The sequence below is a fragment of the Corvus cornix genome, chromosome 1A (genome assembly GCF_000738735.6).
Source record: "Corvus cornix cornix isolate S_Up_H32 chromosome 1A, ASM73873v5, whole genome shotgun sequence".
Lineage (NCBI taxonomy): Eukaryota > Metazoa > Chordata > Aves > Passeriformes > Corvidae > Corvus > Corvus cornix.
The window spans coordinates 31523433-31667611 of record NC_047057.1 but is presented as its reverse complement, the minus strand read 5'-3'; the positions used below and the strand labels follow the sequence as shown (position 1 = coordinate 31667611).

Sequence of the window (144179 nt, the reverse complement as noted above, 5' to 3'; positions counted from 1 at the left end):
CTTGCCTTTATAGTCTTGATAAGAAAGGGCTTGTTCCCTTCAATTTATCTATCAGTAAAATCTCTATCATAGTGTGACCTTATAAAATGTGTATCTATAGGGAACCAGTGCTTTGAGTACTGTCAAAATGCTCTGTTGTCTCACAGATTTAGTACAGCTGTTTAATAAGGTGCTGAAGATAATGTACCGTGATTTTCTCACCTGGGAAATGAATTTATACACAGCTATGGGGATGCATGGTCTGGGTATCCCACAGCATAGCACTCTGTGCTGGGGAGAACAATCTACAGAAACTTTTTCAACTTTCCATCTCAGAAATTAAACTCAAACCAATGTTTCTCATTCAATCTGGCACCTGGAATCTATTATCAGGTTGTGTACCTAAACAAAAATGTAAACTGTGTACCTAAACAAAAATGTAAACCATCTTCTTTTCCAAGGGATAATCTAGCTCTAATCAGAGCAGGTTGCTTGAAAGTGAACTGTTAGAGACTTGCCATAGCAAACTTAGCAATCCAACAGATCTGGCAACATGAATGAGTGGAGACAGCTGGAAAAGAAGTCAGCTGGAGAATAAAATCCTATTTCTCAATATCTTAATATAAATATCTTTATATGAAATTAACTTAACATCAAAAGTTGTTTGCTAACTGTAGGCTGAACTGAAATAAAATGTTTGAAGTGAGAATCCTTACTACTTATACACTGAATTAAGTCTAGGCCCCTAATGTTCATTACCAGACTCTACATCAAAGATAGCGTTTCAGAAGAGAAATTTATCTCAAAGTCTACTTCACTTTTAAATCCTTAGCACTTAAATGTTATTTGCCTGCCAGAAAATGAAGCAGCAGGATGAATTAGCCCACGTTGCTGACTAGACCGTTACTAATAGAAATATTCCTTAACCTAAACATGTAATTTTTTATCATTGATAAACTATGCAAGAAAATACTTGTTGGCTGCAAAAGCAAAGCAGCGCATAAAGCCATTTCCTTGGGCCTAGAAATGATTTACAAAAATGCAACATTGAGAAATATCTCTGATAAGACCATTTTTTCCTGACATGGAAATTTCCCTTTAATTAAGGCTGTGTTTTAAATTCCCTCTTCCCCAAGTCCCACGCACAGAGTAAATTAGCTCTGGCAGATCTTGACTGCTTCTGGTACATGAACCAGCTTGTTAAGTGTGTTCATACACATAAATGTATGAACATACATTTCTGCCTACCCTTAAGTGAGTCAGAAAAAGCTATTTAGATTTTTTCCCTGCGGGATCAACTTCTGTAAATGTTGTCAGTGTTTTGGTTGCATGGTTTTTTCATCTCCAACAGCCAGGGCCCAAGGTAAAAAGAGTTCACAAAAGAGAAGTTGGAAAAACTCATCATGGAACAAAGGAAAGATTGAAAATAAAATAATAATTGTTACCCATCTTTTCACTGCATTCTTTCTACTATCTAAGGCCAAAATCAGAAAAAACCTCCATTTGTGAAGTTTCTTAAGCTTTGTCTCCATTTCTCTCTCCTTAGAGAGAGACTTTCAAGTCCTTACTAGTCACTCTTCTGCCTCTCTCAAAATCTGTGTTCTTTATATAAGGTGCCCTCTATCATCCTGCTTATAATATTTGCTCCTCTTTCTCTGTTCAAGGCATCATTATATTCCTTGTATACCTCAAGAAATTTCCTACCACCTGTTCCAGAAACAGGTTTTGGTATGGCTTTTCCTCCCATTTTTTTTCCACGAATTCTATTTACTTCAGTATTTGTTGGCAGTGATCTTGTAGTAGTTTCTGGCATTTCACAGAAAATTTCTGTTCCAAGAGCTAACTTTCAAAACATGTAAAAGTTTACAGGTACTTAGGCCCAGATTCATCTTGTACATGATTAGACACACAGCTGAGAGGCCTATGCTCTGAACAGAGCTGCCCTATAAACTCAGGCAGCTGACAGAAAAAGAGGCACCTTCTTTAGGATCTGTTTTACCACATGAAGGTGTCTGTTTCATTGCACTGGCAATAAGCCTGCCATGGTTAGTCTCTTTGTTTAGGTCCCTAAAGTGAGATAGAATGAGTCTAGGTCTGCTCTTGGCATGGTAATGTATGGTAAATAACTGCATTATTGCACTGAGCTAGTCAATTTATTCTGTTAAAATAGTCTCAATATTATTGAGACCATATATAATACTAATACAGTTCAGTATGAACCTCATTACAAGGAAAAAGAAAGAGAGATATTTTCCTAGTCAGGGATTAAACATAGATATATAGAATTTGAAATATTAGCAAGCTGGTAGTTTGGAGGAGGCATATTCCCAGTTGTTCAAAGTAATAAGTGACGTTAGAGTTTCCCACAGTGAAGTAAATGCTATCTGAATTACCCATATGTCATGCTTGATTTTTTCCCCATTAAAATAAGTGTGAAAATCTTGCTTACAGACATTGTAAATGTCACCTAGAAACAACAGTGCTGTGAGTGAGATAGAGGCAGAAAGGGCAGCTTAAGTACATGGAGAAGGTAGCCAGAGGATGAAGTCCTAGCAAACTATAAAAACATCTAAATAAATTAATTTAAAGGTTTTCTTTCAATTTATCAACTCTCTTCTCTGTTCACCTAAGATTTTATTATTGCTACTAAGTTAAACGCTCTAAAAATAGCACAATTCAACAGATACCAGCATTCTCTTCAGCTACAAATGCTTTTCATATAATTAGGCAGGTTTTCCAGGAGATGTCCGAGGGAATGATTTTGGGTTAAAGTGAGGCACAAGATCACAGAAGAGAGAGGGAAGAGTAAGAACATGTCTGTGTATAGCACTCTTTATTGGTTCTGGACTCTGTACTTTGTTTTCAACCCACTTTTATGCCTCAGTTGCTTTTTCTCTGACTTTGCTGTTTGCTAAGGATTTCCCTGAAGAAGGAGTGAGTATTTGTTTTTCATTTACATTATGTAAGGACTCTCAATATCAACTTTCATCTTGGAATGGCTTGCAGGAGGGGAAGACACCAACAGGTTTATAGGAATTTACAGCGTCAAGTTCTGCTATGCCCACAGAATATTTAAGGGCTTGAGAGGTCTTTAAAGTTTTGGAAAGAAAATCTTTCATTTATCAACTAAAACCATGATGATTTAATTCAGATCTTGTTAGGCTATTGCCATTTCAGAGAGGAAAAATGGATGTTTATAGAGAACCTGTCTTCTGCGTTTTAGCTACTCTCGGTGCTATATATCCTTTGAATGATATAGTATAAACTACGGTATTTCAGGTCTGATACTATGTTGGCCTTGAAATTTATTTCCACAGATTGATCAAAAGTGAATGTCAGAAAATCATCTGTCAGTCACAGCTAGAAATGTCTTTTAAAGGTTTTTTAAACCTCTTAGGTTGATGAGAACTTTACATTTCTCTCTCACAAGTTGACCTGTTACATGGATCTTTCTGATATCATGGTTGAATTGCTGCAGTACGCTTGATTGTGTGCTGCCAAAAAGGTTCATCTATCACCTGCAGCTAGAGCAGATTTCAGCAGGTGTGGAGTGGGAGATTCTGCTGCTCTTCAGGTTTGCTATATGAACTCAGTAAAATGAGATAAGTTTCTATTTTTTTTCGCTGTAGTGTCTGCCTCTAAAATCTTCTCTGCAAAAGCCTAAGGTTTTGAAAGTTTCCCCAGGTGTCAGATCCAGCAGGGGAAGTTCTGGTGGTGAATCCATATAAGTCATAGCTCTCCCTGGGAGCTTTGTGCCTCCCTTAGCTCAGTCTATCTGCAAACACTGCATGAAAACCTGGTGTAAATGTTCCTAAACTTTCTTTCAGGAAGAACTGAATAAAATCTGCCCCTCTACCAACCCTTTTGCAGGCTTTTGTTTGCAATAGGTCTTGTCATCTCAACTCTTACTATCACAGAGATTATTTCTTTTAAAGAGGCTTGAGAGATGATTTGTGAGGGCTACCATAGGGAAAAGAACCTGCTCAATTAATGTAGTTTAAAACAAATAAGGACAGAAGTGGTATATTGATTTATTAATGACACAGAATCAAGAAGGAATCTGCAAGATATAATTCAGGTCCAATATGAGCAATATAACAGATAAACAACAATACTAGACATGTAAAAATATTCATAAACACCTTTTCAAATACCTTCTATAATGAATCTTCAAAAGTCTAGTGCTCTCCACCATGTATTCACAGTTAACTGTACCCTCTGACCAGCCATGTGTGTCACTAGGCCCTTCCCCTTTCAGGGAGTGCTTTCCACAGCTGCAAACTTCTCCTTCCCTGAGAGATGTGGGTGCTCCAGCTCTGTGCCTTTCCTCATCACTCCCAGCTATCCATGCTCCAGCTTGAGAGCACCCTATTGATTTCATAGGCAAAAAATCATGGGTCTTTGCATGCTGCACCCTGCACTGCTACTCCACTGACTGCATGTAGGCTTCTTGTAGTGTTCAATGCAGAAGAACACAATACTGTTTCATTAGCTAATAATTTTAATTTTAAACCCTTGATATCTGAGGAAATTTCCTACGCTGAGGGACTCTACAACATGAGTCTCAAGGGTCTGAGCAACCTTACTGTGAACCACAGCGTTCAGAGTTCTCTGGAACAAATCTACTTTCTGTTATTATTGGGTAATTGTTTTCACAAAGAGTGTTGCAAATTTAAACCAAAAATTTCTGGAAAGACAGCCTTTAATAGTCTAAAAGCTGAGATTTTAAAAATCTGAAAATTAATTTAATATCCTGAATATGTGCTTTGTGTTCCTGCGCCACTGAATGTAAAAATGCAAACTGAAACAGCCTTCCATGTCAGGTGACCTTTATATATTGCCTTTATTTATTTCTGATTAATAGAACATAATTAGCATGGGAAATTCTAATCTAACTAAGATTTTCTACAAGTAAAACATGTTATAGTTTCTGGCAGTATAAGTGTACGTAGCTGTTTTCTCTTGAACTGGTTATTTGTATCAGTAGGAAACAATTATATCAATTTACTTCAATCATATCCAATATACAGAAATTCAAAGAGTATCTAATTAATTATGTTTAAAACATGAAAAAAAAATTCTGAGATTTGTGGGCCAAATCCATCCCTGTTTTGAGACAAATACACATAGCTGCCCATGAACCAAAAGCAATCATAATTTACATATTTTGCCATAGGTATAAATTTACAATGAAAGGATAGTGGAGCAAGTATTATAACTAACATAAGATATATAATGAACATTTGTATGGTAGTATTTTGTAATATGGGAGAGTATTTTTCTGCCTAGATTTCTTGTACATGCAGTCCTGCTTCATCTCAATGTGCAAACCAGATTCAGGTTATTCTCATGTTAAACTGGGATAAGTTTACCTGTTATTTACCACTTGGACTATTTTTTTAACAACTTATTTGATATATATTTTTTAAAATGTAAAAAAGTATTTTCCTTATCCCTAAATTTAAATAAATTATGAAATATATGAGCTCTCCACTGAGACATTGGAGAGTGAATTTTACACTATGGACTAGGTTTAGAAGTGTTATAAATTAATTTGTAAATAAGTCATGTATATAAACTGGTAAAACAAATATGCTAGGAGACATCTGTGTAGAATTTAAATAGAAAAAAGAATCAGCAAGTGTGTACAAAATATAATTTGGGGAATCAAGATACATTCACATATATATTAATATAGTTCTATTCCTCTCTCACCTCATCATAACTGTTAAATAATTGTATATCCTGACTTTCCTCTTCCTAGAGAACAAGCCAAGTGATTTAAAATAAACTTATCATTTGCTGGGAGAAAAATATTGGGGAGACTGTGTTGGAAACAGATCAGAGAGAGGCCTTGTGCTAAATTTAGATGAACTAAGGTTAAACCCTATTGATCAAACATTATGGCTCGAGAGAGTGATTATGAAAAGGTTTTATATAATTAGTATTATATAAGCTCAGTAGAAAGGACTGTTAGGAAGGAAGCTATCAGAAATAATACTGACAGCCTTTGGAAATGCTATGCAGATGTTTGATTTGCCTTTGCATGACTTTGTCCATCTCTGAAAAAGGGTTCTTTGATACTGAGAAGAATATTATGGTATCCTTTGTAATTCTAAACAGTTTTGGAAAAATTCTTGCAAATAATTCTTGTTCATAATGCACCATCTCGTATGATGTTACAAAAATAATCAATAATAACAAAACATACATGTAGGATCAGGTGTAGATATTAGAGGAAGATTTTGAAATAAAAATCAGAGAAAAATTGCCAATTAAAAGTGTAAACATTTCTGTATGGTATTTCTGTTAAGCTGTTCTATTTGAGGACTGTAAAACATGACTAACTACATCAGCAGGTGTGGTGTAGGTGTAGTACAATTATACATTGACATTTTTGCTGAAGCCTACAATGTACTATTTTGTACTGGCTACCATTCTAGATGTAGACCTGATTAAAAATAATTGAAGGATCAGTTATGTGTTGAAAAATACTTTTTCCTGCAACTTGAAATCTTAGCAAGGATAGTTTGATCCTGAAGATAGTTCCGACAGAAATATGATCTTCAATCTGAAAAGGCATATTATACTAGTTTTAAGATTTTTATTTCTGTCTTATTCTACTGTTTTTTGTTTTAATGACAAACATTTCTATACTGATCCCCAATTGTGTTTTTTTGTATGTTTCCTATTTGATATTAATTTTGACAATTGTATGTAAGTGATATTATCAATACTGCTAAATCAGTGGCTGGTTAAGCCGCTCTCTGTCATTTACCAGCAGTCCTGGCTAACCATGTTGACTCACAGTGGACTGAAAGTTAGCAAATGTAATACCCATACACAAGAAAGGTTGTAAGGAGAATCTGGGGAAACTCTTGGATTGACCCCAGTGCCAGGAAAGGTCATGGAGCAGATCATCCTGAGCGCCATCCTGGTATGTATGTATGGGACAACCAGGGAATTGGGCCCAGCCATTGTGGTTTATGAAGGGTTTATGAAAGGCAGATCCTGCTTGACCAACTTGATCTCCTTTCGTGATCATGTGATCCACTTAGTGGATGAGGGAAACATTACAGGTAACATGATAGAATGAGAAGAAATGGCCTCAAGTTGTACCAGAGGAGATTTAGTTGAATATTAGGAAAAATTTCTTCACTGAAAGAGTAGACAGGTAATGGAACAGAGTATGTGGGGAACTGTGGTAATCATCATCCCTGGAAAGTTTTTAAAAATGTGGATGTGGCATTTGGTTAGTGGTGAAGATGGCAGTGCTGGGTTAATGGCATGATGATCTTAGAGGACTTACCAACCTAAATTATTCTATTATTCTGTGAATTTATTTAGACAGGTTTAATGATTTTCCAGAAGCAAAGCATCTTAACCACTGTTGTCTTTGAATTCATAGAATCACAGAATGTTTTGGATTGAAAGAGTCCTTAAATATTATTTCATTCCAACCCCCTGCCATAAGCAGGGACAACATCAACTAGTCCAGGTTGCTCAAAGCCCCATCCAGCCTGGCCTTAAACCCTTCCAAGAATGGCCCAACCTCTCTGGGCAACCTGTGGCAGTGCCTCACCACCTTCATGGTAAAGAATTTCTTCCTTATGTCCAATCTAGTCCTCTTTCAGTTTCAAGCCATCCCACCTTGTACTATCAGCACATGCCCTTGCAACAAGTCCCTCTCCAGCTCTCTTGTAGGTTCCCTCTAGGTGCTGGAAGGCTCTGAGGTCTCCCCAAAGCCTCCTCTTCTGCAGGCTGGACAACCCCAATGCTCTCAGCCTATCTTATAGGAGAGGTGCTCCTGCCTTCGGATCATCTTCGCAGCCCTCCTCTGGACTCGCTCCAACGGGTCCATGTCTTCCTTATGTTTGGGCCCCAAAACAGTTCTCCAAGTGCAGTCTCACCTCTCTGAACCTGCTGTTTATGATTCTTTTGATGCAGCCCAGGACACGGTTGGCTTTTTGAGCTGCAAACACACTTTGTTGGGTCATGTTGTTCTTCTCATCCAACATCCCCAAGTCCTTCTCCTCAGGGTTCTTCTTGATCCATTCCCTCCCCAGCCTGTACTTGTGCTTGGGATTGTCCTGATCCCCTTGCAGGACCTTACACTTGGCCTTGAACTTAATGAGGTTCACCCTTTCCCACCTCTGAAGTCTGTAAAGGTCCCTGTTGATGGCATGTGTGTTGACTGTACCCACAGCTTGGAGTTCTTGGCAAACTTGCTGAGTTGTTTCTCATATTTTGTGTTAACACAAAGTCACATGACCAAGGCACATTTGAAAAATATAAAAGAGAAATTCTTCAAAATACCCCCAAATAAAAATGAGAGCATGTTCTGTCAAATATTAATATTAGGTTCTGCAGCTCTTGACCTTATGTGCTATATCATAGAAATAATCTTATAGAGAAGACTGAATAGATAACTTTAAGTAATTGATCACAGAATGTTAACAGTGGTAATTATGCAGCCCAGCGTATCAAGGATCTGGATATAATCAATTTCAAGTGTTCTTTAAAACATAGAGTATAGAATGATAAAAAATGAAATCTATTTATGAGAAAATTTCCATATTAATTCAATACTCTTTGTTCAGTTACTAAATAATCAACAGACAATCAAATAGGTCTGTAAGCCATGCTGCACTTAAATATTTTATTTTAGGAAACCTTACCTTGGATATTTTTTCCTACATTGAAAAAGCAAAAATTAACTCTTGACTAAGAAAGAATGTTATTCCTCAGCCATTGTTTTGAAAATGTTTGAGAATTATAGTTGACCCTGTAATAAGAAAGGATATTTTGAACAAGAAAATTTATTTTTCTTTTACATGAAATGAAAGAAAACAAATGAAGGCGATAGCTGCAGAACCAGTTTTGTCAATGGGTAGCAGAATAACATTTTCAGTGTAAAAAAATAGCTCTCTTAATAGGACTGAGAGCCTTTCTGACTTTTATGCTCATACTCTAGCCACTGTTATGTGATGCAGACTCAGTTTAACAGCTAACATGAATACTGGTGGCAACATCAGTAGAGAAGAAAACCACAGAAGCTGTCTAAATTGGTGATAACTGGAATATTAGTTGTGTAATACACTGTGCAGTTGTGGGGACTTACAGGTAACTAGAGCGAAGTTGGTCATATGTAACTTACTTAGTGGTCACTCCTTGAGTAACATACTTCGGTAGAAGTATGGGATACTATCATTCTGTGATTCTGTACACAGAAATAACCTTTATATTAATAATATTGGTGGTTACCTGAATGACAGAGGAAATGAGAATAGAGTACGTAATGTAAAGCTGTATCTCCTGTTAAAAACTAAGAAAATATGTCAGGATAAGGAATAGAGAGATAATACAGAGAGGAGGAAAGGTGGAACATGAGAGGCTCTGTCTCACAGAAGATGATGTGTTTTGCTTGAGGAGCTTTAATATCTGTTTGGTAGTTTTACATTTCAACCCATGAGTAGGTTATGGTACAACAGACAATTCAAACAGAACCAAGATCTCTTTGTGTAAGAACCTCATAAAATCTTAACCCAGAAAAAAGGCCTATTAGCAAGGTTTTCTAGAAGTTTTCAGCTACCAGCTACCATGGAGGAATCATATGACTTGCAATGAGTATTTTATGATGGTTTGTTCACAGACCAATAGGATCATCTGCAATGACAGCTGGACATGCCAGTGAAATTACGTGCTGCGTGATGATGTGCCAGAAGCAGTTTGATCTAGAACAAGATGCTACTGGAAGGTGGTTGTCAACATCTTAAGTATACCTGTTTGATTAAAACAAAATGGAAGGAAAAGCAAAAGTAGAGTTGTGGGTTGATATTCCTGTACTGTACTGTAAATACCCCCAAAAATTAACAAAGATAAAAATACAAGTAAAACTGTACTTGTCAGACACAGGGTCTATAACTGAGTTAAAGAGTGGGACTGGATTGATGGAAGGCATGGATTAGGGAAGACTATAAGCAGATTCACCATAACCAGATGGTCAAAGATGAGTCTTGTGAAGTGAGTGATCTGGTGCATTTTGGCCTGAGGAGTAACGCAGTGTAGGCCTCCATTAGATTATCAAACAAAGCCAAAACACGAGTGTGTGCATGTGCTTGTTCCACTAGCCTCCTTGCTACCTCATTCTTTAGCATTATTTTGCCTGTGACAGCTAACAGCATCCCAGAAAACACTCAGCCATGGTCTGGGTTACTGCAAATCAGGAATAATTTCCGGAGTTTTTGTTCCTGGCTCAGGTGTGACTATTCTCTTTTACAGAAGAAGAAAGTTTAGGTGTGTGAATGTAAGTCATAATGGGTCATGAGGCCTCTGGATAGATAGTAATCACCCAAATCCTACTCTTTGTCACAATCCTTAACTGAGCCGGTGGATTTTGATATTTTCACAGCCATGGAATGGATGAGAGAATGGTATCTACATCCAAGACATAATTTATTCTGACAGTATATATGTAAGGGTTATAAATAGTAGCCCACTGTTTGGTGTCTGTGCCTTCCTTTAACCTCTGTCAGTCAATGAATAGAGAGTCAACCACTGGGGAATTAATTTCCTTATTTGACATATATTTATTGTAGGTATACACAGCGCACTCAGAACCATCCTTCTAGAAGAAGTTTGAGCTTCTGAAATGTAATTGAAAGGCAAAGGAAAAAAAGTCTTTTTATACTTAGGGACGATCCTGAATCAAAATTCTAAATCCAAAACCCCTTAAACTGTACAGACGGATTACATGCATTCTTTTCAAAGTACATTTCTACAGAAAATATTGTCTTATCCTTGCAATGTCTCTTTAGAGAAACATTTACCCTAAACAAATAATGTTATGTTATCACACTATTTCAAAAAGCATCTTGTCTGGTAATTAATGATTCTACTTCATTCTAGTAATAATAATAAAAATAAAAATAATAATAATAATAATAATAATAATATTAGAACACTCGCTTGTTTAGTAGTCATTTCTCCTGCCTGTGGTCTCGGAGCTTATAGTAAGCATTTACTGTTTTAAAAACTGACAGTTCAAATCTAGCACAAACCCAAGTGGCACTAACAAGCAAATTGTTTCCATTTGTGAAACCTATTGTAGTAATTGCTACTGACTCCAGAGACATTCCCGAGGCAAGAGCAGTAATGATAATTTGGTAGCTCTCTTTTAAGTAGACTTCGTTTACAACAGCTAGCAGATATTTCTGCCTTCACGCCTGAGGAGGGGTTTATGGACTACAGTAATAGCTTCCCTTTTGCTTTAAATTTTTCAAAAGCGGTTGCTTTAGTAGTGAGCCAATAGCACTATGTTTTCCAAATGTTATTTCTTAATTATTAAAAACTATCTTCTTCAACCCTGGTCCTTTATGAGGCTCCCAAAAATACACGACAAAACTCTTGCCAAAATTTCCAGAGATTATTAATTAAACTTCATATTAGAAAATCATGGAATCATTTATGTTGGAGAAGTCCTTTAAGATCATCAAGTCCAACTTTTAGCCCAGCACTTTTAACAGATTACTTCTTGAAATTGGAAAAGGAAAACAGGGATGTCAACCTCCTGCAGTCCTTTATGTAAAGCAAATACGATTTCTATGCACTTTCTTTGAAAGTCTAGTCTCTAGACCCTTTACCAGCTTCAACGTCCTTCTCTGAACATGCTCCAGCTGCTCAATGTCCTTTATCTGTGAGTGTCCCAAAGAAGAGCACAGGATTCAAGGTGTGGCCTCACCAGTGCCAAATACAGAGGGACTAGTCACTGCCCTGGTCCTGCTGGACACACTACTGCTAATACAAGTCAGGGTTTCATTGGCCTGGGACAGCTCTATTTCCATTAGGAGAACCGTGTTGATCACGTCCCAGCTGTTGATGACAACAACCTGTTATTATATTCACTGCATAGACTGGAGCGTCAGAGCGTCTTATTTGAGGAGCAAGACCAAGTTATAAAGAGCAATGTAGAGCAAAAGTCTCTGAGTTGAATAGTTTAAAAGGCAGTACTAGGACCAGTAGACAGTAAACTGATGCTTTTACCCTCTTTTGTTTTCATTTAAGAGCTCATGCGTTAAGAGATTTGGACGTCTTTAGGATCCTAGTTTAGGTAGGTGATAAAAAAAATGTTGGATAGGGAAAGGATCTTATAAGATATCCTTTTCAAAAGATCAATGCTAAGATCCTTTGCCAATTCAAAGTTGACAAAAAAACTTTAATATTGCAATTACACAGGAGTTGGAGTCAACGACCCTTCCAACTCAGGATATTGTAGGATTCCATGATGATGATATGCTCCCATACTTTTTGGAAATCTGACCCTAGGTCACCTTTCCCATCTCCAGGAGTCTTCATTGAGAAGATGGAATGTTTGTTGCAGTCAGTTGCCCATCCCTGCTGCAGTCTCCACTTACTACTAAAAACAGATACAAGTATATGTCAAACCTTTTGTGTGAAGGCTAAGCTTTGAGCTCTATTTTCGTGTACTCATGTGCTAAAGTAGAAAATTAGAAATAGTTCTGTAAATAGCATAAAAAAAGATTTACAACTGAAGAAAAGTGAGAGAAGTAATATGAAACTTAGTCTAGAATGTTATCTGTTTATTTTTTCAAAACCATTGTGTTAGGAATTTTGACACTGACTTATAAGAACAAAACCAGTTGACAATCTACATTGCAATACTTATTGATAAAAACAGTGTAGAGAGGAATGTTAAACATCCCTCCCAGACAATTAAAAAAAAGTGTAGGTGGGTCACAAATGACTGGAATGAGGTTCACAAAGAGTAAATTAATTAATAGACCAATGCAATTGCTAAATGTCATTTGCTCCTTTTTTTCTTTTTTTGTGATACACATAAAGCAGAAACCACTTCCCAGCCCATGGTGTTTACTTGTATTCTACTCTTATATAAATAAACCACATGGATTCTCAGTTCAGTAGTTATTCTGAAATAATATTTTGGGCATCCTAGTGTTTTCTGCTGGAAAAACTGATTATTTCTTGAAATTGGAGAGAGTATAGCAGGGATGCCTACCTCCTGCAGTCTATTATGTAAAGCAAGTACTAGAAAAATAATCCTTTCAAGGAAACTACATAGAAATTGGTATTTCATATCTTTATACCCCAGTATTTCTTGCATTGTTTTGTCTTTGTCCCATTCTTTTTAATTAAGTACATCAAAGGCACAGAAACTGGAATTGCAACTGAAGAAATTATTAATTCCAAAAAAATTATCAATCCATTTCTCAAAAAAGTTTGTTCCTCATGTTCATTTGGACTTAGAGGTAATTGAAGACAACATTTGAGTTTTTTAATCATATAATGCCTATGAACATATATCTCAGAGCAATTTAGAAGGACTTAGACATGAATTATTAAACATTCTAATTCTGGAGACAACCTTCATTAAAACTGTCTAAATCTTCAAATTTTAACTACATAAAAGGGATGTAATGCGGAATATTTGAAACAGGTCACAGAGAAATTTATACTACTCACAGCGACTCCAGTCACTTCTTGGTAACTGGTGTAATATGTATGGGAGAATATGACTCAATTTTCTACTTCCTTTCCTTAGTACTTCAGAGAATTTCCCAATTGCTCTTTCTGTTGAGTGGAAATCCTGAAATAAACTGTTTGTGTTGCAGACAAAATTATTCTCAGTAAAACCAGCGAACTTCAAAGTTAACACAGTGGGATCAGCAACACACCCTTTTCAGAAAAGTTAGACATAATAATATAAAAGTTGCTGATATATTATATATTTAAAAACTGAAAGAAAAATTCTGGCTGACTTGAAACTGAATTCTGGAAATAAAATAGTTCTACTTTGTGTATTATCTATAGGAATAAATCACTGTTGTATGACTGCCTGATGTGGAGGTACTGAATATATGTATGCTGAATATATTTGCTGTCTTATATATTTACTATATATTTATCGTATATTTATTATATGTGACATATATTTATTTTCTTGTGATCTCTTCTCCTTGATAGTAAACTATTAAAAAGCCATTTGCTTTATATTTAGTAATCGAAGCATGACAGAGTTTTACATTGATGTTTGTAGGTTTGTCATGTTAATATTCATGGCTGTGAATATTAGCTGTGTCTCTTTCAATTCTTGACATAGAGAATTAGGGTTCCTTCAGGACTGCTTTGCAGATGGAGGTTTGTTTAAACTCTGTAAGGACTCATTTTGATGGCAGCAATTCACCTTACACATCATTCCTCTGTGCAGTCCCTTCCTCATTACTGTCAGTGAATTCTGGTCTCTTCCTAAGTTTTATTTTCCTTAATCTGGAAAATTACTTGCAGATGCCTTCTTCTTCACCATTGGTTTATTATATCTTCTTCTGTACAGGTGTTAGAGCATGAACTTCTAAAACATCTAGCCCATGTGTATTATGATGTTGCATTTTCACTTTGTTCTGTCTCAGGATGCACCCTTATGCTATTCAATATAACTTGAAAATGTTACATATGTCAGAATCATCCACACTCCCTGAGCACTATTCTGGATTGTCTTTTATTCATCTCCAGTGTATTTCATTTGACGTTTTTGTTCAGGAAGGCTACCATATGTTATCTGTGATATTTTTTCCCAATGTGTGTTGTATGAGAAGTTATTTAGCACAGGCCTTTGCAAAAGAAAAAAAAAGTGCAAAACTGTCAGCTTAGAATCTTCTGTTGTTCCTGTTGTTCATTTGGACTTGCATACTGTGGGTGGCACTTGGGGGCTGTTTTGTTGCTGCCTATAAAAAGATGTGCCTTTTATAAATGACAGCATTGCTACATGACAATACATTGAAAGATTCAGATGAAGACTGAGTACTTGTATTTTTATCGTGAAATACCTACATGATACCAGCAGCAGTCAAGCTACCTTGCTGGGCTGACCTTATTCAGTTTACCTCAGAGCGGAATTGCAATTCCCTGTTCCTCCCTAGGTTTCTGTGTTGGTAAAAGAAATGTGTGTAAACAAATTTGCAATGAAAAATTCTAACACTTACTTTTTATGTAGTGAAGACTCATCCTTGGTGTTGAGCTGTAAGAGACTGTAATAATGACAGCATAATTCAACTTTCAGAGCCAGAAGCCTCTGACAGTCAAAAACTGAGGGAATACCCACAGCCTGGTTTGTCAGATACCCTGAAAGGAGCAATGACATATCTGAAGCATGGTCTGTTTTTCCTCTCCCTACCTTTTTCCCCAGACATAGTGGTTTATTGGTGAAAGTATTCAGGGAATGCTAGCAAAGGCTGAGTAGGAATTCTTTCAAGAAGGTTATATTTTTTTCTCTCCTGTATCTTGGGTGGGCCAGAAAGCCTCTGGAGATTACCAGTGGCCTTTTGTTTCTGACGTGGCTTTGCAGCTCGATCTTATGAAGTCATTGCAGACAGTGAAACATTGCCAAGTTTTATAACTTAAGGCAAAATTTTTCCAAGTTAGTTTGTCTTTACTTGCACTTGCAACACAGGGTCCTGAAGTTTTGTGACATTCATCTGCTCTAGACTGAGAGCTCAGAGTATTAGATTATATGATTAAAGACGAATGCCCATAAACAAAAGGATTCTTGGAGACCAGGGGAACTGCGGCAGGTAGAGGGACCTCAAGAAGCTAAGAATTGCTAAAGAAGTATCCTGACCTGGCACTCCCAGCACTTTTTATGGGGAGTGATGAGCCCCTGGACCTCATGGGGAACTCACCAAGACAAGTTAGCCCAAGGAACCCCCCCTTTTGAATACCTGGCAGAACACCGGGTACAGGAACTGCGATGAATGCAGGGGGAAAAGAATTTTGGGATTCTGTTACATTTATTATCACGTGCTTTAAATTTGGGAATTTTGGGATGATGTGACACTTTTATAATGGGATGGACAAAAAGGAAAGGAAAAGGTGGGGCTTGACTGTATTGGGGAGGAACAAGTGTGGTAAAGAAAGGAGAATGGGGAAAGGCCTGTTGAAAATAAACAGTGGTTGCCAGTACATTTGTCTGGCTAAGCCCTGTGCTTTATCATTGCAAACTGTTTTATATTCTTACTAAATCAATTTTTTAAAATTTAAAAAAAAATTTAAATATATGTGGATGTTACAGAAATTCAACCTGGACAGGTTGGTGATAGATTAAGATATCTGATAAAGATATCTGATAACCTGCAAATGAAGTAGGACCATGAATCTCAGAGGCTTGAGAGCCTGAGGAAGTCAGGAAGGTCTTGGAGACTGCTGCTGGATAGATTGAGTGTCCAGGACCAGCTTCTGGCAAGAACCCTAATGTGTGTAGATTCCACTAACAGATTTTGATCTCATCAGCTCTAGAGAAGGGCTGGGGCTGAGCCTTTCACACTGTTCATGTTTGTGTGTGTGTTCTTTGTGTTTGACTGGATGCCATAAAATATGCTTTGTTGTGTCTCAGTCTGTGCATCCAGCTGTGTGTTTATAGTGTGTTTGTGCACACAGTCACGTGTGCATGTTGGGTTTGGCCTTGACACTGCCTGGACCTAAGGATAGGGCGCTGCCACTGCCGCACACCTTCATGGCTAGGTCAGGAGCACTTTCTGGGTCCTGCCAATGTCTGGGTTGGGCAGTCTCTAATACAGAGATACTTAAAAATTAGTGTGTGTCCAACAAGTATGATCTGCTTGTAATCCACAGCCCTGGGAAAGTAAAAACCCTCATGGTTCCCACTCAATGCAGTTCAAGCAAATGTATTCCACTCATATTTCAATTTTTAAGTCTATTTCTTTTTTTTAAATGGTCGCTTTCACTAGTTGAAATAAAGCATGATATACTCATGTTGGGCAGAATTCAGGTGATGAGGCCAAACAGGAATAAACCCATGAACTGCAACAAGGATAGAAAGAAACAGAAACTCAGGAAGCATGATTATTTTTTTAAATGATGTAAATGACTTTTCATAAGACCACAACAGATATAAATCTGTTAAATGTCTAAAAGTTTTTTGTTGTCTTTTATAAAATGTAAATAAAGTTTGGACCATTCCTACTTAGCTTGTTCTTTTTCTGTCTGCGTCGAGCTCATAGAATCTGGAGTTCATGTTACCAGTATGTTTTTAAGCTTCACACAATTACCGTCAACCCTGTAAAGCATTGCACAGCAGGAGAGTATTTATGACTTGTCACAATGAAAGCCACTGTCTTCTGCAGCCCTACAGGAGTCCAAGTATAATGCAGTGGTTATGAAGAATATGAAGGTGCAATGTAGGAATAACATATTTAAACATATCATTACTGGGTCTTTGAACATAACTTTTTGTAATCCATATTTTCCACTCAGAAGTTAAGCTGCATGTGTCCTCGGTGGGTTGCTGAAGTAGAAATCCTATTTATCTACTACCTATTTTTTTCTTAGCAAAATTATCATCTTACATCCCATTATTTGGAGGGATTATTAACCTTAACTACTGAGATCCAAGGGCACATCACAAGGTATTACTCACTTAGTCCTCATGTTACCCAACAATTTGTTTTAATTTTTTTCCAAGAACAAGCCATCACATAGTCTTGCATTAACCTCAAAATAATTCTTCATGCAATAGAAGTTGTTCAGGTTATATATATAATGAAATGGATATATATTCACAACATGTGAAAATAAGAAGCCATTAAAGTGATGAAGCATGTCAGAAAAGGATATTTTGCTCAATAAAATAGCCTTTCCATAATGTGGCAAACAAATGTTTGTATGATAAATGTAGAATTTTAGAGTCACTTAATGTCTTTCTAAAAACATTTTTGCGCCAACACTCCAATAGGAAACATGAAGGGGATTAAAAACAAAAATTATAAAACTAAAGATTAATATAGTAAATTGTGTTCTCAAATGCTTTTCCCTCACTTTGACATTATCTTTCTGAAATCTTTCTGTTTACAATCTTGCAGATTTTCAAAAGTGATTTCTTGGTTCTACTTTTTGAGTATTTTATATGAAACACCTGTCAAGAAGCTGTTATTTCCGTCTTCTTTTTTTTTTTTCTCTGGGAATCTGTTGAACATCTATCCTTTGAAAATCTGTTATTTTAAAATTGTAGACCCCAAATTATAATATACTTTTAAAGTGTCAGGATGTGTGCATTTCTTACATTAGCGTTGATATCATGGAAATTAATATTTCTTTATGTCCCTCTGTGGAATCCATCATGCCCATGATTACTATCATGGCTTTAGCATCAGAATTCATCACATACCAACAGTTTACCCGAGCTGTCGTTATTTTACAACTGATAGAGTAAATATCTTACCATGCAAAAGACTCTCTTTAATTTACAGGGAGATATAATATCTGTTAGTGATTTTGTCTTAACAGACCAACAACTTTGGATCTATGTCAGCTGTCACTTGATCAATTATGTACCTAGGGCAGCTGATCACAGAAATTTTCCACCTTTCTCCCTTAGTGTTTGTATTTGTTCTTCACAATTAGCCATAATCACTCAGTGGTTGCATACGATGAAGTCAGCAAAAACCTTATCAGGGTGTTAAATACTGGGAAAAAGAAATGGAATTTGGTTTATCCAGTACTCGAAATATGACAAAGACATTTTTGAAGTTAAAGTTTTATTACTTTGTTAACGTGGGAGAGATATTATTTCTCCTTTAAAATGCAATTACATTATTTGTTTTAATGACATTGACCCTTTCCTCTTATCACCACCTAATTAATTATCTTTTCTTATATTTTTCTTAAATATATCTCACTTAATTCAACAATGTAGAATTTGGTTGTTGTTTGCTTTGTTTTTTTTTTTTTCCCAGCATAGGTATTATGCTTAAAACTGTGTTACATACTCAGTGATAAAACTCATCATTTGTCCTGTTGCTACAACACTGATTATGGAGCATTTTGCGACACCCTGGTCTACCATAAGCCGCATTATTCTGTGAGCCTTTGGGGCAGTGTGTGTTTACTGCTGGTTGGGGAGGTTGCCAAGGGTGAGAAGGAAAACTATGGATGAAGACAATGCAAACTCTGGGCTGATGTGGTGCAGCACTGCAGTAAGCTGCATCCCATCCTGTGCAGAGAGAGGCACCCATGGGCTCAGGCAGCCATCCTCTGTTTGTAGAGCTCACCTCTTCTAGGATGTCATGGGTCCTCATCACATGTGTGGTCTCAGCTCATCTTGGTGTCTGCTCACCAAGAGCATGTGTTTAGGATGTTCCTTTAGCTTTAGATGAAGTGCTGGATGCCTGGATGCCTGACCAATGTGTGCCTCACCAGAAATGCACCTTGGTATAGTGGGAACCTGGACAAATTTGAGGTAAAAGTAAGTAGGAAAAGGGTGAATTATGAGAAAAATATTTTCCTGGTTGACAAAACCTGCTTTCAAATATTTGAATCAACATCTTGGTTTCTATAGCTCTGTAAGTCTGCAAGATAAAGGATACCCATGCTGACTGAAATGAATATTTAACCAGCCCCTCTTTTACTTGCCACACATGACCTGCCTGACTTTCACTTAAAAGTGAAATGTGTTACTCCCCTAAATAAGAGGAATCAGCATCCTAGACACATATTCCGTGTACATATCCATATGCCACTTTGGACTTACCCAGCTAGTAATTTCAGGAGGAACTCCTAGGGATTTATCCAAGGCAATCATACATCCAGGTGCTTTCTTTTCATTCCTAGATGTTCCTGAAAAATCTATCTGAAAGTCTCCTACAAACTGTTCCTACTGTCCTGCCTTTCTCTGTGATTATGACATACCTGACAACATTCTGAAAGGATGCCAATGCAGCACAGAATGTCTCAATATGAAGATGTAGATGACTGCAGGTAATTTGACCTTAACAAACAGGACAAAACTCATCTATAGTCCTCTTTGCTATCAGAATGCTTTGCAAAGACAGGGCAACATTTTTTCCCTTGAATTTACATTTTTTCCCTTTAGTAACTTCCTTTCCTTTCAAACTTTTCCTTTTATATTTTTAAATCAAATGGTATTGAAATCCTCCAAACCCCTTATGTGCTCATATAAGTCTTTTTATATCACCATGGAAAAGGTATGTATTTCTGCAATATATTTGCTTTTGAAAATTATCATGCTCCTATAATAAATATTTTGAAAGCATTTTTTTTTTTTTTTAAACTATTCTTTCTTTCTGGATGAATTGTTTTGTGAACAGATAACATGGGTATGAAAGTTAAAGCTCTCAAATCAAATTTTTGTAGCACAGATTTGTACATGCTCTTTAAAATTTTATTTCCTGCAATGGATACCAAAGCTTCCAATATTAATATAATTTTAATATTACATAGAAAATGACAGAAGGTTAAGACGTTCTTATATCTTAATATAATTCCTACAAAGTAAGAAATGGTTATAGATTATCAAGGCTTGATTTAGCTAGTGGCACATCAATGAAAAATAGCAAATCTGAATGCAACAGCATGAAGAATGCTGAATTACTGTTTCATTATTCACTCCAATCTCATAACTTCAGTGACATACAAGGCATGAAATACATTGTCAAAGATATATAGTTCAGAATACAGTGCCATTAAATATTTTATCCAATTGGCAGCAGTGCTGCAAAAAGACTGAACATTAAACTGAACCCTGTTCTTAAAAAAATGACATTGCACTGTGCTTTCCAGTTCTTTCTACAGATAAAAGTTTTCCATCAGCAATTTCCTTCTAAGTAAAGTTAAGCAAGTCTCTCTCTCTCTCTCTTTTTTTTTCTTCCTTGTGAATATGCTGCAGAAAGTCTCCACCTCTAGGCAGAGTCTAGTCTCTACTGTAGGACATAAAGGAGAACTCCTTTCTCTGACTACTGGCATGTATATTTAACTTCTAGTTAGCAATTGTTTCCTTATAGGGTGAATTTAGAATGTTTTCTTAGTGTGATAAACAGTAAGGAAATTCAGAGTTACAAAATGTGATATCTATTCATGCAAGGGAGAGATTACAGACACACTAGTAGTTCAGGATTTCCTTATTTCCTCAGCTCATGGTGAATTAAAACTACTCTATTCTACACCAGTTTCTTATTATGTGCCTTCTCTGTTTTTTTAATCTTATTTTGCCAATGACAGTTGGGACATTTAAAGAAGTTCTTTGTCATCTTTGACTAATAGCCCAATATTTTCTTTGCATTGTCTCTTCTACTGTGTTCTATGTCACCTAAAATTGTGTGAATTATGGCCATCAGCATATTTTAGAAGATTATCCAGAGGCTCTTTAAAGTCTGCATTGCATCGAGTGCGGGCAGAGAACAAGAGAATAGTCTATTTTCACACAAGTAAATAATCAGATTCCTATAAATCTGTGGTCAAGATTTTCATAGGTTGTGAGCAAAAGGGATTTTTAAGAAGGGACTTAAAGGATAGTACTGAGATGACTTATGTAAGTTTAGGGAGAACTTTTCCCAAGTGGGAAGGATAGTGTGAGAAAAAGGATTTTGTCTGAAAATCTGTCCTCAGTGCTATGTAGTGTGTCCAGCCTTGACTCCTCTGGCCAGTCAAGCTTGCATTAATATGAGTGTGAATTTATATAACATGGTATAACCCAATAATATGAACTCATGTAATCTTTTAATGCCTATGGAAAAGGGTTTCTAACTTGCTTAACTGCTCCTATAACCTGAAGTGTAGCCAGTTAGTGCTTGGGCAGAGAAAAATACAGAAACTTTGTTCAGTTAGGTAGCTGGTCACATATAAAGTATATGTATGTGTGATATACTGGATGCAAAAAAGTTGCCAGCATCTGTGTTCTGGGGAGTCTTGCCTGACTGGCTGAGGGTGCCACCACAAGGAAGCTGCAGAGAGGACTTTTTAACACCCCTCAAATGCTGACTGTCGTCCTGTCCAGGAGCTTTCTGTTTGAGCTCTACCCTGTTCCAAGGATCCAAATACACTGCTTCAGTTGTTCATGTAATAAAATGCAGCATGGGTCTTCTTGTGTACTAGCTAGACGCTATCTTTTCATCACTCCTGAAATGCAGGTTCTCATGTCTATTTAAAAGGACATGTACTGATAGGACAAGGGGGATTGGTTTTAAGATGAAAGGAAGTAGATTGGATGTTACAAATAAATTCTTTTCTGTGAGAGTGGTGAGGCACTGGTGCAGGTTGCCCAGAGAGGCTGTGTCTGCCCCTACCCTGGAACTGTTCAAAGCCAGGTTGGATGGGGCTTTGAGCAACCTGGTCTAGTGGAAAGTGTCCCTGCCTGTGGCAGGGGGTTAGAACTAGGTGATTTTAAGGTCCCTTCGAACCCTTACCCTTCTGTGATTTTACAGAAGGCCACAGTTTCTTTCACTATTCTCATTTCTTGAGGTTTTGCTTCCCAAGAGCTTGTCTTGATGCATATTTCAATGAGTTTGAATCAGTACACATCATAGGTTATGAGAAGGTTGATAATGGTGTGTGTTGGGGGGGCAGGGGGGAGCTGGGTTGCATGCAATAGATCAAATTTTTGTAAAACTAAGGGTGACTTTTTTAGCAGCGTGCTTTGATGGCAGATATACTTTTTGTTAGGCAATGATTGTCTAGCTGGTGTATTGTTCTATCTCTATTGCTCTGTTAATAAACCACATGTTGCTGTTTCTGGGCTCTGTAGCTCTTGATTAGTACTCAGCAAGTGAAAGACCTTTTTGAGGGCTTAGGGGTGAACTTTAGTTCAAAATTTTTGTGAGCCATTTTTGCTTGCACAATGTTTTTGCCAGGTCAAAAGTGTGCAAGGGACATTATGAGAAGCTGACATTTATATTGTTTATGAAGGGATGAAAGCTAGTTTTAAACAAATATCACTCCAGCCTCTGTGTGGGAATCTATTGCCTATGCAGACACATTAGGTGAATGGGGCAAGAATTTCATTTCACCACATCAGAAGCAGTGAATTCCTACCTTGTCATTGCAATTTTTCATGTGTTTTCAAGTTTCTGTTTCCAATATGCAAGTAAACTCATCTCTTCAACCTATTGCCACAAGCTGCCAGAGAAAGGAAAAAATCTCAGCTGAGATTCACACCAAATGAAAGCATAAAAGGTAAGAGTTAATAGCCACAGCCATTGAAATGGGTCCTTTACAGAGGAGCTTTGCATGTTTTGGAACAAGCTGAGACAATGTCATGAAATTGCTTTTATCTTCTTTATGGTCTCTCTTGTCTATAGTCACTGAGGAGTTTTCCCGTGGGAGAATGCAACTTCAGTAGCACTTTTGAACACATCCAATACCTCCTAAGTCTTCCTAGCTAGTGAAATTTTAAAAAATTCCTACATTTTCTGATCAGACTTTAGTCTGGGCTAAATTACTTATTGTAGCAGTGCCCACAGGACTCCCAAATATCCATTTATTTGGTATGATTAAAAGTTTGAAAATGATTATACTTATTTATAAGCATATGTTGATCATTTTAACAAATTAATTGACTTTATGTTTGTGCCTATTCTGTATTTAGTTTCTGCAGCACCTCCTGAAATTTTGTTTGGCCACCTTGGAGACGTACAAAAGTAAAACTTAAAGCTTCTTATACACAGATACTCAAATGGACTTTCTTAAAGTAACTTTTTCTGAGTATGTCTATGCTCGCATTACTGCACACAGTATTGCTTTTAACTAATTAGTTGGTTTATAAGTAGATACCTGTTAAATTGTTCTTTGATAACAAGCATAGCTCAGAAAGAGACCTGCAAAGCAGGGGATGTGTTTCTTAAACAGCTCACATGTTGCTCCTACCTTAGGATAAAGTAATGTACATGTTGGCTTGAATATGGCAAGCTACGGAATGCATTTGCTGACATAATTATGTTGTGGAAAGACTAAAGGGCTCATCTAGCAGGAGAACAGTGAAGCCTTGTTTTCCTCCTTGACCATTCTAGAAAAGACAGGGCTTTCTGATGCTACACTTTTATCCAGGAAATTATTTTAGCATTAATGGAACAGAAAGTATGGACAATTCAACCAGAGAATTGTTACAGTACACAAACAAGTTATAATGAATTAGTAGGACTATCAAATTAAAAAAAAAAAAGGAAAACCAAGCAAACCTCAGTCTGTTTCCAGGAATGGGGTTCTGCAAGTTTTAAACAGAGCAGGGTTAGGCAGATGCTAAGAATTTTTTTGAAAATGTTATCTGGAAATTTTGTTCCATCCTATATATGCAAATATTTAGCAGAACATCTATCCACTGGCAGTATGAACAGTTGGTAACAGCCACAAAAACAGTGTCATTCACAATGCAGTTTGCCTTCCATTTACAGTATTTTATCAGGATAAAATTCCCTCTTAGCCCCCCTCACCCCCCCAAAACACAAAGAACTAAGTAAATAATTCTTCAACATGTTTTGCTGATATTTGTAAAATTAAAAAACCCACCATGAACAAATAAAAACCAGATAATAATTATTTTTGTAGTAGATCTTTATTACTAATACATTTACAGCAGTGATTAAACAGAATAACATGTTCAGGGGACTTGTGTATATGGGTGTTAGCAGAGAGAAAGTAGTTACCCTTTTACCCTTACACTGTTCAACTCAATAAAATGAAATTAGAGTTGTAGGAGGATAACAGGATTATTGTAGAGTCATCATTTCCTGCAGCATTTATCCTTTAAATTTGACCTTTGCAGGAGTTCATTATGCCAAAATTGATAGATCATGCTCAGAGGAAAAAGTCATCCGAAACACCCGAGAGCTATTGAGCTAACTAAATAAACAACTCGGGACAGTGAACGTATAAATGTAAAATAGGTTTCTGTGTGTTTGTACATATATATTTATATATATATATATGCATATAGATGCTACAAGACCTGTCCCATGTACTTCCTTTTGATTACCATTTGTGAATATAAACAGAAATTTAGTTATGATGGAAACTAGCACAGTGCTTAAAAAAGATAGCAGGAAATGACAGAAATATGATGACCCAATGGAAAGCCATATGACCAAATCTTCATAACACTGAAAAAACACAGGTTTTTTCCTCCTTCCCCCCTTCCCCCCCCCCTTCCTAGATAATTGATGAGATGAATGCCTCAGGAGCCAAGGAAGACTGATGTGAACCTTCAGGGGAATGGAAATACTGTAGAAAAACAATGCTCTCGGTTCAATCAGTCCTAAGGGAGCTGCTTTCAGGCCTTCAAGGAGTGCCAAGCCTGATCTCAACTTTAGGATTTGCTTCTGAAGAATTACAGAATATCCATGAAGCAAGTGCCTTCCAGCAGTTGTAATATACCAATTGTTAAAAACCAATTGTCTGCATTAGTCACTGCATCAAAGACGGGATTAAAGCCCAAATCAACTTTGCTATGCCCGTCCCACAACATCTCAGCTCTCTGAAGAAATAATGACGATGTCTATCCTCTGGATTCCATCTTCTGTAAACAAGCATATCACTACCCAATTTATTGTATCTGAGCTAGTCTGTTCACTTTAATGATTAAATGTTTTAATCTCGTAGTTCTTTTGTGGTATCTAACAGTCTATTTGAGATACCAACTTTTAGAGAGTTCCGTGACCTCCTTAACAGATTTATTCTCTATAGAGATCCTTAATAATTATTTTTTAATGTAGTTTCTTGTTATTCCCTATCTTTAATTTCTAAGGTTGAAATAACAATGTCAAGCTTTAGCATAATCCATCAATTTATATTAAAGGGTTGGGAGAAAGCTGTCAGCTGAACAAAGACCTTCAAACCTTAAAAGAGTTTACAAGTTCTGTGATCAAAATGCATATTATTGTCTCTCTTCTATCCCCCATTCAAGTTAAGGACAAAATCCATGTCGGTCCTATAAAATGACAGTGCTGCAAACACCCTTAATGCATTGAAGTGTCATGGATGCCTTGGAACACAGGCAGCAAAAATAGTTTTGGTTTTGTTCCCTAGTGTCACAAGGAAAGAGTATACAACCAATAAACTGCAGTGACAGCGTGCTGATCAGAGCTACCTTTGCAGAGAGAAGAGAGACAGAACACATTGAGTGCTCTCCTCTTGCTGTTTAGGGTAGTGAGCAGTTAATCCTATGACTGGTCTCAAATTTTATGTTAATATTTGCTGGTGACCTATAAAACTGATTAATGCTCATTCATTCTGAAAACTATTATCCCTTCACTTTTTAGCAGATGAGTAACTTTTTTAAACCCACAATATACTGATTCCTTATGTATTAACTACAATGTAGCTCATACCTCTTTAAAGACAAGTTTTGAAAGGTTTAGTGGATATCTGATTTTGATTTTTAGAATGTAGTATTAATCTGTTTTACAGTTATTTATTTTCTAATCAGTACACGTATATAATACTACAAAAGAAGGATCCCATGTTAATTCTTGGAGACCAGGTATTTCAGATTCTTATTTGCCTGGATCAGGGTACCTCTCATGAAAATGAGCTTGTGAAACTGATATCTCTAATGGTTTCTTCCTTGTGTTAAAATTAAACATCTTGCAAACTTCACATATTAAAATTAGCTGGGTTGAAACTGATTCTGATAAGCGTCTTTGCAGACTTGGTTATAAAAGGTAGATTAAATCTCTTGCAGCAAACTTTAAAGATCTTTATGCTGGGACTTCTAATAAGATTCTTTTAATTTCAGGGGTTTTTTTCCTTGTTCTGTGATAAAATATATAGTTAAAATTGATTTCAATTAAAATAAAAGATGATTTTTAATCTAAGATGGCTGAAGATTATAGAATGATGGAGGGTAATGAATATTAATTATTATTGAAGATAATAGGACCGTATCCTGGGGCTATGTCGTACTTCTGTATTTCATACCTTCTCAGATGACACTGAGTATTTCTGATGAGGATGCTATTCTAAGGAGAAGACTAATTGTGGAAGAAATTCTTGATTAATTCTTAGGGAATTTCCTTATGCAGTTCAAGATTTTTCCTGCTTCTTTTGTTGCCAGAAAATCTGTATATATCAATTTCAGGTGATCACAGAGTAATTTAACAAAATAAGACAAAAATTTGAGTGTTTCAGACACACATTTAGTTTCCCATAAATTCATCATAAAGCAAAAAATATAATGACTTGAGGTATTGTTTCTTCATTAAACCAGAAAAAAATTGTGCTGATTCCTTATGTATTGTAGCATTTTGAAATACTACCAGCCAAAAGGAATACTCATAGAGCTCTATTGTGTACCTCTTCCTAGATTCTTTATTTTCTTACAGAGAACAATATTGCACTCACTGAACTTCTATGAGTTAACCTATGGATCAGTGACAATACAGATCACTAAAGAACTGTCAGAAGTATCCAAACCAACAACACATTTATATAAAGCTATCTGATATTTCAAAAGTCTTTTATTTTCCTACATTTGCAAAAGTTCATACTGACTTTCTTCTCTTGTTTTTAGCAGGCAAAACCCTTTCTCATACGCAGTGTCTTAGAACGGCAGAGGTGGCTGATCCACACAGATTGGACAATATTAGCAAGAATGCAATCAAGAGTGAGGAATTAATTACATCCAGTTTACTACTCCAGAATATCAAAAGCTGGCTTCTGACAGTAGAGATCATTCCTGGATTTAATCAAGTTTAGTGCAGTGAAAGGGGTCTAAAGAATATAAGTTTTAAGGATAAATATAGGGCATTATCATATTTATAACGAAGATAATCCCCAACGTATTGACTGGGAAGATTTTGGCTCCTTTGGGGAAGATTCATCTGCTGAAGCAAAACTGTAGAATAAGAAACTCAGGACTTCACTTTACCTCTCGATGTCTTTTCTTCCAGATTACAACGATAGAGAATTTCTCTTTTGCTTTGGAGTTTTTAATGTACATGTAACTGAACAGTTGTTGCTCTTTTCATAAATGAAGCTTTAAAGAGCCCATCAGATACAAGGATTTCAATTGTCACATTTTTGTCAATGCTGTCATCTTTCCCTATTTTATATATCTGTATAACTACAGCAGCTATGTTTTTTACATAGACAATTCAAACACAACAGAGAAAATATTAATATCTACCTTATTTATTGACTGGTAGCTGTTAATCTATCTACAGTGCCTGTAATTATTTATTATCTTCTTGTTATTATTTTGCCTTAAGGAATACAACAATCATCCCTTGGGAATGGGAAGAATAAATCAATAGAGAGAAAGTCAGTGATTGGTGTCATCTGATACAGACAAGCTCTAACAAAGGTGTTTTCTTATGGTTCAGTATGCTGGGCTGCTTTACATAGCTGTTAGAAAGAGGAAGGACAAGATGATGTCCAAGCCATGTCTAAATTAAAGCAAACTGCTGAACATTTTTCTATGACAATATCCTTTACCTGAAAAGAATTGTACTTCTAGCAAAACAGAGTTGTGCTTACTTTTTTTTTTAAAGTTTTTTTGCTTTTTGTTTTGTTTGTTTGGTTTTGGTTTTTTTATTTTAATTTATTTTCCAGCTGTGTAGAGGGCTGTGTTGCTATCTTGTCTGTGATTTAAAAACTTCTGTTTATTTTTATTCCATGTCTATGTTGAAATAACTTACTTCCCTGAAATTTCTGTTTATGGAATCACTCTGGCCTCTGTGAGCCTGTTTTCCTTGAGAATCATTATTTCAGCTCAGGGCAGAAATCCAGACTCTCTCTATAGTCCAGGGTTATATAATTAAGCCCCCTGGAGGCAATTAACTCTGTGCTTATGTTACAGACACTTTGTGTGGGACAGTTGCCTCTCCCACTCCCTCTCCCTGACTGTAAGGAGGGCTTGGATGGCTGGTTTAGGTTAGCCTCAAAAAGGCAGGTGAATGGGATCCTCTCCAGGTATCTCCACTGCTTCTAGAAAATGAGGCACCCTTCAGAAGGCTGGATCCATCACCAAAGTTAAAGAATGAGAAAATCTGCACCTAAGCTAAAGCCTGAGCTAATCTCATCATATCTGAGACAGATGACTATGATCCTGTAATGGTCTGGGCATACCAAACTTCCCTCTTTCCCTGTGTACTCTGGCACCAAGTGCTTAGAAACATCTATGTGGCAATTACTATCACAGGAATACTTCCAAAAGGTAAGTTTCTCTTCTACGACTTAAAGGAGTTAGTAGGTCAGTCTCCTCCCAGCTTTGCTTTGTTTTCCCCCCTGCATGTTTCTGGGTTATTTCTTAGGATCAACGAGTTTTTTTGTTTGAAGGAACTCAAGGACTGCAAATTTGCCCTTGCGGGGTTACAGCAAAAGGTCAGCATCTAGTCCTATTTAGCTCTTTACAATGTTGCTATTTTGAATTTGTTGCTACTTTGTTATTTCAACCAAGCTTTTCTTTTTCAAAAGTAGCAAAATGGGCCATTTGATGCCACCTACAATTTCAGAAGTAGTCTTAACAGTACTCCCTTAAGCAAGGGGTGCTTCTTCACAGCTTCTCTTTTCTACTACCAAAACTATTTTCAAAACAAAACCAGCTCAGATGATTGCCCTACATTCACAACAATTTTCACTTAATTTGTTTGCAGTCACAGAAATCAGTGTAGCCCTGGGAGGACTTATTCAGCACCATTTATTAGAATTCCTTGCTGTGGAATAAACTGCAGTCCTTCCTGTTTTGTAGCATGAAGAGTGTGAGCATTCTTGGACTGAGAATGCTGCTAGGAATACTAATAGGAGAATCCTGGTTCTGATGCTCATCTTACCTGAAATTTTTGAAAGCTGTCCCTAATGTCTGTAAGGTACAGATGTTTGCAGTTTCTATTTTATCTGTTCTTGAGGTTTTCCTGATGTGAAATTTATTTGTGCAGCAAGACAACCTCTCAGACCTTTCCAAGAGCTTGTTTCAATTAAAAGGATATACCTTTAGGTGATTGATGTGGTTCATGAAGCAAGCTCCCTGCAGAGAACTACATTTCTGCTTCTGAAATATCCTTGGACATGGTAGCTTTTTAAAATTTGTTTTAGTTCAATGACGGAAGAATATTTATTTAGTAAACCAGAAAAGGAAATCAAGAAAATACAGACAGTTTTTGCTGTTACTTTGATTACTTTATTATTTTTCTTTTTCATATTGAATGTTTTCTTTCTATTTGCCTCTGAATCAGCAAGGGAATTTTTCGTTTGAAGATTTGTGGAAAAAGCTCTAATTCATGGAAGAGCTGAAGCTTGAGTATTTAATCTTAGGACAAACAAGGTAGAAGATTGAAGGTCAGGAGCTTGGGCTAGCAAGCAAAACCATTTGTCTAAATCTCTCTCATCAGTAACAGACTAGAAAGGATGTTAAGCATCCTTCTCACTTTTTTCTTTATGAATAAATGTTTATACTGAAATATCACAAACTTTCCTCAGGCTAAAGATCTTGTTATTGAGGAAATGATGATCTTCATGTAGTTCATATTCCCATACTTATTTATTTGATTAGTTATTTTACCAGAGATCTGCATGGTCACTTCTTAAACCACTCAGTAATCCTAGCAGTTCCATGTGGGAATTCTCAGGGTTTTGTTGCTTTGAAATTAACTCTTTCAAAGCTTAAATATTTATAGTAAAAGAGAGACAATTTCTACAGTAGCTACTGTCAGTCAGGAAGATTTTTGTTACTAATGCCCTTGAACACATTGGAGAATAACCCTTAAGAGACTGCCTTCTTGGGGCTTGGCAGTGCCTGCAAAACCGTGCATAGCCACCAGGCTCTTTTATAGTTAATAGAGAGAAATATGATTTTTCAGAGAAATTCAGAGTTGGAGCTTAATTGTACAAGTTTTCAATCGCTCTCTGCATGTGTCTTCCCCTCCCCAGTGAATAAAGGACTCTGCAGAGACCAGTCTTGCCAGCTATAACCAGTTGTAGGGATACCCTCGTGAGGCTTATAAATTGCATAGATATTTTTATACATTTTAGGGAATGCCTTTTCCCTTCTATTTGAAATCTATCTATTATGATCATAAGGCATTTATTTCAGGACTGCTGTGAATCATTGTGTGTGTTTGTAAGCTGTATTTTTACTATTTGTATGACACTGAAAGAATATAAAGCTGATTTCAGTTGTACTTCAGAATTTCTCTATTCAGAAATGATTTAGACTTCTAGTAAAAATTTGTCTAAACAATTTAGCTTTAATCAATATTTTCATTCCTGAGCTAAAAGATAAGGCTACAAATTTGAAATTGATTTTTTTTTCTTTCTCAGTATTATGTGAGGCTGCATAGGGTACTAGAGTGCTGGAGAGACAATTGATCTGCATTTGGTTCTGTTGGTTTGTTTGGATTTGGTGGGGGATTTTTGTTGACTTTTTTGATGTTTGTTTGATTAGTTGTTGGGTTTTATTTTTCTTGTTTGTTTTTCTTTTTTTAGAAAATGCTGTTCTGTTATTTAAAGCTTCAGAAAATAATCAGTGCATGGAGAAATGTTTCTTTTTGCTCTTCTTTTTAAGCAAAAGGATTGAGATTATGGTAAAATTAAACAGAAGAACACTTCCAAAATGTCAGAAAAGATAGGAATAGGAATAAATAATGTTAAATATCTGTTTCAAAAAGCCCAAGCCTTGCTTTTGTGATATTATTTATATGTGTTTCTTAAGATGTAAAGTTTACCTTCAGTTAATATGGTTTCTTTCTAAGCATTGAGAACGTAAATAATCTTTTCATTCAGGTTTCAAAGCTTGCTCTTGCTTTTCAGTTCCAATTCTGTTAGCATTTTTTGGTTCCACAGAAAGTGCAGTTACATGCCCAGGCTTACTCCCACTGTGCATCAGTCCTCTTTCACTTCTTAATGGAGTCTGAGTTATTTTAACCTCAGTGAAGAGAAGAAAATAATATGCAACTGTCTTCCACATTTTTATTAAAATTATTTAATTACAGTTTCTTTCATCATTAAAATCTCATTTGCAAACACCATTGAAATATGTATTCCTATGTAAATGTGCATTGTTTAATTATTAGCATGTAGGTGATTCACGTATTTGTAGCATATTTAAACTGTGATTTATTATAGTTTTGTAGCACAGGTAAACAAATACTGTTAGCGTCAGTATTTTCACAGCATAGCAGGCATTTACTTATGTTTTTCAGGGTTAGCCTTTGCAATTCCTTGCCATCTCTTGCAATACAAACTCCAGTGAGCTGAGTAACAGTAGACCTGCTGGACAGCTGATTACTAGCTAAAAAAGGAAGAACAACAGCAATAAGACGAGCAATGAAAATGTTGCAAACAACTGTTGACTATTGCTTTTTTTCATTTCTATTGTATAGCATATAGCAGCTTTGAATATCAAAAATAGGATGACTAAAGTCTCAGACCAGCCAAAATTTCCTGTACTGAACCACTCAGTCTGTTACAAAAGCAAAGCTCACATTTATACTTTCCCTTATCCATCTTTTCAGTGCCAGGTAGCAGCTCTGATGGTTCATAGCAAGGGCATTCAGATAAAAATTGCTTCATTAAATGGAGGAACTTAACCATGACCTAGCTCAGGGAAGTGGATTCGGTGATATCTATGAGAGAAGAAGGGGAAAAAAGGAAAAAAATGAAAGGGACTTCCTTGTTTATGCACACCATGGTCCACACCAGGATCCTAGTCCAGAACCATCCAGAACTGTGTTTGTGTTTCACAACTGGATGCTCAGCCTAGTGCCAGGGGCAAAAAGGAAGAATCATCATTCTGGTGATGAACTATCCACTGCGTATCACTATCAGTAAGGACTGTTACAGCTGTGAAATGCAGCAACTAATTTCAAGGCTGAAAATAAAAGGGATGTCTCATTGAGACTTCACAAGTGAGACACATAAGGCAGAAAAAAAGCTTTGTTCCATCTTTCTCCAAAAAACTCTTTCTCAGTCCTCTTCTGTGCTCTGTGGTATCTCATTGCTCCCTGTCGTGGCACTGGAGAGCAGCCATACTCAGTGAATTGATTTTCATGTCAAAGGAAATCCTCTACAAGCCTTCACAAGAACTGCACACTAATTTCCCTGACAGGTAAATAACACAAAAAAAGATGTACTTTTGACACTTGATTTTATCTTCAATACTGCTGGCTTCCAACAATTAGCATGATTTCAGTTGCAATACAGAGAGACTGGAGAAGACTGCGAGCAGAGATGACTTTCCTTATCTTATGTGACATTAAATTTGGTTTCATATTCACTAAAGAGAAGGAATCTAGTTGTACATTTAAGATATTCCCTACATCCCCTTTCAGTTAGTTGCTTGGTACAGGTCATGCCTCTCTTATAAAATGTTAGAGAAAATTAAGCAGAGGGGAGAATTTTAGATTAGAGGGAAAAAGTTCTCCTCCCTTTCTAGATCTTATTTTTCTTATTTCTGTCAATTTGAGGTGGTCTTAAAGAGGTAAGGGCTGGAGACAACATATATTTCCAGAGATTACATCTTGGGTAAGAAAGTGCAATAGCATTAATACTACTAGCAAGCAAAGTGCAAGGCCTTGCAATCCTTTTTTTTTCCTTTGCATGGTGTATAATTTATAATGATGATTATGCTCACTCTACTGTTGGATAGTATTGTTCTTTATGATATTTGGATACCAACTTGGCTCCAGGCAGTGACTACAATTGAGTAAGTTTGTGTTGATACAGTTTAAGAGGAGGAGTAAAATTTGACTTAGTGCTTTCTTTCATGTATACAGAATAACACTGTTACTTCAGATAAAATGATCAGAATAAAGAATGAGTTGACGGACTTATGACTGAATAGCTGTCAAATGTGGTTTCATTGCCCTGAATTTTTCTCATCTGTACATTGTGCAATTTATTTATGTTTTCAGAACATGTACCATATTGTATTATGTAGTGCAATTTGCAATGTAAAATAAGAGTAAAATTTCTTGGGTTGTCTAGCTAATAATTTTGATATCCATGATCAAAAGTAATTTCCAAATTAATTGTGACTGAAAAATAAACAATCACAATTTTCTCTATAAAAGGCATGAAAATTCATTTTTTTTCAATTACACAGTTTAAATTAGTTGTGAAACCCAGTCAAAATAAAACCTGTTCTCTAAAATTTGTGTTCTTAAAGTGTTATTTCATATATTCTATATTATTCTTTTAAGCTAAAAACTTTTTCACCACCTCATTGGCAAATTTACAGTCTGAATTAGATGTGAAATATTAATGATCAATCTCTTTTTTCCAGTTTTTGAACTCTGTAGTATTTCACACTATCACAGGGTCATTTAGGTCAAAAAAAGCCTCCAAGACTTTTGAGTCCAACCTGTGACTGATCACCACCTTGTCAACTAGACCAGAGCAGTAAGTGACACGTCCAGTCATTCCTTATGACTAGTCACCTAGAGATGGTGACTCCACCACCTCCCTGGAAAGCCCATTACAGTGTCTGACAACTTTTCCAGTGAAGAAACTCTTTCTGGAAAAAACAAAAAAATGTTCCTTTGTTATTTGCAACAATGGAATTTTTTTTTTTTGTACATATTTGTGCAAGTATCTGCATGTACTTGGCAGGCAGGAACTGGGCAATTATTATGTGGAGAAAAAAATGATTAAAGGACGTATAATGGTTTTGAGCTTTGAGTTGAAATTTTGGTGTCACACTAGGCAAGTTAGCCTTTGAAAACCATCTTCATTTTCATATCTTCAGGTTTCCCACAAAGAGAGTAAAAGTATTTCAAAATAAATCCATTAAATTGGAGTGCTCACCTGCTCCCGTTATGGGAGGCCTCAGCTGTATGAGGAGTATTGTGTGTGTTCACTTGCAGCATCTCAGTGTCTGATGCATACAAATCAGTGAAACCTGAACTCACCAACAGTTTACTCTCACCTTTTGTACCCCTGTGGGAGATCCATTATGTGGTAGTCCTGGGATAGGACATTTTACAGCCATCACACTTTCAAAGCATTGGCAGTAGGGAGCTTAAAACACATTTTTCTAATTTACGATATATCTATATACCCATATATCTGTAAAGTTGCACTGTTGAAGTAGCTCTGCTATTTATCCCTTAACCATGTTCCATATTGAAAGTAAGACTGGTAAAAATGGGTCTGTCTGTATGTAAATATAATGAGAATGAAAAAGCTGTAGCTGATTTTCTTGTTGTGCAGAGGCTCAAAGTTATGCAGCAATAAATGAAGAATTCTGCTGGGCTCCTTCCTTAGGGCTATTTTAGCAGATTAAGCAAAGTCTACTAGAGTGCAGTCATCCGTGCTGCTGAGCTGTGAGAATGGTTGCTAGGCTTCTTTTGGCTCCTGGTGTCAGGCACTCTCCCAAATGATCCCACCATGATGGGCACTGTGTGGGACTTCAGACATTCCAGGAACTACTCACAATAGACAACAGTACACAGTTTGTACACTCAATTTTTTTTTTTTTTGAGTTTACCAACAATGACAATGACTCTTCCACAGCAAGGTTGTGACTGTTCCTGGGGAAGTTTAATTCCTTGGTTTAAACAGAGACCTTAGCTGCTGATCTATAAGATATGATTCAAGAGTTTTGATCTTATCTAGAAAGCAAAGGGAAAATGAAATGGATTTTATTCTGATTCATAAACTACTCAAGAAATTTCCAGTTAAGTATTCCAGTTCTGCTTTGCAGTATATTCCTGTAAATCTGTCTCCTATTAGTGGGGTTTGGTACATCAATAGGGTGATTCATAACAATATTTTTAAGGCTAAGGCTGAGCAAGTTATGTTCTTCCAGGTGTGAGACATGAACGAGCAATACTTGCCCTCTCTTTTCTCGGCTTTATTTTTCACCCTGTTCCCTAAAACTGCGAAGAAATCTTTTTCTAAATAAAACTGAAATTTTCACATGTAAACATGAAAATGGGAGTTTACCAAATACTGTGGAGTTTGGGATGGATCTTTGAGAGTGGGAAGTGTTATAATCATGAATAGCCGTATTTCATGGTGGAATCGTCTCCAGGATTTGAAAATCTGTTTCTAGTAGACATAGAAGAAAAAGGAAGATTTCTCCCTGGGATCTCAATGTTTTTGGTTACATTTTATTTCATTGTTTTTCAGCCTTTACCTAATGAATCTGTAGATGCTTAAGGAAAATTATCAGTGAAAAAAATAACTATAAAATATATAAATTTATTCTGGTCTAATATAAAAATGTGAATCTATTTGTCAATGTAGATGCTAAAGCTGCATGTCTCTAGAACTGCAGTTAGATGCTGTCTGTGATGCTAAAGTATCACACTTTCTGAGAAGCAGTAAGGAGTTAAAAAAGAAGAAATTATTGCTGCTAATGCCATGGATATAGTTTTAAATATTTTCAGGAACCAGATGAAAATGCTACTTACATTCATATGCATTGAACTTTACCAAGCTCATGCTGTAGTATTTTTCCACCTTATGTTTATATTTTTAATAATACACAGGCTGTATATGAAGTTTTTTTGTGACTTGATTACTTGTCTCAGTGGATGCCTGGGTAATTCATGTTAGTGTGAAATGTGAAGGTTTCTTGACTTTAGAAAAGAAGAGTAATTTGCTGCTATTCACCCACTGACACAGAAATAGGTAGCTGCTTACTTCTGATGTTTAACGATAATCTATTTGAAGAGATTTTTACCTTTTTTATCATCATACCTGCTTTTGATTTAATTTTGTTAAAGTCATTAATGTCCCACAGAGGATTCAAGGCTGAATGGGAGCAAAATTAAATAAGGGTTACTGTTTGACCATAGTTTAGATATATGCAGTAATATTTTTTTACATCTCATTACAGTTTTTGCATAACTGTGATTTTAGTAAAACTGTTGGAGATACAGAAAATATGTTGTCCAATTCCTTCTCTTTCCTTTTCAGATTTATAATAAAATATAAGTAAATTAATAGCAGTGCACCTAAAACTACTTCTCATATGATTTTAGGATTACATCCTGCAAATTATAATGTGAAATATGGACTGCTGGTACCCAGCTCCTTTGAGTTCCCATCTCGTTTGTATATTTTAACATTGATATTATAATACTAAGTTAAAAAAATTTTCAATATTTGCTAGGTTCAAAATTCCAACAGTTCTAGAATGTACTAAGATTATTTTTTGAAGACTTCAGCTGCAAAATCCTAATCTCTTGAATATCAATTTTGTATGGGTTTTTTTACCTTTATTTTCCAAGTAACACTTTAAGGATAACAGGATTTAAAAAAAATGAAATCAAGGTAGGTTTCCTACAGCTTTGTCTTCTTCCCCCATAAGCCCCCCTTTCCCTTGCTAGACTTGTATTTCAAATGAATTTGGTCTTTCTGTTTCATAGCTCAGTGGGCAGAAATAGCAAAAACCCAGGGAAAAAACACTGTGAGTGTGTATTTGTTTTGCAGACTTCAGTGGGACAAAATTTGATTTTGATATATGAGCACCTAATCTGATATTTTATTAACAGTAGAAATATTCTCATACATCACAGGAACAGGCACAGCTCCTGATGATTTCAATGGGACTTATGGGTGCTTAATACTACCCAAAACACCATCTCTCAGTAAGGATTAAGGCTGTCATCATCCTTAGTCATTATAGTTTAGCTTTCATGGTATGAGTTATTCTAGCCACATTTTCATATTTTCTAAGAATTCAGATGAAATTCCTTGGTGTTTTAAAAGGTCAGAATTTTGCAGAGTTTTCTTCTGAAGTGTTTTTTTTATTTGGCAGGTGTAAGTGAATCATAACAGTAAGGCAGAGACATTGATTTGACTTTGACTTCATTTTTCTTAGCTGTTCTAATAATTGTGTCTCCATAATGTACAGGGCTAAGGCACATTTGGCATTCCCTGTTTTGCTGCAGCTGTCCCACATACACCAGTGTCAGGTGAACTCAGCAGAACCTTTTCTTCATGTTGTTTTACACATATAAAACATATTCTGTCTCTACCAATGCAGATAAAATAGTCAAGAAAACACATTTCTTATTAGATCTTATGAGTCAAACAGTTGCAGACACTAATATACATTGGTATCCACTGTTTGCCACCTTCAGTGGAACCTGCAGTTCATACAACATCTAAGGCCAGCTCTTCAGCTCTCCTTATCTCCCCTATAAAAAGGATTCCAAACAGCCTCTTACCACTGGGGAATCAGCTTTTCCCTTTGGCTAAGTCACTACCAAAGTAACTCTCTCTCCTCATTAGAGCTTGCTGGCAGGTCATCACTTAAGCCCTTAGAGATCCCCAAGTGATATCTAGAATAATTTTTCTGAACTGTCTTATTATTTTTCTTCTACATTGGTAGTTCTCAATCCTTTTAGAACAAACATGGCTACCCCACAGTTTCTCTGAGAGCTTGACCTCTCTGCTTGCTAATATTCACATGATATTCACAGTAAAATATTTTGTGATAGAACTTGTGTGGCATAAACTGCACAAGATAAAGCAACGTTATGCTGTGTGTGCTTTACTACTGAAAACCTGAAAGGAGAAAGCAACTCCATTCTGTAGCATTCTTAGCATCTTTTTTGTCTGATGTTGTTTGTTTAAAAAATAGAAATATAACTGCATAATCCATGGATATGATTCTTGAACCACAAAAAGTCATATCATCACCATTTAAATTACTTTAATGAGCAAAATCATGCAGAAAACACCTACTGATAATTATTCCCAATTTAAGTCCTTGTTGCCACACACTAATTTTGACCTGTGGTGAATAACAAGTTTGAAGAAAAATGGCAAATATTCATGGTAGTGTGTATTGAGAGCAGTGATTGAGAGTAAATGATTTATGCACTTGTCATGGTGGTGTGAGTAACTGTGGACTGTATGTCAATATGAAATGAACTGCAGCATTTCTGTATGGACTTTAATAAGCATAAAAATAATAAGAAAATAGGACAGAAAAGTTAGTCCCTGTCAACCGAACTCTTTCAGTGAAGAGTAGGTGCTACTTGGGAGCTGAATAAGCAAAAGTTATGCTTGTTCTTGTTTGAGCATGCAAGAGAAGCCCCAGAAGAGACAGAATGTATGGCTCACCTTGCAAAATCTGTACAAAATATACTGAAGAGGGGCAAAGTATATGTAAAAGCAACCAGTGTAAGAATGAAAATGTAGTGATCTAAAAGTTGGTGAAAGCATAACTGAGGGATTAGTGTTGAGGAACTCTCCAGATAAGCTTGCCCTTGACATTGTGAATTGCTGGGATTTCATGCAAAACCTGTATGCTTACTTTCCGTATTTCTGCTTCTGGTTGTGACTTAAACACTGCTTTCATTTTGGAAACCCTCTTTCTAGTCCTTAGACATACATTTGCTTCCTAAGGACATTTGATGCTCAAGTATTAGACCTCATTTGTTTCCCGGAACCTACCCAAAATCTTGAGGAGATCAATTTATGGATAATAGATCCTTACTAGGGAGATGATTTCCAGGTTTCCAGTGATTCTCAATGGGGCTAATGGTTGCCTACCTCTGATAGCTCAGTGAAAGTTCTAATTGCTAGAATACACACCATCATTTTAAGGTGGACATGGTGGTATACAAAACCATGCCTCTAGGAGAGAAATAGTGTTTGGCTCTGTAGCCCTATAGACAAGTGAGCTTGGTGGGAAGCTATATATGATTTAGATTTCTTTTTTCCCCCCACAGTTTGTATGCATTTAGTATTAGAAAGTGTTTGCCATTAAAAAACTAATTTCCACTCTCCTAAATGTGAATGATGTTCCTCACATATATCTGGGCTACTCTACATCGTTGGATTTGACATGTTTATATTTCGTTTTAAAAGCATGAATTTGTTTTATTTCTGCTTCTCAACTGAAAACCTTGTTTTCTCCAGATCCTGATGTGTAGTTCACTAAATTGTCCAAAAAGACACTTTAGACCTGCAGAAGAATTGGGTTAATTTTAAAATGCAGGAATTTAATTTATTTTACATAAAAGAACTACCCAATCAGTACATTACTACACATTTTCTTCATCTTGAGAAGTGATATTATGTATAATATACATATTACACATAGTACGGCTCTTCTGTTCTATGGATTTTAAGTGAAACATAGCTACTGAGTCATAATGACTTCTAAGACAGCTTATGTAATTAGTAACTGTTGGAAGAGTAAAGGCTAAGGAATAAGAAATGTATCTCAGTTAAATGCTAAATATTGGAAAAGTGACTCTGTTGTTCTCAATAAATTTGTGAGCAAAAAAATTGACAATCCATATTTCTGAGCTATTGCTTCAGATGATCTGGAAGTTGTTGTTGCAGCAACTGTCTTATGCTAAATTACAAAAAAAATTTGCAATCTGTGATTGCTGAAATGCTAGTAAATAAACTCAAAGAGTATTTGATGGAGATTTTTTTGGGAGATTCAGGTGCATATTGTAGACACATATAGACATGAAATACTATGTATTTATCCTAGATATCTTAGGGAAAAAAATTAAAAATACTAAAAGAACCAGTTCCTGGAAGGAATGGCTTCTTGTGACCTTAAAAATATTCCAGAGAGACCACTTTAAGAAGCTGAGCCAATTAGAGTAAGTTTGCTTTGACAAACAATGAATGTTAGACATTTTAAGTAAGTTTCTTGCTGCAAGAGATTCTAGGAGACAGAATCACATACTCTTTAGCCTTCCAGATATCACATATGTTTAAAAAATAAAAATACAAAAAATTGCAGGAGAAGATCATCAGTCTCCTGGAATAGTAGAAAAAAGATGTATGGGAATGAACTTCACAAAACAAGTTTGTTTTAGCTTAAGTTTAAACAAACTGCATGGGTACAGATGATATGTACTGTTACAGGAATTTGAGCATTCTTCATTAGTTCTTTATAAAGTTAAAAATTCAGCACTGTAGAAAGCCATTTTGTCATTAGGAAATGGAGAAGTTTAGGAACAAACTTTTCTCGTGCTAGGGTAAAAGTATAGTTCAGTCTAAATATTGGACAAAACTGTCATTAGATTGCTCAGTCACAGAATACAGTCATTAAAGAAGTGGCAGTGAATGAGGATCACTCCTGTTCACACACTTGGTGAAGATATGCATATATCCAGTGCTCTGAGCTAGTGGCATAGGGACACTTTGTCAATATTGCTACAGTAAAGGTTGAAGTGAAATGACAGATTTCCCTCTTGGGGCTCCCATGAGAAGCTGATGTGTAATCATTATTGAGACTTAATTTCTTTCCTGCTCTTAGCTGGAGGGAATGTGAAGCTCAAAGCCAGAAAGGAATCTGCAGTCTGACTGAGAGCAGGAGTTTTGCATGTAACTTTCAGAATGTGACTTGAATCTGCAACCTGGTAAATGCTGCTCATTGTTTTTGCTACAGTCCCATGCATTCATCAGTGTATTGTCTCCCTCATGCATTGCTATGACAGATAAATATGATCAAATGTAGGGGTTAGCATCAGGGAAGATGATCCCAAGACTGACTCCTATCCTATAGAGACAGAGTTAATGAAGTTCTTAAATAGGAACAGTGTGATCCACCAAAAGATCTGATTGAGAAGAAAACTGAAAGTACAGCAAGTAAAAGAGGACTGATTTATGTAGAAAAAGAAGATGATAGTTGGACAGACAGGAAACTGCTAAAGAAAATTTGGAGAAGGTGATCTGTTAAGTGGAAAGGACTGTGACAAGAGGGAGACAAGAGTGAGGAAAGGTTGGCATGGTATGGCACACAAGATATACAAACTATCATCTCTTGATTTGCGAGATCTCAGGACACGACAAACTTTAGGTGGAGAAATTCCAAAGGAGGCAACAAAATCAGGATGACTTGGTAAGATGACATGATAGAAATGTGGAGAGTGGGATGAATATTAGAGATTGAGTTAAATGTAACATGGCAGTTTTCAGCTTCCAGGAATAGTTTAGGTACATGTAATAGTTACGTACCTTGTCTTTCCTCCACAAAACATGAATTATATACTTGTTTTCTATGAGGATACAGGTGGTCAAAGTATTCTTCCCAAACACACTCTTCTCAAGATGTAGAGCTCTCCTGAGTCTAGCACAGTCCCACAATTACCCTGGGATCTCAGACCTGTAATCACATTTTGAGTCTTTGATCTCCTGATAGAACAACTGCATTGTTCACTTTCAGTCATACAAGACAGTAGTTTACATGGATGGTTAAAATAGCCTGCATTGTAAGGAGCAAGGCAGGAGAGGAATAAGATAAATACTAAGTTGGAGACAATCCCTTTCTAGACTCTGATGTGTCTTTCAACCCAGGTCAGTTTGTCTGAGGTACAAAGAAACTGAATATTATTTATAAGCTACACTAGAGATCCTTTCTATATAACCTTGTTCTGAAGGCATGGTAAATTTTCATAACCCTGTTCAGACACTGAAAACATATTGCTCAGCAAATTTCCTTGAGCAGTCCTGGATCTTTGATCAAATCAATCAAGAAAAGACTACTGTAGGTTTTGGGTTTTTTTTAGTTGGGCAAGAGGTCTCAGAGGAAAAGGAATAAAAATGGAAAACATCCTGGCATAAAGAAAAAGCTTGTGCTTTTCACCTTTAATTTTCCTTGCAGCTGTTTATAATTTCAAAGGTGATTCCAGCTTTCAGTAATGCTTTACTGTATAGAAGCATTGGGTGCTATCCTAGTTTAACTGTCCTGATTCTTGCCCTGTGGTCTTTGTTTGGTGGAATTAAATACATCACAATATGTTCAGGAAAAAATGACAGCGAATTTAACATACCAGCAGAGTCAAATGTGTGATAAAAATATTAACGTTTCCTTTAGAAAATAATCTCAATTAATGAAAATACTTCTGCTTTCAAAGACCAAGAGGGGTTGACAAAACATCTGTGGAATGAGTTGAGGCTTTTGAACAAACACCACCAGGATATTTCTGTAACAAGGATTCCTCAGTGTGCTCCATATATACACTTTTTCAATATTTCAGGAAAATCTTTTGAATTCTCTGTTTAATCTCCCATCTGGTGTGTACTTCAGCACTTGCTTTTCTGAACATGAGTGGCTATCATTCTTGATACCTGTTCTTGCTTGATATTTGCTCTCAAAAACTACCCATGGGTAGTCAATATTTTCACTTAAAGCACTTTGTATATGATCAGCATAGAAAAAAAGGTAGTTTTCTATTTAACACTTCTGATACATCACACTGCTTAAAGAGGATATTTTCAGATGCAGTAAGCATGTCATGTGATGAAACAAAATACATTGTGAAAGGAGATACCATAGAAGCTTTTCTTGCAGAAATATAATGTAAATTTGATTTCAAATAGCCTGTCCTTTCCGCCTATTGACAGATAGCCCCTGACATTCAGGTAGTTCTCAGAACATACAATTAAACTGGGTTCATATTGCTCATCATTAGCTTTCCTCTGTGCTCATTGTGAGCTCATAAATGCTATCATTAGAAGAACCTTTCAAAAAAGGTTACATTTTTGAAAGCATTTAATTTGCTTTTCCGGGTGGATTATTACTGCTGCCGTGTTATTAACCAGCATAAAGAATCATGCATCAGGTGTGCTTAACATCAAGCTGTTTAACTAAGATTACTCTTGTTAGAGATACACTGTGCATAATATTCTGTACCCGGTAATGCAACCAAGAAGCAAAGGCACAGTAGTTGAAACAATGTATAAAAGCTTTTTATCTTTCTTAATTTTTCAATTTCCATACACAGATCTGCTTCCAATGAATGTAATTGCAGAATGATGAGGTTTTTTTTAAAAATTCACCTGAAATACTTTTTTTTTTTTAATCAACTATGGAACGAAAAATCATTTTCTTCTCTTTTTTCCCCCTCAGACTTTATTATTTCCAGTTAGTAGACTGAAATGATTGCTTCTATCTCTTGGGTCTAATAAAGCAATTTGGCTCTTTAATGGGCCTTGTTAGGGTTGAAGACCAATGTCTTTCTGGTATTACTTTTTGCATTACTGGTGCACTACCTGCTGAGTCACCAGCACAGAAACCAGAGGTTAATTTCACTTTCACTAAATGAAGCAGATAATCAGCCATCAGAGGATGGCTCCTGTACTGTAAATAAGTCTTGACCAGCTGAGGGACAGCACTGTGGATCACTCAGCCCTCTTCACACCATCTGTCCTCAAATTAAGACAAAGTAAGGATATTAATTTGTTACATTTCAAAAGCGGTACCGACAAACCCACATGGACATTTTTAAATGGCAATGAATAACTAAAACATTTTATTAGTATTTCATTGAGTCATGGATTATAGTTGTTATAGTTATGAAAACTTCTTTTCCAACAGTGAATTTATGGAAAGTGTCCTGACTAGATGTACAGCTAATGACTGTCAAAGCAGATTCATTCCAAAGCATTTTGCTACAGAGTATTTTTTGCTTAGGTTGAAAGTGGTATGGCACAAGGACCTGATGTCCCATCTGTTGGATATACCAGAGACATTATATGGAGAATAAACTCCCAGATAATGGGGATGCTGCTACATGGTTTCAGGGGCCAGAAACATTACTGAAAAATAAGAACTCACCAGAATAATGAATGGTGAAAAAAATTCTTGTAAATTGCTGAATTGAGGCCATATCTTATCTATTTCACTAAATCCATGTGACAGGAAGGCAGAGCAGTGGTTCAATTGAACTTACACTAAATCACACTGGCTTGCTGTGGAAGTAGGAATGGGTCTATCTGCAAGAGAATTAGTTTTATAGATATGTTTTATTTATTCATTACATGTTATGTCTATTCATGTGTGGCTCTTATTTTCAAATAAAAGAGACTTCAAAGGGTTCAAAGGTCAACTATGTATTAGTGACTAAAGCATAAAAATATTATAGAGTTATTCTAATAATCTCCAAATCAAGCACTGTGAAAATAGGAAATCCAGAACTGGAGTCAAATTGAAAAGAAATGATGGCAGAAATCAATTTTCATTTTTCCCTGGAACAGTGCCACACAATATCTACCAGGCTATGAAATAACTACAGGGCTATGATTAATGAGTAATATTGCTTCCATATCAAGATTAGGCTACACAGCTTTTTAAAGAAAGTATTCAAAATTTTCCTTCTTCATTAGAAGATAGAGATAAAATTGGGCATCTAAACAGAATTTAAAACAAACTTTTTTTTTTTTTTTGCATGATGGTATTTTAAAATGGCTTTGAGGTTGCAGATAATAGGACCATAATTATCCAATTTAATGTGTGCTTGGACATCTAGTATATCTGCTGTCACCTGAATTTAGATGTCATAATCTACAGCTGGTTCCTACCCTTCAACAGCTTTCTTAGAATGGAGCAATTCCCTTCAGTCATGTGTGCCTCTGCATTTACTCTATGGGGATCAAAGGTAACAGGCTTAAATTAAGGAGCTAATTTTTCATCTGCTAAACTTAGATGAGATAGGAGCCACCTACGGCTCAGAGAAGTACTTTCCAAGCATTTTTAATTAATGTTGATCAGATTCTCATTATAACCAGAGGACTGTCCCTTAATTGTGTCCTCAGAAAAAAACCCATGTAGAAAGTGAATGAAGTCACACTAGAGTTTTGAACTAGGTTTTTGATGAAGTTTTTTTCTATGAGAAACTTCTATACTATTAATTGCAATAATCTATTAGGTTTTATTCTTAAAACCTGCCAGTAGGTTTGTGAAGTGGCAAGATGTTAAAACCTGTAGGACTCTTGAACATTAATTGATGAAATGTAAATTTAATGAATCAATATTACTAAATTAATCCACAGTATCAATACACAGTAAATAATAAGATTAGCAATTATTAAAAATATATTTTTAAAAGGTGAATTTAGCCTATATTTTGTTACTGCCAGGTTTCTGTTCTTTGCACTGAAGCATTTGATCCTGCTGACTTCCTGGAGCCTGGCATCTGCTCTCATTTGGCAAACTGATGAGTCATACACCAGTAGGTTTTGTGTTTGATCCAGGCCCAGGTGAACTGAACGTCTGTAATCATTTATTTAATGTCATCCTTGCTGACAGCACCTTCTAGTAACACAGTCTTTCTCTTTATTCCTTTTATTTTCTGTGGCTGCTTTCTATTTAATCATCAAAGCTAAGATCCATCATAGGTGGCTCTAGAGACCATATTTTACTGAATTCAAGAGTTTAAGGTGAAGCAGAATTAAATGGTTGGGCAGAGAAGCTGGGAAACTTCCCTTTGACTATTAGGAGGTGGGAAAGAGAAGAGAGTTATAATAAAACACGTTAGGAAGAGTTGGCTAACTTGGGTTTAGTAATGTTTACCTAAACTGTGCTTATACAAAGTTATATTGCCTATAATACTGCTAAAATATCCTTTTGAATAAATATTGAAATTAAATTTTATACGCCCCTTTTAGCAATTCAAGATGTAGTTTTTTAGTGTAAAATGAATGTTCAGAATATATTCACTTCTTAGTTTCAAAGGTGAGAATCTCTAAGAATTGGCGTAAAGCCCTGTTTTTAGCACAATAAGCATATAAAAAAGAAAAAGCAATAATGAAATTATAGATCATAAATTCTAAAAACAACTGAGTTGAATTGTTTTTGAATATTCTTCTGATTATGTGTACTTTTAGAAGCTTAGCTGATCACATCAGAGGAAATACTCTCCTGGCTTAAAAAGCTTGGCTGAAGAGCGTGTTTAAATTAAAAGGTTTGTTTTGCTTACCTTCTCTCAAATAATTTTCTGCAACAAGCATTCTAGAAAAAATTCTATATAGTTTACTGATGGGAGGTTGAACCCTCTCTTCTTATATGTTGCTTCATGTAGTCTTCCCTCTCCAAAATGTCAACAGCTGGTGTTCTGATTCCCATTAAAAGAAGGGAAAGAAGCATAAAGGTTGAGAGGGCAGTATGGTTGGTTTCTGCTAGTAGTGGCCTATGGTGTTACCTGTGTTTCTTATCTGAAATACAGGAAGTGAGATAGGTTCCTTGGAAATTACTACAGACTAGTTTATTTTGAAGGAAAGGAAATGAATTTTATTCAATACCTAGAGAATTTCCCCTAGTAAGTTATGCCTTTATTAACCTCTCTGAAAAGATGAATTCTGTTATTTAATGTTTTAAGTTTTCATGTAGTGTTTTCTAAATTTAGACTAAGAGGTAACATACAGGTTCTAGGTTATTCTTCCTTAAAGCTTATCACTGCACTTATTTTAATAACAAACTGATATTCAAGAAATAATTCACCCTTCCACAGCTGTACTTATTTCTAGTAAGTGTTATTTGGGAGCTGCAAGCTGAAGTAATTTCTTAAAGTTTTGGATCTATGCAGCATAGTCTGTAGATTGGAGCTTCCTTAGAGTCTCTCAATACTGACTTGAGAGAAAGAGCTTTACCATGAATTTCATTCTTCTTTATTTTCACACTCTTAGTTGTAATTAATTTTACTTTTAAATATGTTGATACTACACAGAAATGAGCTCTCTTGAGTGCAGAAGAAAACCTATACTATCATTTAAACATGAAGGGCATTTTGAAAGTTCTCTAGTACTTTTCTCTCTCTTTCCTTTTTGTTTTATGCTTCGTTGGATTACCAAGATGAAACAGAAGAGGTCTAAAATAAATTAAAACTTAATTTTGCATGCAAGCAGTGAGCTCATTACCATGGGCAAACACCATGTATATTACCAAATACCAGTATTTTTGGTACGCTAATGTGAGAAGCATCTTAGGAACTATTACAAACTGTTGGCAAACTGGAGACACACTCAGTAACTCAATAGCTGCTGTGACACACAGACAAGAGACACGAAGTTTTGGAGGTTGAATCCTGAGCACCTCCTATCAAGTGACAGATTGGCAGTTCTTGATCAGCAGTTTACAGATCTCCATGCAGAGAAATGCAATGGAAAGCTGTGCCTCAGAGCATTTTTTCAATTGACACAATACATAGTTTTCTTACTAGGTGTACTTTGTGGAGAAATTTTAAAATGTGTCATTAACAACTGAGGAAAGCCATGTGATTACCAAAGTAACAGTCACCTGTGCAAAACACTTCATATTTATTGGCATGGAAAAGGATCATTTCCCTTTGAAAAAGAAAAAGAAAATTCTTACTTAGTCCTGTTCCCATCACACCAAAGTGGAACTATGCCTTGGGAAAAGCTTATACTGCTAGAGTTCAAGCAGTTTAAGGACTTTCTGTGGGTGCCTTTATATTTCATCTTTCAGGTGTTAAGAGGTTAAGTTCTTCAGCCTGATCTGCTGTGAAAATTACTTATTGCCAACAAAAACTGTCGATAATGGATAAAACTAAATAAATGTTAAAACCAGCTCAAACACAAATATAGAGAAGGACAAATAATGTTTTGCACTGCTTCAGAAACAATTCTAGCTCACAATCAAATCCTACCCTCTTCCTCACATGGACATTTCTCAATGATGTTTAGTGATGTACAAAGTTAAGAGAGAATCATATTCTGTTTATCATAGAAATTTGATGCTCCAGGAGGCTGTGCCAAATGGGTTGTTTGTCCATTTAGGATTTTTATAAGCATTTAGCTTTAAATATCTTTGCATAATGATCTTGGAAGAAAAGGACTTTTTTTCTGTGTTATCACCAGTTACTTACATATCTATTTAAAAGCAAAAGTATTTCCTCTCATGGAAAATATGTAAGAAGATATCCTATCATTTCTCATGGCCCGATTGTCAGGGAGCTTTTAAAATGAGTTCATGTGTGTGGAAATGCATGTACTCATTCTTCATCTGGTTTAGGGCTGAGGTTATAATTTTTCTGAGTATATTTTCTTGGGTTTTTTTTTCCTAAAATATCTTTTAGACCAGCACTACAGGTTGGTGTAAGTTTGGATCTTAAAGTATATATGGCCATACTTAATAAAACTCAATAATGGCCATACTTAATAAAACATTACTTATTATGTTTTGTACTTATTGTTTCTTGCTATATGCAACCCGAGGAGGCAGGAGGGACAGAATCCAGTTTAAGACTGTTAACTGTAGATGTCTGTGTTGTGTAAACTTCCTTTCTAGTCAACAGTCAATACAGGCAGTGGAACCTAGGGATTTATTCACCTGGCTAGCTAATAGACATCAACTTTTACATTGAGTTTAATCACATTCTTCCAGCTCTGCTCTCTCTACTGGCTAAATCTCTAGCAACTACTGCAGCAATTGAAAACACTTAGCTCACCTATGGACATGCAAATTTAAGTATCTTATTTGGTGACTCATCCCTTCCCCGTTGTTTGTTTTAGTGCTTTCTTATGCTGATGTCCATCTGCAGACCACTCTTTAAGATGGTGAGTGTTGCCCTCCATTCAGGACCTATACAGACTGAGTAATCCACCTAAATTCACCTATCTGAGATAGTATAATAGGAGTTTTTGGATGGAATTTCATGTTCAGAGAGTCAAATAATCATATTTGCCACCTATTCACATAATTCATGACCTTATGACTTACCAGTACTCATACACTGGCAGTTTCTGAAAGCAGTAGAGACAAGGAAGCACTCAAATAATTCAAAATGTGTCAGCCTTTGCTGTTCTTTGCATGGACTCTGACTTTGTAACACTTAGTTTGTAACCTTATCTCATCCACCGCTGTCTCTTCATGTCTCTCCTTTATGGCTTATTTATGTAAAATACCCCCTGTGGTGCCATCTTTGGGATCATTTGGATCACTAAGTCTGTTGCTCATGAGATTTGCATCAGATTTTCATTTTAAGTTCAGAAAGCACCTAAAGGTTTTTAATTTACCCCTTTTTAGGATATCTTTAGATTCTCATGCTTAATCAACATTTGAGTGCTGTTGAAAGGATGATGAGATATGTGCATAAAATTTTATTTGTGAGGTCCACAGATGATGGCATAAACTGACTTTAAATTTACTTGGAGTAAGGGAAGGAGGAAGGAATCCATATGAGTGAGAGAAAAGGGGAGGAAAGTAAAATTAAAAAAGGAAGAGAGTAGAGAGAAATTTTTTCCCTGGTGGCTAGCTGGTAAATTAAGTGGCGTGGTCCCCAGAAGAGCATAGTCCTCTCTCACATGTCTTTTTCAGTGCAATGGTGTAGCAGGCAGTGATAAACATGATGATTTTTCCAGACATGCTTTTTCCCTGGTACTGTATGGTTTTCCTCAGGACACAGAAAAGCTTGCTGTTTTTTTCCCTTATTTATTATGCTCTTAGCACTGATGGGAGCATGCTTAATTAGGTACAAGTGTTACATACAAATTGGTTTTCTGAGTTTTGGGCCTGCATGTTGTTGGGTAATGCTTGTCAGCGGTTTATGAAAATTATCTGCAATGTTACTCACTAATGCTGTATTCCTGCAGTATAAACTACAAGTTACAAAACCAGGGACAGGGGAGGGGATAGGGGAGATGTTCCTCATGCCAGTGGAAGTAGCTTCTCATGAGAATCTGCCATAATTACAACATTGGAGTTGGCAGGTGCAAGGCCATGAGAATAACATGAGAAAACCAACATGGGAACAAAAGTGGGAAAATACTGCCACATCAGCTGTAGTCAGACTAGAGAATTGCAAATGTAGGGGCCTTATCTTTAGGTGGGCTAAGACGCTTGAGGCACTGTGCAGTATAGAATATGTGCTTGAAGACAAACACATTTAGGTGCACTGAGAAATGGGAATGATTTTCCAAGCCGAGAACCTTGACAGCTATATTACACAAGAGGTTCAACTGTAGTCAGGTAAAGCCATGAGCTGTATGCAGGTTTGATTATTACATGTTTTTTCCTCCAGAGATTTGAACTTACCATGACTATTTGCAGTACTGTATGAGTGGTTGGATGGTTATCAAATCATTATGTGGTATCCTCAATATGCCGATGGCATAAATGTCATATATTTTTGTGGTAATACAGTAAATATGTGTACCAGGGAGTGCACTACTCAGTAAAGATTTATTAGCATCTCACACACCATGTGATAAAGTTTACTAAGACTATTGAGTTTAAGCACATTAATCAGGTGCACTGTGACTTCCTTTCAGAGGCTGATAAAATCAGTAGGGTTGGAGGGTGGAATTGCACTGCCCTGAATCAGGGCCAGTGATTTAGAGCAGTTGCTGAGACGTTTTCTAGTCTAATATAGAGAGACTGGCATTCTCAGGGTATGGTTCACTATATCTGAAGTGTTGGGTAAAGCACCTGTTGATGCTTACTGCTTTCCAGTGAATTAAACAAGGACAAGGGTGGATGTGTGAAGAGGGAGAAAAAGAGGGTGATCTGGAGCCAATGTATATTGACACCAAATATATTGACACCTTAGCTGGGTAACATGACAGTGCTTCAAGAGATTATTTTAAAAACATACAGATAACTAAAACCACTTTTCACACAGCACATTACTTGGGCAACAATTTAGTCAGGAAGACACTGAAAGTGTCATGGACACTGTACTTACTCCATCCATAGTTTAAAAGTTGGTATTTTTCATGGTCCTTTGAAATTAGCTTTACTAAGTATAGACCATCTACCTTGAGTTGTGGTTACCTCTGAATCATAAATATATGCATCATGATTGAGGTATTTTTAAAATATTGTAAAATAAAACATCTTCCAAATTACTAGATATCAAGATTTCTGCTACCCAAATTTTCACTTTAGTGTCCATTTTGTATGTCTGCCTGGGATGAAATAGGTAAAAAATTACTATGATAATTACATTTCAGGTTTTATTGAAGTTTCCTTTCCTTATTCCTTTCCTTCTCTCTACCATTATATAATTCATATTTCTTCTGAATAAGAAAGTTAGCTCTGCAGAAATATAGCAAGCTAAGCAGAGATCAGCTCTGAACAATACTGTTACCACCTGTTTTGTGGAAGTTCAGTGACACAACTGTGTTTATTCACTAAATTAAGAGTACCTGTTTTCCAACATGTGGCACATGTTTAGTCCTCACGGATCTCACCAGACCCAGTTTGCTGGGCTGGGGTATAGATGGGCTTCTAAAGGAAAGCCAAACAGTCACAATAGAATTTGAAACTAATATCATCCTTTTGACTCATTGCTGGGAAGGCTTTTTAGGTCTTCATGTGAATCTCAAGTAAATATGACCCAATGCACATTCTTCCTGTCAAACCTGACACAATTACAGGCAAAATAAATTGCGCAGAGAGAATGGAATTTTATTTTTTTTTTCAGTTAATAACAAGCTCCTCTAATAAATTATCTACAATACTTTATTAGCTTTTTATATTATAAAGACAAAAAAATTACCAGCCTTAATTAAGATTCTATCATTTCTGTTGCATTCTGTTGCATTTTTAATTTTTAAATTTTGCTGTAGAGTATCATATTTGCACATTAATAATTGACTTTCTTTTTACCATTACACCAGATAATTTCTCTATTGATTCCATCATTTAACCAAAAGAACAACGTGTTTTCATCTTTAATTGGCAAAATGTGTCAGGTGAAAATTTTCCAGTTTAGTTTACCTGTGTTAAATACAAACTCCCACAATAATGTGAATCCCATTGCTAACAAAGACAGATAGATAGACAGCCCCATTCCTAGAATAACGGAGAGGAACTATTCTTTTGTAGGGTACATCCTTTATTTATTAAAAGGCTAAAGAGACTGAGCAGATCCAATAGCCTCATTTTCTGGATACAGAGAGTCAGGCTGGTCTGATGAGTACATGTTGAGCCAGGTGTGACTCTTGATTTACCTCAAAACAGGTAGATGGTCCTTCTGGCAAAACAAAGGGTATCTTATTAGGAGGTGTAATGTGCCTTATGTAACAGGAATAGATACCATATGGATGGTTCTCTGTCTCCCATTGATTATTGGGGTATAAAAGAGCTTGGGCTTAGCTTTTGGACTTTGGATGGTGTCATGGTTTAACCCTAGACAGCAACTAAGTCCCACACAGCCACTTGCTCACTTTGCCCTAGTGGAATAGGGGTGAGAAAACTCATGGGTTGAGAGAGAGACAGTTTGATAGGTAAAGCAAAATCTGCACACATAAACAAAAGCAGAACAAGGAATTCATTCACCACTTCCCATGGGCAGGCAGGTGTTCAGCCATCCCCAGGAAAGTAGGGCTCCGTCCTTCATGACGGATTCTTGGAAGACAAATGCCACCACTCCCCCAGTTTCTCCCTCTTCCCTTCAGATTTATATACTGAGCATGATGCCATTTGGTCAGGAATATCTCTTGGGTAACCTGGGGTCAGCAGTCCTGGCTGTATTCCCTCCCAGCCTCTTGTGTACCCTCAGCCCACTCATGGTGGGGTAGGGTGAGAGACAGGAAAGGCCGTGACTCTGTGTCAGTAGCAAAAACATCCCTGTGTGTTACCAACACTGTTCTCAGCACAAACCCAGAACACAGCCCCATAAAAGCTACTACGGATAAATTTAGTTCTATCCCAGTCAAAACCAGTCCAGATGCTCAAGACTAGGTGAGACTGACTTACACTTTTAAACTTTGTTGAACCTAAGTCTGTGAAGTGCTTTGCCCTACTGGAATGAACAGTAGCAAAGTTAGGAATTCTCCCCAACTCTGTTCAGGTCTCTTACGGTTGCATGCAAATATTCTTTTTAAGTATATATTTTTTTTCCAATTTCAAAACAAAAATAAGATTTCTTGGTTTTTTACAGAATCACAGGATGAGCTGAGTTGGAAGGCATCCTAAAGCATTATTGAGTCCAAATCCTTGCCCTGCACAGAGCCATGCCCACAAGTCACACCATGTACCCAAGAGTATTGTCCAAATGCTTGAACTCCAACAGGCTTGGTGCTGTGACCACTTCCCTGGGGAGACTGTTCCAGTGCCCAACCACCTTCTGGGCAAAGAATCTTTTTCTAATATCCTACCTACACCTCCCCTGACACAACTTCAGGCCATTCCCTTGGGTCCTGTCACTGGTCCCCACAGAGCAGAGATCAGTGTCTGCTCCTCATCTTCCCCTCATGAGGAAGTTGCAGACTGCAACAAGGTCTCCCCTCAGTCTTGTTGACCCCAGGCTTAACAGTCCAAATGATCTCAGCTGCTCCTCACATGGCTTTGCCTCAAGGCCCTTCACCATCTTTGCTGCCCTCCTTTGGACACACTAAGAGTTTAATGTATTTTCTTGTACTGTGGCTCCCAAAACTGCACACAGTGCTCGAGGTGAGGCCACCCCAGTGCAGAGCAGAGCGGGACCATCCCCTCCTTTCCCTGGCTGGCGATGCTGTGCCTGCTGCACCCCAGCACAAGGGTGGCCCTCCTGGCTGCCAGGGTACTGGTGACTCACATTCAACTTTCCCTCGACCAGGACACCAGGTCCCTTTCCAGGGCTCTGCTTTCCAGCACCTCATTACCCAGCCTGTACCTACATTCAGGGCTGCCCTACCCCAGGTGCAAAACCCAGCACTTTCTCTTGCTGAACTTCACACAGCTGGTGATCACTCAGCCCTCTCACTTGTTGAGGTCTCTCTGCGGGGCCTCCCTGACTTCGAGGGAGTCAACAGCTCCTCCCAGTTTTGTATTGCCTGTGAACTTCCTCAGTATCCCTTCCAGTCCATTAAATAGACATTAAATTCAATATTTGCAAAATAAACCTTGATGGAATCTCCATGTTGGAGATTTGTGTATTGTTTGAAACCAAAGGAAAACAAAACACATCACAAAAATTCTAATATTCAGATTTGCGGTAAAGACAGATAGTTGGTAATAAAAGGTTAATGTACTTTAGCAAAAATGCTAGAGAAGGAGAAATAATTCCTTCATCAGGATCCTCAACACTTCTTTATATACACTTAGGTCTGTAAAAACACCTCCAGGAATTCCAGGTACCATTTCCTGTTCTAGGTCCAGTAGTTTTTTCTCTCACTGACTCCACCCTAAGTCATGGTAATGACAATACATTATTTTTACTTGATTAGATAAACAAGAATTTCTGCTCTTCAGTGATGTCCCAAAAATACATTTTTTTTGAAAAAGTTCCAGATTCTGTTGTGTGTTTTGCTTTTATTGTATCATATTTTTCAGTGATTGACTTTGTTGTCTGGAAATGCATCCTCATTTTGGCATATCCTAGGTGGAAGTCACGTTACTATTTCAAAACTAGGTCCAGAAGGATGAGTGTGTTGTTGTTGTACCTCCTAGACTATTGCAGGAAGTGTTTAGTTTAGTTTAAGACACTAACCTTGTTAGCAAGCAATTTTCTTAGACTTCTGGGTACATCAGTGAAAGAGAAGCCAGCAAAATGAATGCCTGAAAGTGTGATATTATGCTGTGAAGTGGCTCCACAGTTGTTGGGATTTTGTTTTTAAATTGTTATTGTTTTTATTTTTAGACTGTTCTCGATGGAAATCACAGGTGCTGCTTGACATAAGAAGTGCCTATAGAACAAGGTTGGACTGATTTTTATATTTTTTTTTGGTAGATGATGTCAAAGCACATTATTTTCCACCTTCAGGAAACTACCACAGTAGGACTCAGGTGATATCATCCACTGTGAATTATTGGAAGTCCTTCCCTGTGCTCAATTTAGGAGATGAAAGTATGCTCTTTCACCCAAATTCAGAGTTCCTTTTATTTATACAGCAGCTATCATATTTCATCTTGTGGAAGTTTATGTGTTGCAAAAGGCAGAAAAGTGTTGAGAACAGTAGACATGATGCTTGGAGATGTGTGTGTGTATGTGTACATTTCATGTGCTACACAAGATGGTTTATTCAAAGGAGTTCAGTCTGAAAGATTTTTTATTCTTTTTCTCCAACTAATATACATGGTCCAATAATATTTATTATTTCTCCTTATAAACATTTCCTTTCTTGTTAAAATGCACTTGTAGACAATATATATTATTAAATTATTGACCCACATATATAATGCAGTATAATAGTTATTGTACGTCATTTAATCTGACTTTAGTTTTCAAGACAAGATTCAGTCTCTCCAATTTTCTTGTTGAACAAAGCCTTACTCCATAAATCTTCCCAGCCCGATTTCCATATTTTGCTTTTTCCCTTGTTTACAACTTTTTATTAAAAAAACCCCCTTAAAATACATTCAAAACACTTATTAAAGGTAAGTGTAATAATCTATATTATCTTTGCATTTATTCTGCAAATTTTCCCAATAACTGTTCAGCTCTGCACAGACTAAAGTACCATTTAATGTGAATATGCATAGTAGGAATTGAAATCTTAATGGTTCATCAAAGTCCTAATGTTATTAGGATTTGTTACTATCAGTACCGAAGAAAGAAAAAGGAGAGAGTTGTTTCAGTTCATCCACCAGTCAAGAAAACTAAAGGTCTTTCTTTTGACATCTCTGATGCCATCATTTATGATGCAGAATGAAATGAATGTAATTTGTATTTATATAATCTGTCCTATTACCTTTCCAAAATGTATATACTTATGCAGCACAAATTATTCACACTGTTTCCTTAAAGAATAATGATACCCTATATTTCATATATATGGTGAGCATACATATTTATTTGGGTTTTCTTTTCTCTGGCTCCCTCTTTTCTTGTATTTTTTTATATCTTGACAATTTGACCTTGATGCCTGCTGTTTTCCTGAACACAATCACTTCCACAACATCCTGTCCTATATGCTTTCCAATCAACTTCACTATAAGAAATGAGATGTGGGATGGGAGTAGAGCTCTCCTCAAGTTCTGTAATATGCTGGTGCTTGTTGCACCACAAACATCAAATGATGTAAAGCAGTCAGATTATACACAGAGAAAGAATATTAGGAAAAATTGCTAAAGTTAATATTTACTGAAATGGGGATCTAATAAAAATAATAAAAACTCAGCAAAATCTTTAAAAACTTGTTTCTGAAATGTAGCAAGTGCTGTGAAGGGAACAGAAGATGAAATCTTAAATACTAATTGAATCCATACTTCAGTTGAGTACAATTTACGGTCACCCGCAGGGAAAATTTGCAACTTTTCTTGACATCCCACACTTTCTAGCAACATTCTGCTATCCCTTTTGAAATAGATTTTCACTTCCCAGAAGAGCTACTATATAAAAATATTATTTCTGAGTGTTCACTTTCACACTACGTGTAATACTCCTTCTTTACAAAAGGGTAATAGTGCTGTGTGACTTAAAGCATCAAGCAAGACAAGTATCTGTGGAATTTCAGTGAAGCTTATTTTCATTCCTTTCCTCTCAGAACTGACGTAACATTTCTTAGTTTTGTACTTCTAATTCTGGCAAATTTTATACCAGATCACAATTTTGGATAATTTTAAACAGCTGAAAGCAGAGCACATTTTAGCCAATATATTCTAAATTATGCTGGGATAGCTTAAGGCATTTCAATCTAAAGTCAGCGTGCATAACTTGTCTCTCTCTGTTGTGCTTTCTAGTTCCATAATTTGCTTTTCAATTAATTAAATTTTTTGGCTTCAGCCTTTCCATAAATGAATACTTTTATTTTCTGTCACTTTATCTGAACCTATTCATTTGTGGATTCAATATACTGTCATTTATGTTCGTCTTTTGTTTTCTCACTGCATTAATTTTCTACAAAGGCTACATTATTTTCCAGCCTTTCCAAAGCTGAGTTTTTGGAGATATTCAGGTAACCTAATCAGATGCTGCACCACTCCCGGTCTTTGCAGAGACAGTGAGAACAACAGGCATTCTGACTTCCTAAGAGTAAGACAACAGAAAGTCTCCTTTGTTAGGATATTTAATTGAGGTCTGTTCAGTAAAGCTGACAGCTAGAGATGGCTGTTCCATTGGACTAATGCACTAATTCTGCTAGGACACTAACTTAAAAACTACTTCCTGAGCAAAGATGAACAATGATTTTCCAGTCTATTTCTTTCTTTTTTTTTTTAAATGCCATGTCTACTTGCAGAGATGAGATGGTTGATGTAACTGAACTGCTGCAGGAGTTGAGCCTGCATATACTTATCAAGCCAATAACATAATTCATTCAGTTTTATAAGTAGGAAATTCCTTCAAATGCAGTCATATAAAGAATGAAAAGCAAAAATGATTTTGTTGTGTGAATAAGATAGCCTGGCACTGTGGGAAACAGAGGACTACAAACTTCCACAGGCACTAATGAGTTTAATTTACAGCCCTGGAAATAGCTTGGGTTGATGTAATGATAAAGGTATACAGACCTTAAGCAGAAAAATTATAAACCTGTGTTTCTATAGTTATAAATAAGAATATGTATTGGGTGATAGGGTGAAGGGTCTTTAAGTATACTAATGTGATTTTATAGTTTAAGTTAAGAATTTAGATGTTATAATAGAAGTATATGTGAGTATGTGAGCTAGCAAGTTATTGGTTGAGAAATAGATGCAATGCAGTAAAAAATACCAAAGGTGATAGGTTATAAAGTCAAAACAAAGTTTCATGTTAACTGCTTGTTGGACCAAAAAGGTATAAATTGCCATGTAACTTTGAAACTCGTGACTGTCTTCAGTTATGGCAACTTGTTACTAAATCTATAGCCTCTGAGACTGATGCCTTGTTTGATTTTTCAAGTAATAAATTGTGAATAGCCGTGATGGTCCCGTCTCTTTGGATCAGGCTCTGACATGGCATCACCACACATTTGGATGTATTTTTTTTTTCCAAGAGTTTTAGCTGGCATCCTGGACTGTACATCAGTGTACTTTATTAATGTTACCAAATTTAAGTGATTTTGTCTCATTCATTCCTTTCAGCTCAATTTTTTTGCTTTCCTTTATAAAACATGGTCTTCAGAATAAGCAAAGAATTCTGTAGCATTGTCTGCCAAACCATGAAAAACATCAAATACAGAGATAAAAATGAACCCAGATAGTTATTTCTGATACTGTAGTTTATACAACAACATAATATATGTCAAAAATCCAGTGTGATGTGATACATTTTCAAGTTATTGTGAAGTAGCTGTCACCAGCACGGAGACACTACAGCTCAGTTTACCAGGAACAAAACTTTGTTACTTGTAAACAAATATACAATCGTATTCCTGGTTTTCCAGTTTCTCAAATACATACATATATATATATATATATATATATATATAGATAACTCTTTTTATTCCTTAGTCTTAGAGGGATTAATGACTTTAACATGTTTTTAAACCCTAAAATAATACCTTCAATTGTTACCAGAGCCTTTTAACCATGCTCTGGGTGATACTATGACCTGTCTGCTTGCTGTGGTTCTCCTGGGAAAGAGCTTCCCTGTCAAGACAGAGGCAGTGACTAAGTTTGTTCTAACTTGTCTAAACTTTGTGAATGAATGCCGTTGCACACCCATTGTGTCAGGATAAATGTAGTCTGTCAAACAAAAGCAAAAAAGCAGCAAGTAGGGTCATTCTGAGCAAGTTTTGAAAAAATATGCCCATATAAAATGTGTAAGTAATCAGAAAATCTCAATTTCATAAATTTGAAAGCACCAGGCCTCAGATGGATTTTCTCCAGTAAGACACTGAATGTTTGACACCCATGATCTGTATACTCTGAAAATAATACAGGAAAATATCTTTGGTTATGCTGAGATGGTCTGAATTTGTATCAGGTAGCAATTCTGTGGGTCAGTTTTCAAGGCAGTTTACAGACTGAGGTGACCTGCTTCTGTCAGAGAACTAACATTTGAAGCTTTAGCCATCGTCCAGTTTATGCATAGTCTCTTCACAGTGCAATATAGCTGCTATTGATAATGTACTCCAGATATGTATATGAATTTATATAAGTTCAAAAACTTATTAAGCAAAACTTAATAGGTAGACATGACTGGAACACAGAAAATTTGATTTTTTTTACTAGGGGTTTTTAAAAGTGTGTTGATCAGTGCTTAAGCCAATGTGTAAACCAGCAAAGGATATTAGTGGCAGTAGCAATTCTTTTTCCAAGAAGTGTCATATATATCAACCTGAACACAGAAATATCGCTGTATCTCTCATAAAAATGTGTGTGGAATAATTCAGAACAGGCAGAATTTCAATCTGCTGAACCTGGTACAATATTGAATTAACTTTTCATCTGGGAATTACAGTTGGATATAGTGTTATTCATTACAGCTGGGCTGTCTCTAGTATTATTTCACATGCATTGCTTGGTGAGTATAAGTTGTTCTGTCTTTCCAGATGAGAAACACAATTCATTAGAGAATAAATAAGTGAAGAAAAATGTATGAATCAGGAGTTATTGCCCTGAACCTTGTTTTAAACAGGGTAGATTTCTAACAGTCAGATTAAATCTACATTATATTAAATAGGGAAGTCATTGTGAACTGGCTGCATCACGTGACTAAACTAAAACCTTATATGAATGCTTAATGTCTTTCTCCATGTGTATGGAGGTAACGAAAAATAATGTATGCATAGATGAAGGAAAGTTATGAAACTTTCTCAAGTGTTTATTTTTCTGTATAGCTTGTCTGTGTTCTGTTTTATAAAGCTGACCAGAGCATGAGACTCATTTGATGAGGAATGGCAAGGCTTTAGATCTTCTCTGTTCATTTTGTGAAAAAAAATAGAAATGTTCTTTAGGACTGGATCCCAAAGAGTAATCAGATTCTTGATCTTTCTCTGTTAGAAAATATCCTCTTGATATTTAAAAAGAATCTTTCATTGTGAAAGTGTCCCAAAACCAGGCTGAAGTTTATGGTCAAAAGCATAAATATGATCCCATCTTCAGCTCTCAGAATGAAGATTCAGGTTCAAAGAGACAGTCCAGATATTGCACAGTGACGACTCTCATTCCTGTGCAAATTACTGTTACCTCTTCTGTGGTGGCACATCCTCTTCTAAACAGAAATTTCAATTTTTTAGACTCTCTGGTAAAGTTGTCTTTAGACATCTTCTACAGCCTTTTCCTTCTGAAATCCAGAAATATTTCTTTTTAATTACTCATCTAAAAGTTCCTGACCAGCACGTACAGAAGACAGAAAAAGTAGTAACCTTTTCCTGAAAATAGTCAGGTTGCCAGAATTTCCCCCTTGCTTTTCCAACAACTCTTCCAAATTTCAGAGAGGATTCAATGTAGACCATAAAATAACCTCAACCTGAGAAAGAAATGGTTGCTATAGCTGACTTATGCTTCTGTCCTCACTCGCTGCTCTCCTGAACCTTTCCTCATGGTCTGATGTGTGGCTGCTCTGTTGGTCAGCCAGGGACACTGGCTGTATATTGGAGGGTGGTCAGCAAACAATTTTCAATGGCTGCCAAATCCACCTATTTACAGTGACCATGAACAGAACTAAGTAGTTTGATACTTCTTTGGGAATTGTTTCTCTGAGGAAACAAATAAATTATTTTACAATGTCTCCAGATACTTGCTACTTTCTTTGTCAATAACAGGGTGCGGCTGCACTGCACTTGGAGTAGTGGAATAAAAGATATAAGAAAGTAATTCAAAAATCTTACAGAGAGTTTAGAACTCTATGTAAGTATCTTGGCTGAAGTAGTTAATCTACCAAGTACAGATTTTGTAAAGATTGTTTTGTATTCTCTTTCATTATAAATTATTAGTGCTTTATAAGATAAAATGAGCTTGTGCATAAAATACAGGCCTTTAAGAAATGTGTTGCAATTTTTTGTGTTTTCATAAAGATTTTTTATATTGATAACATAAGTAAAATCCTTTGACAGTTTAGTGGTGCAGAGCTGCATCATGATGTGAATCTGTGACTGTACTCTGCCAATTCCTTTCAAATTCACCTCAGTGCACCAACCAGTCACCTATGTAATGCATTCAAGGGAGTTACAAACAGACCAGTGAATTCAAGGAATGTACTATGGTCAGTTTAGGATAATCTTACACGTTTATCCATCCTTTCTTTTCCTATTTTCTTCTACTGTCTTGAAATCTTAATCCTGATGTCCTAGGCTTAACCAGAGAAAATTTGGTGGTGTGCCCTGCACTCACAGGATGGGGAGGAAGCTTGTCTCCACATGGCAATAAAAAAACCTTGTGAAGTATTCTCCATTCCAGGGATGTTACCTCATTTATAAGACTTTTAGAGCATAAGACATATGTTTATATACACAGTATATATATATATATAAAATTCTCATGGGCTTCTGGTCGAGATAAACTGCTTCCCCAGGCTAAGCAGAGGTTTAGGGTCAAAAAAAAAGTACAGCCACACATTCCTGTGCCCTTGCAAAATAAGAAATTTCTGGTGACTAAACATTCCACACTTACTGATTTAGAGTAGCATAATGTGTGAATGTGTTCTGTCATGCTCCCTTTTTAAAATTATTATTATTTATTTTAATTATGTGCTGGTGTTTTTGTAATATGAGCAGTGGATGGAAAAAGCAATAAAACAAGAAAAAAACAATAAAAATTTCATAGATATTTTGAACTTGTATTCATTATAGATTTTTCTAATCTTGCTCTTGAGATGCAGTGATTAAATACAAAGTGCATGCATGTGTGTATGTATGTGCATGTACAAAAGAATGTATTCTGTAAGTATCTTCCATGTTAAAGTTTTAGGAGTAAGGTATTTATTGGTGTGCTCTAAGAGTCAGTAGCATGCTCCACATGAACCAATTAAATGTAGCATAAACTAGTAAACACCTTTTTTGGCAATGACACCCCCTGATAAGAGTTAATATTCCTATCTGCTGTACTTTTCTTTTGGCAGCAGCTTCCTGCTTACATTGCACTGTGCTACATAGGAGGGGTGAGGTTCATAAAAGCTGCGTACCAGCCACTCTCTCCCATTGCTAGGATTGCTACTGCCAAAGCAGCTGCAGAGCTGTCTAAATCCTGCACAGACTGAATAATGGAATGAGGTGGTAGGAAGTGTAGACAAAGAGGCAATAATGCATGAGACTGACATCCTGCTGGTTCCACAACAGGGGCTAGTACATGTGCTGATGTGCATTTCATCCTGAGTCTGCGACCCTCAAGTGTGTGCCTTTTTACCACAATTAAGAATGTCTTTCTTACACTGCCACTTTACCTCTGGCTTGGAGATGTTTCCACCCCTTGTAACTTTTTGTTTTTCTTCATTTTATTTCATTCTCCTCTCATGCAGACCATCAAGTCATGTAGTGTGATGAGCCTTGAAATGGTGGGCAATAAAGTGAGAGGACTGAATTTTTCTTGGACGCAAGAAGGGATGAGTACCTACTCCTTGACACAAATCCACAATTTAGCACTATTCTTCAAGCCTCTTTATTTTTATTTCTTATTTCAGTTTCTACAGACAATGGGTGAAAGTCATGAAAGAGAACAGCTCAACACTTTACAGGAAGATCTTTTGGCTCTCCAGTTGAAAATACAAAAAATTGTCATGATTTTTGTATGTGAACGGGTGTGTGTGTGCGGGTGGTACCCTGCAGACTTTGCTATCATCATAAAGCCCCATTTGTAGTTTTCAGGTTGACTGACTGCAGATATAAATGGCTTGAAATCCTCAGAAACAAAAAGAAAGATGGCAGTTTAAGTGATGGTGATATGTCTTTGGACACTAAAATTTAGAGACGCCTCATTACTGAATGGTTTATTATTGAATAGAGGAGTCTGGTAAGGATCTCTATATATTTTCTTACCACTAAGCTCATTGAGAGGCTTGAATGACAAGCCTCTCAATGAGGGCTTGGAGGTCCCACATTTTGTGGCAGAGAAAGAATAATTAGAAAAATGCAAGTAAAATGGTAAGCTGGGCAGATATTGCAGATCCCCTTCAACTCTCAAGAGAAATGACCCACCAGCTACTCGTTAAACTAGAGAAGAAAAATCAGGACTGATGTTTGAGGGTTTAATCAGTGTGCATTTTCAAGCCATTTATGTCACGTGATCCTAGATAAAAGAAGTTAGTAACAGATAAGCAAAGCCACTGCCCAGATATCTGCCAATTAGAAGCAGAAAAAGTTGAGCAGGCTGAAAACAATGCCCAGGGATTAAACGCTATGAATTTTAAAATGCTTGGCAGAACAGCAAAGTTGCAGTCTCTGATTAATGCTTTCATACCAGATGTAAAAATAGATGGTAGAACATGTGTTTAGGCCATTTCTTAAAGAAAGAATTTGGGAAAGCAAGCTAAACCATGTAACTAGATATGTATGATGTCAAATTAGCTCAGCTGGTTAGAACATGGTTGTGGGTTTGATCCCCATATGGGCCATTTACTCAAGACTTGGATTCGATGATCCCTGCGGGTCCCTTCCAACTCAGAGTATTCTGTGATGCTGTATTTTCCATAATGTTATTACACTGCACATACTATAGCTTGAAATAGTCCATAATTGTGTATTTATTTACTTTTCCTTTCTGCTTCTGCTGGCCTTATCATTAGGGAAAACTACTAGCAGTGGGGAAAAGTGCAAAAGGAAAATGTTTATACATAAGTATCTTCTGTATGTTCAATCTTTTCCCTAGGGATTAGAGTGTCTGAGCCTTAATTTTTCCCTGTCCAAAGGCTACCCTGAGATTGACCATGGAATTGATACTCAGAGTTCAGCCTTTAAGTAAAATTAATCTGAGGTAACACTGCAGTCTTAACTGGTATCTTTCCTTGGGGAATACACTGGGAACGTTGTTTAAAAATATATATATTTTTTTACAAGTCAATTAATAAACACCAAGGTAAAATTCATTATAATAAAGGAATTTGTGATTTCTTCAGTAAAGTCCCTCAGCAGCAAGGGTCCTTTGAAGGCAACTAGCAGTATCAAGTAACATCCTTATCCACTTGGTATTACTCTTTAAGATGCTTAAATGAGGCAAGACATTTGTATCCAAATCAGTGTCCAATGTTACAGGAGATTTGAAAGAATTTTGTTACAACTGTTTTCAGAATTCCTGCTCAACTTACACTTCTGGATACAGTCAATTTTGATTAAAGGCAATACTGTCACACTGCTATGGCCGGCTGCATGATGGGAGTTTGCATTACACTGATGGAGAAGTTCCTAGGTGCCCTGGATAGGCTGTGTGAAAAAATAAAGAGCTAAAGATGGAAAATGGATTATGAATTCAAGAATCAATCAGCATATAAAGGACAAGGCTGAAATTACTGGGTACCAGAAAGTGAAAAAGAGAGTTACAAAGAATTTCGGAAATACCAGTGGAGGATTAGCTGTTCTGTAAACCAATTTTAGCTATTTCACCTTCACACTGCAAAGTCTGCTTGCTATCCTAACCTCCAACTGAACTTTACAGCAGTCTACTGAAGATATTTATGAGAATCCTGGTACCTATACATTAATAAGATCTAGAGAGAAACTTCATTCTCTTTCATCCTTATCACTTTATACCTCTTGATATCTCTAGTTCTACATAAGCACTACTATACTTAAAATTGTCAAGTACTATACAAGGTTTTGCTAACGTATAGCATCTCAGTTTCGCAAACATACTTCCCATTCTCACTTGGACTCTTAAAAACCCTCTCTGCTATCTGAAAAAGACAGCCTTGATGCAAATTGGGATATCTTTAAACAGACCTACAGCAGATACAAATAACTCTGCCCACACTTAGAGCTGCCAGACCTGATCAGCTGTGACCAAGCACCATACAACTGTGTTAAGGTAATGATTATCTGAGCTAATGCATTCTCCTGGGATGTTGAGCACATTAGTATGAGCACAGCACCATCCTCACATGACTACACAGTTTGGAACTGGTGCTCACTATGGGTAGAATGAACCCAAGTGCCTATGTGGAGAGATCTTAATGCATGCTGAGGGGAAAAATGAGTCAGGGGAGTTTAAATGGAGCCACAATCAGCTGTAACATGCTGGTTTGCTTGTTGAGGTTGAATACTTTACATGCTTCAGTTGTTTAAGCCTGAATGTTATTTTTTTAAGAAGAGAAAACATTAGAAATACATGAGTTGCTTTGAAAAATCCTGTTCTGGAAGTTTTTAAATGATGGGTTTTTTATTTTGTTTTGCAATTACCTTTATTTACATTTTTAAAAATTATATGCTGTGTCATTGGAGAAACAGTAATAATCAGCAGGTTGTGTTGAAGAAAAGTTTCCTAAAATAACTTTCCTATTTTAAGAATAAAACCTCTAGGTATATAATCCAAATAAATGATGAGATCTCCACCACTTTTGAGTCTTAAGGAAATACCTGACAAATATCTACTATGAATTTTTTTGGATACAACTGAAACTGTATGAAAAAGAAGAAGCTAGGCTGGAAGCACAAGTGCAGGGCATACAGCACTTGTACCAGGATGACGGGATCTCACATAGGAGATGCCATGCACAGTGAGACTTTTGATGAGGTGTCCTCAAGAGGAAGTAGTTTCTGCATCCCACAAAATTTTGAATTTATTCTAATGAGGACAGTTCTCTGTAACAGAACTGAGGTTCTACTGATCACCCCATGGCAAGTTTTCCCTCTGAGCAACAGAATTTGCTGGCTAATGACAGAGTTAACTTGTTCATTTCTTGGGGAAAATAAAGTATTTCTTGTTGAAACAAAGTACAATCTGACACAGTATCTCAGGAAGACTGCTGATCCTTGAATCAATGAGAACACCTTAATCTAAGAGAACACCTTAGATTTCTTCCTGCATCATTCTGTGTTTCAGTTGTACTGTGCGGAAAGTAGCAGAACATTTAAATCATCACAAAACCAATAGGAAAAAATAGTATTTTTATTTCTTTTGATAACCATTCTGAGTTATTTTTAATTCAGCTATATATGAGCTGAAGGCAGGATATAAAATATCTAAGTTTATTACAATTGAATGTCTGTTCTCTTCATATCTCTAACAAAGATGCGTGTGAAGGTCTAAATTTACATTGTGATTAGTGGATAATTTTTACTAGCTTAGATTCCATTAGTCTTCTGTTCAGTGTGAATGGGTTATCTCAAATGGGAGTTAAAGTAAGTGCAAAAAAAGACTAGTGTTTGTATTACTTCTGAATTTCACTATAATGCTTTAATCCTGTATGTTCATGATTTTTCTTTTATCACCTGCATCTGTCTAACCACAGATAGTTTCTTGCACTAGAGAATCAACATTAATGGCCTTCTGGTAAGTTAGCCTTTTTTCAAAACCTGGTATAAAAGCTGGAACATATTTTCATATTTACTTATGTTTTTAATAGTTGCCTATGAATTAGAGCTGATGAATGTTCTCTTGGAATACATTTGATGTTTCTGCTTAGTCTACAGATTTGAAAATTAAATCCCTTTGATCTAAGTGTCTAAGTTAGTTTCGGGTGGATGTTTAGATGGGTGTTTCTGTAACCCTAACTTTTGATACATGTTTCTGATCTTTCCTACAAAATGTTATTTGATTGTCATCAATTTTCAATGAGATGTTTTCTTTAACATCAACACAATAAATGTTAAGAAGACTGTCCTCTAAACTCTGAATGAAACTGCCATTAAAAGCATGTATTCTGCTTGTTTTCTTCTGCTCATGACCCATTATTCCCTGTGTAGACTTCAGGCAAGGATAGCCTGGGAGTTGAAATGACAAACTGGTACCATAGATCTGAGGTGAATTGGTGAATAGGCCAGAAATTCAGACAGCATCATTTCAGGTGGTGGCCCTAGAGTTAAGGTGGTGTCTCCAGACAGAACAAGTTCACAGAATCACATAATGGGCAAGGTTGAAAGGGAACACAATGAGACATCTGGTCCAACCTCGCCGCTCAAGCAGGGTCATCCTACAGCACATGGCACAGGATTGTGTCCAGACCGTTCTTGAGTGTCTCCAGTGAGGCAGACTCCACAAACTCTCTGGTAAATCCTGCACAGTAACTAAATTCTTCATATTCAGGTGGAACTTTGTGTGCATCATTTTCTGTCCCTCCCTCTTGTCCTATTGCTGCACACCACTGGGACAAGCCTGGCTCCATCCTTTTTACACCCTTCCTTCAGATACTTCTAGAAATTGATGAGATCTCCTCTCAGCCATCTCTTCTCTAGTTGCTGGGTAGATGTCACAATATTCATGTAGCTGTAGTCCAATCTACTCTGAAGGCATCGGACCTACAATTCACGTATGCAAGGTGCGCAGCAGCTACTCTGAGAATAAGTTGGCCTGACATATCTGGAGAATGTTGGGCTCATTCAGTGTGTGCTACAGATGCATATGCCTGTGGCTTTGCTTTGGTTTTCCCAAAGGGTACACAGGGCTGAGGAGCTAAGTGGTTGTTCATACAGTCCAGGAGTAGTATGAGGATGCTCTGCAGCATCTGAACCAGGGCTGCATCTCTCCCAGCTTTGGTTTCAGCTTTCTTACAAGTATGCAGATGTATCCTACTTTAAGAAAACATTACTGGATGCCTTAAAAAAAAAAAAAAGGAAAGAAACAGAATATCTCATTTTGCATTGCTTGCATTTTTGTTCTATTACTGAAAACTAAATATTAAGTGGGAAGGGGACTGTAGGAAGAGATGGGAGAGTTAAGGCAATTGGTTGCTCATAAGTAGAATTCATTTCTGTCCTGCTGCTGTGAGAGTTACTATGGATAAGTTGCTTGAATCAAACTCTACAAAGTCAGGCACTAATTGTATGTTTAGGCATTAGCTGTGTCTTCAACTTAGCGTCCTCCACTTGGATCTACATAACTGCTGAGCATTCACAGCAGCAACTGAAATAACTGAGAGCTGGGCTTTGTAAATATTCTGCACAGAGTGAAAAGGAATAACAAATATCTCAAACTGGGCAGAATAAGTGAAAACTTTTGTCTTAAATTTTTCCCCCTTCCCTATAAAATGGAGATATTAATAATCACTTATCTTACATGAGTACTGTGAAGATAAATGAATTCACATTTGTGAGCTACTTCAGTGAGGACTGCTGTAAGAGGCTATATGGGAATTAAAAATTCTGTCTTCAGAACTGTGCTGGTTTTGCCCCAGGGTAGAGTGAATTTTCTTCACAGTGGTTAGCATAGGGTTAGGTTTTGAACTTGCGCTGAACACAGGGTTCATAATACTGAGATGTTTTTGTTATTGCTGAGAGGAGCTTACACAGAGTCTAGGTCTTTTCTGCTTTTCATACTGCCGTGCTGGGGACAAGACTGGGGCTTGGGAGGGGACACAGCTGGGACAGGTGACCCCAAGTGACCAAAGGTATGTTCCAGATCATATGACATCATGCTCAGCACACGAAATAGAGGAAAGGAGGAGGAAGGTGGAGACATTTAGAGTGATGCTGTTTTTCTTCCTGAGTAACCATCACATGTGATGGGGCCCCGCTCTCCTGGAAATGGCTGAGCACCTGCCTGTGCAAGGGAAGTAGTGATTGGAAATCTGGAAAGGCTGGAGTTAAACTAGAAATTGTATAATTGAGGAAATAACCAAAGGTTAAAGGCAATTTAAACCCGGTGTTTTATATGCTGTAATGGCTTGATTTAATAATAGTTCTCCTTTAAGTTTAATGTCTGTGAAACTAATAGCATTGTAGATACTAAAAATGACTGACAGCCAACATACATAAGAAATATGATTAGTATGATGTTATGTGGGAAGGAGGTATGGAGATGCATTTAAAAACTAAGCTATCTATCCAGCTAACTATCCAGCTAAGGATGACTTTGTAATGTAATATAGCTTTGATAAGGCAGGAGGAGAGAAGGATGGAAAAGAATGTAATTTAAAGACAAAACAGCATGTAAGCAAATGCTGGTAACAAGAAATAAGTCTCGTTTCAGTTTTTCACTTGTTTGGGCTCTTTCCTGTTGAAAAACTGTAAACTATGCACATAATTAGATGTTCATGCTGCCACAACAAATCACTTTTCTGAGCACACTGATGCACCCTGACACACTAAGCCCAAGACGGCAGGTCCGTGCTAAATAAGGATCTGCTGAATAGCTGAAATGAACTTCTGATTTCAAACATGCATTTCAAATAGAGACAGTGAGAATCCTCTAACAAGCATCCTCTCTGTGTTTCAAAGACTCCCACAGAGTCTCAATATTACTGATTTATCAGAACACTCCTGTGCATATACTGTGCATGAGTGGAACCATGTTCATCACAACGCTTTGCTGATGAACTACGATTCTTGTTCTCCTAATTTTCTTGTATTTTTTCCTGTAAAGAGTTTGTAGCATGCATGAAATTTTCTATAAATTCAAATGCTTCTTCATGCACCCAGTGAGATATTTCACCAGATGACATTCAAAATGAATAAAATAAATATAGCCTTGAAAAGACAAAAAAAGTTTAATAAATCTTTGAAAGCAAAGATTGCAGTTAGAAATTACTTTCAACTTAGTTACATGAAATGCTGTTCAATTCTAGATCTGGAAAAAGAGAAGTACTGAAAAGCACATTTGTATGTAAAAGAGATCTAGGAGAAACTCTTAATGATGCCTTAATGAATGTATTTCTGGTGCCTAGGGTGTCCAGCAGAACAAAGGGGCTGTGGGTCTTTGTGTTCATAGACATTTCCTTGATGAGCAAGTGGAAGACCTTTGGCAGAGTTACAGCTATATTTGATGGAAATTAACAGGTGTCATGGTTTAACCCCTGCTGGCAGCCAAGCACCATGCAGCCACTCGCTCACTTGCCCCTGATCCCCACCCCAGTGAGGAAGAGAATCAGAAGAGAAAGTAAAACTCATGGGTTGAGATAAGAATGGTTTAATATTTTTAATAAAATATAATATAATACTAATAATACTGATAATAATACTTGTAGTGAAAAAGAGAGCTAGAGGAACAAAACTCAAGGGAAACAAGCAATGCCCAACACCGTTGTTCATTACCTGATGAGCGACACCCAGTCCATTCCCAAGCAGAGATCAGCGATTCCTGGATAACTGCCCACTGAATATGACATTGTGTGGTATGGAATATCCCTTTAGCCATTTCAGGTCAGCTGTCCTGGCTATGCTCCCTCCAAGCTTCTTGTGCACCTGCTCACTGGAAGACCACAGCAGGTATGGCCACAGGACTATTAGGCGAAGGAAGAGGTGATAAAATGAAGTCACTTTAATCTGGACATTTATTTTTCTATGTTCTTTTTTGTGGTATGATTTCAGATTTGTACTACAAAACATAAATTACACCAGTTATTCTGAAAATCCTTATATTCCTGGTGTTTCAGGATTAGAATGGCCCGTATGGAGAATGAACCCACAACAACCTTGGAGTTATTAACACCATGCTCTAACCGATTTAATCTCAGGATCAAACAGTGTAGTACATTTATAAATAAGAGGGGAAAAGAAGCAATCTTTAGTGAATTTGGGAAAGAAGAAAATAACAAAAAAAATTGATATGTAGGTTCCAAAAAAGGAACAGAAATAGCTGTAGGTATCTTAAGAATGAGATTTCTCCTAATGCTGAATATTATTATTTCATCTATTACGTATCTGATGATTCAAATCCCATTATAATTTTATACATTTTTAATTAACACCTTGCCTAGACATCAGACTATATTTTGATCTAGGTTTTGAAATAATTTTCCAGAAAGTGCAGGTTTTCCTTATCAGCTCACACCTGTCTTGAAGACAGAACAGAGTGTTGCAAATAATTTAATAAAGAAGGAAACAAAGCAACTAGCTCCCTTTTATCCCATAATCTACAGTCAGATGGTGACCTGTCAGTGCTGGCAAGGAGAAATGAGGCTGACGGTTGATTGATTGGAGAATGCTTTGGCAATTGGACAGTGTTCTGAGGCAATGCGGCAAGTGGCTTTGGTCTTAATAACTTTCTATTACACACACTTCTTGTGGCACAAGCAAAACAAGCTTTGATTTATTTTTGATGGATCTTCTCCCCACCAGTTTTAAAACTCATTCCTTGAGAAACACCTGAAGCTATTTTATTGCTTCCATAAAAGCATTAAGTGGTTTCAGGTGCAGAATTCCCCCATATTTTACTGTTAGTAAGAGAAGTTGCTTGCTAAAAGGTGTTTTTCTGCTATTTTGACTTTTGAAAAACACTCAGATAATCTGTATTTTTTGGTGTGCATTGAGTAAAAAAATTAAAAATGCAAGAAGACTTGAGGTTATTTTGGCAAATAGCTGCAAAAATTTCCAGGAATCTTCCGGCTTATATTAAAGATTCATCACAATATACTAACATTCTGTCTTGAGTAAGATAGGTTCCAACAAGCCATCTGTTAAGCTTTCATTTTTAACCTGATAAAGGCCTAAATTCTCAGGTTTGAAAGCAACCAATCCATGTCAGTTTATTCGAAAAGAGAATTTCAACTTAGGTTTACTACTATGAACCGGTAGATTGCTTAACTGTTTGTGAAATCAACCTCATATCAAATGAGAGTTCTATTGTACAGACTTGTTGAAACCTCACTTATGGTTATGGAAAAAATCAGCAAGAAGTGAAAAAACAGTACAGAAAAGAGAAAGGATTGGATGCTGACTGACAGGGAAAGGATGTCAGAAATTTCATGTGAAAAGGAGGTAGACACATTTGGAGCAAGTAAAGGAGCATCTTCTGTACAGTGTTGCCATCCAAAGTGAAAAAGGATGAGTGGCATACATTCCTAAGTAGGGTAGGGAATGCACAGTTTAGGAGTGGAGGTTCTGGGGAAGCTCCTTTTCCAGAGACAAAGGGGGAGAGAAGCTGTTGGGAACAGGGGAATGGATAAATACATTAAGCAGGAGGAGATTATCAGCAAAGACTGTTGAACACAGGAGCTGACACTGGAGGAAGGATACATCAGGGTAGGATTGACAAAACTGCATAGGAATGAACCTGGGTGGAAACATTTTTACGGGGATAAGGCCAAAAGAATCGTCAGTGGTAAGACCACTGTTGTCTAGGGATGCAGTCCTGAAAATGCATTCTTGGATGCCATTCACTAGTTTGCAAACACACACCAGTTTTTCTACTCCCACGTGGGTGGTTCTTGGAATGAATTGGGATAGGAAATAAGACTCTATTTGTACCCATTGTACCCTTTTTCAGGTAACAGGCGTTTTCTCATCTTTTTCATTAGCTGATGGAAGATTAAATCCAGTTAATCTTATGTGAACTAAATAGGTCTCAGTAGATGCTTGTTTCCACTGACTGTAGAAGGTACCATTCAGCCAAGGAGGCTTCTAAATTTGCCTCAGCTATTACATTCCTAAAGCTAGAAGTGATAAATCCTGTCCTGATCAGACTGTGGTTTCCCTCTCTTTTGTGATAGAAACTGAGAGAAAGGATCACAAGAGGAAAAAGGAGACAGCCTGGGGAAAGGATTATTTTCAGTTGTAGTGATGACTGCTTATTTGTATCAGATTTTTATCATCTGGACAAATAGCTGTGTGTCCTGTCCACATAACCAGCAGAAAGCTCTTGTTACCTGCTCTCCGTATGGAGATGTCACAGTACAATTGAAACCGTGCTGTGAACAATCAGCTGCTATGAGCGTTAGGCGAGAGAACCCATCATAGTGGTCTATTTCTGACAGCTGCATCTTGAGTTTTTTAGATTGTGTATCCATCAATGGGCACTTAAGCTGGTTACACATGCAGCTGGCCTTGATTCCAGACACTGGCCATGCCTGGAGCCACCTGGATGCAGAGTTCATGCAAACAAACCCCAGCAGGCACAAAGCAAGTAGCTACCTTGTAAGAAGAGCAGACAAATACCTATGAGAAAGGCATATTTTTCCCTTCTGTCTTTCATGAGGATGTGTGCGAGAGGTGAAATACTCTTCTGTCAAAAAAGAATGAGAGAATTAATATTCAATTGCGTACTTGGAGATTTATTTTCATAAAGCACTACAATTAAACATGCATTGAAGAAGATTGTCAAACTTTACACTGGCTGCCCTAGTTGAAAGTCCGAACTTTTGACTACTTCTCTTTGTGTCATGTGTAAGATGTAGGAAATATTTATGGCTACAATATTCTGAACATAGAGCTACATTATAGTTTTCCACCATGGCAGCTATTTCTGGATTCCTCCATGGTCTTCTCCACTTTATATTGAAGAAATTTTATAGGGAAGGTATTGCACTTGGTTCCTAATTGTAATACCTTGACTAGGGATCTGATCAGGGACAGCTATTTAGTGAGAGTAACAGTGGATACAGCTATCAGTACTGCAGCTGTTCTCTTAACTGAGATCTTAAATCATATCTTTTATTGCTTATTTTTAAAAATATCTGTTTGGTTCACAATTTTCTTAGTGTTACATTGATTTAATTACTTTGATTTATGCATATTTTGATGTCTGATTAGAGCACTGTTAACATGCATTCGGTCCTCAAAAGTCCATTAAATGAGTCTTCAATCGATTAAATCAAATTTTATTGTACAAGCAACTGCCTTTGTAAATAAAAATAAATATGCAATCATTACACTTAATTACAACTGAGAAATGAAGATAATATGAACCTATTAGATGTCAGACAAAAGCATTGATATGCCTAGAAAATACTCTTCAAGTTTTATATTCATATAGGGATGGAATTGAGTTTGATAATAGGATTTTTCTTTATTCTGCGCAGCCAGTGACAACACAAATAGCAGCCTTAATTTAAGGTAACTGGTAGTGGTACAGCAGGTTGCTTGTTCAGATAATGTGGCAGAACTTTCCTTTCAGAATGCAACAGAAAAGGAAATGCATTCTAGAATTAATATTTGTGGGCTTTGATTAATTTCCTGTTCTGCCAAAGATTTCTTTTTGACCTTCAAGCTGTCACATATATCCCCACCCCTAATACCTATCCCTTTTTAAAGCAGTCAAATATTTACTATAATCTAGTCTTCAGTTTGTTCACCTGTTAAAAAGGGGGGGACCATTTGTTAGCAAGGTTAATAATGTAAAGATTGCAAGATAGTTTAGATATTATTATGAGGAGATATGTATAATTATCACTGACTGAAGTAAAGAATGGAAGGAAATATTGTTGGCTGAGGGATTCCATTTCTCTGCATGAGCTGGAAGGTGAGCTAGCAAGGGCATTTCATTGCTGCATTTCACTTGGTGCTTGGTCTGAATTAAAACAATGCAAATGTGTATCAAGTGTTTTTTTATCAGTCTCCCAAAAGCTATCTCAGCTACTGAGACTTAGGGAGTCACCCCAGAAACTAGGGATCCCGTACTCAATTCAGAGAGTGCCCAGGCAAGCATTTGAATGACTTCTTAAGACATCATTTTCATAACAGAGACATAAAACATTTCTCATGCAGTCTAATTCCAACTGACATTTGCATTCTAATCAATATGAACTTCATATTTAAAGTCTGACTATTCATTTGCTCTTGCTAACACCCACATGGCCTTTGAGCATTACTTTTTATCTAGCATTTTGAATCATCATGTCCTATTCCTGACCTGAGCATCTCTCAGTGTAGCTGTAGCTGCTGTGGCCATGTTCACAGCACTGCTCCTGGTGACCTTAGCAGCTTCTTTTATGTTCTTAGCAAGAAAGGATGACATATTATTTTTCCCTTGTGATAAGTATTAATCACTCTGTAGTAAATTGCTTACAGTGCGTGAAGTTGCCTGCTGGCAGGCCTTGTGAGCAGTTTATCACTGACTCCTGCTTCGTTAAATGTCGAGGCTTTCAAAAATAAATTGCTCTCTTTTATAAAATTACACATTTACATATTTGACTCTAAGACTGCGAAATCTACCTAGCAGTAAGGGAAGGTAGCAACTTGTTCAGCACCCAACTATTTTGAATTCTCATTTTGTACAACGCTTGATGCAAAAAGTTCCATTTGTGGCCAGGGCTGACTGATGCTGGCACAGAGTGCCAGCCCTTGCTCTAAAAGAAAAACTGACATAGAGTCAGCCTGTGCTCAACTAGACCAAGGTCTAGATATGCCAAAAGTTTGACATTATTTATCTGTGTAATTTGAGTTTGATCTTTTTCACAGAATGACTAGAACTTCAGGATTCAAATACAAATATGACATTATGAAATACTTGGATGTACGTAGAGAGTAGATGGGGCTATAATATACTAGGAGTGAAATTAATGGGAATAGAATGTGCTCAAAGTAACTGAGGCAAGAGATTTGTGTAATTTAACTGAAGCATTACAAGTGCAAGTTGATACATATAAGATCATATAAAGTATTTTATTCCTTCTCACTAATGCATTCAGATACCAATTATTAAGTTAAATGGAACTGACTCTGTCTAGTAAATATACTAACACTGCAAAGATGAATTTACTGCTTGAGCTTGATAACATGTGATTCATTAAAATTACCAGAAATACTTTGAAGAATCATGCTAACACACAGAATTAAAACCCTTGTGCCTGTTATCTATCTTGAACTAATGTGATTCTCTTAATAAGAAAGTCATTGTCACTTCTAATCTTCAGTGACTGATACCATGATAGATCTTGAAAGTAAACTTAAACATTTTAACTTTTCGTTAATGCAACTCTTGTCACTCAGTCAGAACACTGAAGTTAGTGAAATTTTTATTTGAATAACAAATGGAATACGGAAAAATTACAAGTTTTATGTTTAATTTCGTTAATGACTTTAATATGCTGTTCTTCTGCTGTGATATACTTTAAATCACTGTATGATAAATTTATTTTCCTTGATTATCACCATAATATGTTTGTTATTGTAACTTACATGCTGCAAGTACTATATTGAGTTATGTAACCTATGTACTTGTAAAAAAATTGTAATTTAATTTAAGAATTGTAAAATGCAGAAAAGGTGCAGAGCAGCATAAACGTGTGTAATAAAATGTGCTTCATTGTAATTCAATTTCAGAATCAGGCAATTAATCACAGTAGTTCAGTTAGGTATGTACTTTTCTTTGTATGCATAATATGACACTGATCATACCATCTTCATGCCAGTAGTGATGAGGCAAGGCAGATGGATTTCAGTGGAAAGATCCCTTTCTTTTCCTTCCCTCTCTCCTTTTCTGTCAAATTAAGCCACAGTTTCATTAAAACTATAAGGACTTCCTAGTCTGATGGCATTTTCTGTTGTATCTTCCTACTTTTTTGAGACTTGTAATTTATTCTTAAATCCACATAAACGAAACATCCTGGAATTCGACTCTCTGCCACCCTACCTCCCTCCCAAGGGTTGTGATGGAATAAGAGCACACTGACACTACACCGCAAGGGAGACATGGACAGCCAGACACAAGAAACAAAACTATAATTGCTTGTAGAGTCCCAGTACGATGATACTACTCCCTTAGGTTTCGAGGAGCAACATTAATTCTTAATCATCTGCGCTGTATTTTCTCTGAATAATTGGTAATAACCTGAAACACTCTTTTGAGATGTTCCTCTTTGTTTGAATAGTCACAGAAAATGGATAGGCAAAGAAAAATTGTTTTTGTATTTTTCTAAACACAAACCCTCATAAAAGATTTCCTAGACAAGAAAAAAAACCAAACAAAAACCAATCAGTGCGATTACAACTGTTACTCCTGTCAAAGTATATATTTTCCAGAGGAATGGCTGTCATCCCTTTGAATGTCCTGCACCTGTTGCTACCGTTGCTTTTGTGGCTCTTGGAACTTAGCTTCAACTGTGATCCAACAAGACTTATTATTTACATAGTTTGAAAAAAGAGAAATATCTGTAGTCTCTTATATAGTGTTTTTGTTCTGTTGTTTTCTTTGTTGTTGTTTTTGTTTTGTTGTTTTTTATTTTAAGCCTGCTTTGCTGAAGTAATCCACTAAATCCCACTGGAGTGTATGTCCTGATGTTTTGCTTTTCCTGTTTTTGGTTCCATGTGGATAGATAAAAAAACTTGTATTTTTTTGTATATGCCTTTTCTTGCTGATTGAAACAGGGCAGTAACTGTCTGTAGCCCAGGGTGTCAAGTTATTGGGTTTGAGAAATCCAAATGAAGGACTTGAATACAAAGTTGTTTGTAATAAGCTCACTGCCAAATCTTTATCCACAGCCACTGTGATTTCAGACTCAATAATCTACTGCCCAAAAAGGCCTAAGGGATGAATTTATGTCCTGGTATGAGAGAAGAGGATTTAACTATTTTTGATCATTTAAAAAACAATTGGGTTTTGGTTTTTTGTTTTTCTTTTTGTTTCTTTTTTAGTTTATTTGGGTTGAAACCACAGAGCTCATAATTTTTTTTGCTAGTCCTGTACTGGTCTCAAGAACAGGAGTGGGAACTGAAATGTCTTTAAAGCAACTTTGCACAGACCTTGACATCAATTAAGCCACTTTCACAGCTGTTTTAACTTACTCCCCACTTCCTAGGACCCATTACACTCAAATTTAACAGAGAATCATCATTATATCAACAGCTTCACTCTCCTCTAGCTCTGATGCTTCCATTTAGTCTACAAATGATCCTTTTTCCCCAGGCTCCAAGAAATTAATTATGTCACGTGGACTGTTTTCTACATTTTTTTATGACTCTCAGAAAAGCTGATTCTATGGGCTTAGTAGCTCTGAGTATTTTATTGTAGGTGTAGGAAAGAAACTTAAGATCACTGAGTTCTGTACATATAGGTGAAAGAAAAAGTAGTATAGATTTCTGTATTTTTGGCCAATATTAATTTTTCTTAACTTTTGAACAAACACTGACTTTGAACAGCTATTTCTATTATACACCAGTAATTTTCATTCTTTTTGTGCTAAAAGGAAATGTGAGAGAGGTTCATTGCTAATTGAAATGAATTCTATGAAAAGTGCTGATAAAGATGAAAGCTCATAAAAAGGAGCTGTAGAAGGCAGAAAGGTATCTGACTTCTTGCACATTGATGAAGACTTATCCAGTAACTGTATGTTACATAAAGTAATTGTAAGTCCACCTCAAAAGAAATAAATAGCATCCTGTAGAGGGAACTTTTACTCATCTCCATGATAGTGATTTTTATAGCCTCATTTTGTCTGCCACTTGCTCTTTTCAAAAGGGAAAGAACTTTTAGGTGACACCACTAAGTCACACAGGTATGCATGTTTTCATCTTGTCATTAGAGTCCAGGCATTCATTTACTGGAGACACCTTTCAGCCTTCATTCCATTTGGGAACACCTATGCCTTTTTTAATCTTGAAGACTTCAACCACACTGCAGTGGTGGGCTTCTCTTTAGATGGTTTTGAGTGTGGAGCAGAATGAGTGAAGACATAAGTTTCAGGCTTATGATTCTCTCTCAGCAAATATGGGAAGTGAATCTGGAAAAAACTGATGTGTCAATGTTCAAGAACATTTTCCAGTGTAAAGCACACGTGCCATTTTTCAGGCTTTTCTCCTTTGGGGATTTGGTTTTTTCTAACGGCCCTCTGAACACCCCAGAAAGCCAAAGTAGCTGAAATACCAAGTCTTTTTAAAAATCTGATGTTAAAATATAAGAAATCTTGACAGACACTCCTCATCTGAGATTTCTGTGAATTTTCACAAATGCTCAAAACATCTGAGAAGAAGGTCATGGTTTGGACTTATTCACAACACAAACTTTGAAGTGTCTGTTAAGTAAAATGATCACAGATTTTGTAGAAATATCTTTTATGCCAAATAACTAAGGGTGTTTACTTTAATTTACTGGCAGTATGTGGGATGGAGAGAAAAGGGAGAGAAAAGTGAATTTTGAATAGAAAGAAAAATAAGTATTGGGAACAATTAGACAAAAAGATACTAAGTGACTTTCTGCACCTTCTTTCACCTCAAGAAAGAAAGAGTAACCTGGAAGATATAACATTACAGTAGGAAAAATTAATATTCTGGTGCCTGTCATAATGATTATTATCTGTATAATTCTCCAACAGGAAAAGTTAGGAGAAACTCTTTCCACTTTCAAAGTCCTAGACAGAATAATTAAGAGTAGGGTGATCTAGAAATGGTGAGAATCAGAGCAACTAGCCAGAAATTTTCTGAATCTGAAGCCCCTTTGATTGAAAGTGTAGTCTCAGCGATCTTCTGTTGTTTATGCTTTCTATACTCCTGCTATTTATGTTTTTTAAAGATATTTTGGTTTCTAGTAGTTGATATTTTCCCATATAAGGTTCTTTCAGTGAAGAATATCTACCTGCACCCTGTCTAGCCAAACTCTAAGTAATGCTGTTACAAGTTTAGCTCTTCTCTGTGGCTCATTTTTCTTGGATACAAACCTATTTATATTGAGGTTTTTCTTTGGTTTTTGAGGGCTTTTTTTGTTTGTTTCTGAAAAATGTTCTGAATATTCCTGAAAGTATGTGTTGGAGTCATGCCCGTGGTTCTGAAAGACAAAATTAGAGTTTGGCAAAAGTGTTCTCACAATTTCGCATAGAAATAATTTATTGCACACCTTAGGATTTTGTTTCAGTAAAATCTCTAGCTACCATGTCTTTTAACATCAATTTTTTATATCTATCACTCAGCAAGAATGATGACTTTGTAATATTAAACTTTTCCTTCTGGCAGTAAAGGCACTACTCAATGTAAAAGACTGGGGCTGGGGCTGGAACAGTAGAATGCTATAATTGCTTCCTACAAAATTAATTGATGAACTGTTGAATTGAATATGAGGCAGAATATAAAATAGACAATAGATAATTAGTCTTTTTCCAGTATTGGAATGTAGAATGATAATTTTAATACAACAGTTTGGAGAAATTGTTATGCACACACATGTATGTATATGTATATATGGACAGAGGTTAGAACATATTCAGGCACATATTTTTGTTGAAATGCCAAAAAATTGTGCTGCTTTGCCTGGAGACAAAGTGAGATATGATAGTAGAATATTAGGATTTTCCACTCCTATGTGTAAAAATGTCCACATTATAGCTTTACATAAGTGTGCAAAGGGACATGTATATTTCTTCTGTTTCCAAATGTATTTGGATAGGTGTGCATGTGTAAATTGAAAAATATGTAAGTAAAAGAATACTTAGGTCCATCTAAGTCTATATACATACAGAACATGTCACAAAACAACGATGCAGACAGTAAAATGTATCAGTCCTGACAGCCCCAACAGTTTTGCTTCTCAGAAGTTTCTTTTCTGATTCTCAGTTTTCTTTTTCGATATCCTGTTACACAATAATAAAAACCCCACCATGACTGAGGATCCCAGCCAAGCTTGCTTCACAGTTATCAGTGCGGCAAAGTTTGACCTTGCTGTGTAGGAAATCTGCTTTAAATTAGAGCTTGCTCATAGCACTGCACAACCCAATCAATTAAAGTGAAGAAAAAAAAAAGAAAAGAAAGAAGAGAAAAGTGAACACATTAAAGAGAAGATAACTTTCAGTTCAATGCCATTAGTTGTATTTTTCTCGGGTTGTGTGTAGATTCACTCTACACTGTGCTTTAATTGTGTCTGGATTCTTGAGGTTTTCCTCTGTCTTCACAAAGAGTCACTTGCCTCCTGCCAGCTGCCATAGGCCTGTGCCAAAGGAGTTATTTCTTACCTGAAGGTGTATTGAGTCTGTCTGAGATGGAGCTTTTTCCCCTGTAGCAGCCCTTACAGTGCTGAGCTTTGCGCTGGTGGCTAGAAAGGTGCTGGTAACCAGTGTTTTGGGTACATCTGAGGAGCGCTGGCGCAGAATCAGCACTATCTCTCCAACATTCACACATCACCAGTAACTTGGGGGTGATCCGGAGGGAACACAGCCAAGATAACTGAACCAAACTGACCTAAGGAATATTCCACACCATATAACATCTGCTCAACCATAAAAGCTGAGGGAAAGGAGGAGGAAGAGAAAGCATTTGTCATTACAGTGTTTGCTATCCAAAACAACCACAGACTGAAGCCCAGCTTTGTAGGAAGTGGCTGGGCATTGCCTGCCTGCTGATAGGAAGTACAGAATAAAAAATATTTTCTTCTTTGCTTTCATGGACAACATTTGCTTTTACTTTATTAAACTGCCTTTATCTTAGGCCATGAGGGTTTTTTTTTTCCCATCTTATTTCCTCTCCCCTGTGCCCCATGTTGTTGAGGATGGGTGTGATAGAGTAGCTTGGTGGGAACCAGGCAAGTTTAACTCAACACAGAAAGTCAAGCCCTGTGAGAACTGACATGAAGCTCATTATACTCAGTGCAGCATTCAGGTTCCTCCATTGCAAAACATTACCACAAGTCACTTTTATGACTAGTTACCCTCAGATATAGTGAGAGAAGATATAATATACCTGAAATCTATATTTGGTGCTGGTTAGAGTTGCTATTTGTACTGACTCTTCATTCAGGCCTAGCCTTTGACAATAAATAAATTACTCCCCATCTAGTAAATTTCAACAGACTTCTGAGGTCTTTGGACCAAAACCAAGGTGCTAAATTGGAAGCCCTAAGAGGTTTATTCATAAATATTCCCTCTATTTCACTTAAGACTTTTTTCCCTATTTTAAAGATATATTTACACAGAAGTTAATTTGCATCGTTGGTGGAGCTTTTATATGGAAGAAACCATAACACAGTAGTTTCTGTAAGTATTATTTTCAGACTTAGGAAAAAAAAAGAGAGAGAACAGTATAAGCAAAGACTGAGAATTTCCTTTTACTGGGAAAAAAAAAAAAGGGATATTTAAATTCTCTGCCTTGAATTTTCATTTTTTACCATCCAAAATAGAACAAGCATGCTTTCCCCCTCCCTTTCCTAAGCTTTATTTTTGCCAGGAACATTTATGGACTTGTTGGGACCACAGCAGCTCTCCAATTGTTTTTATTTAGAGAGAAAACCAGAGAAAATTCTAGCACTCAAGACTATATATCTTAAATGACTCAGATAATCGTTTTTAGTAAATACTATTTTCTTTTTATATTCAAACGCAGATCAGCAGAAAGCAAAATACCTTTCCGCTCTGACAATGTCTGAGCTCACAAGGGGAATAAATCCATCACTATGAACCAATTCCTAAGTGGGATAAAAAATTCTTGACTAAAATTCAGCTACTTAAAATTCAGTTTACTGAGATGTTTTATGATCACAAACCATAAAGCTTGGCAGCAAAGCTGCCCAGAGGATAACTGCATTAACTTTTATTCTATTTTGGTTCTGGGGAGGCAGTTTAGAAAAGAAGATTCTTTCCTTTTAGGCTTATTGTTCAAGAGGTTTAAATCATTATATTTATGAAATCCCTGTTTAAAACAGGTATGAGTTGAATTAATGTATTATACTGATCTGTGTGTCATTTCTAGCTTCTAATTAGCAAAATGCTCTTCTAGTTTTCCTCTATGAGGCCAATTGGAATTGAAGTTCAGTTTATTCTTTCCAGTGAAATGAAAAAATACATTGATCTAAAGACCAAACACTATTATTTTTAAGGAAGATTGCAGTACATTGAAAACGAGAAGTCCACTCAAGAGTTTCACTGCAAATTCCAAAACAAATTAGTTGTTCTTTTTATTAGTCAGCAAGATAAACCACAGTAAATTGATGCTTGTCTTCACTGCTTTCACTGCTTGCTGCTGCGTGCTTCACTGCTTAGCTGTTTGCTTTTTGCTGCTCTAAGCAATGCACAAATCAAAGAAATAAAAATCAAGATGCCTTTCTCTTCATCATTTCTCTGTGTTTTATTGTGTCTTCTGGTTGTCACCTCACTTGTCTGAGCTGCTGGGGCTTTTTTCTTCATTCCTATTATTTATGTTGGTCAAACATTTTCTTTAATTCAATTATAATGCCTTATAAAATACAGCTGTGCAGATCTAAATATAAAAGTCTGATTGACCTTGAATCCTGTTAGTTTCAATGAGAATTGATAAAATCCTTCTATTAAATTCCATCCTTTTAAAGGTATAAATGGAAACTTCTCTGTACTATGTTAGCTGATGATGGAAGGAAGGAAGTGTACAGTCACATATATTTCTTAAGATTTTTCAACATAAGCTTAAAATATGCGATTAAATATATTTGACCTAGCAGTAGTGTTGTTTGAAACTGTTGGGTGAATTAGAAAACTTGGAATATGTCAGAGCTACTGTGAAAGTGTCTAGCTATTAATTTCCAAAAGAATTCATTGTGATAATATGCACGTCTAGGATAGAAAGATGTTTCGGATGTCTGTAAAAGTGAACAAATACATATAGAACTTGGTGTTCTGAGAACTTTATTTCTGCAGTCTTCACCAAATTTATGTGGAAGTTTTTTAGTGTTCTAGTGTGTTTTTTTCCCATTCCCAAGGTTAATTTGAGTGAACTAAATTTGAAGGAGAGTTTCTTATTCCTTCTAATAAGGGTCTAAATTTAATATTAAAATTTAAATAGAAATAATATTTTGTTTCAAGATGCAGAGCAGTAGAAACCCTAACATTCTTTTTCTATCTCATTATTTGTGTTTACTTTGTTTACTATTGTTGTGCAAAAAAAGTTGTGCCTGTGCTTTTACAGAATCACAGAATTGTAGAAAGTACAAGGTTGGAAGGGACCACAGTGGGTCACCTGGTCCAACCTCCCTGCTCAGGCGAGGCCATCCTATAGCTCATTGCACAGGATTGCAGTCAGACAATTCTTGGATATCTCCAGTGAGGAAGGCTCCACACCCTCTCTGGATAATCTGTTCCAGTGCATGGTCACCTATACATTAAAGAAGTTCTTCCTCATGTTCAGATGGAACTTCCTGTGCATCATTTTCTGCCTGTTGCCTCTTGTCTTATTGCTTGACACTGCTGAGAAGAGCCTGGCTCCATCCTCTTGAAACATACCCTTCAGATACAGACATTGGTGGAGTCTGCTCTCAGTTGCCTCCTCTCAAGACTGAACTGGCCCAGCTCTCCCAGCCTATCCTCCTAAGAGAGAAGCTTCAGTCCTGGCTGAAAACAAAGAGTTATATAATGGGCACAGACTCTGAGACACCCAAGATGATATAAAAAAACAGGAGCTCGATGCAGTTTAGATATCTGTTAATTTTGCCTCCCTTATGCATGTATATCTTCATTGCACATTGCCAGTCTACTATCACAGATGAGTGGTTTGGTCCCTTAAAAACCACTGTCAAATGTGTTGGCAAAAGTAGGGTTTCATGTGAATTTGTGAAAGTACAACTTTACAGAGTTAGATGGAAAGCCTCACTCTATTGCTTACTACACAAATTAAAACATACAAAGTAATATCCAATTAGAATTAATTTGGTATGTTTTGCATGGAAGCTGGGAATGCAAAAAGGGGTGAGGGTGCAAAGGATATGGATGCAAAGATAAGGGTGCAAAATGGTTTATCAGAACTCAATTATTGAATAATTTACTGTTTACAAAGTGATTTGATAGGATTCACTACAATTACAACAATTATTTAACTATAGATTTGAGATACTACCATTCATACCATAATCAATTCACACAAACAGAGGTAAAACAATGTGTACACATATTTCTATGTGTGTAAAGGTACCTATCAAAAGTTCCAATCAGGTTCAGTGAAATTCTTACAAGAAATCCTTTTGTGTTTCTCAACAGGCAAGGATTGCACCTTGAAGAATTGTGTGAAAGGGGTTATCAGCCTAGGTCTCGTCATCATTATGATACTTCCAGTATTGTAAACTTAGGTGTCTGGGAGCTCTGAGAGGTGTCCTAGTGAGAGAGAGGTGCTGGTGCAGCCTGCTGTGGTCCAGAAGAATGAAAAGGGCCTTAGCACAGCTGTTTGTAAGGTCACAGGATGGTTAATTTTGGTCACCAGTAAGTTTCCATCCTGGCCATAATCCAAGCCAATAACTACTGCACCTTTTTCCCAAAGTGCAGTAACAATGGCACTGTTCCACAGAAGCTACAGCTACCAATGATGCCACTCCACTCAAGCTATGATTCAGGTAAATGGTTTAGCATTGGTACAAAAGATAATTGTTTGTTTCCTTGGTTGGGCAGCTGATGTTTCTGGTTGATCCCACCTCTGCCATGCAAGAGCTCCTGGTATGATCAGACTCAACTCATGGCTCAATTGGTGTGGTCAAGAGCCACTTCACACTCAGCTGGCTCAGTCAAGGCTTATCAGGAGATTCTGAAATTATAGAGCAGGCCTGAGAAAGGGCCAGGGGGCCATGCACCACCACATTTATGTATTTTCTTTTCCATCCTTAAAATTCCAGAAGATGAGTTTAATGAAAATGAGAAGTGTTTGAATTTAAAGCAGAAAACAAGAAAGTTTGCAGTCAGAAGCCAGGAAGCTTTGAAAGCGTCCCATCTTTTTTCAGTTTTGTTGGGTGATTAGGTTACATGCAATGGGAAGAGTGGCTTCATCATACAGTGGGAAACACAACAAAAATCTCAGCATGTTATTTTGACTGCTGTAGAGCGTGTTACTGTGTGAGTCTGGTGTGTGGCTTTGCTTTCCTCTCATTTAACAGAACAGAAGAGCCTCATGCGCTGTTAATACATTATAGGAGTGGGACACACAAATGAAGATCACTGGCCTTTAATAATGCAATCTCCTTTTTATTCTATCGTTTAATAAAAATAGGCAAGATTGAAAACTTTTGACAACACTGATAGTATGATCTATAGAGGCGTGATAAAATTGACACTACTTCAATGTAACTTTATCTAGTTTAACTAATTGTATTGAAGGAAATATTGATATTCATGTCAGCAAGCTTGATGCTTAAATGCATCATCTAAATGAGGTTTTACTTCATTAAAAAGTGAATAAAGGACTTGACACAAATAAATAATCTGTCAAGTCCAGAAATGAGGCTTTCAAAATGATTCTAAGATTTTATTTAAGATTTTTCTTGGAGAATTTGAAGGTGGCCTTAATTACAGATGTCATGTGTAATATTCATAAGAATCTATAGAATTCCAAAATCGATTATAAAAATCAAACTGCTTTCATTCTGATTTGAAATCAAATAATTTCTTAGGTTTCAGGGTGAAGCAAGCATAAATTTATGAGCATGGCTTAAATATGGTACAAGTCTATGTTTCCTGGGGAGTTTCTGTTGATCTTAGATCTGGTTTAACCAACCACATTTTAAACCTCTAGAATTTAGATCCTAATTTAAGTTATAATCATATTCTAAAACAGGTATTTAAGACAGGTGAATATTCTTACTGTGTGCCTGTATCCCTTACTGAGTATAAGGGGGTTTCAAATTTATACTAGATACCTACAAAACTAAAAATTAGTTAAGTGAAATAACTCTGATCTTGGTGTAAAGCTCATAATTTCTTAATAATTAATCTCAAATACCATGCCTCTGGTTTTCATATTCACAAATGTTCTACTTAATGTTATTTAAATGTTCCTTTCATGTAATGACACAACCTGGTAATGACAAAATTGGACAATCTGGGGAGATACAACGATGACTGAATACAGGTAGATTCACTCTACCTACTTAGAACTAATCTTTTGGATCTGTGAGTTATTTTCTCAGGGTACTGAGAAGGATGAGGGTACACCTCTGTCTGATCTGTGGGCCACAGGATCACTTCCACAGGCTGAGCATCACATGTGGTGCTTTCTCAGCTCATTCCCTTTATTTTTTGGGAGTGTAGGCAGGTTGCACAGCCTGAGCAAGGTTATGCTGTGCTCTGGGTAGGACTGAATGATCAGGGGACCTGCCCTGAAGTATTCAGGCATGGGGGTTCACCAGGTAATGATCAAAGTAGTGGCATAGTTATAATACCTTACAGGCTGGGCACAGAACTCAGGCTAGTGTACAACTGGCCAAGGCCAACCCTATCAGTGGCAGTGGTAGCACTTGAGATAAAGTATTTAATTTCTGTGCAGGAAGCAATTTCAGCTGGAGAGAGGAGTGAGAATATGTGAGAGGAACAGCTCTGCAGACACCAAAGCCAATAAAGCAGGAGAGGGAGGAGGTGCTCCAGGTGCTGAAGCAGGGATTCCCCTGCAGCCTGTGGTGCAAACCCTGTAAAGCCCACAGGTAGCAATGAAGGTAAAAATACCAACCACATTCTCAGAAAAAGGGTACATATAGAAACAGAGTCTAAAGCTTGTATAGCTTTTGTCCAAAAGGGAAATACAGGCTTGACAGGTTTTACAATTGATCTGAGCAGAAATGCTTTATTACCTTAACAACAACAAAGGTTTTAAAGCAGGTACTTGGTTTTTTCTCCCTTAGATTTCATGAGAAGAAACATTTTAATAATTCCCTCAGGTAACTGGTAGTCATTGTTGAACATGAGTAATGAGTGTTGGATGCCACAAGTTATGGTGATGTGTTGGATGTGATAAACCAATTTCTGTTTCTTATGATGAAAATCTGCTGTTATTGTGTCAGTACTTTTTTTTATTTCAAAATACTTTTCATTTTCTATTGCATTAAAAGTTATAAGTTAAAAGCTATAAAATACACATTATTTTTAGCACTATGTTCCAGCCAGCCATCTGATGTGACTTCTATGGTGATATTTCTGCATAGGATTTAGTTGTGTTGTTACACTGATTTTTTTTCACCTGCATGTCTTTGAATGGACAGTAGCATATATACCAAAGGATGAAGACTGGTGGCGACAGTGGATGTGTTGCTCAGTACCACTCCCTGACCATTTAATTCTCACCTTTGCCTTTACACTGTTACAAATGGAAGACTCTTCTGTGAAGTCTGCCTCACATTCAAAGGAATATGAGTAGTTAGTATTCAAGAACCTGCTTGCTCATGTAATTGGCATTTATACAAAACCTGGCCCTCTTTCTCTGAACAAAAAAATCAAAAAGCTGATTGAGCTTCTACTTTAAGCGTGACAAGGTTTCTCCACCCAGCTTCCAGTCTGAACTGCAAAGCAGAATCCCAGCTCTTCTTAGAAACTGCCATATGGAAGGAATCATGGCATCTTTTCCTAAGACACTGGTGACTTTTGGTGCCCTTGATGAGTCAGAATGTAGAAGCCATCACTGATAGAATTAAGTTAGGGTAATCTGCGCAATATTTATAGATTTTATAGATAAGACATGCATTCGAATATATGTACATATATAGTTTCTCTTCTGTAATCTTACAATTTTAAAATTTTAACAGTATGGTATATAAGAAACCAGAAAGAACTTTGGAGGAACCTCTTTGCTCTGTTATATAGTATGTGCTAAATCCAGACCTTTTTCTATATCTGAACAGTTATGAAAGTAAATGCTTTTAAGGCTTTTGACCAAATCTCAAATTCTCTTAAATCCTTGTAGCTTTATCAAATTCAATACCACTGCCTTGCTTCCCATACACTAAGAATCTGTATCATTTTCCAGAACAAATTTCATCAAGCTGATTTGTTACATGTGCAAAGGAGGTAATAGAAGAGGAAAATCTTTTTAAGCTACTGTGATCTTGATATAAGAGGCACTGCCCTAAGTTAAAAAAATAATATTAAGAATTATCATTACAGTGTCCATTTTATTTTAGACTTACCAATTTAATTTTAGTTTTGTTTTCTCAGTGAGTTAGTGAGTTTACTGTTCAACAAATGTCAGCTTCTTTCAAGTCACAGTCCTTCCATGGTGATAAACTATCAAAACCAGGGAGGGGTATGATTTCAAAGTACTGCGTAGGCAGTATTAGCACACATCCTGTTATACGTGAACAGATTTTAGCACATACCTCCCTTGCAGTGCTTTGAAAATGTATCCTTTCATATAAAAATACCTGCATGGATGGCAATATAGAGAACAGACTTTGTTTTGTTAGAAGAGTTCTGCATGTTTGAAGTGCCTAAAGTAATTCAAATTAACCCTTTTTGTAACAAACAAGGGAGAAGTCTGAGATTACACAAATGTTGGCAGACATATATTCAAAAGCCCATACACTCTGGTGAGATTTTTTTCTTGATCCACTAATCCAACAAACATTAGAGAAGCAACATTAAAACTAACACAGAAAATACAGCAAATCAATAAAAACTCAATCAAAAAAAGTGTGATCAATATGGATGTGGAAGAAACCCCTTTTACTTATTTCACTAAGAATTACTTTTTCTCACCATAAAACATGTACCAATTCACGAGCTTTTGATGACATATTTTCAGCACATGATGAGAGCATAATGCATGAACACAATCATTTTTTTTAATTAGTATTCTATCAGCAGAACCCTGTCTACCAAATATCAGCATAAGATATTGTAGAATCAAAGATCTTTCTATTGTTTAGGGTTAAAGATCATACAATAGGCCTGTCTGACAGATATTTCTACCCAATATTATTATGTTTCCTTCAGCTTTCCTCCAAAGCATGGAACCTCTGGAGATTATCTTATTGCATTTAATAGTAACTAGCCTCCATAATTCTCTCAACTGCTGCATAATTCAACATCTGTTTTACCTTCTTTTAATATTTTTCCAAAATAGTATTTAGTTCTCATAGATTACTTGCATACATAAATATAATTTACATGTTTAGTCTTATATGTATTAGGTATAGAATTATTTATTATTTTATCCATTTTACATAGGCTATCATTCAGTTCTGTTAAATCTTGTAACTTACATTTTAAGAACAGAGAAGTCAGAAAAGCTAATTTTGTTTCCTGTATGATTTGTTAGTTACTTCATATAATTTTATATGAATTTATCTTTCCCACGTGGACTCAGAGCCAATATATGACTTTGAACAAGTCACCTTCATTGGAAATTATTATGGAGAGAGGTAGAATTTACAATCTCAGATTAAAAATAAATAATGTTTTAATGCTCTAGTCAAATTTCTTATAGTACTCCCGTTTCATCAAACCCCTTTTTTTCCCAAAAAAGCTGAAAACATCTCTGCAAGCCAGACACATCCGTATCTGAACAGCAGGACACCTGAATCAGCTTTGTCACAATTCGGAGGGATGCTCCAGCTTTGTGTTTAGGAAGCAGGTGCCTGTCTTACATGTAGTAGTGTTGGTTATCACACTCATCATGTAGCATGAGGAAGAAACTATCTTCTGTGGGGTATGCCCAGCCCCTGCCCTGGAGGGATCTCTGCTGAGATAAGAGATTTTGCAATCGCCCAGCAGGACTCCCTGGAAAGGCAACCACTTCTTTGGTCACAGTGAGAAAAGACAGACCCACAATCCTTTAGGAGACACTATGCAGATCCTTCGTGACCCATTGGTCTGTTCCCATCCCAGATCCTCTGTAACCCATTGGTCCTCACCCATCCCCTGTATCCCTATAAAATCAAGCCCTCTGGCCCCTGTGGCTCAGAGAGGGTTCTCATCCCTGGCTCTCCCCTTCGCCAGAGAGGACCCACAATAAAGCTCCCTTCGTGTGGAACCAGCCACACGAGCCTCTCGTCTCTCTCCCTGGTCTGGCTTGGCCTAGAGGCTGCCCTGCAGAGCTGAGCTGGAATCATGAGCTGATATCACTAAAGAGCTGACAGCTTCTGCAAGGGCTCCTCTGCCAGCAGCTGAGGGAAGACACCGGACCTCGGGAAGGTGATTCCTTTTGGGACCATCTCCCCGGACTGGTCACCTCTTCCTGGGTCAGAGCCGCTGACCCCCATCACCAGCTGTAATAATCTTCCATTTGTCAGGATCTTCAGACAGAATTTAGCTGGCATCACCGCACTTTTGAACTGCTATTTGATCAAGAACAAGGTAGGACCTACTGGTTGATTTGGGAAAGACATATTTTTTTTATATAGGTACACAGCTTTTTCTCTTCCTTGCTTAAGAACTTTGGATATGGGGCAAAAATGGAAGAAGACTTCCACCATGAGAAGCTCAGCTACTTACATCTGACACTGTTTCATCTGTGAGGGAACAGACAAATGGCTTTCCAACTGGGTGGGAACATATTGATCCTTCTAACTGGGCATCCTGGAGGGAAAAAAAGCACTTGAGGTTTGAAAAGAAAACATTCAGAGGGATGCATGCATATTTAACTGCATCTTAATAATTGCATGTGCCTCATTTATGATGAAATTAAGTAAAAATATTTTCTGCTTCTTAGACAATAATGTAAGACAAACTAATGTTTGGTACAGCACAGATGTATACCCAAGCATTTTCTGGTTTACTACATCTTTTAGAAGCTTTAATTCATACAATAGAATATTGTACGGTTATATCCCAGGGTGGTATTAGCTAAAACAGCTACTCCAAACTGGTGTTAGGACTAGCTTAGGAAACTGTCTGAAGTCATAGATGGATCCTATGTCATTTGTTTTTCTATTTTACATCCCTATTAAAAAAGCTCTAGTCATGTGTGATGAATCGAACCCCAAAAGTTTTATGATATGCTCAGCTGTAAGCATGCAGGGAAGTGGATACCTGTTCTTTAGAGCACTTACACAAGAACTTAAGTACATACCTAACAAACTTGGTTAAAAAAAGGGATTTCTGCTTGTCCTTGCAATCTCTGTAAGGATTATTCTGAAGACTTTTGTAGCACAATAGTCAGGTTGCATAAAAAATAACCAGAAAACACATGAAGATAGAATACTAAACATTGGATATAATTCTCTATTAATATATTTCAGCTGATTCAACACCAAGTGAGAATAGTATTTCACTTTCACATTTTTCTTCTAAAGCAAGACACAGGGGTTCATTCCATTTTTTTCCTCTCTCGCTCTTCCCTGTAAGAAGCTTGTAGGCTCATCAAATTCACATATGCAAACAGACAAAAGCAATCCTCCTGACCACCTAATTCTAATTCAAGCTGCTTTGCACAGCTACACTACTAAAGGCCATATTCTTGAAGAATGGTTGACTTCTCTGCATACTTATTAACTAGCATGGTACCTAGAAATGTTTTTTCCTGTACTGTATAATAATTCTTATATGTCCTTTTTAAAAAGAAACTGTACCTTACCTGCATCACAGGTCTGGCTGTCATCCAACAACATATCACCTAGGTCAGACGCACCTGATAACTGTGCAGTGAGTTATGCAGAATTTCCTAGTCCTTTATGGGATGAATCTCATTTAATTTAGCAGAGCTGTACCTTACTACAGAACCAAAAAAATTAACTTTCAGGTGTTTCTGTAGCAGAAAAATTACATATCATTAACTTTTATTATTAAAAACAAAAAAAGAGAGAGGTAGAAAACTTTTTCTATTAAAATCTAGACCTTAAATGATTCCTGCAAGAATCTTTCCGACTTTCAATTCTATAAAGTATTATAGGAGATTTCTCTTAGGAACACCTAAAGCAGTGCACATGGAAAACTACAGGAGCACCCAATCCATAAGTACTGTTAGGACTTCATTTTGGATCATTATCTCCCTATCAGGACTTGAGGAATAATTTGCATCTAATGGTAGACTGAAAAAAATTGTCCTTCTTGGCTTGTGACATGGCAGTGAGCTGACTGGGACTCCCTCTGGTTTTTAGTATTTATTTATCTTATTTTATTACAGAATTGGGGTTTGTGTGTTTAATTGCAATTTATTACTTTTCCTCTATATTGAAATAATGGAAGAGAAATATTCTTTGTTTATATGGCATAGCTGAAAGACAAACATTATTTTACCTGCCCTGCTTCTCTTTGTCTTTCTCTTGGGATTCTTATTGCACAAACAGCAGCTTTGGTGTGTGATTAGAAAGCTGAAAAATGCCCATCCCCAAAGAGTCTCAGGTATTCAAATTGACCAGTTCCTTCATCCCTTCCTCTGCTTTATTTCTTCCACTTTGATGAAAAAGATAACATTGCAGTTGCCAGCTGTTAAATTGATCATGTTGTTAGGAACCATTATTCATTTTATCTGAAGTAAACCACATAGCTGACCACATGCTATGGAGGACTTAAACAATATAGTAATAGGAATGGAAAATGTTACTGGCAAATCATTAATTCAATTGGCTCATTTGCTATGAAGGAGAATTTTGGGAAATATGTTAGTCATGTCCTCTTCAGTTGGGAACCTGTCCCATCCAGTTTGAAGCCAGTATCTCTGTTCCTTAAGGACATTTGCTCTGATTGAACCATTCCTAAGTTTTGTCGTGTATTTCATAAAAAGTGAGCTCAGACTGCAACATGTTCATCAGTGCACATGCTAATAAGAAACACACACTTTCAAATAACTTAATGAAATTTAATATCTTTGAAATTCTGCTTTCAGTGGATGGAAACATTTAAAAGTTTTTGAGCATACATGTGTAGGAGGCAGGCAGATGCTCAGATATACCTGCACACACAAAACCAGAATAGAGTTTCATAAAATTGCATCCTTGCCAGGTTTGGTTGCTAAGTTTCTGATTGTTACAGCAAGTGGGTGGAAGTTCCTCTGTGTCAGACTATGAAAAAGGAGGATAGTGAGGATTATCCAGGTTCTTATGATAAAATTTGGAAGTCTGTCCAGATATGTGTCAGTGCAAGGAAATAACAGGAAATGTTTTGAACATAGTCACTGGAAGGCACGTACAGATGCCTGAGGTCATTTTTTAAATTCCTTTTTAATAGATGAAATGTAAAATTTAGTATCCCATCCTCCAGAAGTTAGCTATTTATTGAAAACTATTGATAGAAGTTCCTTCTATATTTGATAAAGAAAATAACTTCAGAGGGTGATTCAATGTGTTTTAAACATTTATGTTTTGTTCATTCAGAGGGTATTAGGTACTAACTTGGCATAGACAGCTGAAGCTAGGGGGAATGAATCCCACCCGCTAAGTATTATTATTTTCCATATCACCTTCTATATTATCCTTAACCTTTTTCACCTGCAGCAGGTTTTTGCAGGATGTTGGAAAAGTATAGGTGGGTCTACCCAATGTACCACTCTTATCACAGCCATAACTGACATGCATCCTTTAGCATGTTTTTAGCAGGCACTATTAAAATATCTCTAGGAAACTTCAGTAGATTCTGGATGAGTGAAAAACATATTATATTATGAAACCATATTATATGAGTGGAAACTAGATTGTATTATGAAATTTAGGACACATATTTTAGTGTTCCAGTGATTCTGGAAGTCCTGATGATGCTGAGTGGAATTCTGTAAGTTTGCAGGATTGAGCCTTCTATGATATAAACAGAAAATATTTTCAATCCAAACAGAGATTACTGCCATGAGCCTCTTATATAGTTATCCATGGATTGTCCTCATGCAATTGAAAAATGGAAATTCATCACAATGAAGTATTTGTGAGATCTATAACAATCCAAATTTTAACGGAGATCACCAAGGATTTCCCTTGTAACATCTAAAAGGCAGCAGCACAGAATAGGCAGTGTATTGGAATAGAAATGACGAAGTTGCTCTACATGACATTTCATTTCTGGATGGCAGCAAAGATCAATGTACTTGGCTACAGCTCCTGAATTAATGTCCCTTTCTACCAAGGAATAGAATACTGTTATACAGCTTCTTACTCTACATTTCAAGTCTCTCACCATAATGACAGAATATTCTGAGTTGGGAGGGACAAACAAAGGCAAGTCTTAACTGAATGGCCTGGATGGGGGTTGAGCCCTGACCCTTGGTGTCATTAGCACTGTCCTCTAACCAATTAAATAATATCCCGTGTCTTTCAATGAAGTGGACACTTTTAGGGCAGTATCAATTTATAAAATAATTTAAATTATGATCTATTGAGTTATTCTGCATTTCTGTTCCAACCAGTGTTTTCTATTGCTAGAGTGCTCAAATGCCAATAAATACTATGTTCTGTGCTGCAATGTATTTCTCTAGTAGCAGCTGTGTGTGCAAATGAAGGGAAAATAATAGTTATTGTATTAACTCATTTAAAATCTCCTACAATAAAGGTCAGGTTTTTTTTTTTTAATCAAATTTTCTTGGAGAAAGATTAAAATGCTGTAATTCAGCATTTTGCAAAACAACCCCTCTTTTGTCGTATTTATTTATGAAGTGGAAAAGCCTCTTTGGAAAATGTTTTTTATAATAAACCTGTGATTCATTTTCATTATAATTTGCTTTAGATTTGATAGAGTTTTTTTATTCAGATATACTTACCCGAAATGATTTTTTTCTACATTTCTTAGCCAAACACTCTGTATTTAAAGCATTTACTATAGTAAAGCTTGCTTTTAAAGAACATTTTGGCTTCCTGAGTGAAAAAAAATTACTTTGGATCTTCACTATTTTATATTTTCTTATAAGTTTGACTTGACTTTCAGAGCTCCTGATGAATATCGTGGCACTAGGCTGTCTGGATATAAAGCTGTATATGAGATATAATATTAATAGGGACTTCCTTGGTACAGTTATAGGTTCTTTTACGGAAATTTTGACATGTTAAACACCTGTCTCATTATGGACAACTAAAACAGTGTGTTTCAAGCTATAAGACAGTAACAATAATCTAGGTTTGTTCTCTAATTTTTGGGCCTTTGATGTGGGATTTTTTTATGATCGGGGGAGTTCTGCTGTACTTAAATACAGTAGGAAAAAAAGCTACAAATACTGTAATTTTAATTGGGCATATTCTTGCACACCAACATCATTTGAATTCCTCCTCCTCAAGTCTCATTTAAGCATTTTGCTTTGCCAGGCCCTGAAGAAAAATAGCTGCTCAACATCAACTCTCACTCCTCCTTTAACAAAAGATTGCTAGATTTTTTTATTTTAGCTGCTTGCATTAGACAGCTAGCAGGACATTTGGTAAACAGGCCTGGAAAAAGGTCTTGAGGTGAGAGCTCAAAGGGGAGAAGATAAGCTTCAGAAATTATGCAAAGAAGGAAATTTCCCATTTGCAGGAATGTCTGTGGTATAGTTTGTTGCTATCCAAGCAGCTACTGAAATTTGATGGACTGAGAGTAAAGCCCCAGAAAAATGGCCACTCCTTCAAAGACAAGGGGGATAAGGAAGACATATATTTCTGAACTTTGAAGTCTTTCTCACTAAAAAGAGAAAGATATTGTTGCACAGTTTTCCTGTTCTGAGAGGATAAACATCAAAATGCTGTGACTTCTCTTTCACAATCCTCTGAAATCTGGAGATTCCTCCCATAGACTTTAACAGTTTGCATCCAGGCACCTAATGATGGCACATTCTGTGTGCTTTGACATATGCAGATTATGGCATTGTTTAACTGGTTAACAAATTTTTCAGAGTTGAGAAGCACACAGGTAAATTGCTGAATTTTCATCCATTAGCCATGCTTACATAACATAAACCAGGGCAATATAGTGAGGTCTGACCTGAAACCACAGCTTCCTAAAATTGCAAGAGAGATTTTAAAAAGTGCAAATACTTGGAAGACAGTGTAGGGTTTCTGGTCTGTTAAAACTCATTGAATATCCTTACTCAGTGCAGCTAATGCCTTAGGTGCATTCAGCTACACTGAACATGATTCTTTTTTCAAATTCACTCTCCTATGAAGTTATTTAAAATGGCATCAAAGCCCTGTACTATAAAAGAATCAATTTAGATGACTTCAAAAACAGTAAAGTTTGATTGAGACTTTAATTGAAAGTTTAGTTCTTTCCCCTCCTCTCAGTGATACCAAATTATTTCCTATAAAAAGACTTTTTATAAAGACTTTACTTTATAAAGTGAAGAGCTAAAGGCTGTATATACCCAGGATTTTTAAAGCATTTCTTAGCATGAAAAAATTGGGAGCAAGCAGCAAGCCACAGTCACCAATATTTCTATAGGTGTCTATTAAGACGGTCACAGAACACATCCTGCTCATCCACAGTCCAAAGCCACACTGCAAGGGCTGGCTGCTAAAGAGAAACAGGTGAAGCATGAATGTTTTCATATTCACCATTCTCTTGGAGTGTCAGTGTCCCATGGCAGCCCTTGGGAAACGCTTTCCGTCTATAAGAATAGTTCACACCATTTTTTCACTTTTCAGAGTGACTTCAGTCTTTTTGTTTCCCCATTGAAAATTCTCTAGCTCCTGGCTATTTCGCCTTCCAGAACAGATATTCTCACAAGCCTGAATGGGATCTAGGATTCCTCCAAACAGCTATTTGTAAATTTGATGCAACAGATGGAAAATATATTACAAAAACTGTTTATGCCTACCTTTTTAACTTACTGTCATTGGCAACTTCCTTTTAAAGTCTTGTAACTGTCTGTGGTGCACTTTTCTTTCCTCATTTAACTATGCAAAATTGATTCTACTTCAAGACCATTAACAAACACTTTCTTTTCCAAGGAAAGAAGATTGAATCATTGCATTAACAGGTCACCGTGTCAGAATAATTTGACATTAGTGTAATACAAGGAATAGGCACGTTGAGGATAGAATCAGCATACAGGCAGAGGTGTTGACTCTGGTGAGGTGAATAAGAATAGGAAGAAGTTTAATGTCAAACAGAATAAAAAGAGAACAAAGGGATTGTCGTAAGATGATTAATAACATAGTAAGCTATGTTATATAAAAAAGAGTTTAGATGCCTTACTTAGACTAGGTACTTAACTTTGAGATATCTACTGTTCATAACAATGAAATTGCTGTAGAAATCACAATTTTTAGGAGATAGGCATTCATTAAGCTTTTTCTTGTTTCCTAGTGAAGATAAAAAAAGCGACTAATTGGTATTGTTGCAGTGCTTCACGGGTTAGCTATAATTTCATTTAATTTCCAGAAAAACAATTTGTTCTCTAGATGAGATTAATATATAATAAGCTGTAGAAGGAAGTATGGTAAGGTAAAAAATGCACACGTTCAAGGACTTTCTGTCCTGCTGATACAGAAATAACAATTCTATAACTTACTTTCCTAATAATTTCTTGGTATAAAAACTGTGTATAATCTATTTTTTCTGCTAATTATCCAGTTCTGATCACTGTTGAGGTAGGATTTTGAGTGTGATAGAGCTCATGCAGCCACCTTGCTCCAACTCATATTGATGTGTTAGCATTTACACTGGCCCTTGCGCAATGAAATTTGTGCTGAAGGTATCTGACATCAGTATCCTACAAGATTTGTGAAACTCCAGTCACAGCACAGTCTTAGAGCAACTGAAGGATTGTACCAAGTTGAGGCTGGGCATCTACACCAGCAACAGGCTCCAGAGCCAGAGGGAGCCTGCTGGGCTCACCCAAAAGCTGGTGGCTGCCTAGGCAGATTGTTTGCAGTCTGCCTGTAAAAAAATTTGTAAAAGCGAGATGTGTGCTTTCACTTTGTGAGAGCACTCTTGGATGCTGCCTTGTCTTCAGCAAGGCAAAGAAGCAACTGACAGTTATGTCAAAGGCACAGAAAAGAAGACTAAAAATGTTGAACTTTGTAACCAGGGAAGAAGCCAGTATTTTGTATCAAACATTCAAGAAAAAAAAAAAAAAAGAAAGAAAGAAGAAAATTAGTAAGTGTTTAACTAAAATAAAGCAACCCTAAAAAGTTTCTCATCTGTTATGTCCCCTCTCTGTGTCTTAGTACTAAGCTTCTGTCTCAAGGCTTATTCTTAACTTGAGCGGAAAATTCTAAACAAAAATGAAAGCTTTGCCCTCAGAGGGTTCTTTCCAGCTCAGTCAGCCATGGCAATCTGTAAAATTCCAGCAGCAAGAGAGAAAGACTAATTAAAACAAAATACATGTGTTGTGATTTAGCAAGGCATGTACGGGATCTATTGTTTTCCTAGTCGAATTTCACAATTTTACTGCAGATGGGTCTTTTGTAAGTACAGCCCACTGTAGCTGTCTATTTATTAAGTCACAGGCTCTTGAACATTGCAATAAAATATAACTCAAAAAGGATCTTCATCTATGTTCAAGGAGTCTCAGGGGAACAAAATCTCTTCAGTATTTCTGATGCTTTTGTGGGACACTGCTTACTGAGAGCAGACTGAGATACCTAAAAATCCAAAAGCTTCTTTTTTCATTATTCTTACATATTTTTCTCCAAAGGGTAGTTAGAGAACTTTCTATGATCAACTACTTTTTTTTGTGTTCTCTCAGCAGCCTGAGAAGAGTTAAAGCATTTTGGACTGTCTATATTGAAGAATAACATCCATTTTTAAGCATCTGTTTTTAGACATTGATGCATTACTTACCATCCCAACTTAAGCTGCTCTTACTTGTATTGAAATTTCATAGCTTATTGTAGAAGTCTTTAAATCCTTACAGGTAGTCATCTCACCTGCCTTTAAGGCATAAAATATGATAACTGATTTAAACTAGTCAGCTATACTGCCTTTTTAATGAATCAACATTATCCATAAAGGGGAATGTATTCTTGAGTGTCTATAGAGTTCCTGAGTATCTGGAAGTGTACTTTTGAACATGTAAAGGAAGGAATTCAGCAGTGTTCTCCTAACTTCCACCAAAGACCTAATTGCTGATTCCTTTTTCCTTTCTTTCTTTGCAACTGAAGAATCTTCCCAGTTCATGTTCTGTATTTTGTGCCTTACAATATTTGTGTTTTTCACTGTGAATGAGCCATGTCTACTGATCTAATACAGCAAGAATAGAATCACAAATTCTTCTCAGCAGGGGTATATCTGGGCTCAGGCGACAAGCAAACACTTAGAGCTGACTGTTCCTATCACTAGTGCTATGCTGATGTGGAGAGACATGTTCCTAATATCTTCTTTATGCCTAATGAACTGAAAAGACAGTTGGGATGTCAGATGCTATGACTAACACAAAAAGCTAAAGCTACATGCTATCCAACTTGTGAATGGGGCACTACGTAGTGGTATTCCTTGCAGCTGCTTTTTCATTAGACAAAACAATGTTTGTTCCATGACAGTGGTAATTTTTAAAGGAATAACTATGTCCCTGCCTGCCTTCCTCAACTGATTGGTGATTTTCAAGCAGGAATCTTCAAGAAATTTAAGTTTTAAAAGAATAGTCACCTGAGAAAAGGAGCAAATTTTTAGTGATCAGCTTTTTAATGAAACTTCTAAAAAAACAGCTCAAGTTTGTAGCTGCTGCTTCCTGGAACTTTCATAACTTTCTATGGAATAGCTACAGATCTGTTTTCCATTGTGTGTCCCCACCGTCACTTTAGCTTAATACCTCCTTTTTTTTTCTTCTAGGATCCTGAGCACACATACTGTATGCCTGTAAATTTGTGTCTGGGATTCTGTCTGGAGTAGCTTCCTATGAGAATAAATTATTAAGTTCTTGATGATATGAGAATCATCATTTAAGTCACTGCATTCCTTTTTTATCCCACTGAAAGCTCAACCATTGGCAATTGTTTGCCTATAACCTACGATTAATTTCTAACACAGCTGCAATAAGTAAAAAAATTCTTTTAAGTCTTTTAAGGAAGACTACCTCTATAGTGACTTTCTGCATAATTCAATTAATAAAATTTTTTTTTTTGCTTATTTTGATGAGATCAATTGTAACAGTTTTATTGGGACTAGATCATGCAGGCTTAAACTTGGGCACAAATCCATATTAATACAAATTGTCCAAATGAAAGAGAAGAACCCATTCAAGGAAGTGCATGTGATTGTTTCTGTAGCATTAACTCTCAATTACTGTATCCAAATGTAATCTTATTTATGAAGATTAAAAAGCCAATATGATCTTCAGAATCCAAAGGACTTGAAGCTGCACATCAGATTTGAGTCTCATGTACATGGATTGCAGCAAAATATTGTTAACTTCACTTGCAATATCTGCAATTACGAGTACAAAAACTCAGCTGTCAAACAAATTAAACCAAGCCTTGCTGCATAAAGCATGTTATTTAATCTCCACAAGCTGCTTGCCACCCATTGTGATACAACTACATTAATGCATTAAATTGTGATTTTATTTTATATCTTGCATACAAATAAATAAAGTGAGTGAATATTAACTAACCTAAGCCCTAAATAAAGAGCAATGAGACACTGACAGCTGTTTTATCTTGATATATGAACATTATTTTTTAATTTTTATCTGAGGTCAGACACTCTTTCATAATCAACCAGAATATGCAGCTACTTCCATTATTAAAATGCTACATCTTGTATTAACAGTTTGGGCTAAGGGTAAATGTACTTGCAATAGGAATGGAAAGATGTGCAGTCTTTTAGCAAGCCTGCTAAAGATTATCTAACAAATATTATTTCTTCCCATCTCACATTTTCTCAAACAGCAGAGTACACCTGATTTGTATTTGAACAATAATAGTGCACTAATTACTGGTGCAATCACTGGTCCCTCAGTACTGCTTGTAAATTTTCTGTGAATGCAGAGATAAAATTAGTTTAAAATTTTTTACCATATAAATAGTAAGCTGTATGTTTTTCTTGTTTCCGAAGAAAAGTTAAATGAGCTTGCCACTTCTTAAACATCCTGCTTCTCCAAATGCACTAGTTAAGGAATCAAAGTGTCTCAGAGCTTATCTCCAAGATATAAGCTTACTTTCTGTCCCGTTTAAGCAAAAGTGCTTAAGTGTGCACTACATTTTTAATAGCCTTTTGATTTGAGTGAAACCATTCCGTAGATATTAATTGAATATTTTGCTAAATTCTTGATACTCTTTCAATCCTCCTAGAGATTTCTACCTCTTGAAAGACCATATAAAATGGTCCAGATGAAAATGTTCCTTAGTCCAGTGCAAAACTAGCACAGTGAAATTAAGACAGCATGGTGTGTGGGATTCCTTATCCCTTATGTAGATACATTCTTCATTGGATTGCAAAAACTTTAGGACTTAACATGAATGGGGCAGTGTTTCAGTCTTTGTGGGCTTTAAATTCTCAAGAGAAGACAACACAAATTATACAGTTATACAGTTCACATTTACAGGTATTTCTCTGCATCCTTCAGAGGCAGAAATATGAGAGTATAAATAAAAATGGGACCCTGTTCTGAAATGTAATGCTTAGCTACTGTCATGGAAATCCCTTCAGTTCTGGTTATGCCACGTATTTGAGTGGGAGACTAAAGCCAGTAATGAAACAAAAGAGATTGCTTCAGTTTTAACCATTTCTGACATGCCACTGCCATGAGGTTTTCCCTTCATTTTCTTATGATTTTACAAGCTTGGTATCTGCTTCTTAGTACAAGACTGCCAAAGGTCACTCTATAATTACTTTTAGAGGGAATCTATATGGAGTCAGTGAAATTATGTTAGGAGTCCTGTCCACTCTACTACTCTTGGTCTCTATGCACTTCATCTCCATGTGCTTTGCCAAGTTCCTTTTCTATCTTTAAAGGCATCTTTAGCTGAAGAAACTCCGCTGAGTTGGCTGGGCAAAATGAGAATTTGAGGATAGATACCTATCTGCAAAGGTGAATCAAAAGACCACAGCCCTTCCTTTTCCATAATTTTAAAAGAGAAGTTTAGTATTTTTTCTAGGAAAAAAGTCATCTTTTTTAGTAATGTGAAGGTTGCAGAACATAAATCAATAGTTTTACTGGTATTCCAGTTCTTTCTCAAGTTTCAATAGCAAATAGTTATTTTTACACAAAACCACCCTCTAGTCTCTCTTGATTTACAGTGATAAACTGACATACTATACATCTTCCAAAGTAAACTGCAGTCTTTCCTCAGGTTATCATTTTCCTGTCTCCTGTGAGAATTGAAGTTTCCTTTAATCTACTTTTTTCCACTGTTCAATCCCATTTTCCTTACATGTTAATTCTAATTCTGTCTATATATGTGTACTAGGATTGAGCTGAAGACAAAGAAAGTTAGTACTACACCTTTAATTAACAAAATCCAGATAACTAAGTTTTTTGAAGCCAGACCTCCTCTGAATTTTGTACCTATATTTATTAAAAGATGACTCAAAACATTTTCCACTGTCAATCACAAGCTTCTCAATTGCGAACAGAATTTCTCCCATGCTGAACATGTAAAAGAGTATGATTTATTTTATCCACCACCAACTTGGTTATGAAAAAATTGACATTTGTATTGTACATGTCTGTCTTTTACTATTGCTTTTGTAAATTCATATGTAAGGCAACCACATATTATATGATCCTGTGATGAAAAACTAAATTATAATATATAAATGTAAGAGGGAGAGAGAAAGTTACCATAACTTAATATTTTTTTCTTGTACCTCAGTGCTAGATTCTTGAATCCTTTGCCACAATCTCTGGCAGTGGCAGTAGAAGGATAGATGGAAAGACTGAAAGGAGGGAGAAGAAAACAAAAGGAAAGGAGAGAGAGAGAGGAGAAAAGGAGTAAAAATGTGAGAGAAAGAGAGGAAGAAAGGAAGAAGAGGGGAGAAAAAGGGTTAGTTTAGAGTAATGCTCACAGTGTTGCACATTTTTTTAACAATTTACTTCTGTGAAGTTGAGCCCAGGAAGAATGGAGAAGTGGGGGAGGTGTTTTAAGATTTAGGTTTATTTCTAAATATCCTGCTCTGATTTGATTAGTAACAAAACAAACTAACTTCCCCAAATTGAGTCTGTTTTTCCTATGATGGTAATTGGTGAGTAATCTCTCCCTGTCCTTATCTTGACCAACCAGCCTTATATTTTTTCTATACTGCCCTGCTGCTGAGGGGAATGACAGAATGGATTTGGTGGGTACCAAAAGAATGAAGATCAATTCTGGGATCTGGCCATTGGTAGTTGGTATTGGGTCATGGGAAAGTCAGGTCACTCCAGAGTTAACTTCTCCTTTGCCAGCTCCCCTCAAGTTGTAGGATACCCATCTGGCAGCCCCACCACTTTGCACAGGGTATGGGTTCCCCTTTGGATTCTTTGGCTGCCCCTGGCAATGGAAGAAATGAATTGTTCTTCAGAATGTGATCCAGAGGGTGCAAGTGAGGAAACAGCACAGTGCCCTGCTCACTAAAGAGTCTTGGCAACTTAGCTGTGAGTGGAAGGAAGAGGGGTTTACAACTTCTCCAAGACACTATCTGCCTCTCCTGGGCAGGAGTTTAAGATAATTTTCTCCATGCATCAGAAATAAAGAGTTCTGGGACACAGAAGAGGGTTAGCCTTTATCAACTTGGCTTTTCTTTTGGAACTGCGATTTTGAAACAAATCCCGCTCTCAGGCTGAAGTGTTACTCACTAAGTTTGCTTTTCTGGCTCTTTCTTTAGTGCTTTCATGGCTAAGAGGAAGCAGAAAGAGGGTGACACTTAAGTATAAATTAGTTTTTGAAACAAAAGTGAAAACAGGAGAGTGCTGTAAGCAATGAGTGTTTGTGGCGGTATGCATAGAACAATGGCTAACTTTAATTGGCTCTCTGTTACAGGCGGTCCAATTTTTGCCCACATTTTCCATAATGTTGGTATGCCTGGAAGCTTTTATCCCCTCATTCACCCTGAAATATAAAATTGTCTGACAAGAACTGATAGTCACTATAGAATGTCCTAAGCTTCTGCCTAATGTTTCTGATAGCAAATAATTTCATTTAAAAGAAAAAGAGTTGTCAAACTGTGATGAGCATTTTCCACATTCTTTGATTGCATTGCACAGGGAAGCCAGTATTCTATTTATTGTACTAGTTAAAGAATATTTTTTTCCACCATGGTACCTGTTTTAACAAAACATGTCAGACAACTTCTTTTTTTGAGGTGGGAGGGTAAATTGTCATCTAAAAAGCAAGTATTCTGTGACATTTTCCTGATGATGTCTATTTATCTGAAATTTTATGAAAACATGTCATATCTATTCCATGAGATGGGACTTAAACAGTAACTAGTGTTTAATTATTAAACTGCTTTTTGGAATAACCTGTTCCTTATAATCTCTATGGTTTTTCTGAGCCACTGTGGAATCAAAGTATTAGTCTTTTATCTACCAAACAACTGAAAAGAAAATAACACCTAACATAGGCTAGTAAAATGAGCTATCTTGCCTCATGCCTTGTTATTTTCTTTCTAAACTAATTCTAGCATGAAATGAGAAGTGAATACTGACAGATGCAGAGTCCCAGTGCAGTGCTCTCTGCATCTATAGAGCAGTGCTTTGTTTCCCTTCAGAAAGGGAGAGCACTGTGCTCTGGCAGCACTGCCATTGTCTTTAGGGTTATCATATTTTTTTGTATCACCCAAGTGACTTGATTCCTAGTGTGCTGCTGTCTATCTGGTTACAAGCACAGCACAGCTACCACTAGCAGATAAAACTAAACCTATCAGAGATTGTAAGGCCAAGAAAGCAAACTAAAATTCTAGTTGTTAATTGAAGGCAAAACTTTTTTATTATGCTATCCAAACAGTTACAATATTATTTCTCGGCAGACTTTTTCATCTAGCACAAAATGTCAGCAATGCTGAAGAGAAAAAACAAAAATAATTACTATTGGAGTATTCTCTAGTTGCATGTGAGATTAATTTTTGAGCTGTATAGGACAGATGATACACAGAAAGTGGCAGAGGCTCTGAATATTTAACCATGATTAAGAGATCTATATAAGATGAATTTATCACTATCTGCTTTCCCTCACTATTGCCATTTGTCCCTATATCCCCTTACCTCCTGATCTGTCACAAAGCTGTATAAATGACATGCAGAGAATTATTTTATAACTATCAATAGTAGAATAAATGAAAAAATCTCTGTGCAGTAAAATTATTAAAGTATATAATAAACTAGTATTGTATTAATGTCCTAATTCTGGCCAAGAGCAGAGGGAGGGTGCATGGCAAAAACGTTGTGCTATTCAATACCATTTTATGTCATTGCCAAGGGTGGGGAAAAAGGACTCTTCTGACAAAAAACAGAGATCCTTTCTGGCCAGGGGAATGTGTGGCAGGAGGGTCTGTCCATTGATGTTTTTTATTCTACCAGGCTTGGTGAGCATTTTTCATGTAAATCACCCTCTCTTTGTACACTTTTGTTATTAATATTGTTGCTACTACTGTTCATTTTCTTATCTCTTTGCTGTTTCCAGGAAATTGTTCTTGTCTCAACCGGTGATCTTTGCCTTTTGTGCTTCCAGCTGGAGTGGGAGGGGGAACCAAGTGCTGGTGCAGTTTCAGTGGGAGCACTAAATTAGGAAAGACCATTCCTAGACCATGACAAATAAATATAAAAGTATTATATTGCAAAGAGAATTAGATAAAATACTTTAGAAATTTATAGAATACAAATAAGTATAATCTGAGGCAGTATGCATTGTTCCCTTAGCAGATACAACTGGAAGGTTATAAATGTATGTAATAAACTTTCGTATGATAAGTGTCTGCAGACATCTGGTGATTTTACTTCTTATTTATATTCAGACTATCAAGATCCATGTACCAACGATGCTAAATAATGAAAAACAACCACACAAAAATAAATAGAAGTTGTCTTGTAATTTCTTTGTACTAAAATGAAGGATAAACATGCTGTTTCAAAAAGTTGTGAGGTCTCTGTAATGTAGAAGGCTTTTCAATATCCATATAATATAGAATTTAAATAGCCTGACAAACCTTTTTTCTACTGAAAAGTGGTGTATGGTCTTAGATTTGATCCTTGAGGTCACTCTCTGAGGAACCAAGCTCCTCTTGAGCACAGTCAGATTTCGCATTGCTCATGTAAGTCCCTCTCCAGAGAGATAAGAGACTTAGGATCTTGTTTGATCTAGATACCATGGCCCACTGCAAACATGAGAAAAATTAATTACAGTGGGAGTTAGTTACCTGAATGTAGGCATCTGAAATTTGTAAGTTTAAACATTTAGACTAGCTCTTTATTCTCATTAAGAAGAAATAGGTTCAGCTTAAAGTAAGCATCTTAGACTCACCAAGGGATGACTTGCTAAGAAATAACTCTCCTATTACGGAGCTGAGAACAGGCCAGAGAACTGCAACTCTTTGTTTGTGATACCATCTTCAGCCTGTAATAGGCCAACTGCCTATTGCCATCAATATTTTTGAAAAAATTCTTTTTACAATCCTGGCCAGCTTCAACTCCAGCTGAGTCTTGGCTGCACGAATTTTCTCCCTGCAGTGGCAAGCAGCATCTCTGTATTCTTCCCATGTCACCTGACTTTGTTTCCACTGGACATACACCTTCCTTTTTTTCCTTATTTGCAAAAAAGAATTTTGTTCATCCAAGCTGGCATTCTGCCTTGCCTGCTTGACTTCTGACATTGGGGTATTGCCTGCTCCTGTGCCCTTGGGAGGTGATGTTTAAGAAGTGACCACCACTGATTGACCCTAGCACTTGAAAAAAGATTTTCCCAGAGGACCTTACTCAGTAGTTTCCTAAGAAGCCTGAAGTCTTCCCTCCTCCTGCCCAGAGATGAGGTTTTGTTGGCACTCTTCCTCCTGTTAACAGAGATTTAAACTCGATTGCTTCATGGTCGCTGTAGTCAAGACAGCGACCAATCTCCACTTCGCTCATGAGATCCTCTCTGTTGACAAGTAGATCAAAGTGGGAATATTTCTAAGTCAGCTCCCTTAGGACTTGTTCCATAAGGTTGTCATCCAGGTTTCTTAGAAATCTTCTATCCTGGGTTGTACCAGCTGTGTGATGCCCTCAGCTAATCTCTGGCAAGTTGAAGTCCCCCATAAGGACAAGGGCAGTTGACTTGGAAGCATCTCTTAATTCCTCAAAGAATCATTCATCAGCGTCATTATCCTAGCTAAGAAGTCAATAGCAGACTCCCATGATGACATCAGCATTATTTGTTTGCCCCTTGATTCTTTATCCAGAGGCTCTCAAGTGTGCCATTGTCAACTGTGAGCTCCATACATTCTAACACTTCTATTACGCACAGTGCCACCTCTCCCTCTCTTCTCCCCTGCCTGTCCTCCTGGAACCATTCATCAGGGCACTCCAGTCACAGGACTCATCCCACCAGCTTTCACTTACACCACTGATGTCAGATCTCTGGGACTTGGCCAAAGCCTCGAGCTCCTCTTGTTTTTTTCCTCATGCTGTGTGCATTAATGTAAAAACATTTCAGGTGAGGTAATTTGTAGCCAACACCTCCTGAAGCATACTGAGGGATTCTATTAGTCCTTGTTGCCTCAAGTTTTGGTACAGCATCACCTTGCTCATCACTGGTGAGCCTGGTTTTGTCCCTTACCCCCTTCCAAGCTAGTTTATAGCTCTGTCAATGAGTGCCACTAGCTCCTGTGCTAGAAGTCTTCCAAGAAATTAAAAGAGTTGAAAATTTTTGCAAGTTATAGGCCTATGTAACAATGAAATCAATGTTGTCAATGGTGAAAATAGGAAGCCTTTGGTAGCCTTTGGTAAGTGCTGTTCTAAATGGCCAATAATTTATGGTTCATGTTTCTCTCCTTTATACCATAACTGGGGATGCAGAAACAAAAAAAAAGGTTTCTTTAGATCTGCCTGCCTTAATGTTCTCGTTATTTCCTTCCTTTGTTTTATTTTTGGGGAATAAGAAATTTTTAAAAAATGCTTTGCAGGTTTTTATCAATGCCTTCTTCATTCCTGCCTTGCCTTTAGGAGTGTCTATAATCTCACCAGTTTTGCATTCATATTGAAATAATTTATATGCAATCTTGATGCACTAATCATGTTGCTCTGAACAGTTGCTGACATTTAGATAGCTCAGTTGCATCCACTGGCAGTTAAATTTGACTTCTTTTTTCTGGCTCAATGACACTATTTTAAATTATATTTTTATAAAGTTAATCTGTATATTGTTAGCCAAACATGTACCTTCCAGTTTATTAAAGAAGCCAAGTCCATCATACAAATGACATGTTGTCTGGGGTGCTAATAGCTAGCTGTCTTTGCCAAAATAGGACATTATCGAGTAGAGGGTGATATTCTCCACTGGAGTGGATTTAAATTCTATTATCCCTTTACAAATTAGGAATACTTCTCTCTCCACCCTGCCTGCCACACAGAAAAGAAAAATCCACTCTGTAATTAATAAAAAGGGCAGGAGTTAAACAGGAAATCAGGGCTCCTTGCTCTGTCCCTGTGTACATGAGGGGAAAAAAAAAGAATATTTGCCTTTACAAGCGATGTGATGTGCATAATAATACAGGCAGGGTTCTCTGTGTCTGTGTAGCAACCTTACATTACATTTTGATTCCTTTCCTTTTCATCTGTGTCTACCCTTTTCTGGTTTCTCTGCTAATGAATACATTATAAGCAATAGGGCAAACTTAGACTTTCATGAAAAAAGATTAACCTGTGCACATTTTTGCTCTCTAAAATTAAAAGTTCTCTCTCCATACTTCTGATCCCTTTAGTTATTTGTAAATATTCTCAGGATGACTACTTGCCTTTGGACAAAGTCTAAAGTTACAGTAACTTCAGAACTCCCCTCTGAGATTTAATTTGTACTTTTTATTTTCTACTCATTAACACTGCTTATGTTAAATCATATGCTGATATGCCATTTCCTTCCTTTTGAGGTGTTCTTGCTTCCCCTCTTATAATTAACATTCATTAGAAATCAATGTTAAAAATGTCTACTTGTACAAAATAATTCGATATAACAAAAAATAAAAGGAAAATTGAAATAAATTTTGCTTCTCTAACTGGTTCTATGATGACTTACACACATTGAGAATCTGACTCAAACATTTAAAAGGAAATCCACTGTGGATTAAAAGAGAGTAAACTTCACTGTAAAGGTTTTTATAATAGCCTTTGTTTCACAATGATGTTTCACTTGAAAGACTTTGATAACCAGCACTTTCTTCCAAACCTATTCTAACCCTTTCTTCAAGCTTACATGGTATTTCAGAAGTTTTGCATGGATTCTGCCTCTGAAAAGGTCAAGAGGGGAAATAGACTATGCAATTGGAGGACAACCTGTCATTACTGACCTTTTCAAGGAAGAAGAGAAGGAAACACTCTATAATGACAGAGCTGTTTCTTTCCTTAAAGTATCACATGCCTGGAATCCAGCATCCAGGCTGTCCAGGACCGTGGTGTGTGCATGTTAGGCAGGAGAGAGGGTAATGTTTTGGATCCACACTTCTGCTGATGTTTTTTTTAATTTTAACTGAAAAGCTAAATACTACTCAATACATTAAATGTAAAGTTAATATATAATTTCTTGATTGGTTTTTGGTTTTTGTTTAATGTAAGAAAGAGACTATTTAGAACCCTTAAAATATAAATTAATTTAGAGAAAAATTCCTTCCCTGGAAATATTGAAAAGAATATATCAATAAACCCTAAGAATGCAGAAATCCTAGAGTAAATCAAACACAAGAGTTACTATTTTATAAAATCTTATGACTTTTAAGGCAGTTGTAAGCCTGCTTATAACTTTTGAATGTGTGAAACCTCCAATATTGTATTGAAATACTAGATGAAATATTGCTTTGAAACAATTCATTGATGGAATCCCATGTAAAGAACTATCTGATGAGAGTCCATCTGGAGTTCCATGGCTTAGATAAAACTGACTCCATAAAGCACCAGTAGAATCACTACAGTAATTGGGTTTTGGCCTTTATGAAAACTTCAATTACATTCTTTTATCATTTGGATTTATTTTGCAGACAGTACTTTATTCTTGTCAAATTCAAATATGTTATATGAAAAAGTACTTTTGTTACATGAAAATCCCCTGTGACAGTTGCTGGGCAGCTGCTTGGATGTGGCTTAAACATTGTTTTGATATTTGCAAAACAAACTCAGTTACCATACATTGTTTTCCCAAAAAGAGATATGGTGCTCTTATGACTTCATAAATTGAAAGGGACACTGTCTATCTGAGGCATAGCAATAAATGTCAGATGTTGCTATTAAACAAAGGTTGCCTTGTATGGGTCTCATAAGATGACGAAGATGGCTACAGACAATCTGTGAGATTATTATTTTAAAGCAATTTTTGTCTACATTTTCCGTTAAATTTGTATTCTAAGCAGCCTTCTCCACTTTCCCGTGTCTTCTTTTTTTGGGATCTTTAGAGTGAACAATGTTAGGATGTCTTATGTAGACTTCGACCATACATTTTTTCAGTATGTTCACCCATCAATTTATTTCATTGCTGGCAACGTTCAGTAACAGAAGCCAAATTCAGAGTTTACTGCTATGTTTTTTTATGCAAATCACTTATTGAAGAAAGACAAAGCTTGGCAAGGTGTGTCTATTTTTCAAAGCATGAGGTCTGACTGTAGAGTTTGCACTATGCAGAATGGTGCTTAGTGGTATGCCAGTGGTAGGTGGAGGGACTATCTTGTGATATTCTCCTCAGCCTGTTGCTAAGTTAGACCAGTATAATAGAAGCAGAAGGGCATTTTAAAACACAAACAGAATGAATTCTTAAATGTGCACAGAAGATGTGCTTGTAATATTATTCACATATTAAGTATGATCAGCCTGGAGAATATCTGGTTCCTTACAGACCAGTTGACATAGGACTGTCTAGCACATGTAGATGTAAGGCACAAGAGTCATCTGACATTGGGTATATAAAGTGCAAACCATTAAAATCTTAGTATGTGAACAGGACTAGAAGGTTGCCATTTCTGCTAGTGCTATTACTAGCACTACTCAGTGCTACAGTTAATAGTCACAAAAGTCTGTAGAAAACTAATGGTGAATTAAACCTTGAAGGTGTAATAGTGAAGGGAGAAATAAATGATGTCTATTTTTTGTCTTCACAGTGATTCAGACAATCTAAGGAACAATTTATCAATTAGTTTTTCCTGATTTCAATATGCATTGGTTAATAGTTTTTTTCCATCTAAAATATGTCCTGGAAAGACAAAAAATGCCATCAGGCACATATATCTTTTTATTAAGGCTGAGCTGTCCTTGAGTAGCTTGAGTCCTCAGCTTCTAACTTGATACATTTACGACATTTACTATTGTTGCTTAAGGAAAAATAAAAGAGCAACTTTATTTATAAACCCAAACTAACTTTATACAATTATTTTAGTTTGATTTAATTCATTATTTTAACACTCAAGTTTATTAAATAAGTGTTTATTTTAGCTATTTCTCCATATCAGATGGCTTTAGCTCCTTAAAGAGCTGTCTTTTACTGCTCTCAGTGTTGAAGTTATGGTATGAGATATAAAATGCTATAAACTGATCATATCAAGGGAAATTTGTGACTGTTCTCCATTTTAGAGTTTTAGTGAGGACTAAACAAAAATCACAGAATGCAAATTTCTTATTAGCCTACTGGGTTCCTTATTGATGCAGATAGCAGTTTTAAGAGTATTTTAGTTCCATGCTGACAATTAGTTTGCTGCAGATACATAGAAATTTGACTCAGAATTCCAGAAAAATGGCAGCCTCTGTAATCGTATATGTTAGAGATGAAATGGAGCAAATTTAGTGTTATTTCTTGGACATATCTGAACTGTAAGGTATTTGAATAAGAATTTTTTTTATTCTTTCTGCTGCATTTGTGATGCATCCTTTATTTTTATTCTTCATTTTTGTCTTGCCTTTCTATGTTGTAGACTCTGTGGAGGAAAGTGTACTTATGATTTTATATGTTACTTAATATCATGAAGATGCTGTATGAGGATAAGTGACAAATAATAGAATCTGCTGTCAGCATTCAACAAGATGAAGGTTTTAAGATATAAACACGTAAGAAAAAAAAAGAATCACTATTAAAGGCAGCATTTCTTTTACCCTTTTAGGTATAATATCCGAAACAACACCACATGCACTTCATTGTTTCAAGTTTTCTGTCTGACTTACAGGATTCATCTGTGTCATGTACATTATCAGAATGTCTGATATTTTTGTGATAAGGATTTATAATGCCAGTTTAGATTCACTTTTTATTGCAAATTCTCTAAAATTAAAGTTATATTTACATTTTACTACAAATGGTAAAGTAGGTGAATAGACTGACATGAGCAAATGTTCATCTTTTTCATCTGTGATTTAAAAGGTATGGAAAAAATATTTCATAAAAGGACCAATAGTTATGCCTTCATTCAAATTGTCTAAAGCATAAAAAGAGAAAGTTACATGTGTCTCTCACCTTATGGTTTCTACTGATAATATTTAGAAAACACTAGATCAATCAAAAGACTTGACATTCAAGTATATGATGAACTGTTATGGAGACAAGCATGTTGTTGTCAAAGCCTTGCAGTATTATGTTTTGATCAATTAATGCCAGTAACAGATATCTTTCTATAGATAAGATGTGAAACACTAAACCATTCTTTTTTACTTATCCCATTTAAAATTTGAAATTTTTTATAAGTAATGAGCTGGATAAAGTTCCAGTACAGATAAAGATTTAAAAAAAGTATTATAGATAACATCAGAATAAAAATGAGTAAACCAAAAAATATTTCTAATTTAATCCCAGGTGATTACTGGCTAGCTGTCACCTTGGGAAGGCCTGGAGTTCCTTATACCAGATCTGTCACTAAACTTGTAAGAAAATAGGGTACATTGTGTGTCCTATTATTCTGTGTGCTAAATGTGACAACTTTGATCCACAATTTTGCAATTAACTATTTTTAACTATTTCTGAAACACCTTTTTTTTTTTTTCCACCAAAGTCCTTTTTTTTCTCAGACTATCAAACCCCTGTGCATAAATTTTAAGGCTGGGAATATAGCCAGACTTCAGGCAGATCATTCCAGTGCAGTTCAATATGAAATTGCCGTAGCAAATAATACAGCCTCAAGCCTTTAGTTTCCCTAATTGGGCCATATGAGATGATAATGCCCTTTTTGTCAGGGCTTATTATTTCAAAGTGTGAATATAAGGGGAAAGTCATCAGGATTCATTGTGATTTTATTTAATTTGTCTTGAGTGTTGTCAGAGAGCACTGAATAATTCAGTTTTAGATCCTCAGGGAACAGACCTTACCATCTACATAAGCAAAAAGTAATTTTTCAGATACTTATGATATTAGGTATTAAAAATTCTGGGAAAGAAATGTGAATATTAAGATGTTTGGAATTTATAAATCACTGATTTATATAAGTAGTGTAATGAACATTGCCTTATATTTCTAGGTAGTCACAAGTAACTGTTTAAAGTAAAAATAGAGCTTTTAAGAATTCACCATCTAATTTTAACTATAAAATATTTAGATGAACATTATATATATATTTCCTAAATGAATTAATGAGAATCTATATTTCATCAATGAATACTATCTGGATATGTAGCAATTGTTCTCTTAACCCTTTAAAATAACAATATAAGTAACCTCATATGTCAATTTGTTCATCAGACTGTATGTCTAATAAATACAAACCTACTGTATATTTGCTGTAGTCTTTTTAGACACAAAGTTAGCATATGTAAGTGTATGCATTCCCTAAAGTCTCATTTTTGTTGTGTCCTACGAATTCTTGTCAATGTTGGCAGTGCCATTGGCACAGGGGAACTCCGATCAGGTGTGCTTTAGGGATGTAGATACCTCACAGTGTTCTTGATGCAGCTCTTGCCAACATGTGATGCTCATCAGGAGCAACATACTCGGCAAACTCTATTGGTGAATGCAAAACAGATAGAGATTATTTTTTGGAAGCATATTGCACCTTAGTGAAAACTACCATGCCTTCATCGATAATTACAATATTGTCACAAAGTTTCACAACAATACATTTTATTTTGAGATCTGTTGAAACTCAAATGTTTTCTAACAGTGTCAGCCTGTCTGTATAATAGCAATGAAGGATTTTTTGTCTTTGTTTTTGCAAATAAAGGAGTTCTTTCCTTCAACTGTTTTCTTATAAAAAGTATTTTAATCTATGTGAAAATAAAGTGCCAGGAGATGGTGTAAGATAATCATCGAGTCATGGACTACGTATCAACTGATCAGAGAATATAGAGAAAAGGCACAGCAGGAATGGAGAGGAACAGAGTGACAGAATGCTGATATAAAGAGTCTTCCTGATGCTGCAGGGTGGGAAAATGAATATAATAGAGCTACACTCCAACATTTTAATAAACCAGCTAAAGCTGAGTGCTGCACAGCCATTTTGTCATTCAGTCCACGAGAAATAAAACAGTAAATACAGCAAAGTAATCCAGTGAGAACTTCAGTGATGAGGAACCATTCCTGGATTCCATAAAGCAGTTGTCACAGTAGAAGAGGTGAAGATCACTATACTGTCAGTGGAGTGTGGATAATGGTTGCCAAAATCCAGTGTTGGTAGTGACAGTGGATATGCAGCAGAGTTCAAAAGTAGAGTTCTGAATTTCAGGCTAAAGGAGATAAAATTCAAAAGTGACAGGAAACCTGTTATGATGCCTAACATTTCCTACTTTTTAATCAAGCAGGAGTGTTGGTAGTTGAGAGAATGATGTTTCTCCAAGCAATCTCATTCTGCTTGAAAGAAGAAGATGTACTGGAGCTGGAGGTCGCTTGTCATGTAGTTAGAAATGTGTTCTGAGCCAGAGAAAGGAGGTATGAGAAGCTGGGAAGGTATGAGACCAAACATTAAGGAATTGTTATCAAATAGCAGATAGTCTTATGACATAATTTCAGACCACAATCTTGGATTTCTAGATTTCTCATTCTGCAGAGAAAATATAAATTGACATGCCAAAACAGCAATTTTTGTAACAGTGAATAAACTGTGAGAAGGAAGGCCTGCAGCATTCCTTTTCTTCAAAGGAGACGGATGTGTGCAAATATTGATGTGTTTAACAATTCAATACATAATAAGGCTATAAGGAGTCCTTTAAACATTAGCCTGAGCTCCTGTGACAGTGATAAAATTATATCAGGCTTGAATATAAAATTTAATTCAAATAATTAAGTCTTCCATCCTCCATTAAGCAAAGAAAGAAAAAAAAATTCCAAAATGAGAACAGGAACAATCAAGTCACAGTCAAAAGCTGGAGCTTTTGCAACAGCAAGTGATTTATTAGGGGATTTAAGGATTTTTTTGCAAGGAAGGGGGTAAAAGGCAAATTTAAAAATTAGACTCTTTTTTTCAATTAAAAAAAATAAATCTCTAGTCTAAAGGGACATTGAAGAATGTGGTTATTGTGTTACTTAAGTCTTTAAATTAAATTAAGTAATATTTTAAAATATAAGTATTAAATGCAAAGTGTTCTTGCATCAAAAAGAGCTTCAGGGTGTATACGAAGGGATGCTCTTCTACAGGAGCAATGAGCACTGCAACTGGTATAGGTCTCCCAGCAAGCCCTGATAGAAAGTCCTCCTCAAACTGCTGCTGTTATAACCCAGGCTCCCCAACTCTGGCACTTAGGCTGGCACAAGAGCATGAGGACTCAGGAGCAAATGGCTGCAGTTTTGCTAATATGACAATATCCGTCCTGTAACTCTGTGTGTGTGACTGTACCCACTTTCACAGGATAGTGCGTTCCCCTGGAGATATTATCACTGCTTCTGACTTATGCTGGACTTATGGCTGCCATCACTGCCTGGTCAATACCGTGGCTAAGCTTTCCTTTTCCCTACTACTGGAAAGACTTGGAGGACCATGATTTTCTAAAAAAAATAAATTTATATTATCACTATTAATAATAAGACTATTTTATAGGGCTATTAACTACCATGACACTATGCACATTTGTTTTCCTGCCCAAGTAAAAATATCTTGAAATGAATATTAACAGGAAAAAAGCCCAGGAGATAATGGCTAGGTGCTCTGTCCTTACCAAGTGGGGAAGTTGAAAAGAGAACAATTAGTCAAGATAGCATAGAGAGGGTTTGGGTTTATATTTCGCGTGGCTTATTTTTATCATACTTAACAGTGGGATTCTACCAATAGAATACCATAAGGAAGGATCTTATTGTCCATTTCAAATTGTAGAAAATGGTAAAAGCGATGGTGTGATGTGTTTGAAATGTGCTTTGAGGGAAGGAAAAGGGAGAGTGTTTTGTCCAACCAGTTGCATTACAGTCTGTCATCTACCAGCCTGGGAGCCTTGGCCCATGGTACTGGCAGCTGTACCACTGATGATGGGCATTCAGAGATAGAAGGGGCATCAACATTTATGGTGGTTATTTTTCAGGCAGTATGAAGATGTATCATTTACAAGTGTTATAGAAAATCTTTCTTCGTGCTATGAAAATACTGACCATATTAATATAATTGTATTCTACAAAACCATAGAAGACTGTTATGCTTGTGGAAACACACAAACTTGCTGATGACTGGTGCGTTCTGGGAATGTCTGCAGTCACTAATAACTTTTAAATCATGATTCAGTATTTTTAACTAAGAATTTAATACTAGAGCTACTTTTGTCCTTGTGAAGAGGGTGAAATTTTATCAATTTATGATTAAATTGTTTCCATTCATAGCAGGAAAACAAAAAGCACTGAAAACTATGGAATAATTTCAAATCTCGTGAGATATATAATTAATAATTGTGATTTACTGAAGATGCTACAGTTGTTTCATCCCTCTCCTCCCTAATCTAGTCTCTAGAACCCACGTGTGTACATCCTTAGGAAAACTTCTGGCATGAGTATAGAGGGGTTGAATTTGAATATGAAAAATATCCCTCATTGTGTGGATGACAAATTTCATTCCAGTTAAAGTTCAAACACTGAATGTTTCCTCACCCCTTCTTTGTTAATTACCTGGCAAACTTCAAATAGCTCCTGATTTAGAGAGACAATCTCTTATTCACCTCTTAAACTTTACACATAGTGAGGCATTTGATGAAGCCTACATAAACAAAATAACATTATTTTAACGGTATTTATTTGCTAATTCTAGAATATTCCCAAAATGAAAGAACTGACTTGTGCTCTAATGATCTAAATGTTCTGTATCCCTCCCTTTACTACTGCAACAAACCAGAGGTAGTGTATCAAATGTTCATTACTGCCTATATATCTAAATTAATTTGAAGATATCTTTAATATGAAGCTGCGAATGAAAATATGCTTAGATAACTTTATGTTCATGTAAGGCTCACAAATATCACAAAGTGGCAGTTTTTGAGTATAATGTGGGAAACATCAGATTTTCCACTTTGTTCAAGTAGATATGCCAATATTCTAAGAGGCACTGATCAGCCTTTGTTAGCCACCATTTTCATACTTAGAGATAGTGACCGTTGATCATTCTACCATCATCTTTAGAGGCCCATGAAGGAGAGTGAATGTGGATGTCAAAGTGGCAGCTGTTTAGACTACAGAGTTGCAACAGGAGGAAGCTATATTTTAAAGCACCACCTTTTATATCCCTTGGAACAGCAGTATGTGCAACTATTACAATGATTTAACATCCATGCAAGCCTTTCCTGCAGTCGCTGCATAACACAGTTTCTGTCCATGAATTATGAACATTAAAAATCAATTTTCTCCTAGGCTAGCTGTTGTTTCCTGTTTGAATATATTCTTGCTATATTTCCCTGAAATAGATATGTCTTGACTTGAAAACTTCCCAAAGCTTTAGCAGAAATTTAGCACACTGTTAAAGACATTAATATGTTTTTGGAACAAATGTACTAGATTTCTGAAAATTATACAAAAGAAGAATGTCAGAACACACCTTCAAGACAACTAATATAGAGTATTTTAAAGGGAAATCATGCTTAAGTACAACCACAGGACTTCTTTCTTAATTATATAATGGTTCTTTCAAATAATTAAATATGCGCCTCTTGGGAAGCACATAGGAGGTCAATAGAAGATCACATTCTTTTGTGTGTAATCATGATTATATTTTTTGAGTATGCCTAAGGAAATAATTTTATCACTTATTTATTCTAAATATTCAATACATGAAAATGACTATGTACTTCTGACTCACTAAAAAAGAAAACCTCTATGTGATGGAAAGTTTTTTAATATGTCCCTCTTCTGTCTCTAGTGAAATGTGAAATGATCTACTTGCATGATATCAGAATACCACTAGGACACTTTTTCTATGTGTCTGTGCACACCTGGGTGAATACACACATATATTGGTGTTAAAGAGAACAGACATGAAAAACCCTCACTTCCAGTCTTCCACCTGCTTGCTCTACAGAGGTATACCCCAATCAATTTTAGTTTCCCCGTATGACAATGTATGTCATTGTTTTAAGCTTATCTCCCTTCACCATACCCTCTCTTCCCATCCTACCCTGATGGAATGGGGAGAGGAATCAAAGTTGAGATAAGAACAGTTTAATGATTGAAAATAAAGTAAAATACAATAATAATGGCAAATTATAAAACGATGAAAATGAAAAGGGAAAAACCCAGTGATGCCCAATGCGATTGCTCACCACCCACTGACCAATGCCAGACCTGTCTTCCTGAACCCAGATCAGCTGCCCTTTGTGGGTAACTCTCCCCAGTTTATATACTTAGTATGACCTTCTATGGTGTGGAATAACCCTTTGGTCAGTTCGGGTCACCTGTTCTAGCTGTGCTCTCTCCCAGTTTCCTTTGTGTACCTCCTCACTGGCAGAGCATGAGACAAGAAAAAAGTTCTTGATTTAGGATAAACACAACTTAGCAAAAAATCAAAACATCAGTGTGTTATCAATTCCATTCTTATTTTGAATCCAAAACACAGCACTGTAACAGCTCTGAGAAGAAATTACTGAGTCTGAGAGTTCCGGTGTTCCCATTTGGGTTTCTCTGCACAGGTATTGCCTCAGGATCCTCCAATTAGTGAGGTAATTAAATATATTTATTCTTTGCATTTCAGCTGTGGTTTTGTGGCTTTTCTGGCTGCCTGCATCGACTCAAACATCCTTACAAGTATTTATATACTTGCTAATCATTTCCGTACTTGCTGGAGTAAATAGAACAAGCCTCTGAAAGGAGAAGATGAATTCAATTTTTCTCAAAGGAAGAAAAGTTTGAGGTTTTAAAACCTGAGGGAATAAGAGATATTTTCTTAACCACTGAGTTTCTTGGACAGAGCAGAGTACAAAACCCATGCTTCTTGTAAGTACAAAACACATGTTTCTAGCTTCTTAAAATATTTGGTATACAAAATTGTAAGTTTAATCCTGGGTCAGACAGAAATTCGAGTATCATGGAAAGTCAAGTACAGCAGCTTGGGCTGTGTATTAACTTTATTAAGAAAATAAAGAAATTTTAGAAGATGTCTTAGTTTCAAATTTTATCTTATCCACTACTTCTAGGCCTATCTGTCTTTTTTGGATTTGAAACAAGATGGAGATATCATACATGCATTCTATTAGGAAGGAACTTTAAATTTCTTTCGTGCTCATAATGCCTTGGTGTACATTTGCAGAAGCATCTTTAGGTTTGAGGAAATGTAGTATTTCTATTTTGTGGTCTATTCACTGAAGCTTCTCAACTTGCCTTTTAAAAACATGAATGTACATAGCCTATTTCAGCAAATTTAAGGTAAAGCGGGTTGGATTTTTTCATTATTATTTTTAATTTGTTGTTTGCTTTTGCTAAGAGAACATTATTAGGGACAAAAATGATGGTTCAAAAGCTGGTCCTGAGCCTCTCTTCTGGTTGTATCAACAACCAAATTATTTCAGTTTTTGACTTAATGAAATTTATATCCTACAGTGACAGCAAACTGGCCATGGCTGCAGTCTGCTATTGCATATAGTTTCCTGTGAAGTCTATTTCAGTGCCATAATCTCCTGACCATCCTCACCTGGCTTGGTATTAAAAAGTTTGAGTCCTTTGTCGTCATTCTCCTTCCTAAAAAGGCTCTTCTAATGAAGGCTGTGTCTGCAGCTATCTCTTCTCAGTGGTGGGCTCATTCTCTCTTGCTGCATAAGCAAAAAATGAGAACAAGTTTTCTCTATTCAACTTTGGTGATTTCTCTTTTCTTTTTTATTGCAGGGAGAGTGGAAAGGAAACAATGCAGCACAAAAAAAGGGAAACGACATCATGAGATGCACTTGGCAAAGCATCACTCATCCCCAGCTGCTGTGTACAATTGTACTAAAGATGCTATCAGTTTCATAAAAAAAATTATAGACATTTTTCCTTGTTGCTGGCTGAAACTCACTTATGGGGAAAGTAACTGAAAGAAACTAACAATAGCAGCTATTTAGCACAGGGAGAAGCTTTGTAGGGGACAGAATTTTGGCACACAGGACACCTCACCATCAGTCATCTGGAAAATTGTTTCCAGTTGATGTTAGGCTTTATCCCAGTCGGGGTTTTGTTGGTTTTTTGGGGTGTGGTTGGGGTTTTTTTTGGTTTTGGTTGGTCAGTTGGTTGGTTTGGATAAGGTTTTTTTCTTTTTTTCATTAGATGCACTCTTATGCTGCAGGGTTCTCTTTGGAGTGTTTAAAATGTAAAATTTTTATATAGAGAGAAACTTATGCGTTTCCCTTTCTGAATTTGCATGGGTTTCATAACCAAAATTTTTGTAATCTTATGATTCTTTGAGTGCAAGTGATGACAGATTTACCAGGACATATATGAAAACTTTGTACTTGGAAATGGCTCTTTGAGATATGGGAAATTGCAAGCATAAGAAAGGAATGGGGTTCAGTCATTTTTCTTTGATTGCTTTTACTTGTTTCTTTCTCACTAGGTCCTTCTAATTGAGAAGTACATTTAGGAGTGAGAATTTAAGAGGACTAGAAATGAACATTCATTTTGTTTAAGCAAAATGAGCAAGTTGATTTTGTTAAGCTTTACAGATGATTGTGTCATTTGTGACACCACACAGTGATTTCAAAGGGAATCATATTTTTAAACACTGCTGGTTTGGATTCTCTGCAACTCTCTTTCTCTTTGGAGACAGAAATATAAACAGTTTAAACAAAGGAATTCTTAAGGAAAAAATTTTGTTTATATCAGTTTTGCTTTAGGAAGCAATTTCATGTCATGACCTTCTTATTGCATTAAATTCTGTGAAGTTTTGAAAGCTTTTTAGACCACAATTAAAAAAACATGTTTGGATAATTAATCTCTGTATATTATTTTGACTGGATTCATGAGACTACACAGCAGATTTGGCGCACTAAAAGTTGCTTTTCACTCTAGAAACACAACATGTGCCAGCTTGACTGGGACAGTTTATTGTAAACCTCTTTCAGTAGTGAGCTTAAAAGATTCACTGTGTCCTAAAGCATATGCAGCATGATACCCTTGAGTGTTTCATACTATTGTGAGGAATGTAAATGTTATATTCATTCCAGCACATATTACTCTTTTTTAAGGATACCACTTGTTCTCCACCTCTCGTCTATATATTCTTATTTTTTTCTTGTTATCACAGGAAGTTAACACTAACAAGAAGCATAGTCTATGCTTAGGAAAGCTTTAGAAGAATCAGCTACAGTAGCAATGTACAAGAAAGCTCAGGGTTAGAAAATGCCTTCACCTTACTAACATAAAAATAAATTTTAAAAAAGACTGAGTAAATATTTTTTTCATTAATTAACTGAATTATGATTATGAAATCAGGCTCATATTTCCTCTTGGACAATTTAGTGAAAAGGGGGGAATTCTCATAACCTGAATCTGAAGTTGAATGTTCTCTGTGCTGGAATCACACACTTCAGCCACTTTGTGCTGAAGACATACTTTTGCCATTGCACAGAAAACTCCTCTGTCTTTCTTACCATAGGGAAGTACCTGCTCGGCTGGAGCAATACAGATCTTTATATATTTTTGTGCTCAGCAAAATCTGGACAGAGATATATTATTAAGTGCAAAGCTGTTGGGTCTTGACCCTGACCTGAACATAAATGTTTTGCTAGTATATAACATCACCACTTCCTCATGGTTCAACTGGGATTAATTAAGTGGATCACTCATATTTCTTAAGAGGGGACAATCACCTTCTTATGCAGGGCAGACTGTGAACCTTTACTCACTCTGATGTACTCTGATGAGAACTTTCTAACATTATTGACTTCTGTGAATTGCAGAGGTGAAGGTTTTTGGGTCCAGCATTTAAGATGTGTGAATTGCTTTTGATTTCACTTCTGACAGTTGGAACTGAGATCCCAGATATTAGAGAGAGAATGTTTTATGATTGGCCTTTACTCTTTTGTCGTCAGTATAAGTGGTACTTATAAGGAGAAGCATATATTCTTTATTTTACCATAAAATATCCTTGACAGGCAATTATAACATATATGCAGAAAAGAAGGACCAAGTTTATGAAGAAGAATAATTTATATACTTGGAGCCAAACTTACAATTAGTATAAATATTGAACCGTAACTACAGTCAGAATTAGAGAATAACAGGTAAATTCACAAGTCTTTGGCAGCTTTTACATGAAAACCTTTCTCTATAGGTTTATAAGCAACCTGGTGTGGAAATCTTAACTTTAGCTTCCTTTAAGCTTGTTTGATAAATGTAAAAAAGATTTTGAATTTCTATCTTTATGACTTAAATTCTGGAATTGTTTATGAAAACAGCTTCCAATATTTTTACTTTAGATTCTTCTGTGAAGCTTCAATTGAACTACTTTCTTAGTGGAAAAAAACACTGACACCATTGCCTTTTTTTCCCAGATGTTAATTACCTAAAATGTCTAGATTTGTGCATTTTATAATGTAAGCAATTGTTTCCGGTGTTTCAGAGGGATATTTCTAAGAATATGTTCCATAATGTAGGAGCTGTACCCATTTTCTTCAGGGAAATATTTCCATGGTACTATGCACTGTGGTGCAAGGAAACATTTCAGAATGAATTTCCTTGGCTTACTGGTGGTAGTTACTTGAAAAGTACCTTGGGTATGATGTATGTTCCCTTACCAGAGATATTTTTATTGAGAGCTTTACAGAAGAAATTTTCTGAAACTGAGGTAAGTCTGCCAAAAATAACACAATAAAAGCTAAATATTTTTGGGTGGATTCTGCTCAAAAGTCTCAAGAGGATTTGATAACTGATTTACCAGCAACAGCAAACTTCCTTAGAATCTAGTGACTAGCTGGCATCTGTCTGACAAATGCAAGTATTAAGAAATCCTCTGCAGATTATCTGTGGAAAAGACTTGTAACCTAGATGCATAACAAGACTATTTAGCAGAGACTGGAAAGAGATTAAAAATTATTTTAAATATCCAACCTGAATCTCCCCTTGTAAAAATTGAGGCCATTTCGCCTTGTTCTACTGCTAGTTGCCTGGGAGAAGAAACTGACCCCCACCTTGCCACAATCTCCAGTCAGTTGTAGAGAGCAAGAAGATCTCTCCTGAGCCTTCATTTCTCCAGACTATACCTCCCCAGCACCCTCACGAGCTCCTCATCAGACTTGTGCTCCAGACTCTAATTCATGCGGGCTGGCTGCCATACCCGAGTGCTGAGGGTCTGTGCCATGTGCTACAGAGGCCTGTTGTGATGGACTGAGGATAGTCCAGCAGGGGTGGACACAGGACCAGGGCACCCATCCTGGACTTGGGGCTGGTGCTGGTGGTGGCAGGAGCCCCAGATCCCCAGCCACTCCACAGGGCTGCATGAATGGGGTGGGAAAGTGGCAGATCTCAGACCATGGTGGGGTAGGAAGGAGAAGATATATAGCAGGACCTGGTGTAGTAGCATAATGGCCAGGGCAGGGTAATGGGCAACTGTCCTATCTATAGTTTCAAAAATGCAGTAATTTGTACCCAGTGCACTTATAAAAAGAAATTTCTGCACATTTTTATGCTCGTATGCTGGTGCTATACAAAAAACTTGTGTCTCCACACTAGATTTTCACAAATAAAATTTTAATTTTATTTCCTATCTGGTATTGAGTAGGACATCACCTTTAAACCAAATCCTTGGTTTAAGACAGAAAGTCTGAAAAATTTAGAGAATTTTGATGGCTGAAGTAATCTATCATGATTGAGTCAGTTCTTTAAAGTTGAAAGAATGAGTGCAGAATAGTTACTTGTTCCTGGTCCTCAGAAAAACAGATATTGACCATGGTTTTCTGCCATTGAATTTGATCAGGATGTTAGAAGAAATTTAACTGTATTACAATTGCACATGTAGAGAATGGTTAAACCATAAAAATGTGACACTGTCCTCTCAAATCACTTCAAAGTACTCTTCAGATCCACTTATCCAGAAGTCTTTAGTGCTTGATTTTCAATACAATGGTTTCATTATAGATGACAGACTTCCCTTGCAATAGTTCTAGGTAAAAAGTCAATCTCTACTGGTGTTCTGCTTTGCCATATATAGGATATTAAGTTTATTTTCAGTTGAGCATCAAAGGAAGCGTGTCTGTACATACACTGATTTATAGTTACTGTAAAGATTGAGGTTCTAGATGAATCATCACATAAATTAAATTGCAGCACGTATCTCAGACCAGAGTTATCTCACCTTACTCTACATGTGCTGTTAGCATTTCACTTTGTACTTTGCCGGGAGCTACATTTGCCATGTAATCCTGAGCTCTTCTCTCAGCTATGTCAGAGGCTCTTTACGTGTAATAGAACTGTATCTAAAATTATATTTACAAGTGTATATTATGCAGCCTGATTCACAAGTACAGACATACTCCGGTAGTTATCATTCGCCCTCCATTTTTCCCCTTTTCCTCCAAATCTAATGGATCCTGTTCCCTGTTAATAAGTAAATTGATGGAATTACAACATTGCAAGAAAAAAATATGTTCACAGAATGTTGAATGCATTGTTTTCATGCCACCATAAAGCTTGTTATTTCTCATATCTATTATTTTGTTTTATGAGAGAAGGGTCAATTTTAAAGACTCCCTGAAGAAAAGTAAATAAATATTACTGGAGAACTGGTCGTTAATCCTTTTGAAAGTGCAAACTCCTTTTGCAGTTACTTAGATGATAGAAATATTTTGAGCTGTTCTCATTTTAACTTGAATAAATGAGTAGCCTTAGAGGAATCAGTAAGTAAAAATGCTTCTTTGAAGACTGAACCATACTACCATAAAATATACATGTTCAGCCAAATAATTTTAAATAAATAAATAAATAAATGAGAGCAATAATAAATAGCAATAACAATAACAATATTAATAAATAAAAAAGTAGTAAGCATTTTGCATTCCCTTATCACTAAATTCTCCAATCCTTCTCTTCATTTCTCTGGTTTATCCAAAATACCTTAGGCAAAGAAAGAAGTAGTGTTATTTATTTTCTCAAGGGAAGGATAAAGTTTGACAACACTTATCTCCTTAAGAACTCACACTGTTATGCTTCAGTGTTATACAGATAGAGTGGGTTTATGCAGTACAGATAATGAGAATATTCTATGATATGTGACCCTTTGACATGCATGTTCATAATATTCTCTACAGGAAGGATAATTTTAGCCTTTTCTCTCTTCCAGAGTGTTTGTACCTGGGTAGAAATTATGGCATGGCCCATCATCCAGTACATCAAGATGAGTGATTGAGGGTTAAATGCACAGAAGTGTTGTGATGTTGGACTGCAATGTGCTTTTCTGCAAAAAGTACCTGCAGGGTGCCTTAAAGGAGGTATTTCTCTGAATGGGGAATTCACAAAATAGTGCAACCTGAAGAGAAATCCATAAATGCTGGTCAATGGGAAGTGAAAGGGGGAATTTACTGCGGACAGTATATTCCAGTAGGTGGGATGGTAAAAAATTCATGGTTTTCTGTATATTTCTGTGACTAAGCTACTTAATGTTATAGTTAGGGATTAGAGAATTGAATCTCTTGCAGAGATATATGGCGGGATATGAATATCTTAATGGCAACCCACAACTTCTCCATCAAGATATGCATCCAGACAAGCAGGAGTCCCCTTCAAGTTTTGTTCCATGAATAATGTCTACATGATCTAACAGTGAGTTGTAGATTAAAACTACAGGAGATCTTGACTTGCCAAACTGTTATCCTGCTCACTTTCTAATATGCAGAAAAACACTGGAGCGATTTAACTTTGCTATTGAAAAATGCAAGACAGTTTCATAAGAAGTGTATATGTATTTTCTATTTATGGATGCAGAAGAAAACACAAGAATTAATGTAAAGTGCTAATATAAAGAAATAATGTAAAATGCTTTCTATATTGTAAGAAAAGCTACAGAATCTGGAATAGCAGATGTAATCACTAAGACAAAAGAATCCTAATGACATTGTAGAGATGCCTGAGAGGAATCTTTTCTCTAAAGGGAAAGTCCTAGCAGAGAGATACAATGAACCACTACATAAAATAATACAGAGGTGGAAAAATTATGTAAGGCAGTAAAATGTCAAAACAAAGAGATAGGAAAAAGAATAAAGAAATAAATATACTGTAATTAAACTTTGCTATTCACAAGCCCCATTTTGTTCCATAAAAAAAGTGGTGAAATAAATTTAAAAAGTGCACAGTGGAATCAGGAGAAAATTGACCACAAGCTGAATCTTTAAAGGAAGGAAGTGAAGGAATGAGGGAACTAAGTAACTATAGTGACTTCATTGCAGCTAGATGTCTGAGTCTTAGATTAAGGAAATGGAATAATATACTGCATATTAGCAAAATAATACCACAGTAATACTGCTGGATATCTGAAAGAAAATATTTGCAATGTGAGTGAAGGACACACAAAAATCCCTGATATGACTAAAAAGCATTTCTAGGTCAAAAAAGCCCTTTTGTGCTAGGGGCAATACAAGTGAAAAGAAACCATGAATGCAGTATCTAGCACACAATGTAAATGAGTATGTAGGTAATTTGGTATTGGGCTTAGAGACTTTAGACGCTAAAGCACACTGAAGTAGAAGTATAGTAAAGAAAACTAGCAATGGTATTAAATGATATTAGTTATGATTCTAATGTTGAAAAAATAGCGGTAATCCAGGTGCAAAGCTCCTGTATAGAGTTTTTTTTTTTGTGATAGCAAAATCTATGCATGAAGCAAACATTTAATAATAAGTAGGAAATTGACGAAATGCCAGAAATTAAGTATCAGCAAGATGCAGAATAAAAAGGGAGAGTGCTGCTGAAGTTCCAAGTACGAGGACAAGTATTCTTTCTCCTTTATCATTTAGACCTGGGTATTTGCTAGTTACTATCAGGAATACTGGGCAAATTAAAGAACTGTTCAACAATAGTCAAAGTAATAAAACATAAATGGAGACCATGAGAGAGGGCACATGTTTACTAAAGGAGAAATGCTCAATTTCTTACACATAACTTGAGTAAACAGTTTCACTGTAAAAAGATGTTTGGAACTATTGCTAGAAACAAAATCTCCTCAGCTGGACAGTAGAGGTTGACACTTATGGAAGAAAGACCTCAGGCCAAAAATTACTTTTCTGTTCTCCTGTAAAAGCACATTCAGAGTTGTGGATTGTAAATAATAGTTCCTTCCTCCTTTGTTTGTATTATGCAAGAAATCTTTGGTACTGTTGACAAAGTAATAATAACATGAGGCACAGTGCGGGTTCTCACTGAAAAGCAATGTGGGTTCTCTTGCAAAGCAACATGAAGTAATGAAAAGCCCACAAGAGGATTTCTTCAAACAGAATTAGTAATGAGACAGTAATAAAGTACGTTTCTCAGGTTTTTATTCACATTTTTTTATGTCACATAGCTTGCTTTTCTACTTGAAAGATATCATAAAGCTTTCTGGGTCATTCAAAAATCACAGTGACAGGGACAAGGGTGGCTAGTATAAACGTGAGTCTGGCTTCACTCCCATTTCAATTACTTTTTAAAAAAAATTAAATAAAAACCATAAAATTAACAGTAAAGAAACAGAAAATTAATCCAGGGATATCTTGGGCATCCCAGTAGCTGTCTGGTCCTCTAGGAAAGCAGAAGACACAGTTTCAGCCCACTGCTCCAAACAGGGTCAATCCAAAAGATTTGAAGTGGCCTCATCTCTCACCTGTGTGAGTACTCACCTATAGAACAGCTTGCTTTGTTGGAGCACAGTTAAAAAGGAGCTGGAGAAAGGACAGCTATGCAGTTATGGGGTCATACAGGCAAGACAGCTGAGGACTGCATTTGATTTCAGAGCCAAAATCCCTTTGATGACTCTGATCTTCGCAAGTGATCTTGTCTTTTTCTCATCTCCTCTGTGGTCTACTGACTGATGCTATAGCAGCATTACTGACCTAACATTTCAGCTGCTGTAGGACAGATAGCTGCTTCTGGTGTCCATGGCTAAACACTTAGCCAGGCTGAGCCATATATCTCCTGATGAGCTAAAACAGCACTTCAGTGCATAGGTTCCTCCTATTTCTCTTATCCCTATCAGCAAACTTGCTGTCTGTTATGTCTTCCTACGGAATTATGGTGTTGGTTTTCAATATAGGTGAATAAACGTGCATTTTACTCTTCTCCATTTTACCTCAACAGAAGCAGACAATCTTCTTTAAAATTAGACAAGGGTCTTGCAGAAGGTTAATTTTGAAATGCCATGGGAATACAGGAAGATTGTGTATGACTGAATGTTTGTTATGCAGAAAGCTTCACAGGAACTGGTAAAGACAGCAAACAAAACAGAGTGAAAGAAACTGGATTGGTGAGTACAAAGGCTGATGGTTCTCTTCAAACACTAATGAAAAAAAAAATAGATAAAAAGCTAATGGATTGCCCAAATGGATTGACTCTAATTTACAGCATGAAAATATATAACCTCAAATACATCCTGGGAGTAGCTCTGAAGATGCTATTTATCCTTTTAAAAATTTGGCAGAATTTGTTCATCACTGGTGTATTGGTACTCGAGTTGAGAGCACTACAATAGGGCCTCTATCATCCCAGCTCAGAATTTTTTCTGTATTCTTGTGCATGTTGTCCAGTGCAAAATAAATGATCCTTTAATAGGGATTTTGACTCTCCCTTTGAAAGGATGTCTTCTGTTTAATAGTCTGGACATTTTGGTATTTTTTATGGTATTTAGCCCAGATTTTCTACATTCAGTGTCATTTGAAAGTCTAGGATAACTCAGGGACATTAACATTCACATCAGTCTTAGAAATCCTACAGTTTTAAAATTCCCCAAAATTAATATCCAGTAGATAAGAGGAGAGGCAGAGGAAGAGAAAGGAAAATATTTGTGATTATCAGTTATCTGTAGTCTCAGAGAGTTAATGATGGCAGATTCCTTTGAAATACTGCTGAGAAGAAGCAGTCATTCCCTTTTTTGCCATCTTTTGGCTGCAACCCTCTGGATCAGCAAATATCATCTGAGGTTGCAAATTCTACTTTATGCCTTTACAGAAAAGCATGTGCCATAAGCCAGGAAATAAAATGTAATACTGTAGGGATTACAAGATCTAAGGATGAGAATACGTTTACTTTCACAAGAGTATTAATATTCTGGAGCATAGTGAGAGATCAATGCACTTAGAATAAAATCCTGATCTAAGGAAAAGCAATAGCATACTTTAAGGTAGGTTATTGAAGCTTCTTTTTTCCTTAAGACAGTCCTTTTAATCTGTTTTCTTTTTGCTCAGTGCTGCTAGGATTTTCAAACATGAAATCAAGAGGCTGGAAGTGTCTTGTCATGCTGTCAGACATCAATAAATAAGCGTCAAAATATGAGTGTAATTTTACTTCAAATGGTTAATTTCTTTAAAGTGCTTAAATATTTTTCTCATTGGTCTTAGTGATAAAAATAGTACGAAAATTTGTCTATATAGTTTATGAACGATATATATTATATAATAGAACTTCTTAATTTGCATTCCTTTCTTGGGTAATAAGTCATGTTCAGGATAGGCAAGTCATCATTTGTGTTTATGATTCGAAATACATGCCTGAGAAATGTACTTTAAATTGGTATGTGATCCCATTCTAGTTTGAATTTTTTCATGATAGATGATTTCTTTTTCCTCAGTGTTTCACAGCAATATTACATTTGTTCATTTTATGCCAGGTGCTCATGATAGAAGCAAGCAGTGAAGTTCAGATCCTCTCGGGAATATTTCTGGAAGAATTGAACTGTGGCTTTTGCCTTCAACTATGATGCAATATCTATTCCAGGGAAGTTAAAATTCCCCTACCCACTTCTACACGTGCTCACCAGTACTCAGTATTCAGTCACAGAAGAACTTTAATAGAAAAGGAGAAGGGAAAGAATCCAAATAGGTACCTAAGCCACTAATATTAAATAGATTTGCAATTTTGTGGTGCAATTGGATGCTAGTAGAATGGGGCCTGGCTGTGGCTTACAGAAAAGCACTCTTCCAAAGCAGATAGCATAAAACTTTCCTCACATATCTCTGACAGTAAAAATCAGGCCAAATTTCCTGTACTCTCAACATCGGAAGACTTGAGACCAACCTTAAGTAAGGACTGGCAGACATGTTTAGGTGTTTGGTCACCCAGACAAGTGGAAAATGCTCAAATACTATTTCTAAATTTCCTGGTTGAAGTGCTGTGTATTCCTGTGCATCATGTCAAGTCATTTTGTGGCACATTGTCTAACAGAATGTGACTGATGCTATGCCTCAGAAACAGAAGTAATTGACAGTGCGTAATCTAATTCATGAAAACATGACCTTCAGAAGATGTACTTTGAGATATATGGCATGTAATATTCTCATATATCCTTTCCCTTAATTTCTGTTCACCTGACTGCGGACTTTTCTTAGTGGCTTGTCCCTCATGACAATGTATTTGGTGTCATTCCTTTTCAGAAATATCTTTTAATTTCCACAGTCTTTGAACCAGGATTTCCATATTTTTCCATCTTGTAATAACTTGAACAGGTTATGTTGAGTATTTCAAAAATTTGGAAGTGGAATTCTTAATTTTTTCTTTGGAATTATGAAAGTTTAGATGTGATAAATTAGACTCATGTAACAATTAAGATATGAATGTGTACTCTGCATACAGTTTTCTTTCATGCATACTTGTAAGCTGTTATATCTTTAAAGAGTTCCCTAAAAATCTCAATGAGTGTGGTAAATCAATTCATAAACTGTAAAAGCTTTCTAATGATTTCGCTTCAAATGGAAACTAAATGAAAAGAGTCTTGGTTAATATATTTGATTCAACTGTATTATCCTTATCTATTATCCTTTCAATATTTTGTAATCTGGAAAACATAGGTTAAACTATGTTCTGTCACTTAACATAAAATTATCAATAGGTATGTTATTCATAAAATGAGATAATAAGCACACAAATACTTAATTCATCCTGTTTCCTTTAGTTTAATCTTTGATAGAAGCTGATCAGTGCAACTTATTGGTCACAAGTTATTTATTCATGATTTTAGAACTATGAATAATAAAATTCAAAATTATAGAAAAAATTTTTATGAAATAATGATAAAAGTTATTAATATATATTTTGGACTTTAGTAGAAGCTTTTTAATCTGAACATCAGATAGTGTCAAGAAACTGATAGTTTTCTATGGTGACAGCATGTCACTTTGACAGTTGCACTGAAATACTTCATTCGAGCACTAAGGGAAATGTAGTGGCTTTGTTGATCTTCCTATGAGAGAATTATTTTGCTGCATTGCTATAATCTGGTATTGTACATTAGAAATAAGCCTTATGAAACATCACCCTGAAGGTCAAAAACAATTCTGTTATGAATTTAAAACAAGTGTTTGAAGGGAGGAAAAGAGGTTTGCAAACATACAGCTCTGTCTCCTGCAAATCCCATGGAGATTCTCAACTGCTGACTCCTTATCTTAACATGTAACATAATAACCAATTACTGTCAATGTGATCAGACCCATCAGACTCCTATTGCATTAACCTTATGAACTGGTTCAAGAGAAATGTAATCAATCCATTGCTAAATTAATTGCTAATTTTAAAGTTATCATTAAATAATATTATTCCAAAATTGGCATAAATCATGTGGTCAAGTATCAAATTAGGTTTCAAGAAAGGCAAAGGAGTAGCAAGCTCTATTCAAAGGATTTCATTATATTCATTTGCTCAGAGCATTGAGAGGTCATAATTTTAACCTTGTATGGGTCCAAACCATATGAAAATTATTCATGTCACCGAAGGCCAGCAATAATTCCTTTAATTCCATGGCATATTAATGACCAACAATGAATGGGCCCCTTAAGTGTTCCATTTATTGTCTTAAATATGAAAATGTTTTAGAGATTAGAGGGGAAATTGTTTGAATTAATTAACTGAACTGATGCTCAAGGGAACTGGTACAAGATTTTCAGACAAAGGCTGAGAATTTACAATAATGACATTTCTTTCATAGTTATAAAATATAGTACCAGAGGGACTTTGAGGCACTCTTAACATTTTAGCTGATGTCTGTTGAGGGTTTGAGATTCCTCTGAAAGCATCAATTATGGCATGAAAGGCATCACATTGAAATAGCCGTGAGGCCCACAAATTTCACCATTGAAATGGGATGGGATAACTGACAAAATGGAAATTCAGACTGTAAATGGAGACTCTTAAAGTAATAGGATCATTTATAAAAAGGTGATTTTTCAAGAAAGGTAATGTGCAAAAAACAAGAAACACTACTGGCTTCAAAAGGAAAGCTACAGAGTTTGTTCCTAAGTTACACTTGAGTGAGTGTAGTCTCCCAAAAGCAATGGGGAAACAGCAGTAATCTGCATCATAGATAGCAGAGACAAGGACCATCCAAGCTTGTGACAGGTCTGTGTGATATTACAGCCCTTGATTGCTGCCTGCTATCTTTTCTTGGTTGTTCATGCATCAGCGATCACCAAATATCCTGAACTGTGTTCTGATTCTGTGATGTGAACAAACAAAAATTTACATCAACTTAATTTCAATATTGGCTAGCCTACATGGAGTGGTCTTTCAGCTGATGTTTCCAAAGGATAAGGGCTTCAGTACTCATGTAGTCATATATGTAGCGGCATGATACTTTTACAAATGGAGTTTGCTGTGATAATTTAGAAAAAAAAAAAGAAACTTGAAGATTGTACAAAAGGCCCTCTTCTGCTCTTCATACATTTTCTTTTACTCTTTTACACGTATTTTCTTTTCACTTTTCCTGTATTCCACATAGGAATTTCTCATGTTCTCAGTTTGATCCATCCCACTATTAACAAGGACATTCCCTCTTGTAAGACAACACTGGCCAATGTGGCCACCAGTGTATCACTAATATTTATTGGCACTAGCTCCTGAAGCTGGGCCACGCTTGGTTTCTACCACTCTCAGGTCTGCAGAAAGTCTTCTGAATTTAAAGGAAAGACATCTAAAACTGAAATAAAAGCTTTAAAATAAATGTATCTTCTCTGTGCTGTGCTAACAGAGCAGCTGAGAAAGCATGTGACAGCAGCATACAATTTCTACTGCAGAGTTCAATGCATTGCAAATGGATTTTTCATGACTAGGTTTCTGATGACTAGTATAACCTAGGGAGCTATGTAGTTTAGTCTAATTTACACTGAAAAATGAATAACACTAAGGAATAGGCACATAATAAAAATAAATGGAAATACTTCATCATTTTAAATACCATAAATTTTCCAATATGATGTGGAAACAGAAAATCCCAAATTTTGATCATACCATATAGCATCTAATTTATAGAACAGACATTCTATCAGATGTCTGCTCCTATTACCCTACGTTTTTAAGTTTTCACATCTTTTTTTTCTCTGCATTTCAGAAAACTGAAATCTAAATTATTCAGTTTAGTGCTGCTTGCATATTCAAAGCCGTTGACTGTGAATAGTTATGTCAATATGATAGGTATATGCACTCACAGACTAAGTGGTGAGGAATACAGCTGATCATGTATGCACAGTGCTTTGCTATCATGAGTTTAAATTGGGAATATGTTTTGATCAGATTATTAAATCTGTTTGTAAGATACAATTTGATATATCAAAACATTTTGTTGCAAGAGAGAGGAAGAGAGAATCCAGGACTAAGCAGAAGAGAGCTTCATCTGTAACAATTAACCTTTTCATAGTAAATAGTAGGGTCAACCAGTAAAGCAGTTAAAGAAATAACTTTAAAGAAATAATTAATATAGTATTATTATTACACTGACTAATGTATCAATATGAAAATTAAACATTTATACACATTAAATACTTTTGTGCATTAACAATTTAATCATTCTCTTACTTCATTCTTTGTGAAAAAATGCTGATAGATATCAGCACATAGATAGATCAGCATGCTGATAGATGCACATTGCTACCTAGTGAGTATATTATCCTCCCAAAAAACACTGAGAAAGGAGTTCTTTTTACCCCATGAAGTTTTTATTTTTATCTAGATTGCATTGGTCTCATTTTTCAGTCCCATGGTCCTTGAAGCTTTGAATATATATGCAGAAAATCTTGACATTCCCTATGATTATCACTCAGGTATAACCCCTGAAATTAAGCATTCATTTGATTTCACAATATCTTTTTGCCAACTTGATTGAAACATATTCACACAAGAGTCAGGTTTGATATAAAAATAAATTATTAGACTTGGTTTTGGAATTTTCTTTGCAAAAATATTTTTCAGACTTTGTTTTGTATCTAATTTTATTTTTCTATAAACTTGTCTTTTTACCGTTAGCTAAGACAGTGAGATTTTGAATTTTTTTTAAGGCTAAAAATATTGATCATTTCACTTCAGCTACAGTGAATCTTTACAATTTTACTCAAATTGCATTGAAAAAAAGTAAACATTTAACCGATTACAGTAAGAAATACCCTCAGCTGAATGTATCTCAGGTTTCATTGCTTTCACTAACAGGAAGTAGTATTTTCAAAAGCTTGTGTGATAGAATTTGCAATTGGGAAGATCCCATTGTTATCAAATGTTAACAGATTTTTGACTGTGGTGGGTTAACCTTAGCTGGATGCCAGATGTCCACCCAGCCATTCTATCACTTCCCTCAGCAGGATGCAAGGTGGGGTGCGAGAAAATAAGATGGAAAAAAACCCTTGCAGATCTAGATAAAGGCAGCTTACAAAAGCAAAAGTGAAGCAAAAGCAAAGGAAAAAAGTCAAAAGATTTATTCTATACTTCCCATCAGCAAGTGATGTCCGGCCACTTGCTGGGAGGCTTGACTTTACAACAAGGGGTTACTCCAGAAGGTAAAAGTTGTAAATAATGATTGCAGCCCCCTTCCCTCCTCCTTTCTCTTACCTTTATACCTGAGCAGATATCGTATAATATGGGGTATCCCTTTGGTCATTTTGGCTCAGCTATCCTGGTTATGTCCCCTCCCAGGATTTTGACCACCCCCCTCCTACTGGCAAGCAGGGAACACTGGAGAGACAGGGCTGATCCTATGCCAGCGCAGCCCAGCTGTAGCCAGAGCTCCTGGTGTGTTATCAGCGCCTTGCTAGCCACCCATGCAAAGCACTGCGAGGGCTGCTGGGGGGAAAACTGTCTCTGTCTTAGGCAGACCCAACACAAAGAGCAGGTGAAAAACTACCATGTGTAAGTATGAAAAAACTGTAAGTAGGGTAACCATCTGCCCTACTCTGGCACCTTAAAGAGTCAAATATTGTTCTCATGTTACACCAGCATGAATCTGGAATGTCACAGGTAAGTACGGCAGGGTTTGTTTTTGTACACACAACACAGGGCATAACAGGTTTTTGTATAGACTGCTGTAGACTTGTCAATAAAATATAAAAAAGCAGTCTTCAAATTTCTCATTTTTAGTCTGTCTTCAAGACTCTTGTAACTGTGCAGTATCACAGTAACACAGTTTAGACTGAAAATATGTTTTGACTGTTGGTAGGGTTGATTGAATGCATTTAAATTTCCAAGATACTGCTGTAATGCCTGGAAGCAAGCTATTGATGCAGTGACTCATGTTTTGATCCAGTTATGTTCATCTAGTTTCTGCATATGCGACATGCATCATACCTTAGCACTGAGAAAAAAAAGGAAAAAATTAAAAAATTCTGTGACTCTGAGATCTTACTACATAAAACACATATACACCTTGTACAGGAAAAAACTAAGACCTAGAAATATATGTAAAAGAGATGGCAATTAAAAACCCCCAAATCCTATAAAAACAAAACCCAACCAACCAACCAAAATAAAACTCAAAACCACAAACCTAAATGACTATACATTTCTTACCTGGCCACTGGAGGAGTTGAGTTTCTTGTTATCTACATCAAATTTCAAGAGACAGAGATTCATAACTGAAAATTATACCTGTGAACGCTGTCCTCCAAGCACGTGTGGCAGCTTGATCCCAACCTACTGAAATGTACTTTATAAGATATGATGAAATATTTGATCATATGTCTAACACAAACCTTATCTTTCCAATGTTAGGCTTATAATATTAATTTCCTGTTGGAACTCTGGGTTCTGAGAATTTCAGCCTTTCAGTATGAGAGGCAGTGATCCTCAGAAGTACACTGTATTCGATCCAAAACCCTTGGAAAAGCTTCCTAAATTGTGTGATAGCACTGAGGTTGTTGCTCTGTAATTAAAAGTTATGTTGCTGGGTGAAATATGTAGAAATGTAGAAAATTAGTTTTAGAACATATAGGTAGGAATAGGTTACAACATGCAGGATTTGGGGTGTGGATTTTTGTCTTCTTCTTTCTCCTTCTTCTTCACAAATCTGAATGCTCTGTCACTGGGTCAAAAGTTCCACACTGCAGAACATGGAAAGTTAGTAATTGGGTTGTAAGTAAAAACATATCTCATAATTGGTTAGTTTAAAAAGTTACTTTAAAAAGCTTTGAAAACTAAAACTCACGGCCATTTTCCACCCTGCCAACAAAGAGGCACACTCTGTGCAGCTGTGTTACTGATAAGATATAATAAACAACTAAGTTCGAACAAGAATTCTCTATCTCCTGCGTCTCAATTCAAATTCTGAGTAAAAGAACTCGAGATACAGAAGAAAACAGAGAAAATTAATAATTTTCCTTGAATTATTCAAGTCTTTAATAGTCATATGTCAGATTCTGTCTGCATTTTAGAGTTTTCTATTCTCTGACTGGGAGATATCCTTATGCACATAAACAATAGAAGTACCATGTGTCTTCTGAACTTCAAAATTTGGACTGTGGTGCAAAATGTATCATTTTGACAGCTAACTGTTAACTTGCCTAATTTTCAGAATGAAAATAGTTACTTTCAGCTTTTAGAGTACTTAAAGAGGTCTTGCCAGTGACAATCATATTTTGTTTTTTCATAATTCTATAGATTTTCTGGTTTATTTCCTTGCTTCACTTTTTGTTTCAGCACTTTGCCTGTCTCAAGATAGAGAAATTTGTTGAAAATGTATTCCATGTTCCTTTTTCTTCTGCTTCCCACAGAAAACAGATATACAAAAAGTGATCTAAATAGCAAGAATGAAGGGCTCGTATTCTGTTTCATGCACCTAACCAAGTACAAAATATCTTACAGTGTTATGTACAAAGCCACTTTCAAATTATCTATGTTTTTGCCATTTCCTTTCTTGAGAACAAACAAACAAAACAACAGTGATTACAGAATCTTTGGTACAAATTTTAGTGCAAATATTTGAACACAGACTTAACCCACCTACTGAGATCCAGTTCTCTCATAAAAGTGCAAATATATGAAAGATGGAACTGAATTTAAATTTTCTCTAATACGGTCTTCATCCCCTACTCATATACAATGAATTAATCAATTTAAAAAGCATCAAACTCTGAATGAAATATTTTGGACACAGCAATTGATTTTTTTCCTAAATGAAGCAAAACCTAAGCTTCATAAACAGAAAAATAGTGTTTCTGTCATCAAATTTCCATATGTGTTTGTGTACATACTATGTACAAATAAGTAGCCAGTGAAAACTCCTCAGGCTTTCTTCAGTTTCTATATCCTTTGATATATATAAACTGTTTCCAACCAGGGGAGACTGATCTGACTTATCTTATTGCTGATATTTCTTCCTTGTGATACCATTACCCATTTCAGGAACTCAAGCTATTCAGGCTCTGGAACCGCATTTGTGTAGGATCTATGTTACCATTGAAATGCACCAAATAATGCTGTATAGTGGAAACAAAAAAAAAAAAAGAAAGAGAATAATTTACAGATGTTCTTCTTTACAGCATTACTTGCAGACATGAGACGTAAAAGGTAATCATGCTGTTCTGTTCAACCTGAAACATAAGGTAAAAGTATTATTCAAATTTTTGCATAACCTCTTTCAATGTAAAACCACAGTTTTATCCAAATGGTAATCCACAAGAGATGTGAAAATACTGTGTCTGGATCTTGAACATGCTAACTATTTGTTCTGGATTTACCTAATATAAAATATACAAATAAATTAGCTTGACAGTAATGCATGCAGGGATCTTCTGTAGTTATGGTAATTAAGCCATTAAAGTACTTCACTGGAAGTTTAACATATTTCAGAATCCATATTTTAATTTTTTACATGTAAACCAGTATATAATGAGAAACTGCTCAATATTGCACATACTAGTTTTATTTTGTAATAAGTTAGATTGCATACTGCATATCATCTTTGAAGTTAAAGACGTAATTAAAGGTGATGGAAATACCTTTTCTCCATTTAATATAACAATTTTTTTAAATGCAATTAATAGAAGACAATGTTGAAAATCATTTTTAGTGTGTCTTCCGTGTAGATTTTCAATGCTCTTCTTTCCTTAAATAATCACTTATTATGCTTTATGCGTTGCAGAAGAAATTGCACAGATCCACTTTGAGAATTGTTAGTCTGTTTTTTAATCCTGTATCTTTCCAATAGACAGGAATAGTGCTTGGGTTTTTCTAGGCTAATCCAATTACACCCTGGTAAATTTACAGAAGATAAAGGGTCAAGTTATTATTAAAAAACTTTGTAGTGCTACTTTCAGGAAACAGGTTTAGTCCTTGTTACAGCAGTGAAGCTAAAATGATCCTTGCTGGAATGCAGCTCTGAATGTCACCTAAAAGCTGAAAACTGCTGTTAGGGTTTCACCTTCAGTTAATTTTTCTTTTAAAGTGCAGCATTCACACAAGTCTATGTTTCTTAGCAGATGCCATTTGCTGGAAGCAAAAGTAAGGAAATCGGACATCACTAATACTCAAAGACAGAATCTAATGGAAATCGAATCATCCCACAAAATCCATTTGGAGCTTATTTATAGAGTTGGCCATGAGTTTATTGACACTTAGGAAAATAGGGTTTTCTTACTGCCCTCAAATGGAAACTGAATGAGTATTTGCCAGTCCAACCACATATCTCTAGTTGCAACTGTATTTTGAACATGCTAGATAAGGGCTCATAATTTATAATAACACCTTATGTCTTCTGAAAGTCTGGTTGGTACTTGGGAAAAAGCAGGCTTGGTGTTTGGTTTCTCACTTCCCTGATTTGGGCATGACAAGTGAGTATGAAATTCTGCCAAATGTGACTCACTTGCCAGGATCTTGGGGCATTCACTACTCACCAAGCTGAAGCTGGCATTTATTTTGTGAATCAATAAAGCTGACCAGCTGGCTGGTAGTCAAAAAAGACCACTGTCCTAATACTTTGAAAATATAACTCATCCACTTAAATCAGGATTGTTTTATTCTTTATTAATGCTGTGTGGATTTCAAGATTCTTAAATTAATGGAAAATGTATGAAGTTGCTACACATGAATAGTGAAATCCTGGTTCAACCCATGTGATAGCATCTCTGTCACTGATTTGAGTGGATTTGGGATTTCCCATGCAATTTCATAGGAAATATCTCCAACTGCTCTGGCTCAGAACAATTCTGCTGGAGCCCAGCCCACTGCCCCATGAACTGAAGGCTTCTGACCAGGCTAAGGGACGTGGCTGCCACATTCTTGTTTGTAGGTCCACCCAGTGACAAACATGAGCGTGACTCTCAGAGACACACATATGGTCACAGGTGTACTGAGAGCTTCGAGAGGAGGTAACAGAAGCAGCATTTTTTACTGTAGAGGTAGGAACTGAAGCACTGAAAATTTTGGTACTTGTCCTGCCTATTTCACACCCACAGGGCCTTCAGCAGCTGTCAAGGCATAGAAGATTTAGCCTGCTTGCTCCAGCAAAAACCTCAGATCATCAATAACATAGTCTAGTGACCTAACTATACCATACTTCCCTTCTCTCACAAGATTATCTTGATTACACATTTGCACTTGTCAGCTTTAGTGCACCACTAGTCCTCACCTTTATTTACCATCTTACAAAATATTCCCATTATTCTTGTCTGTCAGACATTAGTCTAGTTACTAAGTTACAACTGTATGCTCCACTGTGATCTCCAAAACAAGTTTCACATTGGAATAATATTGTTCTTTTCACATTATTTTGTTCTGCTGATGCTGGAGTTTTACAATGTTTAATACATGAAATATTAATTACCTTTTCATCCTGAGAAGTCAGAATTTTGATGATATCAATTTAATAACCAATGATCCCTTTATTTCAGCCACTCTCTTTCAAATTCTTACTTCTAGGGAAGAAAAGGAGTAGAAATTTTTTTACCTGGGTTTTAAGCCAAAGAAACCTACTTCCATGTTATTAATATAGGTCAAAATATCTGACCTATTTAGAGTTGTTTATCCTTGATAATGCTTTTATATTTGAGATCTGTGGTACTGCCTACTACTGCATCCCACTTTGTCCTGTTGTAAATCTTCTTTTGGACCCCAGTTAAGGTTTTGTGCTCAGCATTAAAATGACTAAGCCCACTCAGAATCCTTTTCTCTGTAAATAGATAACATTTGGGTTTTGTTTGTTTGTTTGTTTTTTCCTCAACGGTGCTTCAATGTCAAAGATTCGCGACCAATGTGTTACCCTTCCACAGTGGAGTCTTACATTTTAGAATTATAGCTTCAATTCAGAGTTAGAGAGCTTCCTTGCTATGGCAAGTTGGATGATTCAGGATGTCCAATGGAAAATTATAGCCATTCATCAACTAAGGCTAGGCAGTCATCTTATATTATAAAACCTTTAGTTTCTGGATGATTGTAAAGTACAGCAGACAAAAATACTCCCATTGTACTCCTAAGGGACCTTTTGGTTCACAGGAAAGAAAAACAGGGATACTGATTTTTTTTCTTTCTTTCCTCCCTGTCTTCCTCTTTTTCACCTTTTTTTTTTTTTTTTCCCCTTTGAAACCACAATCTTCCAGGTTGCTTTAAACAGGAATGGGTTGAACATGTTCCAGATTATAGTCTGTGCTTATTCAGTGGCTGCTTTAATTTCCAAAGAATTTGACAGTTATTATATATATATGCTTCCAAATGTGTAGGAAGAGTGGAAGCTGTGCTCTCTCTATTGATTGCTTTGGACAGAGATGGAAGAGAGAGTTGACTTTAGTCTGTTTCATAGTGAAAGGATGAAAAACACTGGAAATGGTTTTTTTTGACAAAACTGTTTGGTTCACTGCAGGACAATAGAAGAGGTTTTATATCAGTTGCAATAAAACATATGGTTCAACAGTCATCCTACACAATGTGGCATGATTGCTGTTATCTTTGCTAACTCTTTATGTGTTTAATCTATTTCTTTGTATTTATGGGGAAGATCACAAAGAAAAATAGGAAAGCAGACTTTCATGAATTGAGTCTAAGCAGCAGTTAATTTTAGCTTTTGTCAGTCTCTTATCCACTATTTTCATGATTCTGCTAAAGCATTGTAAAGTTTTTGAAAAAGTGTTTTAAGCAACTAGAATTCTGTTCAGGTATCACTGTGTGTAAAAATTTAAGGATTTATGTATTGCAGTGAGCAGGACCTCAAGTCGTTACCCAGGTGTAAAAGTAGAATTCTCAAACTAAAGTCAGTAGAGTAGGAGATATGAACTTGCATCAGTTAAGGCAGCTACCAGAGGATTCCACCTAGATCCTTAAACTGCTGCTTGCACATAATTTTCTACATCTTCTTTAGTGGCACAATTTTGAGCTAGAACATATGTCCACAGTAGGGACATGTAGGGATTAATATCTTGTTTTCTTTATTTAATTTTCTTTATTGTAATTTTTTTTTTTTTTTTTTTTTTACCAGTATATGCTAACATTTAGCCTTGCAGGAGTGGAACAGCCACAGATGATTTTGTTTTACATTGCATGAATTAAGTAACTGAATGAAACCAGAAGGGAGGAAGTGTATATGACTCTAGCTTTCAAGGGATGCGGCCCTCTTTTGGCAGAAGACCCTTCCGGATTTAATGTCATCCTCATTGTACACTTCTGTAGTGATGTAGGAAGAGACAAAATTTCCTCTATCCATGTCCTCTACTTAAAGAGTTTTACAATTCTGTAGTGAAGGCAATGAAAGAGAGGAAAATTGTGGTGCTGAATGCCTGAGGGATAAAGATTTTAATGAAAGGAAAAAGAAAAGTAAATTCTGCCTAAAAAAGGCAAAAGGGTTAAAGCAGAAAAACGAAATTGCTAGGAACTTTCTCCCAAGAGCTGGGAGAAAATTATTCTAAATAGCTCCACAGAGATTAAAAATAACTTCCAATTTACTTCTCCTATATGCCTATGGTAAAGGTTATTGAATGTGCTATGTTAGGTGTATCTCTTTGGAATTCCGGAAAGAAAGGATAAAGTCTTTTCAGTGTTTTGAAATTTTTTGTATTTTTTTTTAATATATTTTATTTTAGTATTTCCCAACAGAGCTGTACCACCTCAGTGCTATGTCATCATATTCATTAGGTAAATACACAGAGCTGTGGTTGTTATACTCAAACAGAGCTTGTGAATTAAGGAAATTCAGAATTAAAGTGTGCATATGAGAAATCCCAATATCGTGATATAGAAAAGAACACTAAAGCACTGCACGTGAGATAGCACATACTTCAACAGTCATGTAATTATGATGAATGCATTGGTTCTTAGCAAAATTTTAAAATTTGGGTTTTGACTTTCCTACATCCACACTTACCCCCTTACATGAAGTGTAACTTTTATCCAGTAAAAATCCACTTCTTGCTACCATTGGTAACATTATATTTAAAATCCAACAACTGTGTAAGACATATCTGCTTTGGTATTTGAAAAGAGACTTACTTTTCCCTTTTCTCTTACCTTTTTTCCCTCCCTCCCTCTACTCCTTGGGGGAACTTTATAAAGGAAAAACATTCCTGTTTTAATTTCCCATTCATAGTGGTTTTTTATCCCAGGATTTGTTTGTTTATTTAGTCAATAACTGCTTTTGCTGATGTCACATAAAATTCTTTAAAAAAGAACCAGAACAAAACCCCCAAATCTGCCCTAAAACTTCCAGATGAAATACAAATTGCAGCTCAAAAGTTCTCTTAGACACATATTAAACTCATTTATGTTACTTTGTCATTATAAGCTATACAGGTCTCTTGTTTAGGTAAAATGAAAACTTCCCATTTTCATTTGCAAGTCTGAAAAAAAACCACTCAGTATATGTTTAAAGATATTTTTCTCTCAAATTGTGTTTGGATGTTTA

The 144179-nt window shown here is 36.3% G+C and overlaps 2 long non-coding RNA genes across 2 annotated transcripts; both read left to right on the top strand.

The window, feature by feature from the left end:
- The first annotated feature begins 28641 nt into the window (after nucleotides 1–28641).
- LOC120411937 lies at nucleotides 28642–122544 on the top strand. The gene is made up of 3 exons (XR_005604531.1): nucleotides 28642–28963; nucleotides 119658–119899; nucleotides 120785–122544. It is a non-coding gene; the product is annotated as an uncharacterized LOC120411937 (long non-coding RNA).
- Nucleotides 122545–126141: 3597 nt separating this feature from the next.
- Nucleotides 126142–132029, top strand: LOC109143230. The gene is made up of 3 exons (XR_002043252.3): nucleotides 126142–126357; nucleotides 129194–129359; nucleotides 130719–132029. It is a non-coding gene; the product is annotated as an uncharacterized LOC109143230 (long non-coding RNA).
- Nucleotides 132030–144179: the final 12150 nt, after the last annotated feature.